Below are 144,179 nucleotides of genomic sequence, written 5' to 3' on the forward strand. Positions count from 1 at the left end.
TATTTTACATATGCCAGCATTACTAGCTGTAGTTCTGTAAATAAGTTTATGTCTTTTGATTATCACTCTGATTTATATAAGATGTTTGAATGTCAAACAATTTTCTTCAGGCTGACCAAATGCGCATGTTTTTTTAAAGAGAATTCTGAATGTATGTTATGCCAGAGTCAGCTGGGCTAGATGTGATGTCATTGTGTGCCAGAGCTGGGAGAATAAATCTGCTATAAAAGCAGGTTCTGTGTCAAAGTTCAGTAACTGAGTAATTGTGTAGTAGATCAGTTTTCATTCAGTTGTTTTCCAGAGCTGTTCAGTTGTAGTAGTCCAGTTGTTTCCAGAGCAGTTGTTCCAATTGCTGAGAACAGATAGCCTGGAGTGTGGACATAATTCTTCATCTTGCCTTGCAGAAGTAAGATTATAATCTTGCCTTGCTGAGTTATTTAGATTAGATATGCACAGTTAATCATCAGATAGTCAGGGGATTACAACTAGTTAGTTTGAGGTTTTCTAAAATCAATGTGAGACCTATCCTACAGTATTATTTTCTTATTTCCTGTGTGTGAAACTCTGTTGTTTATTGGAATCAGTTATTCAGTATTTACATGTTTTAAATCCTTTTATTATTAAATGTTTTACTACCTCTCATTGTGACTGGTTATTTAGTGAATATTTTTAATAACTTGAAAGTGTTTATGCTTACTGTGATAACACCAGGGCTACTCAAAAAAAACTTACTGTTGGGGATACATGCTACCATTTGTTTCAATATCTATTTTACCCAATATAATTGAACATCCCCTTTAAAGTGCATTGTGGTATTTGACTGGGCAGCCTTTACCTCATAATTTGGGAAAAGAAACACAGCAAGTAAATCTGTGTCAGTCTTTCCCAAGAGTGTGTGTGTATATGTGTGAATATCATACATTTAAGAGTCAGTGTGTCAGATAACTAGAACTGGGACACAGTGCTCTGCAGTGATTAGTGTGGAGACTCACTTGGTGACCTGGAGTGAAGAATATAGTCTAGTCCCAGGTTTGGAACCTGTTCCCAGTGTACTGTTAGTGGAAATTGTGTATTTCTATCCCTGTTTTATTGACACTCCCTTACCAGAGACAGTGGTGAGGATTGAGACTCCTTAGTTACTTCCCTGGGATGAAGAGGGCTCATCATGCAAGGCTTAATCAGAGTGATGTTACTACACTATGAGGCTGGTAAGAAATCTTCTGTTACTGTGGCCACCCCCCCATGAGTCGGTATTTTTTTCAAAAATTGATCAGAGGGCTCCCTATTGTGTGAGCACTTGTAATGGCAAAAAGACAGAAACCATACTAGAAGAAAGAATCTTGAATATTGTTCTTCTGCTTTAACAATTTAACTTCATGCGATTCACTGACTCACATACCAATTAACTTTGTTGAACAAATTAATTATTTAAAGCTTGTCATACTTGATAATTCAGACTTCTGAGTCAAGAAGGAAATTAAAAATGTTTTTTTCAAAAAAGGTTCACAATTATCAGAAGTTCATCCAAGAGGGAAAGAATCAGAAAATGAACAGAGATCAAATGGACAAAGATGATCCACAGTGTCTCACAAAGCATATACCCAGAAGGGGAGGTGGAAATGGATGGCAGAACTACAGGAGATATTTTAACAGGAAAGACAGCAATAGGGTAACAGAGACACCTGCAGATATCACCAGTAATACCAATAACAATAATTATGATGCCAGTAATGCCAACAATAATTACATTTACAATAATATTGACAACAACAACATGAATGCTCAAGCTGGTAGGGTGGGTGTTATGAATGAACAGGTTTTTTATAGCATGAATACACCCACAGGACCAGACAGACAAATGAGGGACAGACATATGGAGGACCAATCAATGGCATCCAGTACCCCTTGGACACCACAAATGGACATGAGAGAACACTGGAATCCTACTCAGCCACAATACAGCTCTCAGGGCTTATATCATCAGAGCCTAATTCACATGAACAAGAATTATCATCCTAACAATTACAACTACAACCAGAGATACAGCCCACTGAGGTTCCAGAGAGAAGAAACAAAATGTCATCTGAACCCAAGAAGGAAGGACCAGAACAACTGGAGGAAGAAGCAGTGGACAGGGGCAAGAGAGTTGAGGTAGCTGGGGAACAACAACTTCTACCCATCAGGGCCATAAGCCTGCAGACAGAATTAGCTCCCAGGATCTGGAATCATTCTAAGAAACCGCTGGCAACAACTGAAGTAAAAGTGCTTAACAGAGGACTTACATTCATACCTCAGGGAAGGAGCGATGAGACACATCACTGATTTAAAAATGTATGTGAGAAAGTTGAATTTCAGACTTGTATTTCATGAGAAAAGTAACACGGAGGAAGATAAACCCATTGAAAAAAAATTAAAAGATCCAGTAGTTTTTGCCCCTCCATGGCCTCCCACCCTTTGAGACAAAATGCAAGTTCAACATATGAAAGGCTCTCACAAAAACACCAAAACATAGGTTTTATAATATTTCAAAGGATGAGATATTAGCACTTAAGAATTGGAGCAATGATAGAACTGGACATGTTATGAAGGTTGACAAGGGTCGGGGGCATATTAGTTACAGATACTGACAGTTATATAATGAAAATAAAGAATATGTTGAGTACACCTGACTTTTATTCTAAACATTCCTTTGAGGAGGTTAAAATTGCATATATAGAATGAAAAGATAAGCTACCTACGATACTTAAAGAAGACCTTATTAGTGAAAACTTTTTTGAGTATTTGAACACTCTTCACCCTAAGTTATTTTGGTTTTGTGGGACTCCCAAACCCCATAAGAATATGGAAGATCCCTCTTACAGACCTGTTCCAGTGGAGGTTCCATAACAGAGGCCACTGCCATATACTTAGATTTTATTCTTTAGCCTCTTGCCAAAAAGAACTCATCTTTTATTTTAAAATTCACTTGATTTTTTAAGTAAAATAAGTGTATGTGAATAAACAAAGCATTTTGGTAACTATTGATGTTGAAGCCCTGTACACTGTGTTACCCCATGTACTGTATTGAAGCAGTTACAGAGACTTATAGCAGAAATAACCATACTACACAAGGGCAAACTGAACATTTGGGAAAGCTAATAAACTTGGTGTTGAGTTACAATTTTTTCAGTTTCATTTACCAGGCTTACAAACAGATGAGGGGGATAACCATGAGTGTGGCTATGGCCCCTAGCCCAGCCAATGTAGCCTTATGCAAGTGGGAGGAGGGATTTGTACTGCAAAGTGAATAGTGGTGTTTTATGACCAGCTACCTTCACTTTATTGACAATGTACGCATAGTCTGGCAAAGAGCAAAATCTAAACTCACTGAGTTTATCCATTACATCAATAACTCCACCTCCATCCTAAAATTTACCACTTCCATCAGCTCGGACTCAGTGCAGTTCCTTGATATAACTGTCAGCATTGATAAAGACAGACAAAAATTAATTAGTAACTTATACAGGAAACCAATAAGAGTGAACTACTTACTTCACAGAGACAGTATGCATCCAGTAAAAACTAAGCACGATGTAACAAAATCATTAGGCTACAGATTAGTACCCATTACCACAGATTTGGCCCCTTTCTCAAAAATATGAATTATCTTGAAAATGATATCTTAACCAGGGGATATGAATCAAGCATGTTACATATGATCCTGGATCCCATTAGAGATTCTGAAACTAACAATGACCCAGTGTGGAATAGGCCTTTTGGTAGAATTATGCAACAAGGACACCCTAAACCAAAAGAGAATGTAAGGACAGTTGCATTCTAATGTACACCTGGGATTTCAATGCAATTAAAGCCATTATTAAGGAGAACTGGGCCATCCACACTGACAATCAGCAGCTTGTAAGGGTTTTTGGAGATCATCCTACTTTTGTGTAAAAAAAGGGCTGAAGCATACGTAACTGTGTGGAAAAGAAAAATAAGGAACACCAGGATGACATGAATGCTAAAATCTGTAACCACCTAACTGCACTTTCTGTGAATACTTGATGGAGTGTGACTCATTTGAGTGTCCCTATCTTAAAAAGATGGCGAAATCTTCAGCAGGCGGTAAATGTAATAGTAAAAAAGTTGTATATAGGGCTATGTGTAATAAGTGCCCTGCATTTTAACGGTGGCATTGTTGCCTCACAGCAAGAGGTTCTCCCGTTTGATTCTCGGCTGGAGTGCGGGGAGTGCCTTCTATGTGGAGTCTGCATGTCTTCCCCGTGGTTGGGTGGGCGCTCAAAAGACATGTGTAAATGGGCGTGCCTTCATTGAAAGTTGAACATCGAGCTGGCACCTCGGCGTTTGTGAAAAATCTACTGCCAATCATTAGCGAACCGGAGTTCCGCTATGGTGACCCCTAACCGGGAAAAGCCGAAAGACAACAACATTTTATGTGGGTAAGACTATAACTAAACTGAAAAGGAGGATTTCAGGTCATCTTTCTGACATCAGACGTAAATGCCAGAGGACACCTTATTTGAACACTTAATAGAACACCCAGACATTCTGCTTTTAAATTTATCATTCTGGACTGTATGGAGATGAATGAATTTGAAGGGGATATAAATGGTATGGTGGAGAAAAAAAGAACTATGCTGGCAGTTGAAATTAAATGCATTCAGAAAACCAGGATATAACTGCTATTGTTCTATTGAGTGTGTTGAATTTACGTAAGTTGCCACATGATCTGTTAAGGTTTTTATGGAATTTTTTGAGGAATATTTTTATGTACTAAAAGTACACTAAATAATAATACAAACAATGTGTAGAATATATATATATATATATATATATATATATATATATATATATATATATATATATATATAAAATTACTTTATGGTTTGATTAGATTTCTTTGATTAGATTTATTGTATCACACCAGAGTTTTTTCATACTGCTGTTACCATGTATTATTGGTATAATTCCCCCATTTACCATACTGGTGGATGCTCATGCACACTCATGCACACACCTGCACACCTTTATACATTACTAGTTTACTTCATTCACAGTTTTCTGTATTGTTCTTTCTACTAGTTTTTATTGTATAAACATGCTTTTTTTTTGTAAAGCACTGACATTTTTTGAGCTTTTAATAACTTAGTTTTTTTATGCACACTAATACACATGGATGGATATTTACTAGATATTATTAGACAGATGTATTTTTATATTTATAGTGTTCTAGTTTGATTATGTTTATGGTTAGGTAACTATGTGTTTTTTTTTTATTTTTAGTTCTTGTCACAGACCTGATGAAGGCTTTATTGCAGTAGTTAGCTGAAAGTGATTTTAGTTAAAACTCTTTTCATGTATATATCATGCTTTTCTTAATAATTGATCTTGGAATGTGGGTTGCAAATAGATAGGTAATGTTTTCCTTAACTAGAATTTAGTTTGATGTAATCAGTAGTAGTGTGTGGGGGTGGGTACTTGCTATTCTGAATTGTACTTTTGCGGCCCTGTTTATATTGTTTGCCATGAATAGCCTGGTTTAAATTTGAACAGTACGTATATTTTCCAGACCTACTTCTAAGTATATAAAAGCTGATATGGTTTACATTGTTAAAATATTTCTAATTTTTTGTTGCTGAGGATTGCTTGTCTGTGACGAATAAAGGCTTGTTGCTTTGGAACACCACCTGGGTTTCGTGATTTTTGGAAATTATTGTGACTGAGCTCATCAACAAAGTTTTAAGATCACTAGTTTGTGTGTTTTTTCTATTTTTTCTATATCAAGTTGCATAACTGGACTCAGACAGGTAGAACGGACAAGGCCGAATCTGCTGTATATGTTTTAACACACTGACTCCCCTTTCTTGTACTGCAGTTTAGTTCTGGGCATACATATTTTCTTGCTTCTAAGTGATTCATTCCTTATCCAGTGTAACAGTTAATAGCATTTCTGGAAACAAGGTAAAGTTAGTGTTTGCTCAGTCAATGGCAAAAGGTTGCATTTGTAAAAGAGCTCACCACAAGAGAGGCAGTTAGAAATTGAAACATTTTGTCAGTATTTTTATTTACTTATCTGTTTTTTTATACAATAGTTTTATTATGGAGTCCTTATAAAATGCATCTGGACAGTGCTTATTCCACTGTGGTCAGAATCAGTGAAACTGGGAGGCATGCACACTTCTGTTGGATATTCCGTGCAGCTTGGGTGACATTACAATGTAAAGATACAACACAGTTCATTACTTTTGATCTTGACGCCAGTATCCCATTAAACTCGACAGTATACATCCTTTCACAAACTACCTAGTGTTTTACTGAAATGTTCCCTGATGAGAAAAGTATAAAATGATTTTACTAATACTTATGTACACAAACAAAACAAGAAATATTTAAGATTGCAGAAATGATTCAGTTTTGTTTCTTGCTGTCAAGTACTGTTTGAAAAGTAATCAGATATTCTGATTCCAGCAAAAAGTGAGTGAAGTGGGAATTTAAGGAATGCAGTTATCCAGTAATTACTTTGGTGTGGCAAGCCTTAGATTGCAGCTTAACAAAAGGAACTTCATTTTGAAGCCCAAACTGACTATTTGTATTCATTATTATAGTTGGCTTTTTCCAATAGTCATACCAGGAAATGTCTGGTACATGCTGATAACACTGTGTGCAGTTTTACAGTTTTTTCCTGAACTAATAATCTACAATATGTTTATAATTATTTCATATCTCATAAAATCTGAAAAAAACTGATATAACTTTCTGTAATGAATACCTCAATTGCAGTCAGGAAAAATATGCGAGTTAATATGAATTAAATGTTAAAATAGCTAATCTGTGCCTCTCAGACTTTAAAGTACCTTCAGGAGCAGCCCTTAATTTGTGTCATATCATTTTTGCTGTGCTTATATAATTTATGTTTGTGTAGTAGCAGAAATGATTAAAAGCCCCAAATGTGTAAAATATTAGTAGTCGTATGCAGAAAAATGCTTCTTTCTGCTTATACTCTTAATATCTCTCTTCAAAGGATATGGTTTCAGATTTGGAGCTCTTGTCCCTGATTTTGATAATGTGCTCCTTGTTTATATGTTTATCTGGGTATATGAGTTCACGTGTCTGTGTGTGTGCATAACATATTTATATATATATGTGTATATATATATATATATATATATATATATATATATATATATATATATATATATATAATTTGTCCGTTTGTTTCAACCTGGAGAAATGTTATGTAATCATGAAAATGTTTGTTTTATTTTTATAATTAGTACTAATAAAAGTCTTTTTCTATCACAGTTCCTAGTTTTCGGTACTTTGGACGAATTTACACTGACCAGGATTTCATTGGTGTTTTCTGATTTTTTTGTAACTGAATCTTGTTGGTAAATTTACCATCATCTGGCTGTTACTTAAAAAACATATAATAGAAATAGATTACAACTCGACATCCACCCATTAGTAAATTACTTGAAGAGTACCTGCAGCTTAGGAGGGCTTAAAAGCCTTCAGAAGGATAGAAATACATTCAGTTGACTATCTTATAATACTGACCCATGTACAGAACAGAGACAAGATCACCCATATACTGCTCTGGTACTTAAGGTCATATTAAGCACTCTCCAGTGGAGCACAGCAGTCATAGAGGTTAAAAGTAAAGAAGTTAACTGGTATGACTAGTAAGATAAGAGTACCTATAGTAGTCAGCTTCATTACAGGTTAAGGCTTTGTGTATGCACTTTTATGTGTAGCTATAGCAACATACTACTCACAAAGGATACTTAGCACAGTTGTGTGCACCTTCCAACGTAGCTGTAATTCCATAGAATAATACCTTGTAGGTGCAGACATTAACATAAGAATGAAAGCCCTACCTCCCTATAGTACCACAGAGTCACTCAGCAGTTTACTCATCATCTAGTGTCTCAGACATTAAGAAAACTTTCTGCAACCACTAAATCTTTGTACCACACAATCTGTGGTGTTTCATTAATACCACATAGTAAGAAAAACTGAAAAAAAATGTTCTACCTTTTACTTTTTTTAACAATTCAGACCCCAGCATAATGTGCACCTCTAGGTGCAGCAGCTATCACCTCCACCATCATCCTATCACCTCCACCACCATCCTATCACCTCCACCACCATTCTATCACCTCCACCATCATCCTATCACCTCCACCACCAGCCTATCAACTCCACCATCATCCTTTCACCTCCACCACCATCCTATCACCTCCACCACCATCCTATCACCTCCAGCATCATCCTATCACCTCCACCACCATCCTATCACCTCCACCATCATCCTATCACCTCCACCACCAGCCTATCAACTCCACCATCATCCTTTCACCTTCGCCACCATCCTGTCACCTCCACCACCATCCTATCACTTTCACCACCATCACCATCATCATAATTAACATAATCCATCCCCTTTTTTTCTCCATGTTTACATAGAGTCAAGGTTTTGTGACAACTGATGCCACATCTCTCAATTCAAGGACACTTTCTACCTTCTTCAACAACTATGTCTGTCACAGGTCTTCTCTCACAAAATCCAGCCATCCTGTGGCTGGTTATCCTTGTGTCCTCTTGCCTTCCTGTTTCTCCTAAATCATCTCTTGAAAATGATCTCCTGCTTTCCTACATGTGTGATCAAATTGCTGCAATCTATTCTCTTTGACCTTCTGTGCAACTGAGACTACACTGGTTTCTGCTCTAATGTCTAGATTCAGTTGCTCACCTTGAACTGGTCATGCCACTGTTTTGCACACCTTACATTTCAGCTTCTTTGATACTGTTCTGTCACACATGACCCTGGGCACTTAGTGCCACTTGGTTGCAGCGCCAGTAGTTTAAGCCTTGACTTCTTCATTTAGACTTCCCTTCTTCCATACCTTTCTTTCACCGGTACCACTCAGATATTTGAAGTTCTTAACCCATTCCACTATTTTTCTTCTATGTCAGTTTTCAGCTTTTTCTGATTTCCTTCATAAGCTGTCACTGTCTTCTCAGTTTCATCCCTTCAGTTGTGTATTCAAGTGCTCTATTTCCAAAAGCCTGCTTAGTGTCTGTCTGTAATGCCACATCATGTGCAGACAGTAGCTGTGTTGATCTGCCCTTCCAACCTATTTGTTAATGTAATCCATCAGCAGTATAAACCGGAGTGGACCCAGAGATAAATCCTGATGCATGCACATTCCCAATGTCAGTGCAAACACTTTGTACTTTTGTCATTAGGTCCTCGTACATAGCCTGTGCTAATTCTACTAACCCAACATCTTGATCATTTCCCCTTGCATTTATCTGAGCTTGTTGCTTTCCCTGACTTAATTTTCCTTAGTGCTGTTCTTACTTCTTTTATGGTAAGTTCTTCCAGTTCTCCAGGTGCTGCAGCCATTTTGCATAATTCATGTTCTGTATCCTTATACTGTTTAATACAATATAAAAATGGATCCTTCTACCTCAATGTCTTACTTATTCAGCAAATGTTACACAGCTGTGCATAGATTATCCTGCTGTCTATTATTGCTGTTCACACCCTGTGTTGAGCTCCACAAAAGCTTGCAGTGCACTACTCATAGGCTCTCATCCCCTGTCTTTGTAAATTGTCTCATGTCAGATCCAGGGACCTTTACTCTACAAGATCCTTAGTTATTCTGTCTCTTTATTCCATCTCTAGTTTATTATTTCTGTTTAGACAGCTGTGTAGATGCAAGTTGCATCTCCTGTTGATATTAAAGTGGAATGATGGGCACATGCTGAAGGCAGTCCAAGCATCACAAAACTCCCTCACAAGCTAAGACTTAAGCAGAACGTTGTAGCATTTTGTGATTTCAAAACAGCAACCAATGGACATTCTGTTCATGTTTTTTTATGCAGCGACATGGTCACAGTGTGGATAGCATTACTAGGAGAGTGCAATTTCATGTTACCTTCAAATGCTTGGGTATTGCAGTTTGAAAACACTCAGGTCTTCATACTTTTGCTTGGATAATAAAGTGGTCCTTCTTGATGTCTATCAAATTGTATTGTGCAGAAAAAGCTACTGCTGTTTATTTATTTGCTTGTTTGCTTGCTTGCATTTGTTAACTCATTACATCTGAGTCATGCCAGGTCGTGTGTGATGCCCAGGGCATAATAATGAATGTGTGTGCTGGCTGCCCTGGGAGCTACCATGATTCCCATATCTGGCATTTGACGCAGCTGTACCAGACATTTGCCAATGGGGACATCCCACATGGACACCTAGTGGGGGATACAGGTTATGCACTGGAGCCATGGCTGATGACACCCATCAGAAATGCACACACACCTGAACAGGAACGCCATAATGAGGCACACGCACAAACATGTAATGTAATAGAGCGTGTGTTTAGGCTGCTGAAGTCACAGTTCCGGTGTCTGGACATATCTGGTGGAGCCTTGCAGTACTCACCAACTACATGTACCCAAATTGTCATGGTATGTGCTATGCTACATAATATGATCTTGCGAAAACAGCTGCAGCAGGACCAGCATAGGGCCGGGCCAAACAGCCCCCCACCATTGCCAAGGCCATCACAGGCAGAGCGTGACACGGAGGAGGAACAATCTGAGCCTGCCCCAGTAGGCAGAAGGAGGTGTGCCCAGTATGCCCTGGCCTTGGCAAAGAAGCAACACATAGCACATACACTGGCTCAGTAGGAACCCTGGGAAAGATACCCCTCTCTGACTCACTCATATAATAACATGGATGCCTAAAATGACATAACCTGCTCTCAAACATGTACAGGGAGTGTGATATGTGCATCCGACAGAGGCAGCCCTGCAGTACCACCTGAGGCATGAATGCCATGTGTTAAGTAATGTAACACCATGTAGTATATGCACACTTGAGGACCATGACTAACATCCTACCCTCACCAAGCATGATGCCACAATATGACGATGGGATGATCAATTGCAATAATTGGCTGAAGTATTGCAGTTAGTCAAAGGGGATCCAATGTGTGCCAGCCTGGGATGACATGCTGAGCATGACATGATGCTCCACCTGCTAGGGGTGGCATGCACCTATCAGTCCCAGGCCTCATGGATACTGGCAAAGGCTGTCGTTAACCACAGCGTGCCCTGAATAGGTAAGGCTCAAAACACAAACCCGCCTCCATAGGTACCACAAGGGATAAGAACCTAGATGTAATGTTACCCAATGCCAGAAGTCTAAACAGCAAGATGCGTGCAGTGTAAACCCACCCAGTATGGAGAATGTTGATATCTGTCCTGTAACAGAAAACTGGGTCAAGGCTCACAACAGCACCCTAACACTACCAGGTTACACCTCATACTGTGCTGTACAGCCTCAAAACATGGAACAAGCTACAAAAGGAGGGTGACTAGCAATAATTGTCAAGGATAACCACACCCCCATGTTGGTACCACAAGAAGAAGCAGCATGGACTAGCCATGGTCAAGTAACAGTGGCTAAAACTGCTTCCCAGATTATAGCCTGCTACAGACTACTGTCCTAACACCAGAAACTGCACCTGGCCTATGTTGGAATACATGAATATATCAAGCCCCCCAAACCACATTATATTGGTTGACTGAAAATGCCCAGACATAGACTGGGAGCATTATACTAGCTCCAACACTGTAGGAGAAAAGTTCCTAGAATCCATAAACCAAAATGCCCAGGAACAACGTACCACTCCCACAAGAGGGGTAAGCATACTGGATGTGATAATCAGCAACATAGGTACTGAATGGCAAGATGAGAAGTGTATCCCTCACTGGTAAGACCAGACCATAGAGTAATCACACTGGATATACACATCCTGACCACAGTCCCTGGCCAGAAAACCACAGTGAAAAACATGTGTAAAGCATAAGTTGCACTCCTCCAAACTGATGTGGAATCCATTAAAGGCCCTGTGCAGGTGCAAAATATGGGCCACACCTCAGAACCTGTTATATAGGCATTCCATGAACACAGCCAGGAATGCTTGGATTATGCAATCACAAATAAGACACAATGCCATACATGCAGGCATCTGGCATGCTGGACTCCAGCCATTACCAAACCATGCAAGAGAATGAGGAAGCTACTACATGATAGAGCAAACATAAAAAGGGAAGTAATCACTGATCAGTAGTATGGCAATAAAATATGTCCACACATACAATCCACTAAGGCCAGCTACAATAAGTTGAATCTGTGATTCCTGAGGCAATGTTACACCTGCCCCAAGTACACAGACAACCCTCAACTCCCCCCAAGAAATACAAATATATGTGAGAGATGCAACCATTTATCCAAACCGGAGGCTGTGCTCCCTCAACTCAGTACTGTCAAAACTAGTCAGGAGGAGAAGGTAACCACACACACCACAAACCCAGTCCCACATAGACCTATCACAACTGCAAACCAAAGACATAAACACAGAAAAACATTCTCAGAGGCCCTAATTACAAACACACAACACCAACAGAGGCCTCCAAAGCAGACCCCCAAGAACCACAACCTCCAAACATAGCACATGCAACACATAGTACACAAGGCTGGTGTGCCAAACAGTCACAGGCCAGAAGGAGAAACAACATGCCTGATACAGTTGTAATAGGTGACTCCATAGTCAGACACACTGCTGTCCCACTCACCAGACTGAACAAGGGAAAGGGTACAGTAAGCTGCCTGTAGGCTGCTACAATACGCCACATAACACAAGTATGCAGGTCACCACAAAGCAAGTAGAAATATGATGCAGTCATTGTCCATGCTGGCGTGAATGACCTGAGATGTACCTCCCTGGACTACATGAAAAGAGACATAGATGAGCTCTCTGAGTATGTACTCCAGGCCGGTATGACACCGACCGTTTGCAGCATCCTACCCTCACCAGGAATGATGCCACAGTACAAACACAGAATGATCAGCTTTAACAAGTGGCACAATTACTGCTGTCATTCCAAGAGGATCTAATGTCTGTCTGCTTGGAATGTCATGCTTGACAAGCCACGCTGCTGTTCCAGGGATGGCTTGCACCTGTTACCCCTGGGCGTCTGGATATTGGATAAGGCTTTTGCCACCTCCATAGAGCCTTACGTAGGCAAGGCTGAAAAGACTAACCCACCACCCTAGAAAACATAAGTGGTAAGAAACATAAGGGTAATGCTGACCAATGCCACATGCGTAAACTGCAATATGCATGCTCCTGAGGCCCTCCCCAGTATGGAGAACATCGATGTCTGTGCAGTGGCAGAAACCTGCTGCAAGCCTCCTGACAGCACACCAGCACTACCAGGTTATACCTCATATCATGCGTTATGGCCCCAAAACCTGGACCAAAACTTAAAAGGAGGGGGAGTATCCATATTCAGCACAGACACCCATATGTCCAGGTAACTGACAATGCATGAAGCATCAGAGACCACCCATATGCACCTAACCATAGGCAAAACTGCTGTACAGTCTGTAGCATGCTACAGACCATACTCTCACACACAGGAACCCCACCCAGCTGTCCTGAAGACACTGGACAGTATGAATGTCCCACCAAATACCAAACAAGGTACTCACAAATTACCACATAGGTGGTAAACCATTATGTATGGAAGGAGTAATCAGGGACCTAGGGACACAAGTGGACAGTAACCTGTTATGTGACACTCACATTGCCAATGTGGCTAGGAAGACTGTCTATATTGGACACCGTATCATGAAAGGATTCACATCTACGTCAACAGAGGTCATTGTGCCCCTTTACTGTTCTCTTATCAGACCCATAATCTAGTACAATGCCTCATTTGGGATGTACCTTACCTGACACCTGCAGCAGTTAGAAAGACCTCAAAGGTACCTCACCAAGAGGATAAAGGGTCTCAAATATATGTCATATGCTGCCTGGCTGTAGACACCCCAGCTGAATGCAGTGACATACTGCCTACACAGAGGCATTGTATGTCTGTTGTACAAGGCCATGTCCAACACAGGAGTAATGGACATGCTCCACCCCAGAAAACTCAAAGCCATCGGAGCTGTGAGAGTTAGAGATGTCAACCTCAACACATAATGAAATAGGATGTGCTGGAGGGGCAGATACATAACCCAGAGGCTCCCCACACCCTGGAACAGAATCCCACTCCATGTTAGGCAGAGCCCCTCACTGACACTCTTCAACAGGAATCTTGCCAAGTGGATGGATGATCGTAGATGTACACTGGGGGGTCTTCACTGTGTCACATCCAGACAGAGGCACAGTAAAGTAAATCATAAATGGCCATAATATTCACATAGCAAGAGTTGGCGAAAGACACACACACTCTGGCTAGGCTTACAAATGCCCTAAGGTGGATAGCCTAGTATGAATCTATGAACCTATGAAGATACAAATTGTACAGGACACTAAGGATAATCCCAAGGCTTACTCAACTGATGGTAGGAACCATGTTGGGAATTCACAGATATGCTCTGAATCACACAAATATTACAAACAACATACCAAACACACACACATATTGCCAACATACAACCTGACAGGTGCGGTGCAAACCCCCCCCCCCCCCGAATGCAAAATATCTATCCCAGCAGACTGCTGGCCCCCTGACGTTGCAGATGCTGAGGTAACAGCCAGCATCTACAAAGCAAAACACACAGCAGCAATGGTATGAGATGGTGTCTTGGGCTGAGTCCAACATGGACTCCAAGAAGAATGGAATGCCAAATCACACTACTGCTTAATGTCAGCCTTACCATAGGATATGTACCCAAAGAGCAGTGTACAACAACAGTGGTCCTTCTCAACAAAGGTGTTGCCTGAATGAATACTGCAAACTACCACCCCAGAATCCTGAGAAGCTTGGTCTGCACAGCTATGGAAAGGATCAGCATGTACCGCAGACATAAAGATATTGGGGACCTACTGACACTGGACCCTACCCAGTGTGGCTTTCTTAAGTGCAGATCCTGCCCCTAAACATGTTTGACTCATTTGAAACAGTCATTAAGGTCATTGATGAGGGCAATATGGTCCACACAGCATAGCTGGACCTTGCAACAGCTTCCATACAATACCCTACGTGTTCATTATAGATATGCTCACCAGCTTAAATATAAACCCCTATGTCAGTAGATGGGTTGCAAACCAGACCAAGGACAGAACTGACATGGTCAGACATGCTGCAGCCATGTCAGACTACAAACCAGATATAACTGGCATCCCACAAGGCTTGGTCTTGGGACCCCCCTCGTTTGGTATATATGTCCCATAGGTACAGGCCAACATGGAAGGACTGTGTCTGAACATGTATGCAGAGGACTACAAACTGCCCACCATATCTGACCCTCCAGCTGACACAAGCATCCCACAAAAGGGCCACATAGAAACAGACAACTGGTGCCATAGCCATGTCAGCAAGCTAATTGCAGAAAAGTGTATAGTCAACCCCCGTGGATATACAGTAAGTGCCCACCAATTACCACATAGGTGTTAACCCATTACATACTTAACATGTAATGAGAGACCTGGGGACACAAGGTGATAGATATCCTGCATTGGACAAACATGTGGCTGTAGTGTTTACAGAAACATACCATATACCCACCTAATCATGAAGGTTGTCAGATCTAGATAAGGGGAGGTCATTGTGGCTCTGCAGTCATCCTTCATCAGTGTTACAATTGACTACAATAGCGCCTGTGGGATGTACCACAGCAGACACCTCCATCAACTGTAAAGTCCCAACAGTACCTCACCAGGAGTATCAAAGAGCTTGAACAGATGCCATGTGTTGCCTGATTAAACAAACTGCAGCTCCACACACTGCCATACTGCCCACCCAGAGGCAAGCTGTGCCTGATGTATAAAGCCATGTCCAAGCTGGAATCAATGAACATGCTGCACCTTGTACAATCTGAATGGCAGTGAGCTATGCACATGAGAGACCTGAACCCCAGCACTGACATACATAGGACAAGCTGTACTGCATGATCCATAACACAGAAGCCACCCCCACTTATGCGTAAACTCCCAGTACAGGTTATCCATAGAGTCACTCATCGATTTTCCTCAAGAGGAATCATGATGAGTGGATGGGAGATGGTAGGTTTACCCTGGGTATCACTGTTATGTCACAGGTAGACGGAGGCACAGTATACTAACCATGACATATGCCATGGCAAACTTCACATACAATGTGTATCAAAGGACAAACACACTCTCCGACTAGCATTAGAAATGGCCTAGGGCACATTGCTACTGTTTGCCAATGTACACCTATGTTGTGGAATACACTACCAATGTTGGACAAGCCTGGTATAAGTAGTTCATATCTGAACATAATGCAACATGGTCAGATGTGCACAACTGGCCCCTAACCAGGCTGTTGTGCTCACTATGGAAATGTAAAGCAGTGATAGGACTAAAGTCCAGGATACTGTCCACCACAGTGAAAGTACTGAACCAGTACACTATACGGTACTACAGTGTTAGGTCAGTATGAAAGGATGTTGACAACTGTATGCAAAGTATCCCATGCAAACCCTGCAGGCACAGTATAATCCCTGTTGTGTTCACACACAAAGCAGTTGGACAGTAACTACACAACATGACACACAACACACAACTATAAACGTGAGATATTGTTGAAGTTCACACTCATCCACAAATGTGGTGGGCTGCAGAGGTCAACATATGGAAAGCTCACACTGGGCATGCTCGCACACTCTGATAAATGAGTCATATGTCAGACAACATGCCATGGGAAGGCTGAACTGGGCATGCTCACACACTTAGGCCAAATCTCAGTTTAGCAGTTGGCCACACATATCTGGTATTTGTACGTGTTATTCCAGGAATCAACCACATTACAGCAATCTGCCCAGTGCACACAGTTAAATGACTACAGAAACATACGTGATATAGTGGATCCCTCCCATATGCAAACATCTTCCACAGATACACAAGTTGTTCATACAAACAGGGAATGCTATGGCAATAAAGACCTGCAAGCAGTCTATCAGCAACAAATAATGTGCATCTGACAATTAAACCTATGGGTGTAGAGGTCAACACTAGGCTGTTTGCCCTAGGGAATGACAGCTTAGCCAGAGTGTGCTTGGCGTCTGCCTCCCCAGTACAGTAGGCTACTGTGCCACTGTAAAGTAGGTCACATAAGGCACCGTGTGAGGCTAGTGTGCTGTGCCTCTGTCAAGCAGGGACACAGTGGAGATCCCAGGGTTTGAATTTGCTAAGCCACATCCATGTTGTTGGTGTGTGCTGGAAGAGGGTTGCTGAGGACCTCTAACAGTAAGTGGGTGTCAATAACAGACTGAGGGGAGCCTTATCTGCATTGTCTGGACAATGTCACTGTCAATACTGTGTCATGATGATTATGAGGGATTGAAGTGTCATGCCGGTACTGTTCAGAGATGTCCTCCCTCTGTGGGCTACTGCTCTGCAACGTATTAGCTCACTCTGTCTGTTGGACAGCTCATATATGGCTGGTGTACACCTGACAGGTGTCCTGTTGTGGAGCAGTCATGGGTATATTTGGGATAGCATGATCAATGCAAACCTTCCACATGCTCATAGAATGCAGTTGTCAAGAATTATGCAGAGTGGCCTGTATACTCAACCAGCACGGGTCCTTTGAAGTCTTCCACCCCAGTCTTCACAAGTGTAAAGTCTGCTTTTGATAAATGCAGTTTGTTTGCAGTGACAACCTTGCCTGGGGGTGGGGATGGGATATAGATGTCCAGGGAAAGGTGGGTATGGCCAGATATCAACAATGGTGGTCTACCTCTGGTGTGGAACAGTGAGTACCCATGTTGCAGATGGTCAGGTGCAATATGTATTCCCCCTTGTGGCTGTGGTGAGTGGTTCTGCCATAGCACATGGAATCACAAATTGTAGTGGCTGTAGGGTAATGTTTTAGAGGCCTGAGTAGTTCCCACACACAATATGTACCTGACGTTAACAACTGGAATGGTGTATGTGAACACCTGCATATCCTGGCACTGTTCTCAGGGAAGCAAAGTGTGTGTCCTGGATGTGGGAGGGGTGGTCAGGACTGGTTGTGTTGTGTGTTACAGGTCCTGTGGTCACAAAGCATGGTATAGAACATAACCTGCCAGTGCAATGTCCATATCTGACCCTGAGGTAGGTGGCTGCAAATGCATATATATGCTATCCCCCACCTGACAGGTAATACTAGATGTACATACCTCTGTAGAAATAATGATGTCAGCACCCTATAAATGCTGCAGGTGCACAACAGATGCCCAGTATTCTGGATAGTGTGCTCTGCTAATGTGTTTCTCTCAAGTGTCATAATATAGTTAGGTATGGGTTTGAATCCTGCAAATGCTCACTGTGTGTGTGGGTGAGCGGGGTTGTTGTGTGTGAAGGAGATGTTCCTTTTGAAAACTGGGAAGACACACTACAGGATGCACATTCCCCTTTCTAAGCACTGATGATGTCAGCACCCTATAAGTACAGCAGGAGAAGGGAAACCTCCCAGTAATGCGAATAGCGCACTCTGCTGATGCATCCGTCTCGAGTGTCATAACATTGTTAGGAATGTCCCTTTTGGCAACTAGGAGAACACACTACAAGATGCACATTCCCCTTTCTAAACACTGATGATGTCAGCACCCTATAAGTACAGCAGGAGAAAGAAAACCTCCCAATAATGCAAATAGCGTGCTCTGCTAATGTGTCCGTCTCGAGTGTCATAGCATAGTTAGGTAAGGGTTTGAATCCTGCAAATGCTCAGTGTGTGTGGAGGGTGGTTAGTGTGTGTACAATTCTGTATGTAAGAAATGTCCCTTTTGGCAACTAGGAGAACACACTACATGATGCACATTACCCTTTCCAAACACTGATGATGTCAGCACCCTATAAGTGCAGCCAGAGAAGAGAAACTTCCCACTAATTCGAATAGCGCGCTCCACTAATGCGTCCCTCTCAAGTGTCATAACATAGCTAGGTAGGGGTTTGAATCCTGCAAGTGTGTGTGTTTGGATGAGGGGAGTTTGTGTGTGTGCAATTCTGTATGAAAGATATGTGCTTTTTGGCAATTAGAAGAACACACTACATGATGCACATTACCCTTTTCAAACACTGATGATGTCAGCACCCTATAAGTACAGCCGGAGAAGAAGAACCTCCCAATAATTCGAATAGCGCACTCCGCTAATGCGTTTCTCTCAAGTGTCATAACATAATTAAGTAGGGGTTTGAATCCTGCAAGTGTGTGTGTTTGGATGAGGGGGGTTTGTGTATGTGCAATTCTGTATGAAAGATATGTGCTTTCTGGCAATTAGGAGAACACACTACATGGTGCACATTACCCTTTCCAAACACTGATGATATCAGTACCCTATAAGTACAGCCGGAGAAGAAAAACCTCCCAGTAATTCAAATAGTGTGCTCCGCTAATGTGCCTCTCTCAAGTGTCATAACATAGTTATGTAGAGGTATGAATCCTGCAAATGGCAAGTGTGTGTGGGGGATAGTAGGGTGTGTGTAATTGCAAGTGTGAAAGAACAGTTCCTTTTGGCAACTACTACAATACACCAGATACTGCATATTCCCCCAGTAAACACAGGTGATGTCACCACACTATAAGTACAACCAAACAGGGCAAATCGCCCGGTAATGCAAATAGTGCGCTCCGCTACTGGGTCTCTTACTACTGTCAGAGCACAGTTAGGTATGTTTTGGAAACCCACAACTGCCACGTGTGTTTGTGTCACACAAAATGCCCATGTGTGGGTTGTTGTTCATAACAATGCATGACGTTGCTTAAACCAGCAATGGCAATGCACACATGATGTATGTGTGTGCCACATACACATATATACCTGTGACCTTCAATAGTTCCCATGTCTGACATGTGCTTCAAGTGAATAAATGGTATTTGCACTGCATAACATTATGACTGTGTCTTACTGTGCAGGGGCTGCATGCGGTATGTGTATATACAGTGTGAGTTGTATATGGTATCATCCTAACAGTGGGGGATACACATCTGGTCTGGGCCATATAGTCTACATGTAGTCGATGAACAGGTGCTGCATGTTCCCACCTGTTGTGGGAGTGGTAACATGTTGTTCCACTGCAATTCAGTGACTACATGCTAGGAACCTTTCAGCTAGTGTGTTGTAGCTACAGTAATGCTCACACACAATGTTTGGCTGGATGCAGTCCAGCCATATAAAGACATATGTAGAGACCATCATATTCCCAGTGTTGTTAGGGAGGACAGGTGGGTTTCCTGTGTATGGGAGGGTTGTGTGTGCCAGGCTATGAGCCAGAAGGCAGTCCAACACACTGTTAGCTTCACATGGATAGACCATGATGCTTTGTGCTGTGCCAACAACCTGGAGGTGTGTGTATCTGTGGTGCCTTGAGATACCTCCCCCCTGTTCATGTGTGGTACATGTGTAGGGGACGACAGCCATGGTATGAGGTATAACCTGGCAGTGATGGGTTGCACCTGTGAGCCGTGAATCAGGAATCTGTTACTGCACAGATATTGCAGTTTACCATGCTGAGGACAGTGTCCAGTGCATGCATCTTGTGGTGTACACTGCTGGTGTTGTGTAGCATTACTGTTAGTGTCCTATCCCGTGTGATACCCACAGAGGTGGCTATGTAATCTGAGCCCTGCATCAAAAGGCACTATGTGTGTATCAAGAGGCTTTGCCAATATACAATGGCCCATGGGTGACACGTGCAAGCTGCCCCTCACAAATCATTGTGGCTTCCCTAGCATGTAAGCACACACTGACAGCCATTGGATACCCTATGAATGACATTGGAGATTGAGCAAAATGTAGACATAGAACACCCTTCCTACATATTGTGGTAGCATACCTGGTGAGGGTATGATGGCAACCAAGGTCAGGCTCATACCAGCCCGTGCCACATGCTGAGAGAGCCCTTCTATGTTCCCTATCATGTAGTCCAGGGAGGTATGTCTCAGGTCATCCATAGTGGCATGGACAATGACTGAATCATATGTGTCCATGCCTCTGACTGACCTGTATGCATGTGTTATGTGGTGGACCATAGTGCCCCACGGGCATATCACTGTGACCTTCACCATGTACAGCCTGTTGAGCGGGACCCCACTGCACCGGCCAAGAGAGGTACCTGACACATCTGTAGCAGGTGTGTTGTGTAGCCCTACAGGCTGTGAGTGTTTGGCACACAGGATGTGTGTGCCATGTGTGGCATGTGCTCTGTTCCGACTTAATGTATGTCTGTGTGCCAGCTGTGGAGGTGTTGATGCTCAGGCAGGATGCTATTCTGAGGCTCCAAGTATGCCCCAGTGTGTTCATGTGTTTGGATTGCTGTCAGTGCAGGTCTATGTCAGACTGGTATTGTAGTTACTGTAGTATGTCATGCCACCTGACAGGGTATGCCAGTACTGGGTTCAGAGTGCTCAGTCCATAGATTGGCTATGTGATTGCATCTCACACATGTTTTGTATTCCTGGCCAGGGGAGAGGGTTGACTGCATACATGTGGCAGCTGTGACATTGCCACATGCCTCACATATTCCACAACTGGACCATAGAGGTGATTCACAAGTTACCTTTGCACATGCTACCATAGTAGTGTGATTGCCATGGTGATTACCAACACATAGGGCCAATGGGGAGCAACATACTGAAGGTGAGTATGTGTGGGTGTACTGCTTCTGATTCCGTAGTGCTTGCATTAATGACTGCACACATGGGCAAATGCCAGGTAAGTCATATGCAATGTGTCACAGGCAACGTACATGCGAACAGGCAGACAGTGACGTTCTGTCAAGTGAGACATTGACATATGTATAGTAAGCTATGCAGATGTCACTAGGAATCCACAGAAGCTCTGTAAATCTGCATTGCAGGTGGAACCAGTGTTCCAAGAAACCTCAAGCAAACATGCATGCAAACAAAGCTACAGTAAGCAGGGCTGGAAGTAGTCCATTGTACAACAAAGAAGGGGTACCACTTCCAGTAGGTAACAGTGCAAATATGCAGGCACTATAAACATGTACCCAGGAATGCACAGCTCAGATGTCCATGGTAAAACTGAAATTATTTAAAATTTAATTAAATTTAAATTAAATTGGTACTGCACACATATGAACATGCGCAAACATCCACATTGCATAGTCATTGTGGGCAACATGCCACCATTAGTGTACATGTCCATCATTGCGTATCACTACTTGCATTACCTTCTCCCCTGTGCTACCTATGTATGTAGCTATCTGTTGACATCCTTACCACCAGTATGCAAAAATGTGCAGCTGTTACACTATGGTACTTACTATGGGTGTAGATAACAATGCAGGACTGTCATACAGTTACTGCATCAGGCATGCTGAGATATACACACAATCATATCAGCACACTGTACTGTTACCAACATGATACTATTAATACACTTATATGTAGTCACCCTGTGCATCAGCAACATGTTAACCTGTTCCTGCACTGATGTTAGAGATTGCAGGAGGTGGCACAGTTTCATCATATGCACAGGGTGTGAACTAGGTATGCCTGAGTCTGCCACTGATACCACCAATTGACATGTATGTGTATGTGTGTTTGTGAGGGACAGCAGTACAGGGTGGCACACTGTTGATGCAGTGTGTGCATGTATATGGTAGCCCTAGGTGTTAACATTTCGCATGTGTGTATGCATGCACACAGTTCCACCTCATGGCTGCCATATACTGGAGTTTGTGAACAGCCACAGACTGCACCTGCCAGGTCATACAGATCAGTGTCTGTGTCCACGGACACGGTACCTGTGCCTGGCAGCGGTGCTACGGACCGTATCCGGTACTAAGCCAGACTGGGTACTGTCATCAGAAGCGGGTGTTCGTTGACTGGACACAGATCCCTGTTGTGACTGTCCAGAGCCACGTGCATTTGGTCTCCTGGGGCGGTCTGATGACAGCACAGACCCAGCATTGCTAGGGCTGCTGCTGGCACTATGGGGGCGTCCGCGGGCCTGTTGTCGTCCGCGATGCCGCAACCGTCCACCATTGCCCTGGCTCATGGACATGTAGTTGTGGAACTGCTGTAATATGTCCCCACAACGTCTGCCTATGACATCGGTGAAATTACGGATAGCATCCGCAATGTCACGCATACTGTCAGTCATGGATGTGCGACATGCTCTCAGCTCCCAGACCCTGTCTGGTGTACCTTTCCATACGTGACTGTGTCTGCATGACAGCCCGAAACATAGCTGAGGTTGACAGACCTCTTTGGGCACGTCTGCCAGAGGCAGTATGCCCACGGATGCTCCCACGAGAACCCATGGTTAACGGTCTGTGTGGTACCATCTCAGGACCCTGCCCATGGCTGCTGTGTGGGGAAGCATGTGCCACAGATACCACATTACCCTGGTCAATGCCCACTGTATCCTGTCCATCACCTAGGGACATTGGTGACATAGGGTGTACTGGCAGGATGACTGTGCACAATGATGGGGTTGACAGCTGTGTACTGTCAATTGGCTGACCAGTGATGGACCCTGACACACCTTCCTGTGCCATTACACAGATATCATCATTATCAGTACTTGTGGCACCAGATTCAGGTTCCCTGTTGCAGGACACCAGAGCAGCACCAGAACCTATGGGAGGAAGACAGGAAACACAGTTTACAATGTCTGCACAATGTTACCAGTGATGCACACATGCACACATGCACACATGCACACGTGGACACATGCACACATGCACACATGCCCACATGCACACGTGGACACATGCACACATGCACACGTGGACACATGCACACATGCACACATGCACACGTGGACACATGCACACATGCACACCCCGCGGTATACACACAAAGCACTACTGAGTTACACTATTAATACTAGCACTATCAGGACTATTATAGGTATTGTTAATACACACTCACCAGCATGGATGGGCTGCCTTGCTGTAACACCGGAGGGACCTGCAGAAATGAGGGGATTAATGTCAGTGGGCACAACTGTGCCATTGATACTGCGTATGATACAGTTCAGTAGTACAACAGTTGCCTTTCACATGTCAGCTGCTGATATTGGCAATATCACACCTGCACAATTACATACTATGTTGACAGCTACATACCAAGGACACACCTTACACATGCATAAACTAACAGTGTACAGAACAGTCAAGTGTACATATGGCATATTACCTGCACGCTCCATGTCGTGTTGCTGTGTGGCTCCAGCCTCCATCATAATGCAGGTGTGTTGCTGTTGATGTTCCTGGGCTGGAGCCACAACACTTAGGAGTAGCCCCTCCAGTCTGGTGAGGGGGGGGGATGTGTGGCCACCCCACCTCCTGTAGCGACCTGTTGCCTGTGGATATCTGACGCACGCTGATGGACATTTCTGATTAAATCACTGCAGTGATGTCGTACGTGCTCATATGTCCTATTATGCGTGCCAATGTCATTTACCCTATGGACAAGGTCTTGCCACAGTGCATCCCTCTCCTGCTGATTCTAGCTGGTGCGGGAAAACAGTATGTCATAATCCTGCACCAGGCTCTGGTGTATCTCTTCATCTTATGCAGCAGAGTAGGCAGGATTTCGCTGATGCGCCATGTCCCTGAAAGAGAACACAAACAGGATATCAGCAAACTATGACAGCAAAATATGGCACACATACTATACATGATACTCAACTGTAGTGATATACTACTACTCCCATATGTAGCACGTGTGTGTCTCTTGGTGGATACACATGTACATGGCTTGGTATCAGTGCTCAGCCGACACCTGTGCAACAATACCTACCACATTCCATACAACATAGTACCAAGCCCCATCAGTCAGCACACTGAGACAGGTCCAATGCACCACCTCACTCTGGGGGTTCACAACAAGGTACTGTATGTGGAACGTCATCCACTAGTGTGATCTGGACACAAACTAATCGGCCTGGATATACATATCCCACCACCACCACCAGCACAGTAGACTACTTTGAAATATATGTGAATAAACAGATTTTCACTTGTTAGGACTGAGATGGTATCCATGCAGCCCACTGGGCTAGTGGAAGCCACAACCCACAATGCTGACCCCTTTGCAAATGCTTCCCATGGACATCCAAAAGAATGCATGGAACATGCACACACAATTCTAACCCAGACCCTATGCACAAAGGTTAAGCATCCTGTCTGGTGGACCCCAGCCAAAGACAAATTGTATAATGATAGAAGGAGGCTACTGCAAGACAGAGCAGAATCACATAAAGGGAAGGCATCTGTGGTCAGCACTAGTAAAAAGCTAAGTTCTCTCTTAACAACATCCAAGGCCAACTCTGAGAGATAAATGGCCAAGGACACTAAAGATAACCACAAGGCCTTTTTCAGTTTTGTTAGAAACATGGACCAAACGCCTCAGATATGCTCAGAGTTAGTACACAACTACATAAAATTCACTGAACCCACAGATATTGGCAACATTCTGGCAGACAGGTTCAGTGCAAATATCCCCCCTCCCTCTCCCCCAAAAGAAGAAATACTTATCACAGCTGCGTGTAACCTCCCTGTCATCTCAGATGTCCAGGTGAGGGCCGCCCTCAGCAAAGCAGAACACACAGCATCAATGGGACCTGATGGTATCCCTGGATGTATGCTACGTGAACTCCAAGAGGAGCTACAACTGCATATAAAAATTATATTTAACCTTAGCCTTACTATGTGATATGTACCTGAACACTGGCATACAGCAACAGTGGTCCCACTCCACAAAGGAGGCACCTCTACAGACCCTGGGAACTACCGTCCCATAAGCTTAACCAGCCTGGTCTGCAAAGCTATGGAAAGATTCATTATGGAACTCATATACAGCGACATTGGGGACCTACAGACACTTGATCCCACCCAGTTTGGCTTTGTGAAGGGCTGATCCTGCCTTTTGAACCTGGTTGACTTTTTCAAAACAGTCACTACAGCCATTGATGAGGGCAAAGCAGTCCATACAGCCTACCTGGACTTGCCTAAGGCCTTCAACACAATACCCCACTCAGGAATCATAGACAAGCTCATCAGCTTAAATGTTAATACATATGTCACATGATGGGTTGCAAACTGGTTAAACAACAGGATCCATAAAGTCAAAAATGCGGGAGCCATGTCAGACTCAAAGCCAGTCACAAGTGGTATCCCACAGGGCTCTGTCCTAGGACCCCTCTTGTTTGGCATTTACTTCTCAGATGTGAAAGCAAACATGGGTGGGTTGTGGATGACAAAGTTCCCAGATGACTGCAAACAAGGCGCCATAGTCGATACACCAGCTGACACACACATCCTACAGACAGGCCTCACTGAAACGGACAACTGGTGCCAGAATCATGGCCTAACACTGAATGACATGAAATGTATAGTCATCCCCTTTGGGTAAAACAACATACACACAACTTATCACATAGACATGCATATAGATACAGACCAATAACACATATGGAGGGTTCACAGTATGTGGGCTATTAAATTGTTACTTTACATTACCTGTGTTTGTCACAGCTGATTGCGTTACCGTTTGTATAGGTTCCTGCTGCTGCTAGCTCAGCTTGATACTGTCACTGATGACAGCTTCAACTTAGTTTTTCTTAAGTGTAGTTTTTGTTTGTGTTTTTATTTTCTTTTTTTCTTTCTTTCTCTCTCTCTCTCTGCCTCCAGATGGTGCAATGAAAGTATTGCATGCATGGACTGGGAGTACAGGATGTTTTTGTAGGTATCTGCATATGTCCATGTGATGGCCTCTGCACCAATTGTTAGCCAGCATTTGCTGATTGCATGCAGCCAGTTGTGTACTGATTGCAGTTCTCACTGTGATTTCAGGACAGTGCTATAAAAGGGTATGTGAGATAGGCATTGCCCTTTCAGATTGTAAGGGCGGGGACCATGCTGGTATGCTGTGGACACTGTTCTGTGAGTGTAAGGGTTAGTATCTCTCTCATAATTCAAGCTGTGTTGTAGATTAACATTTCTCCATTCATCTCTCCTGTTTCCTGTACTAAGTGTGTATGTAAACTGACACCTACAACTACTGCTACTACTGTTAATATGGGTGTGTGTGCTTTCCTGTGGGACTTGTGGTGTGTGGCTTGCAAGGTGCTACACTGACATTATTACCTACTAGCTACCAACTAGCATGGCTGTTTCTGTTCACACACTACTATTATAGAAATCATTAGATTTGACAGTAAATATACATGACATGCTTTGTGTACTACACATCCTATATTCCCTTTACATTCATTCCTGCTATTACATGATATATTTATTGTAGCACAATGTTCTTATGTAACAGTCATGGCTTAGTGGTAAGTCATGCAGACTACTGTTTCCAAGGTCCTGGGTTCGGGACTGACAGTGGGATTTTATTTTGCTTTTGAACAGACTACAGGACCTGTCATTCAGAGTGACTAAGGCAGTTGTAACCGGGTTAGTGCTGGTTTGTGCGGAGCTCATGCATGCGCACTGACGTTCAGCACTGCACACACCCGCTTACAACCGCTTACTCGTGCGCACACCCGCGCTATTTTCTTTGAAAGAAATGAAAATGGGGTGACAGGAAAGTGGTGAAAAAGGGGTTACAAAGAGGGTAAGACAGTAGGGTAGCAAGCTTGGGTTTTGCAGGAGAGATGTAGGTAAGGCCCATAGCTGCCCATTTCTTCATCAGCAACAGCTGTGCATATGTTTGTAATTTGGTGTGACATTTGAAACCTTCCACCCCTGAGAGAGGTGTAAGGACAACAATAATACTTGTTGTACAGCCAATTGTAATTGACAGTTTCCATGTCCAGCAGACATGTGTGCGAAATGGGCAGCTATGTATGGGGCGTAATTTTTTTGTGGGTACAGAGTGCCCTATTTTTTTTTTTTTTCAGGTGAGAGTGGTATGTCAGGTAAAGGAAGTCCATATAGCTGGGGAGGTAGGTTGGGTAGGTCAACAGACAAGACAAACAAGACGCATACAGGGGCGGTGTATGACACATGTGGGGGGGTTACACAATTGATGGTGATGGATGTTTGGATATCCAGAGCCCATGAGCCCACAGATGGCAACAGTGGAACTGATATCCCCACCCATGGGCAGTTGCCACTGTACCTTCACTGCCCAGGATGGGGCTGTGCTGGGGGCTGTGTAGGCTGGGCAACAGGCATGCCCGTTAGTTGTGCCACCTGTGCCTCAAGCTGGCGTAAGGGCCCAAGAACAGCTTCCTGGATCTCCCTATGCACCACAGTCCGGACGCTATGGAGGGTGAGTGTTGGTTCTCCTCCGGCCACACTTGCAGAGGGGGGACGAGCCCCATCCCCTGCAGCACTTCCACCCGCAGGTGGCACAGGGCCACCGGAGGAGGGTCCGGACTGGGCACTACTGCCAGGTGCACTCGCCAGCTGAGGTGGGAGAGGTGGGTCCGCTGGAGCCCGCCTTCCCTGTCGTCCTATGTTTTGCATTATGTCATGACAGTTTGGGTTAGTAACATACAATACCATTTGCAATTAGTTGTAACAGCATGCATTAGTATTCCCATTAACCAAACACCCAGATATTCACACCACTGAACAGCGAGCATAACACATGCATAATTTGAACAGCAATACACAGTCCAACAACATGCAGGGTTGATTGATGGCAACAGGCCATCAGGTTTGGATGTATGAACAGGGCAGATGCATCAACGTACATGCAAATATGTATGACCCAACAGGACAAATGTCCAGGGGTGTTAATTGTGATTGCACATACCAATTTCACGTGGAATGGATTATATGTGGTTATAGGGTAGGGTGAAGAAAATATAATTAACACCTTCAAATACCAATACATATGCTGTACATTTCTAATAGCTGCAGATATATACACACTACAGTTCTACCTACAGTTTCCTATGTGATAACTACTTCAAGTTGGTGATAGGAATGTTACTGCTACATCAATATACATTTTCATTTTTATTCATACATGTTCATATCTGGCTCTGTTCAGCTACATCATCCTGCTACATTTGCTTTATATAGCTACAGACAACTGTGGATGTTTGGTATTTCAGACAATCATACTATCTGCATATTGCAGACTGAGAGCAACATATCCAGATTTTGGGATACACATTCCAGCTGCAGGAACATTTTGTACACATTTCGCAGTTTGGTTCTGCTTGTCACATTCATTTCATTCTGTACTGACTGCAGTATACATTATTTAGGAGTTATTACTACTTTATTGGTGGATTCATAATTCTTTCTCACACTCTCTCACTTGTTTTATTTTTACAATTCAGGATGGTACTTACTTCTAGGCTTTATTGACATGTTTTACCTGTAGTTATTACAATCCTTTCCAACAGTTTCACTTCTGTCATGTTTCAATATTTCAACAGGGATATATTTCACACATGTGTTTTGCTCATCTTCTGCAGCTGTACTTTTCAGCCTGCTGCAGGTTGTGTACTATTATATTACAGGTGGGGCATCTTTATTTCAGACTTTATTTCAGACATTTTCATTTTTCTGTTTGGATTACAGACTGCAACACACTTTTGTAATCAAGCAATACTTGCAAACACTCTTACACTGTTACTTGCACATTTTATTACTTAGTGACTACACTGCACTCTTTTGCTGTCATACTTTTATATTTATTTACAGTTACAGGGAGAGGATTACTGACCTGCCTGGTGGCACAACCGCACCAGCCTATCGCCATAGGCTCTGCGGTTCGCAAAACGGACACCTGCAGCTGTAATATAAATAAAGTAATATTGGAATACACATTTCTATAATGTCAGCTAGGTTAATTTCTTACATACATAATTAGATGTAACTTACTCAGTAGTGGGGCATTGGGTATTTGCCGGGCCTCCTGGATCCAAAGGTTCAGTTGGTCCTGCTTACGTCTCTTCAGGTTCGCATGGTGGTGACGGACCTGCTCACCAGTCCTTGGAATTCCTGTGGCACTGATGAGATCATGAGCCAACCGGTCCCATGCCTCAGCCCTATATGCTCCCCACAGGACCTGGCCCTGCATGAGTTGGGCCTCATGATTGTGGACAAGGAGCCAAACCATATATCTGGACTCCTCAATGTCCCACCTCTGTGCTCGGAAGCAACTACCCTCACCTACTCTTGACATTCTGGCTGCAAGTTAGTTCTACAATCGGTTATGCTGTGTATTCCCACCTATGGGGCTTATATATGCCGTTTTTCCCACACTTATCTGTGATTGGCCATTTTGGAATTGTATCAGCTTCACAAAACCTGCTTTGTCATGCTCCTCTTTCTATTCATTCCTATATATTTGCTATTACTGCATTTCTAAGTACAGTTGTCATTGCTTAGTGGTTCAGTACCTTGATATGGTGCATGGTATCCTGGGTTCGAACCTGGCCACTGCTTTTTATATTTTATGACTGTCTAGACAGGCTAGGAGGTGTGTCTGTGTAAAGGCAGTTTTGTTACAGCTTGCTCAACGTTGCCCGTCAGTTAGCTTGTTGGCGCAGTGCGCAGCTCCGCGCAAACGGGGTACGCTGGTTTACGCTTCATTTGGCTGTCAGCACGCATCTTACGCTCAGCTCAGCTAGGGGCACACAGTTTCAGCATGTTAAACCACGGCTCACCTATGGGCACTCATTTTACACCTGTTAAACCACTGCTCACCTACGGGCAGATGCACTCACCTTGTTAAACTGTAGCTCAGCTATAGGCACATCTGGCATTTGTTATTATTTTGTTATCTCACATTTCTTCAAAATAAATGGCCTATTTCATTACATTTTACATAAAATATAATTTTATATGTGTACATATATGTCAGGGACTTGTTTCTTGCTTATTTCACTAAAAATAAAAATGTATGTTGTGGGGGCTCGAACCATGACTGCCTGCTCTTCAGCCAACGTATCTACCGCTACCCTACTGCTTTTTGGCTTACTTTGCATAGTTAGTTCTTATATGCTTTTCCACTTACTGCTAACTGTGGCTGAGCTACGGGCACGCCCGCGCAAATGAGAGCACACACAGGCAAACATCTTTACAATTTAAAAAAAATATAACATGTTCATTTATATAATTTTATGTTCATAGTCTGTGGGGGCATGTGTTGTATTGTGTTTATTCACATTTCCATGTACTCTGTCGTGGGGGTTTACTTTAGGCACTTTTACTCTTCTGGGGGCATGTCCTCTTGCAGGGCTCGGCCTATGGACACGCCCCCTACTGTCATCCACGGACCGTGTAAGCCTTAGGTGTGATTCAGCATGCCCTCATGCATATGCATGACATGCTGACATCACACCGTTTAACTGCAGCCTCCGTGTAAGCCTTGTAACTTTTACACGGAGGCTTCGTGAATCCTGCCCAATTTGATTCTTTCAAAAGGCTTAGTGCCCACCCATTGGAAGTTACAGTGCAAACTTCCTGAATTCCACTGGAGTGAATGAGTTAACCAGGATAGTCTGACTGCGAAAACAGAGATGTCCCTTTTCAGCAGAGGCTCACGTTGAAATGCTCCATTAGTATTAGACAGAACACAATGTAAAATAGTACAGTTAAAAAAACACATCAATACAAAAGATAGTGTAATATTGTTTTTCCTGCAATCTTCTTCTTCATTCAGCCCTACTATTGGGAAAACAGAGGTTACCCAGAAAGCTCAAGTCAGGTCTGGTATCCTACCTGTGACCCAGAGGGTGACAGGACTAACAAGAAACAGAGTACAAAGGATAAGTCAAGATAATATCACTTTATCTAGCAGATCTAGGAGACTGTAAGTTGGATACCCTCCATGTGGGAGGAATAAATACAACTTGTCATTGTACACATTTAGTACACTGTATACAAACATTGTACACATTCAGTACACTGTATACAAACATTGTACACATTCAGTACACTGTGTACAATGTCTCATCCACATTAAACACAATCTTAAAACTCATTTATTTTACAGTGTACATTTGGTCCTTTAGCATGCAATCACAACAAGTAAACTTAAACACAACTCAGATATCCATTTTACTGATATCTGATCACATTCCAACTAGCCAAGGTTCCCAACCACACATATGCCTCACCTTATCTCCTTGAGCTCTCTCCTGGAATGAAAGCAAATAGCTTATTTTAACTGCAAAATCGTAATCAATAAACATACAAAGTGCTATCACTGTATCCAGTAGTAAAGCCGATTATAATATTATTAATGGAAATAATGTTAAAAACATGCATCCTTGACACTAATGTAATTATCTCCATTATAATGTCAAAAGGGTGCTGGTGACGCAATAGGCCAAATTCCAAAAGAGTTGATTTCAAGTCTGCTATGATTCCAAAAGCCTTCCTCTCAGTGTAAATGATTGACTTCAGTGTATGGCCTATCTATAAACAGTCTTTCAGCAGGAGACAACAAGTCTTTTGGAACTGAGGCCAACATTTCCTCCTCCCTAAAACCATACCAGTCCCCTGAATTTTAGGGACATTTTTGGTTTTGTCTCAACATTTTACTTTCCCTCCTAATCCATCTGAAAATTGGCAATTTTGAGAGAAAATGTGATAGATTACACTTAATGATTATAGTTAGATTTTTAAACTTATTTTACTTTAGAAAATACACCTTAATTCATATTTTTTATTCTGTCCACTTCTTATGTTAATATCACAATTACTATGTCCTTGATTATTTCTGGATTTGTCCCTGATTCTGGAATCAAGAGGTTTAGAGCTATGAAGGAGACATCATTTCAGAACTAAAAATAAGGCCAATATAACGAATACAAATAGTATGCATTTACGTAATGCAGTAGATCACACGCTGCACTGGGTTTACTCTGGCATTCACTGGTCAACAGTAATGCATGTTGTTAACACAGCGCCATCATCATATTCACTAGTAAATCTATTTGACTATGGACCATTAACTTTAATGAAAATAAAAATTCAGAAACCTACAAATAAAGAAACTATCAAGAGACTGGATCTTGCTCATAGTTCCCTATCTCTTATCTCCAGAACCAGGGATAAATCCAAAAATAATCAAGGACAATCAGAGACAATTAAAAAATATTAATACTATTTACTCAGGAAGTTGCCAGGATCAGATAATGTGAATTAATGTGCATGTTCTGAAGTAAAAGAAGTGTATAACTCTTAAGAATTGTCACAATTTATGAAGTATTATCCATGACCCTTTCTCCAACATTCTTCAGTTTTAGACAGGATTAGATGGCTCACAGCAAAAGTTTGAACAAAATCATGGATGTCTCTAAAAATTAGGGACATTGCAGAGTTATACTTTGAACCTGATAACATTATCACTGTGATTCATTAATGTCTACACTAAGTGTGCACTATTGAGGGGGATTCATAAAGGTTACCACAAAGTGTAGACTACATGTACAATTAGTGTAATCTTTCTGAGTGACTAGAAAACACAAAACATGTGGTAGGGAGATTCCTGAATATAGATTGTGCACACTTAGTGTATACATAGTGTAGGCATTAACAAATTTAGCCACACTGTTGATTGTATTAATGAGTACATGTTTGCCTTTGCCATATCAAAGTGCAAAAGTAACCTTCTATCCTGCTTCTAAGGAATATATCTATATAAATGTATATATATATAGGGTCTATATTAAAATACTGAATGCTTAAAACAGCGAACAATGTTTCATCGACCCTTTTTCAGTGAAAGCTGAAAATGTCGACACCTCAGAACAGCGATTTCTTTCCTATGGAAAGAAACCGCTGTTCCAACCAAAAATAAAAAGAAAACAGTAAGCACTTCCAAACACATACACATGTACCTTATCTCTAATTCTACCCCCTCAAAAAAAGTAAACAGCTGAAAACATATACGTAACTCAGCCATACATCTAACTCAAAAAAAAAAAAAAGTAAACATTTTAAAACATATGCACTTACCTTAACCCACACCCTAACCCTAAGGTCAGTAACTGTTGCACATTTACGTAAACAGTTCCAAACACATACACACTTACCATAATCCTATTTCTACCCCCCCCCCAAAAACAAAAGTAAACAACTGAAAACACATACATACGTAACTCAACCATACATCTAACACACAAAAAAAAAAACAGTAAACACTTTCATACATATGCACTTACCTTAACCCACACCCTAACCCTAAGTTCAGTAACTGTTGCACATTCATGCTCGGGAGCTATACCAGACAAGGTAATCCCTGAGACCACACTACAGTGCAGAACCCAGCAAAACAATGAAGCAGTCAAGCGACTTCTTTCCCAGGGAAAGAATTCTCTGAACAGCCACTTCGCTGTTTTGCCTGTTCGTTCTTTAGGTGTCGACAAAAACCCATTTGACAAAATGCATTTTTGTCATTCTAATAGGAAAGCTATATATATATATATATATATATATATATATATATATATATATATATATATATATATATATAATCTTTCTTCTTCTTTCAGCTGTTCCCGTTAGAGGTCACCACAGCAGATCAACTGCTTCCATTTCTTCCTGTCCTCTGCATCTTGCTCTGTCACACCAACCACCTGTATGTCCTCTCTCATCACATCCATAAACCTTATCTTAGGCCTTCCTCTTTTCCTGTTACCTGGTAGCTTCATCCTTAGCATCTTTTTCCCACTATACTCTGCATCCCTCCTCAGCATATGTCCAAACCAACGTAATCTTGCCTCTCTGGCTTTGTCTCCAAACCTTCCAACCTGGGCTGACCCTCTAATATACTTATTCCTAATCCTGTCCATCCTTGTCACACCCAGTGCAAATCTTAACATCTTCAACTCTGCTATGTCAAGCTCTGACTCCTGCCTTTTTGTCAATGCCACTGTCTCCAACCCATATAACATAGCTGGTCTCACTACCCTCTTGTAGACCTTCCCTTTCACTCTTACTGGTACTCGTCTGTCACAAATCACTCCTGACACTCTTCTCCACCCATTCCACCCTGCCTGTACTCTCTTCTTCACCTCTCTTCCACACTAACCATTACTCTGAACTGTTGATCCCAAGTACTTAAACTCATCCACCTTTGCCACCTCTACTCCCTGCATCCTCACCATTCCTCTATCCTCCATCTCATTCACACACATATATTCTGTCTTAGTCCTGCTGACCTTCATTCCTCTTCTCTCTAGAGCATATCTCCACCTCTCCAGGGTCTTCTCCACCTCTTCCCTACTCTCACTACAGATCACAATGTCATCTGCAAACATCATAGTCCACAGGGACTCCTGTCTGATCTTGTCTGTCAACCTGTCCATCACCATTGCAAATAAGAAAGGGCTCAGAGCGGATCCTTGATGTAATCCCACCTCCAACTTAAATGCATCCGTCACTTCCACTGCAGACCTCACCTCTGTCACACTACCCTTGTACATATCCTGTACCACTCTTACATACTTCTCTGACACTCCCAACTTCCTCATACAACACCACAACTTCTCTCTAGGCACCCTGTCATATGCTTTCTCTAAGTCCACAAAGACACAATGCAACTCCTTCTGCCTTCTCTGTTTTTTTCCATCAACACTCTCAGAGCAAACATTGCATCTGTAGTGCTCTTTCCTGGCATGAAACCATACTGCTGATCACTTATCATCACCTCCCTTCTTAACCTAGCTTCCACTACTCTTTCCCATAACTTCATGCTGTGACTGATCAATTTAATCCCTCTGTAGTTACTACAGCTCTGCAAATCACCCTTATTCTTAAAAATTGGTACCAAAACACTTTTTCTCCATTCCTCAGGCATCCTCTCACTTTCCAAGATATATATATATATATATATATATATATATATATATATATATATATATATATATATATGGGTTCATATGATACCGTCGACAACTGACTAAATCGACAACCGGCCCTGCAGCACCAATTTACCGAAACCGCACAGCATCGACAGTTGAAATAACCGACACCGACTCTACCGACAACGCGCTACACCGACATCGCGTATTACACCTAACGGGTATTAACATGTGTGAGGTAGGGGAGGTATTGCTAAACTTATGTCACTCAGTCTAACATTATAAATACCTCCCTACCTCACACATGTTAATACCGTTAGGTGTAATGCGATGTCGGTGTAGCGTTGTCGGTAGAGTCGGTGTCGGTTATTTCAACTGTCGATGCTGTGCGGTTTCGGTAAATTGGTGCTGCAGGGCCAGTTGTCGATTTAGTCAGTTGTCGACGGTATCATATGAACCCATACATATATATATATATATATATATATATATATATATATATATAAAGATGGGTGTAAGAAAATTGGTTTAAATGTTGGGTTCAAGAAAATGAATAAAAGCCAGAAAAGACAATCAAAATGCATTTGATTGAACTGTACCATTTTTGTGAGATGGTAGAACAGTGGAGACAAGGAATTTGTCCCTTCCCCAATGTTGTGTACTGTCAGAGTTTGTATATATAATTTGCAAGGAGCATGTGGCTTCAGGAAGGCTTGTCACCCTCATTGAAGTGTCTGTTAATGTTTGAAAGATTTGACCTTTTACAATAGAATCATATATATATATATACATATATATATATATATATATATATATATATATATATATATATATATATATATATATATATATAAGTATATACTGCACAGTGTTCATTTCAGAGTCATACTAAAGAGCCATGAAGGAGTTTTTGGTTGCTGTGATTCTTTTATATCTCTGAATCACATTTTGTTGTCAAAGTATTTTTAGAGCTTTACTACAGCTATATTTTGAATCTGGTTCTGTCTATGAAAGTCCTTTTTTCTACCAAGTGAATTTATTGATAGTCCTTTTTTCCATTGAGAAATCTTTTCTTTCTTTCTTTACTGAAGTTCTTCGGTTCTTCATTGTGAACATCATCCTGTGTTAAAGATGGAAGGAAACATTTAATATCTTCTTCTTTCTAAGCAAATATTTTACTTTGCTGAATGGCTATGAGGTATTACCAGCCTCATGTGGAACGTTTTTATTTTGGGATGAATGTTATATAGTATAAATCTAGCGGATTAGCTATTTTTTCATTTTGACATGTTTTGTGCCTTTATTTGATTTTCTTCTGACAATATATTTTTCTCCTTCCACCTGCATTATCACTGAACATTATTTTCATTGGCTTGGTCTAATTCTGGAAATGATATAAGAAAAAGTGTTACAGTGATATTGAAGTGCTGAGTCTCACTGTGATAGTGAGACTCAGGCGCTAATTGGCACATTAATGTGATCCATCATGTAATATATTGTAATATATTATTCTATGCTTTGCTGGAGATTTTTTTCTAGCGTGTAACTATAAATGGGTTTTACAAAGACAGACTATTCCACACAGCAAAATAAGTCTGCCCATGATATGGGATATCACCTGAGGCTAAATGAAAAGAATAGCAGATGTGACCTGCTGTGGAGACTTGATGGGTGTGAAACTGTATGCACTTATTGTATAAATCCAATTATTAGGTAATGATCGCAGGTGGAGGAGAACCCTGAGATTTGTGGGCATTCATGTTAGTGAGTGAATAAGAAATGCTAACAAGATGTCAGCTAAACCAGTGTATCCTAGGCAGTAAGAAAAATGTATCCAGAAGTATTTGCACATGGTTGCCCTATAGGGAATGTGCCTACAGAAACAACTAGATTTCTGTACAATTTTAACACTATTTCCTCCATATGAGTGTTGCTGTTCTAGAAAGGGAATTAAAATACATACTTCATATGAATGTGGTTAGTAGTACCCCTGTTTTTCCAATGATAAATAAGTATGACATGGTTTGAGACAGAGCAATTTCTTCAGTTAGAATTCCAAAAGTAAAATATTTAATTGCAGATTTCTATCAGTGCAGTATGTAGAAGGCACTTCTAATGGTCAGAAAAAAATATTGCTTCACACTATTGTTAAACTGTCTTTCCCGCATCATGCAGGTTTTTAAAACAGTATCACATACATAGGCAAGGCATTCACCATCCATCAGTCAATCCATCCATCCATCCATCCATCCATCCATCCATCCATCCATCTATCCATTTTCTAAACTACTTGCCCTGATGAAATGTACAGTAGTAGCAGCCTGAATAGGGTAGGCCAGATTTCCTTATTCTCAGCAACAGCCTTCAGCTCAGCCTGTAGGATCATCAGAAGTACCCAGGCAAGACACGAGATGCAATCCCTCCAGAACATCCTCTGTTCAGCTTCTCCCAGTGAACTCTGCCTTGTATAGCTCCCATGGGAGATGCCCAGGGACACCCTAAACAGCATAACGGGCTCCAGCCAGCTGGGGAGAGCAGTGGGTGCACACTGAGATCCTGGACAGCTGAGCAATTTATTCCATCACAGTGAGCTAAGCACCCCTGTTAATGCTCCTTATTTGTGACAATTTTATACACTTTTTTCATCTTTTCAGACACTCAATAAAGAGTATGACCATAGCTGAGGATAGGTTATAGATGGAACAGTCTATCAAGAGCTTTATCCTTTGACTCAATTCTTACTTCATCATCACAGTCCAGTACAAATCCAGTGCAATGTCTGCAGTATTGCTATCTCTGTACTCATTTGATGGTCAGTCTTCCAGTCTCTTCCATCTACTTTCACCTGTTAACAAGATAACAGCAAACTTAAGCGCATTCATTTCTGGAAGCTGTTTTCTTATTGCTGATAGTGGACTGTGACCTCTGTTTTGCAGGCACTCATTTTTATTCCAGTCATTTTTCTATTCAGCAGTGAACCCCTCCAGTGAATGATGGAGAATGCAAACATTTAAGGCTAAGAGAACAGCAAAATCTGCAGACATGCAGACAGTGAAGATGCTACCTGGAGAGTCCTCAGACTGGGAAATAATATAAAAAAGTTTGAAAAAAAACTCACAGAGTTTGAGTGGATACAGCAGCAGGAACTTACGATCTCTGTACTGCTGTGGCACCCCCCCACAAGATGTTTCAGGTTATGTAGTCATATGCTTTCATGAGACACAGAGAATTAAGATAGACAGGACATGTTGAAAAAAAAAAATACAAACCAGTCACAAATGTATACAGGACTTAGTGGATTAATCAAATGCAATGTAATACAATAGCACCGTAATAAATAAACTTCAATGCTTCAAACTTATCTTAACATTATGTGCTAAATTATTACATCGCCCAAAAGATAAATAAGTAGCAAGGAAGTCGAGTTGTGAAATGAAAGAAGCTTCTGTAACATAAAAAGTTTCCACTTCCAAACTTTATTTTTCTGTTTCTTATTACAGTTTTAAATATACTCACAAAACTAAAATACATGAATTATAAAGAAAATATGTGCTACAGGATTCAATTCCTTTCCTTTCTTTTCTTTTCCATGTTAAAGAAGTGGCCATTCTGTTATTTTTGTGGAATTGTCATAGATTAGCTGAAATATGGTAGTAAGAGCCACACTAAAATATTAGAATACATGATATAAAATTAGTTTAAATATGCGTAAAGGTGTATAACAATTTAGAAAACATTCTGAAGCAAGTGAAAATAATGGTGTTTAGCATTGCTGGTAGTTTGACATTGGTTTATTTCACTGACATACTATCCTCTGGTGTGCATTTCTGCAGTTAGAATACTGGTTACTCTCAAAGAATTATTCACTGATAATCACTGTTTTATCAGATATTATCCTTTTGGTTGCATGAATGATTTAATCAGCAACGCTGGTAGCAGATATGCAAGTACGTTTGACTATTAAAGTAATTCATGTTGTGATTATTAGAATAATTTCTATGATACTAATTGCATCGAAATGATTAAAATTATTTAAAAAATAGGAATTTAGCAGTACTGTTGCAAGCGATAAAATGTTGCTTGATAAATATATTAAATAAAAAGTTTCAAGGATGTTGTGTTATATATGCCTTTATACTGTATTCAGAATATGTTGCATATTTCTGGGCATCACTGTGGAAGTTGGACTGCTGCTGATTTAATTAAGCCATAAACAGTTCAGCCTTTGTCATTTTCCATTTTTTTGCATGCTAAAACAGTGTTATTGAAGACAAATTTTATCCAGGCATTCTTAACGTAATACTACAAGACAGAAATGTATCAGTCTTTGTTACTATAGTGCGGCTGTTTAGCCTTTGCTGGGTTTCACAGCAATTAGAAAGTACATGTGTCTGTAAGTATTGCTAAGTAGCCATCTGTTCACAGTAACAAGAATTTAATGAACTGTGCCCCTGGCCTTGAATGCTGTTAGAAACCATGAATATTCACTGAACTTGTCATGACCTAATGCATGCAATGATTTGTCATTAATTTCATGCTGACAGAGACAAAAAGGGGGCAAGAGATTAAAGAAAACAGCAAAGCAGCAGGATATAGCAGTTTCCAACTCCAAAGACCTATAATTAGAAAGTGGCAAACTGTAAAAAATAGTTTGTTTTAACATGGTATCCATATACTTATGTCAATAGCAGCTATCCCTGCCTGTCCTGACACTCAGCCTTCAACCCATTTGTCTTTCTCTCTCTCTCTGGCTAGCCTTAGCAACGTAACCAGCTGGGTTGAGTTTTTTCTACCTTGTGCTGGGTAAATATCTTTCTTTATAAGCTGGCAAGCTGTTGTTTCATTACATCATTAAGATGGAACTTGAACTTCAGGTTATCTAATGCTGAAATAAAGAATTCTTGTATAAGGTACTGGAAGAAAAACTTGTAAGAGTAGCCTTAGTTCTGTTTGCAGCTGGAGAGTCAACAAGTACCACAAGAAATAGTAGACAGCTTCTTTAATATTTAAGCGCTTTCATTCATAAATCATTGGATTTCATCAGAATAACATTATATGCACATGCCAGCTTATAAATACCAGTAAGTAAATCACATGACACACAATGTAATTGGTATATTTAAAGAAAAATACCTAAAACATGCATATATTTCATATGGTTGAGACCAGATGTTCAAGTTTCCAAAAGCTAGAATGAAAACAAAAAAAAAAGTCTATGTTTATATAATAATCTATAACTTGTGATTTTTTAAAAAATACTTAATATTAATTGAGCTGCTTAAACCAGGAAACTTATTAGCTTGCATTCTTAATTGTAGTTGCGACCCTAATATCAGGAAACTCTCCCTGAGAGTCATTAACCAGCATGTATATTTTGTGTTAAGCCTATGTGATTTTAGCATGTCAGCATGATTAGCAACAGTGCTTATAGAATATGTATGCTGATAAGCAAGCCTACATGTTTATCAGTGCTTTTTCGTGATCAGCAAACATGTTAGCAGCCAAGAAAATGTGCATGGAAGGTCGAGCAAACAACGTAACTAAAAGTTACTACCTTGAGGCAAACCTAGTGAGAGAGGAAGTGCAGACAGCTAATACAAAGCAAGGACATGTTTACTGAAACCGTTAGGAAGCAAGAAAGTTAAACATGGAAACTATACTCCTACAATGAGATTAGTGCAAAAATAGGAAGCAGTGGAGGCTAAACGTGGGAAATGTACTCAGATGATTAAAATATAATTATTTCACAGAGAATATTTTTAACACAAATAAAGTTATATTGATTTAATTAAAATGAATCCTTTTCACTTTACTGACCCATGTACATAAATAAAAACATACATGCCAACAAAGGATGTGAGAGGGACTCAAAGCAACAGTGTAACAAAGGGAAGTAAATGTGTTATAAATGTTAATGAAATACTGAGTTGAGAAAGCAATGACTAGATACATTACAGGATATTTGCATATACTGCTGATCAGATGTGTATACAGGAAATTATTTCTGGTAACTGACAGTACTGCTATATTCTCCACATCATCATGTATAAACATGAATAAATGAACCCTAAAGCTGTTGTGTCAAGTTAATCAGGAAGACACGTCATTGCAATTTGCTGTCGCTTACAACCAAGGAAAGGTGTTGTTTTACCTTTTAACATGTATGAGGCAAGTGTGTGTTTCATATTACAGGCAGTCTCCGGGTTATGGACATCTGACATGCCCATAGATACGAGCAGGCTGCCACAATGTTGGAAATAATGTGAAAATAAAAAATCTTTAAAGTTGCCCAAATCTTATCTTAAAATGAAGAATTCTGTTGTACTTTCCTTTCCCCCATTTTCCCCATTCATGAAGCTGCTCGCATGCCTTTTTAGAGCAGTTACATCTGCCTTCACAAAGAACAAGAGATCCGATTTTTTAAGAGATTACTGTGTTGGCAATCTGATTGGTCAAGATTGCAGACTTGTACAGTACACAGCTTTGAAGGAGTTACTGTACTGTACTGTACAGTAGAATGGGCAAATGACATTGTGGCTCACTAGGGTCTAAGTGACATTAGGTCTGGCAGATGTCTGAAAGTTCAGAAAAGAGTGGAAAACATTATGGGTGATGCCTGTAGTACAGAAATGTGAAGTGAAGCTTAAAAAAATGTAAGTTTAACATTTTTTTGTATGGAATGTTCTACTGTACTGTACTGTAGTTTATTGCAGTACAGTACAGAACTTTCCATGTATGTGTTTTGACTTACTTACAAATTTGATTTAAGGACAGACTAAAAAGTGGACCACAACCTTAACCTAGGGACTGCCTGTACTTTAAATGCTAAATAGTAACATAATAATGGTCAAAACTCATAAATTTACAGTTGCCACTATATATGTTCAATGGCACACTAAATATTTGTATTATTCACATGATTTCACTGAGAATCCCTATCTAAACATGTGGCAGGTATATTGAAGTGCTCTGCCATTGGAATGTGAGAGAGATCAAAGGTAATAAATTACATCCACATGATCGATGTTAGAACATACATATAACTAAAGAATTGTAAGGCCGTCATTGTCATATGTGTATGAAGGAAACAGCAATGACATTTTTTGGGCAGTGTACATGCCTGTGACAATGAGGACATACTGAGAAGAATCACAGTCACCTCTGCATTTATAACAATAGTGTTACTAAGTGGTGAAAAATACCTTTATTTATTTAGTCATTTATTTATGTATTTGTCTTTTGTTGACCGGGTTAGTTCAACTGGGCCAATGACCCAGTTTCAGTGGAGACCCACAGAGAAAAGCTCCACAAAAAGTGCAATATGTTAACTATACAAGAAATAATGACAGACATGCATGCAGTACATGCAATATACAAATGAACAGATACAAAATTAAGAAAATACAGAAGATAACATAGATTACATAAGTTATTTACAAAAGATAAAAAATAATTTTATCATAACAGAAATAAACAAGAAATATACCCGTTTAAAACTAGTAGGATTGAACAGATAGGAAAAGAACAAAAATATTAATAGTGAGGTAGAAAAACAGAGATACAAAGATGCATAAATGAGTCTTAAGTATAGAGAAAAGAGAAGAAGTAAGAGAGAAACAGGAAGTTTATTTATTTTGGAGGAAAATGACAGTGAATTAAAGTATACACTTGTTTAGTAGAGAGTGGGAGGTTGTAATGTACATCATTTGTTATATTTTCTTAAGGATGAAAGCATGTTAAGAACATATTAAGGGTAGTATCAGTTAGGCAGTGTGGTGGCAAGAGCAGGAAGGTGAATTAGCAAGGTAGTTTTTTAGAGTTTTTTAGTTCTTTTTTGAAGAGCAAGGTAGATTTGATAGAACATATATTGCTGGGAAGTTTCTTCCAAGTATGGGATATTGAGCATTTATAGACCAAGCTGCCTGATTTGTTTGATTTGTTTGGTTTGTAGGTGTTGAGTAGGAATTGTTCTGAGCTATGGAGAGGATATGTAGGTATATAGCGGGTTATAAGAGTGGACAGAGAGGGACAGTCTGGGGGTTTGTTAATTAGTGAATGGGCCATTTGTAGATGAGATAGTCGGAGTAGTTGAGGGAATTCAAGCCAATGTAGTTGTTTAAGAGCAAGGCAGTGGTGAGATTTGTAAGAGAGGTTACAGGCAAATATAACAATTTGGTTGTAAGTTTGTTCAAGGTTGGCTATAAGGTTGGCTTGGAGGTGCGTAAATATAGGGGATGAGTAGAGTAGGCAAGGGAGGAGGTAGTCTTGGACAAGAGAAGTCCTCAAGGTAGTGGATAGATATTTTTTGTTTCTATACAGTAGGCCAAGTTTTTGATTTCTCTTTTTGATGTAATGTTGGAGGTGAAGGTTGAATTTTTGTTGGCTGTCTATTGTAATGCATAAGAGTTTGGTATGGGAGTCAGCATGAATGATAGTGTTGTCCAGGGAAGGGGTACAGAAGGAGGCATTAAGATTGGAAATAGATTTAGGAAGGAAAATAAGTAATTTTTTGTTTTTTTTAGGGTTATGGATGAGTTGGTTGTTAATCAACCAGTGTTCAATGAAGATGAAAGAACTGTGAGTGAGGGTGTGGAGGTCAGTGAGGTTATTAGAGCAGGTAACAAGGGTATAATCATCCACATACTGAATCAGTAAAGATGTGCAGCAGGTGGAGTGTAGCTTGTTTGTAAAGATATTAAAGAGTAGAGGCCCTAAGATGAATCCTTGAGGTACTCCTGTTTGGACAGATAGGAAAGCAGGAGGTTTGCCATTTAACAGACTGTAGTCTATTGTTAAGATAGCTAGAGAGCCAGAGAATAGCGGAGGAGGAGAGGTTGAGATCAGATAGTTTAGATAGGAGCTTAGGGTGGGAAAAGGTGTCAAATGCCTTGGAAAGGTCCAGGAAAAGACATTACACCAGTTTATTGCTATCTCTAGCCTCAGCAACAGATTGGGTGAAGGATAGAATGGCTATGGAAGTGCTGCAATGGGGCCTGAAGCCATATTGAGGGGGGGGGGTCAAAAGGTTTTCCTGAAGTAGGTATTTAGGAAGTTGTGAATTAATGCATTTCTCTAGGATTTTTTAGAGAGAGGAGAAAATGGCTATAGGTCGAAAGTTGGAGGGATGCATGGAGTTACCTCCTTTGTGAAGGAGGATAGTATAGAAGGATTTCCAGATGTTAGGGAAAGTGGATTCTTTGATAGAGCAGTTTATAAGGATAGAGATGGTATATGCAATAGCATTCACTGCAAGTTTGAGAAATTGTGGGGATAAGTTGTCAAAGGAGGGAGAACATGGTTTCTGTAAGAGGGTTTTTATATATGCAATGGAAATTGGTATTAGAGAAAAAGCTGTGGGGAGGCAGGGGCTGGGGGTAGTGAGGGTTTGTGATTGGTTTTGGTCAGGGGGAGTATGTTTACAGATGGATTCTATGAAACAGGCATTAAGTAGAGTGGCAGTTTGAAGTGGGGTCTTATTAGAGAAAGGGTTTGGAATAGCAGGCTTCCCTGGGCGAAGAATTTTGTTCATTGTGTGCCAAAATTTTTTTTAGGGTTTAGGTGGTGGGCAGATTGGGCTTCCTGACAGAATTTGTTTTGTCATGAATAATGCGTTTTTTGTGAGGTTTCTGTGTTAAGCAATTTGCATGTTGTGAATGTTAGAAAGTTAGTGACTGTATATGTATGCTGTGTATGTATGTAGCAAAATGCAGAAGGACCTGACACATAACACAGATGTATCATGTTGACTAGGATACAAACAAAATAATGATTTGATATACATAGTGCCATTTCAATAGCTATAGCAGACATGACACTCATATATGTAAAATGAGTTTTGCTAAGGTAGCATATGCAAACATGTATGTAAGTCAAGGTATAAGTCAAGTGTAGTCAGTCCACTGACTGAAGGCTTGTGTTTCAGAGTGTCATGATTTATGTCAATTTACACTGGCTGTAATTTTGTTTATATCACAAATGGATAGATAGCTCACACTAGAGTTGGATAAAATAAAAGTCCATGCCAGCATTATGTCAGTGATACATCAATTAATGGGCAAATGCAGCAAATGCTAGGCTACAATTATTTGTGACTGTAATGATTTTTGTTGCTGTAATCAATGATATGGCGTATGTCATACATGGTGTAAGTGCCACTCCTAGTATGCTGACTTGATTAATTGTATTACTGTGTAGTTGGGGATGCAGTACTTTGCAATGTATATCTAGCCCTGAGGTGAGACTTATTAAAAGTAACAGTAATAATTTCATGACACCACATTAACATGCAATACACCCAGGTAAAGCATCAACATGTATAAGCAATTTCATTGCAAATACAGCAAATGTACACGTCCCTGTAAAAAAATGTTGTTATCCTTTGCCCATAGGTCGCTAACTCCATTGCATGGATTTTGGCAAAGCTAAAATCCCAGAGACTAATTCAATTAAGTCTTGAGAAAGATAACAAATGGCAACACATATCTCATGACATTCATTACTTAAAGGTCTCTTTGTTAAATAGTGCACATCTACTACATTGTTATACTGGGCATGCTCACAAGGAATTATAGCAAACATGACCATAACAGCAAGTAAACAACAGAAACACTAATAAATTCAATTCCAGTATAACTAAAAAAACAGACTTCAGTGCAGAGTAAAATTGCTACTGTTTCAGAGCAAAATAAAGAAAGAATGCATTCCATAGCTATCTATAAAGGGTGCAGCAGTCTGGAACCAAATCAGAGCATTAATCTGTCATTGTTTAAGGTTAAAACAAATGACAATATTTCATTGTTCATAGGTTCATAGGTTTATACTAGGCTATCTGCCCTAAGGCATTTATAAGCCTAGCCCAAAGTTTTGTGGCTGACACCACCCCTTATATGAAAAAATATTGTGCCCATTAGTTTGTTGTGCCTCTGTCCAGCAGTGACACAGAGATGATTCCCAGGGTAAACCTACGATCTCCCATCCACAGGTCAAGATTTCTCTTGAACCGAGCCAGCGAGGTGCTCTGCCTCACATGGACCGGGATTTTATTCCACAGCATAGGGAGTCTCTGAGTGATAAATCTATCCCTCCAGCACGTCCTATTTATATCCGTGCTAAGGTTTAAGTCGCTTGCTCTAGTGGTTTTGGTGGATTTGGATTTTTTGAGGTGGAGCATGTCCATTAATTCCGGGTTGGACATGGCCTTGTATGTCAGGCACATGTTACCTCTGAGCAGACGGTATGCGACTGAATAGAGCTGGAGTTTCTTCAATCTGGCAGCATATGACAGATTTTGGAGTCCCTTTATCCTTTTGGTGAGGAACTTTTGGGGTCTCTCCAATTGCTGCAGATGTCGGGTGAGATACATCCCGAATGGGGCATTGTACTCGATCATTGGTCTGATAAGTGAAGAGTACAGGGGAACAATGACCTCACTAGATCTGGATGTGAATCCCTTCATGATCAGGTGGGTAATGTAGAAGGTCTTTCTAACCACTTTAGCAACGTGAGTGTCAAAAGAAAGGCCACTGTCAACCTGGGTCCCCACTTCCCTGATAACCTCTTCTGTGCTTAGTGGATTGCCACCTATATGGTAGCTTGGGGTTACCTTGTTTTTCCCGAACAGTATGACTATACATTTTTTGGCGTTTAACTTCAGGCCATGGCTCTGGCACGAGCTATCTGTTTCCGTGAGTCCCTTCTGAAGGATATCCGTGTCCGATGCACTTTCCACTATGGCGCCCAGTTTGCAGTCGTCTGCAAACTTTGTCAGCCAAAGACCTCCCATGTTGGCCTGTACTTCTGAGAAGTAGATACCGAACAATAGGGGGCCAAGGACCGAGCCCTGTGGGACACCACTTGTGACTGGCTTGGAGTCTGACATAGCACCAGCAACTCTAACCCTATGGGTTCTGTCCTTAAGCCAGTTTGCAACCCATCTTGTGACATATGGGTTTACATTTAAGCTGGTAAGTTTTTCTACAATACCCGAGTGGGGTATTGTGTCGAAAGCCTTTGCAAGGTCAAGGTAGGCTGTATGGAACTGCCTTTCCCTTATCAATGGCCTTGGTGACTGTTTCGAAGAAGTCGACCAAGTTCAAAAGGCATGATCTGCCCTTGACGAAGCCAAACTGGGTCGGGTCCAATGTCTGCAAGTCCCCTATATCTTTGTTTATGAGCTCCATTATGATCCTATCCATAGCTTTGCAGACTAGACTTGTTAAGCTTATGGGGCGGTAATTACCAGAGTCCGTAGAGGTACTGCCTTTGTGGAGTGGGACCACAGTTGCCGTATGCCACTCCTTGGGCACGTATCCTGTGGTAAGGCTGAGATTAAACAGCTGCCTTATGTGCGGGTTTAATTCCTCATTTAGCTCGTGTAGCACACAGCCGGGGACACCATCTGGTCCCATTGATGCTGTGTTTTTAGCTTTAGAGAGAGCAGCTTTCACCTGCGCATTTGAGATGTCTGGGAAGCTACACTCCACTGGGATAGTTATCTCTCCTTTAGGGGGGGAGAGGGTGAAGTTTGCACTGAACCTGTCTGCCAGTATGTTGGCAATGTCTGTGGGTTCAGTGATTTTTGTATCATTTTGGACTAATTCTGAGCATATCTGGGAGTTTCCACCCAGGTTCCTAACATAGCTGAAAAAGGCCTTATGATTGTCCTTTGAATCCATGGCAATTTTTCTCTCAAAATTGGCCCTAGTTGATTTTATGAGTGCTCATATTTTTTTACTAATAATGAACAGGGGTGACTTCCCTTTTATGGATTTTGTTCTATCATGTAATAGCTTTCTCCTCTTATTGTAAAGTTTGTTAATGGCTGGGGTCCACCAGACTGGACGTTTGCCCTTTGTGGAAAGAGTCTTGGTTTTATTTGGGATTGCCTGATCCATGCAGTCCTGGAGGTGTTCATAGAAGGCATTTGTAAGGGCTTCCGCAGCTTGGGTTGTGGTTTCCACTGGCTCAGGGGCCTTGAAGGATACCACACCAGTCTTGAGTAGTGTGAAGTTTGCTTTAGAGAAGTTCTTCACTGTGGTCTTTTTTGTTTGGGTTGTGGGCAGGATGTGGATTTCCAGTGAGCTTAGTTTATGATCAGATCTCACCAATGCGGGATATACTTCGTGTGGAGCATTTTGTCCCCATGTTTGTGATAATGAGATCTAGTATATTTTCTCCTCTCATGGGAACAGTGACTAGCTGTTCCATGGCATTTGAATTTATGAACTCCAGGAACCATTGGGCTAGAAAGTTAGGGTTTGAGTAATGTTCCCAGTCTATATTCGGGTAGTTGAAGTCACCCAATATGATGGTGTTTGGAGATACATTTATACCCTCCAGTGTCTTCAGGAAGGCTGTGTGGGGTTCCTGAGGTTTGAGAGGGTGGCCTGTAGCATGCTACAATTTGTAGAGCAGTTTTGCCTATGGTTAGTTGCACCTGGATGGTTTCCGAAGCTTCGTGCGTTGCCACCAACCTGAAGGTGTGGGTATCCTTTATGAATATGGATACACCCCCTCCTTTTGTGGTGTGGTCTGGGTTTTGAGGCCGGAATGCATGATATGAGATAAAACCTAATAGTGCCAGGCTGCTCTCAGGAGCCTTGAACCAGATTTCAGTTACAGCACAGACATTGATGTTCTCCATACTGAGAAGGGCCTCGAGTGTGTGCATTTTGAGATTTAGACTTCTGGCATTGAGCAGCATTACCCTCAGTTTCTTCCCATTTTTGTTTTCTAGGGTGGTAGGTTTAGAATTTGAGCCTTGCCTAAAAAAGGCACTATTGGGGTGGCAAGAGCCTTAGCCAATATCCGGAATCCCAGGGGTGACAGGTGCAAGCAGTCCCTTGCGAAGCAGTGTGGCTTGTCAAGCATGTCATCCCAGGCAGACAGACACTGGATCCCCTTTGAATGACACCAGACATTAAGCCAATTGTTAAAGCTGATCATCTTGTCTCTATATTGTGGCATCATTCTTGGTGAAGGAAGGAGACTGTTCAGGGTCAGGGTCATACCTGCCTGGGCTACATAATCAGAGAGCTCCTCTATGTCGCTTTTCATGTAGTCCAGGGAGGTACGTCTCAGGTCGTTCACATCAGCATGGACAATGACTGTGTCATATTTGTACTTGCCGTGGAGTGACCCGAGTGCTTGTGTTATGTGGTGGATTCTAGCGCCCGATAGGCAGCTTACTGTGACCCTCTCCTTGTTCAGCCTGGTGAGTGGGACGTCAGTGTGTCTGACTATGGAGTCACCTATGACAAGTATGTTTGGTGTTGTATTTGGCCTTAAGGGCTGTGACTGCTTTGCACACTGATTTTGTGATTTATGCGTTGCTTGTGGGGTGTCTTGAGGTAGCAGTTGTTTGGGTGTCTGCTTTGGAGGCCTCTGCTGTTTAGGTATTTGTTTACAGACAAATCAACTTCAGTTACACATAAATCTTTATTAGAGGACACAAATGCAGTTTTGCCAGAATTTAAAGGGACAAAGATTACAGCAGCTAACAGTTCAAAGAGTAACAGCTCTGTACTAGGTATGAACATGTTATTAGAGTTATATGTTGTTTTAGACTTCAGTGACAAGATTTTTGCAAATGTACAGATTTTAAAGAATTGGTTACAACAGAAACATGCAGATTTATGGGTTAAAGATAAAATAAATTCAATTACAGCTGACACAGCTAAAGTGCTTAGAAAGACATATTGGGTGTGGCCAGTTAGAAAAAAATAGTAACCATATACATCTATGTTTTGTGATGTATATCAGAAATGACAGTTAAGTTAATTTGCAGAATAAAGGATTTACAGTTACATATTTGGCAAATTAATTTTTTGTGTTATTGTTTTGTTTAGCACACATTAGTTAAGAGTTTTGTATTAAAGTGTTGCAGTGCATAAACAATAGGCAGGATTCATGAAGGCTTGCACGGAGTCTAAGAGTAGTGTAAGACTCCATGCAGCCTTCGCGATTCAGGAACAGCCCTAAATCCCATGTAAGAGACCAGCTAAAACGTCTCTTACACGGAGTGGGCGTGGATATGCTAATCACCTCACTTGCAGCCGAAAGGCATGCAAATGAGGTAGATTAGCGATCCAGGAAGCCCAAAGCAGCCCGTGTAACAGCTGTGTTAGCTGCAGAAATGTACTCAGTTGACAACTGAGTACGTTTCTGCAAAAAACACAATGGAGCCATGTCTGCTCCAAATAAAGGGTGCATATGTGTCAGGCAGTATGCCAATGGCCAAATATGTGGCCATTGGCAAGGTACCCCGATGCAAATATGAGAAATAAATATTTTTTTTTTCGGCGATCGGCCGATGTTTAAATGCAGCGCAGCCCCACGCAAATGGGCTGCACTGTACAAAACATAAAAATGAAGGTTATAAACCCACAAATGTGGGTTTTATGCAATACATGGATTTACAATGCAAGGACCAGCAGACCAAAAACAACATGGCCACTGTTTAGTGGTTGCTAAGGGGGGAAGCTGAGTCTAAGACATGTAACTAAGCATTAGTAGGCAATCTGATGTAAATGAGTGTTAGGATACTGAATTCCACTGTCACATAGCAAATGAGCACATTCTGAGTAGTGTAAGAGATACATAAGGGGGAGGAATAGAGTAGGAGATAGGTGACATCACAGGGGGGAATGGTAGAAAGAAATGCAGTTCATTGGAGGTCAGTGTTACATGACAGATGTAAGACACATATCATGGAAAGAGGAGTGCCACAAGATAAGCATGGGAAAGTCAAGAAATGGAAGGTGTACACTGTTGCTTACACCAAAGATTCTTGCTGGGCGTGCATGTGCACGTGTGCGCACCATGAAGCACGGGTCGGACAGTGTGAGTGTGTGTAAGGCAGACTGAGCATGTGGGAGCCTGTTGGCAGACTTGTAAGAATGTTTGCGCTAGTGTGCGCGCGTGTAAGGCAGACTGAGCATGTGGGAGCCTGTTGGCAGACTTGTAAGACTGTCTGCGCTGGTGTGCATGCGTTTTAACTCGAATAAGCAGATTCTGAACCGTGTAAGCCTGTGTGTGCGCGTGTAAGCCACTGTGAGCGTGTTTCTGCTGGTATGCACGTTGCTCCCCCTGAGGAAACAGAAAGGAAAAAGGAAGCAACAGAATTAGTAGGAAGCTAGCAGGGAATACTGCTGGAGCTAGCAGGTGAAAACAATTAGAAGCAGGCAATTACACAGGCAGAATAGTAGCTCAGCCAAGCACTTAAAACTCTGCAAACAGCAGTGCAGGATGTTTCTCTCAAGAGACACTGCAAGACAGGAGTAAGCTACTAGAAGTGAAAACTGAAATAGCTGAACTCAGAGCAGAAATGCTAGAGGCTGCCATAGCTGTCATAAGGAGACATAGGCGACTTGCTGAGGGTGGTGACAATGCAAATGGTGCCAGACAACCCACAGTGAGGAGACGGAGAAGAGTGTACAGGTCCAGAGTCACCTACCATGGGTTACATGAGCTGGAGATAGTAGAGCGCTTTAGAGTGGACAGGGACCTCATGCAGCAAATTGTCGAGCTGTGCAGGCCACGCCTCACACACAGAACCAACAGAGGGGAACCCATCCCAGTGGAAACCAAGGTATGTGTTGGCCTAAGAATACTAGCAACAGGTACCTTCCAGAGACCAACTGGTGATATGATGGGGATATCACAGGCATCAGCCTCCAGAGTACTGCACCAGTTCCTGGATGCCATGTTAGCACATGTCGGTGATCATGTATATTTCCCCAATGCCCGTGAGGTATTGGCCAGCAATATGCATCTCTTCCAGCAAATAGTGGAATACCCTGAGGTAGTGGGTGCAATAGACTGCACGCACATATGCATCAAAGCACCAGCCGGTGAGCGGGGTAGGGCCTACATTAACCGCAAGGGCTTCCCCTCCATTAACTGCCAGGTCATGTGTGATGCCCAGGACATAATAATGAATGTGTGTGCTGACTGCCCTGGGAGCTACCATGATTCCCATATCTGGCATTTAACGCAGCTGTACCAGACATTTGCAAATGGGGACATCCCACATGGACACCTAGTGGGGGATGCAGGTTATGCACTGGAGCCGTGGCTGATGGCACCCATCAGAAACACACACACACCTGAACAGGAATGCCATAATGAGGCACACGCACAAACACGTAATGTAATAGAGCATGTGTTTGGGCTGCTCAAGTCACGGTTCCGGTGTCTGGACACATCTGGTGGAGCCTTGCAGTACTCACCAACTACATGTACCCAAATTGTCATGGTATGTGCTATGCTACATAATATGATCTTGCGAAAACAGCTGCAGCAGGACCAGCATAGGGCCGGCCCAAACAGCCCCCCACCATTGCCAAGGCCATCACAGGCAGAGCGTTACTCAGAGGAGGAACAACTCCAGCCTGCTCCAATAGGCAGAAGAAGGCGTGCCCAGTATGCCCTGGCCTTGGCAAAGAGGCAATGCATAGCACATACACTGGCTCAGTAGGAACCCTGGGAATGATACCCCTCTCTGACCCACTCATATAATAACAGGGATGCCTAAAATGACATAACCTGCTCACAAACATGTACAGGGAGTGTAGTATGTGCATCCAACAGAGGCAGTCCTGCAGCACCACCTGAGGCATGAATGCCATGTGTTAAGCAATGTAACAACATGTAGTATATGCACACTTGATGACCCTGACTAACATCCTACCTTCACCAAGCATGATGCCACAATATGACGATGAGATGATCAATTGCAATAAATGGCTGAAGTATTGCAGTTAGTCAAAGGGGATCCAATGTGTGCCAGCCTGGGATGACATACTGAGCATGATATGATGCTCCACCTGCTAGGGGTGGTGTGCACCTATCAGTCCAGGCCTTATGGATACTGGCAAAGGCTGTTGTTACCCACAGTGTGCCCTGAATAGGTAAGGCTCAAAACACAAACCCACCTCCATAGGTATCACAAGGGATAAGAACCTAGATGTAATGCTACCCAATGCCAGAAGTCTAAACAGCAACATGCATGCAGTTTAAACTCCCCCAGTATGGAGAATGTTGATATCTGTCCTGTAACAGAAAACTGGGTCAAGGCTCACAACCAGGTTACACCTCATACTGTGCTCTACAGCTTCAAAACATGGAACAAGCTACAAAAGGAGGGTGACTAGCAATAATTATCAAGGATAACCACACCCCCATGTTGGTACCACAACAAGAAGCAGCATGGACTAGCCATGGTCAAGTAACAGTGACTAAACCTGCCTCCCAGTTTATAGCCTGCTACAGACTACCATCCTAACACCAGGAACTGCATAAGGCCTGTGTTGGAATACATGAATATATCAAGCCCTCCAAACCACATTATATTGTGTGACTGAAAATACCCAGAGATAGTCTGGGAGCATTATACTAGCTCCAACACTGTAGGACAAACGTTCCTAGAATCCATAAACCAAAATGCCCAGGAACAACGTACCACTCCCACAAGAGGGGTAAGCATACTGGATGTGATAATCAGCAACATGGGTACTGGATGGCAAGATGAGAAGTGTATCCCTCACTGGTAAGACCAGACCATAGAGTAATAACATTGGATATACACATCCTGACCACAGTCCCTGGGCAGAAAACCACAGTGAAAAACATGTGTAAAGCAAAAGTTGCACTCCTCCAAACTGATGTGGAATCCATTAAAGGCCCTGTGCAGGTGCAAAATATGGGCCACACCTCTGAACCTGTTATACAGGCATTCCATGAACACTGCCAGGAATGCTTGGATTATGCAATCCCAAATAAAACCAAGACACAATGCCATACACGCAGGCATCTGGCATGGTGGACTCCAGTCATTACCAAACCATGCAAGAGAATGAGGAAGCTACTACATGATAGAGCAAACATAAAAAGGGAAGTAATCACTGATCAGTAGTATGGCAATAAAATATGTCCACACATACAATCCACTAAGGCCAGCTACAACAAGTTGAATCTGTGAATCTTGAGGCAATGTTACACCTGCCCCAAGTACACAGACAACACTGAACTCCCCCCAAGAAATACAAATATATGTGAGAGATGCAACCAATTATCCAAACCGGAGGCTGAGCTCCCTCAACTCAGTACTGTCAAAACTAGTCAGGAGGAGAAGGTAACCACACAAACCACAAACCCAGTCCCACATAGACCTATCACAACTGCAAACCAAAGACATAAACACAGAAAAAAATTCCCGGAGGCCCTAATTACAAACACACCACACCAACAGAGGCCTCCAAAGCAGACACCCAAGCAAACACAACCTCCAAACATAGCACATGCAACACATAGTACACAAAGCTGGTGTGCCAAACAGTCACAGGCCAGAAGGAGAAACAACATGGGATAATTGGCTAGGCTTAAAATGGCTTGCAAGGGCAGTTAGCTTAGTACTAATCTATGAACCTATGAACCTATGCCTGATACAGATGTAATAGGTGACTCCATAGTCAGACACACTGCTGTCCCGCTCACCAGACTGAACAAGGGAAAGGGTACAGTAAGCTGCCTGTAAGCTGCTACAATATGCCACATAACACAAAAACGCAGGTCACCCCAAAGCAAGTAGAAATATGATGCAGTCATTGTCCATGCTGGCGTGAATGACCTGAGATGTACCTCCCCGGACTACATGAAAAGAGACATAGATGATCTCTCCGATTATGTAGTCCAGGCTGGCATGACACTGACCATTTGCAGCATCCTACCCTGACCAAGAATGATGCCACAGTACAAACACAGAATGATCAGCTTTAACAAGTGGCACAATTACTGGTGTCATTCCAAGGGGATCCAATGTCTGTCTGCTTGGGATGTCATGCTTGACAAGCCACGCTGATGTTCCAGGGAAGGCTCGCACCTGTTACCCCTGGGCATCTGGATATTGGATAAGGCTTTTGCCACCTCCATAGAGCCTTTCGTAGGCAAGGCTGAAAAGACTAACCCACCACCCTAGAAAACATAAGTGGAAAGAAACATAAGGGTAATGCTGACAAATGCCATACGTGTAAACCTCAATATGCATACTCCTGAGGCCCTCTCCAGTATGGAGAACATTGATGTCCGTGCAGTGACAGAAACCTGCAGCAAGCCTCCTGACAGCACACCAGCACTACCAGGTTATACCTCATATCATGCGTTATGGCCCCAAAAACTGGACCAAAACATAAAAGGAGGGGGAGTATCCATATTCAGCACAGACACCCATATGTCCAGGTAACTGACAATGCACGAAGCATCGGAGACCACCCATGTGCAACTAACCGTAGGCAAAACTGCTGTACAGTCTGTAGCATGCTACAGACCAGACTCTCACACACAGGAACCCCACTCTCACACACAGGAACCCCACCCAGCCGTCCTGAAGACACTGGACAGTATGAATGTCTCACCAAATACCAAACAAGGTACTCACAAATTACCACATAGGTGGTAAACCATTATGTATGGAAGGAGTAATCAGGGACCTAGGGACACAAGTGGACAGTGACCTGTTATGTGACACTCACATTGCCAACGTGGCTAGGAAGATTGTCTATATTGGACACCGTATCATGAAAGGATTCACATCTACATCAGCAGAGGTCATTGTGCCCCTATATTGTTCTCTTATCAGACCCATAATCTAGTACAATGCCTCATTTGGGATGTACCTTACCTGACACCTGCAGCAGTTACAAAGACCTCAAAGGTACCTCACCAAGAGGATAAAGGGTCTCAAATATATGTCATATGCTGCCTGGCTGTAGACACCCCAGACGAATGCAGTCACATACTGCCTACACAGAGGCATTGTATGCCTGTTGTACAAGACCATGTCCAACACAGGAGTAATGGACATGCTCCACCCCAGAAAATCCAAAGCCATCGGAGCTGTGAGAGTGAGAGATGTCAACCTCAACACATAATGAAATAGGATGCGCTGGAGGGACAGATACATAACCCAGAGGCTTCCTACACCCTGGAACAGAATCCCACTCCATGTTAGGCAGAGCCCCTCACTGACACTCTTCAACAGTGGATGGATGATCGTAGATGTACACTGGGGGTCTTCACTGTGTCACATCCAGACAGAGGCACAGTGTAAAGTAAATCATAAATGGCCATAATATTCACATAGCAAGGGGCGGCGAAAGACACACACACTCTGACTAGGCTTATAAATGCCCTAGGGTAGATAGCCTAGTATGAACCTATGAACCTACGAAGATACAAATTGTACAGGACACTAAGGATAATCACAAGGCTTTCTTAACTGATGGTAGGAACCTTGTTGGGAATTCACAGATATGCTCTGAATCACTCAAATATTACAAACAACATACCAAACACACACACATATTGCCAACATCCAACCTGACAGGTGCAGTACAACCCCCCCCCCCCCCCAGAATGCAAAATATCTATCCCAGCAGACTGCTGGCCCCCTGACATTGCAGATGCTGGGGTAACAGCCAGCATCTACAAAGCAAAACACACAGCAGCAATGGTATGAGATGGTGTCCTGGGCTGAGTCCAACATGGGCTCCAAGAAGAATGGAATGCCAAATCACACTACTGCTCAATGTCAGCCTTACCACAGGATATGTACCCAAAGAGCAGTGTACAACAACAGTGGTCCTTCTCAACAAAGGTGTTGCCTGAATGGATACTGCAAACTACCACCCCAGAATCCTGACAAGCTTTGTCTGCACAGCTGTGGAAAGGATCAGCATGTACCACAGACATAAAGATATTGGGGACCTACTGACACCGGACCCTACCCAGTGTGGCTTTCTTAAGTGCAGATCCTGCCCCTTAAACATGTTTGACTCATTTGAAACAGTCATTAAGGTCATTGATGAGGGCAATGTGGTCCACACAGCATAGCTGGACCTTGCAAAGTCTTCCATACAATACCCCACATGTTCATTATAGATAAGCTCACCATCTTAAATATAAACCCCTATGTCAGTAGAGGGGTTGCAAACCAGACCAAGGGCAGAACTGACATGGTCAGACATGCTGCAGCCATGTCAGACTACAAACCAGATATAACTGACATCCCACAAGGCTTGGTCCTGGGACCTCCCTCGTTTGGTATATATGTCCCATAGGTACAGGCCAACATGGAAGGACTGTGTCTGAACATGTTTGCAGAGGACTACAAACTGGCCACCGTATCTGACCCTTCAGCTGACACAAGCATCCCACAAAAGGGCCACATAGAAACAGACAACTGGTGCCATAGCCATGTCAGCAAGCTAATTGCAGAAAAGTGTATAGTCAACCCCTGTGGATATACAGTAAGTGCCCACCAATTACCACATAGGTGTTAACCCATTAAGTACTTAACATGTAATGAGAGACCTGGGGACACAAGTTGATAGATATCCTGCATTGGACAAGCATGTGGCTGTAGTGGTTACAGAAACATACCATATACCCACCTAATCATTAAGGTTGTCAGATCTACATAAGGGGAGGTCATTGTGGCTCTGCAGTCATCCTTCATCAGTGTTACAATTGACTACAATAGCCCCTGTGGGATGTACCTCAGCAGACACCTCCATCAACTGTAAAGTCCCCAAAAGTAATTCACCAGGAGTATCAAAGAGCTTGAACAGATGCCATGTGTTGCCTGATTAAACAAACTGCAGCTCCACACACTGCCATACTGCCCACCCAGAGGCAAGCTGTGCCTGATGTATAAAGCCATGTCCAAACTGGAATCAATGAACTTGCTGCACCTTGTACAATCTAAATGGCAGTGAGCTATGCACATGAGAGACCTGAACCCCAGCACTGACATACATAGGACAAGCTGTACTGAATGATCCATAACACAGAAGCCACCCCCACTCTTGAGTAAACTCCCAGTACAGGTTAGTCAGAGAGTCACTCATCGATTCTCCTCAAGAGGAATCTTGATGAGTGGATGGGAGATGGTAGGTTTACCCTGGGTATTACTGTTATGTCACGGGTAGACGGAGGCACAGTATACGAACCATGATATATGTTATGGCAAACTCCACTTACAATGTGTGTCGAAGGACAAACACACTCTCCGACTAGTATTAGAAATGGCCTAGGGCACATCGCTAGTGTTTGCCAATGTACACCTATGTTGTGGAATACACTACCAATGTTGGGCAAGCCTTGTTTAAGTAGTTCATATCTGAACATAATGCAACATGGTCAGATGTGCACAACTGGCCCCTAACCAGGCTGTTGTGCTCACTATGAAAATGTAAAGCAGTGATAGGACTAAAGCCCAGGATACTGTCCACCACAGTGAAAGTACTGAACCAATACACTATACGGTACTACAGTGTTAGGTCAGTATGAAAGGATGTTGACAACGGTATGCAAAGTATCCCATGCAAACCCTGCAGGCACAGTATAATCCCTGTTGTGTTCAGACACAAAGCAGTTCGACAGTAATACACAACATGACACACAACACAAAACCATAAACGTGAGATATTGTTGAAGTTCACACTCATCCACAAATGTGGTGGGCTGCAGAGTTCAACTTATGGAAAGGTCACACTGGGCATGCTCGCACACTTTGATAAATGAGACATACTTCAGACAACATGCCATGGAAAGCCTGAACTGGGCATGCTCACACACTTAGGCCAAATATCAGTTTAGCAGTTGGCCACACATATCCGGTATTTGTACGTGTAATTCCAGGAACCAACCACATTACAGCAATCTGCCCAGTGCACACAGTTAAATGACTACAGAGACATACATGATATAGTGGATCCCTTTCATATTCAAACATCTTCCACAGATACACAAGTTGTTCATAGAAACAGGGAATGCTATGGCAATAAAGACCTGCAAACAGTCTATCAGCAACAAATATTGTGCATCTGACAATTAAACATATGGGTGTTGAGTTCAACACTAGGCTGTTTGCCCTAGGGAATGACAGCTTAGCCAGAGTGTGCTTGGTGTCTGCCTCCCCAGTACAGTAGGCTACTGTGCCACTGTAAAGTAGGTCACATAAGGCACCGTGTGAGGCTAGTGTGCTATGCCTCTATCAAGCAGGGACAAAGTGGAGATCCCTGGGGTTGAATTTGCCAAGCCACATCCATGTTGTTGGTGTGTGCTGGAAGAGGGTTGGTGAGGACCTCTAACAGTAAGTGGGTGTCAATAACAGACTTAGGGGAGCCTTATCTGCATTGTCTGGACAATTTCACTGTCAACACTTTGTCGTGATGATTATGAGGGATTGAAGTGTCGCACCAGTACTGTTCAGAGATGTCCTCCCTCTGTGGGCTACTGCTCTGCAATGTATTAGCTCACTCCATCTGTTGGACAGCTCATATATGGCTGGTGTACACCTGACAGGTGTCCTGTTGTGGAGCAGTCATGGGTATATTTGGGATAGCATGATCAATGCAAACCTTCCACATGCTCATAGAATGCAATTGTCAAGGATTATGCAGAGTGGCCTGTATACTCCCACAGCATGGGTCCTTTGAAGTCTTCCACCCCAGTCTTCACAAGTGCAAAGTCTGCTTTTGATAAATACACTTTGTTTGCAGTGACAACCTTGCCTGGGGGTGGGGATGGGATATGGATGTCCAGGGAAAGGTGGGTATGGTCAGATATCAACAATGGTGGTCTACCTCTGGTGTGGAACAGTGAGTACCCATGTTGAAGATGGTCAGGTGCAATATGTATTCCCCCTTGTGGCTGGAGTGAGTGGTTCTACCATAGTACATGGACTCACAAATTGTAGTGGCTGTAGGGTAATGTTGTAGAGGCCTGAGTAGTTCCCACACACAATATACCTGTACCTGATGTTAACAACTGGAATGGTGTATGTGAACACCTGCATATCTTGGCACTATTCCCAGGGAAGCAAAGTGTGTGTCCTGGATGTGGGAGGGGTGGTCTGAACTGGTTGTGTTGTGTGTTACAGTTCCTGTGGTAATGAAGCATGGTATAGAACATAACCTGCCAGTGCGATGTGCATATCTGACCTTGACGTAGGTGGCTGCAAATGCATATATATGCTATCCCCCACATGACAGGTAGTACTAGATGTACATACCTCTGTAGAAATAATGATGTCAGCACCCTATAAATACTGCAGGTGCAGAACAGATGCCCAGTAATTTGTATAGTGCGCTTTGCTAATGCGTCTCACTCAAGTGTCATAATATAATTAGGTAGGGGTTTGAATCCTGCAAATGCTCAGTGTGTGTATGTGTGGTTGAGCGGCGTTGGTGTGTGAGGGAAATGTCCCTTTTGGCAACAGGGAAAACACACTACAGGATGCACATTCCTCTTTCTAAACACTGATGATGTCAGCACCCTATAAGTAAAGCTGGAGAAAAGAACCCTCCCAGTAATGCAAATAGTGTTCTCTGGTAATGCGTCTATCTCGAGTATCATAACTTAGTTAGGTAGGGGTTTGAATCCTGCAAATGCTCAGTGTGTGTGGAGAAGGGATAGTGTGTGTGCAATTCTGGGTGAAAGAAATGTCCCTTTTGGCAACTAGGAGAACACACTACAGGATGCACATTCCTCTTTCTAAACACTGATGATGTCAGCACCCTATAAGTACAGCAGGAGAAGGAAAACCTCCCAGTAAAGCGAATAACACGCTCTGCTAATGCATCCATCTTGATTGTCATAACATAGTGAGGTAGGGATTTGAATCCTGCAAATGCTCAGTGTGTGTGGAGGGGGGTTAGTGTGTGTGCAATTCTGTTTGAAAGAAATGTCCCTTTTGGCAACTAGGAGAACACACTACAGGATGGGCATTCCTCTTTTTAAACACTGATGATGTCAGCACCCTATAAGTACAGCAAGAGAAGGGAAACCTGTCAGTAATGTGAGTAGCGCACTCTGCTAATGCGTCTGTCTCAAGTGTCATAACATAGTTAGGTAGGGGTTTGAATCCTGCAAATGCTCAGTGTGTGTGGAGGGGGGTAAGTGTGTGCGCAATTCTGTATGAAAGAAATGTCCCTTTTGGCAACTAGGAGAACACAATACAGGATGCACATTCCCCTTTACTAAACACTGATGATGTCAGCACCTTATAAGTAAAGCAGGAGTAGAAAACCCTCCCAGTAATGCAAATAGCGCACTCTGCTAAGGCGTCTGTCTCAAGTATCATAACATAATAAGGTAGGGGTTTAAATCCTGCAAATGGCAAGTGTGAGTGTTTGGGTGAAGAGGGGTTAGTGTGTGTGCAATTTTGTGTGAGAGAAATGTCCCTTTTGGCAACTAGGAGAACACACGACAGGATGCACATTCCCCTTTCTAAACACTGATGATGTCAGCACCCTATAAGTACAGCAGGAGAAGAGTAACCTCCCAGTAATACGAATAGCACACTCTACTAATGGGTTTGTCTCGAGTATCATAACATAGTTAGGTAGGGATTTGAATCCTGCAAGTGTGTGTGTTTGCGTGAGGGGGGTTAGTGTGTGTGCAATTCTGTGTGAAGAAATGTCCCTTTTGGCAACTAGAAGAACACACGACAAGATGCACATTCCCCTTTCTTAACACTGATGATGTCAGCACCCTATAAGTACAGCAGAAGAAAAAAAAAACTCCTAGTAATGTGAATAGCGTGCTCCACTAATGTGTCCATCTTAAGTGTCATAACATAGTGAGATAGGGGTTTGAATCCTGCAAGTGTATGTGTGGTAGGTTGGGATAGAATTAGGGTGTGTGTAATTACATGTGTGAAAGAAGTAACGCTTTTGCCAACCAGTACAACACACCAGCTGCTGCATATTCCAATCTCTACACAGAGATGATGTCAGCACCCTACAAGTACAGCGGAAGAGGGCACATCTCCCAGTAATGCAAATAGCACGCTCTGCTACTGCGTCTCTCACTACTGTCATAGCACAGTTAGTTATGTCTTTGAATTCCACACATGCCACGTGTGTTTTTGTCACACAGAATGCCCATGTGTGTGTGGGTTGCTGTTCACAATAATGCTCACTACTGTCATAGCGCAGTTAGTTATGGCTTTGAATTCCACACATGCCACGTGTGTTTTTGGCACACAGAATGCCCATGTGTGTGGGTTGTTGTTCACAATAATGCATGACATCGATTAAACCAGTAATGGCAATGGACACAGATGATGTATGTGCGTGCCAAATACACATATGTACCTGTGACCTTCAATAGTTCCCATGTCTGATGCCTGCCACATGTGAATACATGGTATTTGCACTGGATAACATTATGACTGTGGTCTTCTGTGCGGGTGCTGCATGTGGTATGTGTATATACAGTGTGAGAGGTATATGGTATCATCCTAGCAGCGAGGGATACACATCTGGTCTGGGGCATATAGTCTACATGTTGTTGGTGAACAGGTGCTGCATGCTTTCACCTGTTGTGGGAGTAGCAACAAGTTGTTCCATAGCAATGCAGTGACTACATGCTAGGAACCTTTCAGCTAGGGTGTTGTAGCTACAGTAATTCATCAGCATTCAGTAATACATCAGCATTCCTGGTGAGGGTATGATGCCAATCAAGGTCAGGGTCATACCAGCCTGTGCCACATGCTCAGAGAGCCCTTCCATGTTCCCTATCATGTAGTCCAGGGAGGTACATCACAGGTCAGTCATAGTGGCATGGACAATGACTGAGTCATATGTGTCCATGCCTCTGACTGACCTGTATGCTTGTGTTATGTGGTGGACCATAGTGCCCCACGGGCATATCACTGTGACCTTCACCTTGTCCAGCCTGGTGAGCGGGACCTCACTGTACCGGACAATAAAGGTACCTAACACAACTGTAGCAGGTGTGTTGTCTAGCTGTACAGGCTGTGACTGTTTGGCACACTAGATTTGTGTGCTATGTGTTGCACGTGCTGTGTTCGGGCTTAACGAATGCCTGTGTGCCAGCTGCAGAGGTGTCTGCTGCTCAGGCAGGATGCTATTCTGAGGCTCCATGAATGGCCCAGTGTGTTCACGTGTTTGGATTGCTTTCAGTGTAGGTCTACATCAGACTGGTATTGTAGTCACTGTAGTATTTCATGCCCCCTGACAGGTTATGCCAGTACTGGGTTCAGAGTGCTTAGTCCCCAGTTTGGCTATGTGGTTGCATCTCATACATGTGTTGTACATCCATGTGTAGGGGAGAGGATTGACTGTGTATATGTGGGAGCCATGACATTGCCACATGACCCACATATTCCACAACTGTACCATAGAGGTGACTGACAAGTGACCTTTGCACATGCTACCATAGTATTGTGATTGCCATGGTGATTAACAGCACATAGGGCCAATGGGGAATAAGGTACATCGGTTCATAGGTTCATAGGTTCACAGGTTCATACTAGGCTATCTGCCCTAGGGCATTTATAAGCCTAGCCAGAATGTGTTTGGCTTTCGCCACCCATTTTAAATTGATTTTGCTATGCCCTTTTTCAAGGTTAGTATACTGTGCCTCTGTCTAACAGTGACACAGAAGTGATACCCGGGGTAAACCTACGATCTCCCATCCACTCATCAAGATTCCTCTTGAAGAGAGTCAATGAGGGACCCTGCCTAACCTGGACTGGGATTTTATTCCAGAGTGAAGGGAGCCTCTGGGTTATGAATCTGTCCCTCCAGCATGTCCTATTTATTTTAGTGCTGAGGTTCAAGTCTCTCGAGCATATAGCAGATTGCCTCTGAACAGGCGGTATGCCACTGAGTAGAGCTGGAGTTTCTTTAATCGGGCAGCATATGGCATCTGTTTGAGCCCTTTGATCCTCTTGGTGAGGTACTTTTGGGGTCTTTCCAGTTGCTGCAGGTGTTTGGTAAGGTACATCCCAAAAGGGGCATTGTTCTCAATTATGGGCCTGATGAGGGATGAGTAAAGAGGCACGATGACCTCCCTGATCTACATGTGAATCCCTTCATGATTAGGTGGGCTATATAAAATGTTTTTCTAACCACTTTGGCCACGTGGTTGTCAAATGAGAGATTGCTATCAACTTGGGTCCCCAGGTCCCTAATTACTTCTTCTGTACTTAATAGATTACCACCTATGTGGTAATTTGTGGGCACTTTGTTTTTGCCAAAGGGGATGACTATACACCTTTTGGCATTTAGCATGAGGCCATGGCTCTGGCACCAGTTGTCTGTTTCTATGAGGCCCTTTTGGAGGATGCTTGTGTTGGCTGGAGAGTCGATTATGGTGCCCAGTTTGCAGTCATCTGCGAACTTGGTCAGCCACAGTCCTTCCGTGTTGGCCTGTACCTCCGGGAAATATATACCGAACAAGAGAGGTCCCAGGAATGAGCCTTGTGGGACACCACTTGTAATTGGTTTGGAGTCTGACATGGCTCCAGCAATTCTAACCATGTGGGTTCTGTCCTTGAGCCAGTTTGCAATCCATCTAGTGACACAGGGGTTTATATTTAAGCTGGTGAGCTTATCTATAATGCCAGAGTGGGGTATTGTATCGAAGGCTTTTGCGAGGTCCAGGTAGGCTGTGTGGACCACCTTCCCCTCATCAATGGCCTTGGTGACTGTTTCAAAGAAATCAACCAGGTTTAGGAGGCAGGATCTGCCCTTAATAAAGCCAAACTGGGTAGGATCCAGTGTCTGTAGGTCCCCAATATCTTTATTTATGAGGTCCATGATGATCCTTTCCATAGCTTTGCAGACCAAGCTAGTCAGGCTTATGGGGTGATAGTTTCCAGGATCCGTTGAGGCACCGCCATTATGGAGAGGGACCACTGTTGCTGTACGCCACTCTTTGGGCACATATCCTGTAGTAAGGCTGAGATTGAACAGTAGTGTTATGTTTGGGTTTAGCTCTTCTTGGAGTTCATGTAGGACACAGCCCAGGACACCGTCTGGTCCCATTGATGCTGTGTTTTTTGCTTTGGAGAGGGCAGCTCTTACCTGAGCATCTGAGATGTCGGGGGGGGGCAGCACTCTGCTGGGATAGATATTTGGCCTTTTGGTGTGGAGGGGTGGGAGAAGTTTGCGCTGAACCTGTCAGCTAGGATGTTGGCAATGTCTGTGGGTTCGCTGTATTTTTTGTCATTTTGGACTAATTCTGAGCATATCTGGGAATTACTACCCAGGTTCCTAACATAACTAAAGAAAGCCTTGTGATTATCCTTAGTGTCCTGTGCAATTTTTCTCTCGAAGCTGGCCTTAGACAATTTTATGAGTGCCCGTAGTTTTTTTCTAATATTGATCAGTGATGCCTTCCCTTTTTGGGATATTGCTCTATCATTTAGTAGCTTCCTCCTTCTATTGTTCATAGGTTCATAGGTTCATAGGTTTATACTAGGCTATCTGCCCTAAGGCATTTATAAGCCTAGCCCAAATTATTGTGGCTTACGCCACCCCTTATATGAAAAAATACTGTGCCCATTAGTTTGTTGTGCCTCTGTCCAGCAGTGACCCAGAGATGATTCCCAGGGTAAACCTACGATCTCCCATCCACAGGTCTAGATTTCTCTTGAACAGAGTCAGCGAGGTGCTCTGCCTCACATGGACTGGGATTTTATTCCACAGCATAGGGAGTCTCTGAGTGATAAATCTATCCCTCCAGCACGTCCTATTTATATCCGTGCTAAGGTTTAAGTCGCTTGCTCTAGTGGTTTTGGTGGATTTGGATTTTTGAGGTGGAGCATGTCCATTAATTCCGGGTTGGACATGGCCTTGTATGTCAGGCACATGTCACCTCTGAGCAGACGGTATGCGACTGAATAGAGCTGGAGTTTCTTCAATCTGGCAGCATATGACAGATTTTGGAGTCCCTTTATCCTTTTGGTGAGGAACTTTGGGGTCTCTCCAATTGCTGCAGATGTCGGGTGAGATACATCCCGAATGGGGCATTGTACTCGATCATTGGTCTGATAAGTGAAGAGTACAGGGAACAATGACCTCACTAGATCTGGATGTGAATCCCTTCATGATCAGGTGGGCAATGTAGAAGGTCTTTCTAACCACTTTAGCAATGTGAGTGTCAAAAGAAAGGCCACTGTCAACCTGGGTCCCCAGGTCCCTGATAACCTCTTCTGTGCTTAGTGGATTGCCACCTATATGGTAGCTTGGGGTTACCTTGTTTTTCCGAAGGGTATGACTATACATTTTTGGCGTTTAACTTCAGGCCATGGCTCTGGCACCAGCTATCTGTTTCCGTGAGTCCCTTCTGAAGGATATCAGTGTCCGATGCACTTTCCACTATGGCCCAGTTTGCAGTCATCTGCAAACTTTGTCAGCCAAAGTCCTCCCATGTTGGCCTGTACTTCTGAGAAGTAGATGCCAAACAATAGGGGCCAAGGACCGAGCCCTGTGGGACACCACTTGTGACCGGCTTGGAGTCTGACACAGCGCCAGCAACTCTAACCCTGTGGGTTCTGTCCTTAAGCCAGTTTGCAACCCATCTTGTGACATATGGGTTTACATTTAAGCTGGTAGTTTTTCTACAATACCCGAGTGGGGTATTGTGTCGAAAGCCTTTGCAAGGTCAAGGTAGGCTGTATGGACTGCCTTTCCTCATCAATGGCCTTGGTGACTATGTCGAAGAAGTCTACCAAGTTCAAAAGGCATGATCTTCCCTTGACAAAGCCAAACTGGGTCGGGTCCAATGTCTGCAAGTCCCTATATCTTTGTTTATGAGCTCCATTATGATCCTCTCCATAGCTTTGCAGACTAGACTTGTTAAGCTTATGGGGTAATTACCAGGGTCCGTGAGGCGCCACCTTTGTGGAGTGGGACCACAGTTGCCGCACGCCACTCCTTGGGCACGTATCCTGTGGTAAGGCTGAGATTAAACAGCTGCCTTATGTGCGGTTTAATTCCTCATTTAGCTCGTGTAGCACACAGCCGGGACACCATCCGTCCCATTGATGCTGTGTTTTTAGCTTTAGAGAGAGCAGCTTTCACCTGCGCATTTGAGATGTCCGGGAGGCTACACTCGGCTGGGATAGTTATCTCTCCTTTAGGGGAGAGGGGTGAAGTTTGCACTGAACCTGTCTGCCAGTATGTTGGCAATGTCTGTGGGTTCAGTGATTTTTGTATCATTTTGGACTAATTCTGAGCATATCTGTGAGTTTCCACCCAGGTTCCTAACATAGCTGAAAAAGGCCTTATGATTGTCCTTTGAATCCATGGCAATTTTCTCTCAAAATTGGCCTTAGTTGATTTTATGAGTGCTCGTAATTTTTACTAATAATGATCAGGGGTGACTTCCCTTTTATGGATTTTGTTCTATCATGTAATAGCTTTCTCCTCTTATTGTAAAGTTTGTTAATGGCTGGGGTCCACCAGACTGGACGTTGCCCTTTATGGAAAGAGTCTTGGTTTTATTTGGGATTGCCTGATCCATGCAGTCCTGGAGGTGTTCATAGAAGGCATTTGTAAGGGCTTCCACAGCTTGGGTTGTGGTTTCCTCTGACTCAGGGGCCTTGAAGGATACCACACCAGTCTTGAGTAGTGTGAAGTTTGCTTTAGAGAAGTTCTTCACTATGGTCTTTTTGTTTGGGGTGGGGCGGATGTGGATTTCCAGTGAGATTAGTTTATGATCAGATCTCACCAATGAGGGATATACTTCGTGTGGAGCATTTTGTCCCCATGTTTGTGACAATGAGATCTAGTATATTTTCTCCTCTCGTGGAACAGTGACTAGCTGTTCCATGGCATTTGAATTTATGAACTCCAGGAACCGTTGGGCTAGAAAGTTAGGGCTTGAGTAATGTTCCCAGTCTATATTGGGTAGTTGAAGTCACCCAATATGATGGTGTTTGGAGATACATTTATACCCTCCAGTGTCTTCAGGAAGGCTGTGTGGGTTCCTGAGTTTGAGAGGGTGGCCTGTAGCATGCTACAATTTGTAGAGCAGTTTTGCCTATTGTTAGTTGCACCTGGATGGTTTCGAAGCTTCATGCGTTGCCACCAACCTGGAGGTGTGAGTATCCTTTATGAATATGGATACACCCTCCTTTTGTGGAGTGGTCCGGTTTTGGGGCGGAGCATGATATGAGGTGAAACCTAATAGTGCCGGGTGCTCTCAGGAGCCTTGAACCAGGTTTCAGTTACAGCACAGACATCGATGTTCTCCATACTGAGAAGGGCCTCGAGTGCGTGCATTTTGAGATTTAGACTTCTGGCATTGAGCAGCATTACCCTCAATTTCTTCCCATTTTTGTTTTCTAGGGTGGTAGGTTTAGAATTTGAGCCTTGCCTAAAAAAGGCACTATGGGGGTGGCAAGAGCCTTAGCCAATATCCGGAATCCCAGGGGTGACAGGTGCAAGCCGTCCCTTGCGAAGCAGCGTGGCTTGTCAAGCATGTCATCCCAGGCAGACAGACACTGGATCCCCTTTGAATGACACCAGACATTAAGCCACTTTGTTTGTTTATGGCTGGGGTCCACCAGACAGGACGTCTGCCTTTGGAGGACTGGGTCTTGGTTTTATTTGGGATCGCATGATCCATGTATTCCTGAAGGTGTTCATAGAATGTGTTTATAAAGGATTCTGCGGTCTGGGCCGTATTTTCCACAGGCCCGGGGGCTTTGAAGGATTCCACCTCAGTTTTGAGGAGTGTGAAATTTGCTTTAGAGAAGTTTTTCACTTTGATTTTCTGGGCAGGGTATGGGGTCGGGATGTGAATATCCAGTGAGATTAGTTTATGGTCTGGTCTTACCAGTGAGGGATACACTTCTGGTCTGGAGCATAGAGTCCCCATGTTGGTGATGATCAGGTCCAGTATGCTTTCCCCTCTTGTGGGAGTGGTAACATGTTGTTCCATAGCATTTGAGTATAAATTCTAGGAACCTTTGGGCTAGGGTGTTGGAGCTAGAGTAATGCTCCCAGTCTATGTTTGGGTAGTTGAAGTCGCCCAATATAATGGTGTTTGGAGAGATCTTCATATTTTCCAGTGTTCTCAGGAAGGCCGAGTGGGGTTCCTGGGTTTGGGAGGGTGGTCTGTAGCAGGCTATAAACTGGAAGGCAGTTTTACCCACTGTTAGTTGCACATGGATAGTCTCTGATGCTTTGTGCTTTGCCACCAACCTGGAGGTGTGGGTATCTTTGATGAATATCGATACTCCCCCTCCTTTTCTGGTTCGGTCCAAGTTTTGGGGACGAAAAGCATGGTGTGAGGTATAACCTGGCAGTGCTGGGGTGCTCTCGGGAGCCCTGAACCAGGTTTCTGTTACTGCACAGATATCGATGTTCTCCATGCTAAGGAGAGTTTTGAGTGCGTGCATCTTGAGGTTTAGACTTCTGGCGTTGAGTAGCATTATTCTTAGTTTCTTATCCCTTGTGATACCTATGGAGGTGGGTTTGTCTTTTGAGCCTTGCCTAAAAAAGGCACTATGAGGGTAACAAGAGCCTTTGCCAATATCCGAAAGCCCAGGGGTGACAGGTGCAAGCCGTCCCTAGCAAAGCAGGTGGTTCAACAGAAGGTGAGTATGTTAGGTGTAGTGCCTGTGATTAGTTAGCACTGGCATATATGACTGGTCACATGGACAAATGCCAGGTAAGTCATATGCAATGTGTCACAGGCAATGTACATGTGAACAGGACAAACAGTGACATTCTGTCAAGTGAGACATGGACATACATATAGTAAGCTATGCAGATGTCACTAGGAGTCCACAGAAGCTCTGTAACTCTGCATTGCAGGTGGGATCAGTGTTCCAGGGTAACTGCAAGCAAACATGCATGCAAACAAAGCTACAGTAAGCAGGGCTGCATGTAGTCCATTGTACAACAAACAAGCTCTACCACTTCCAGTAGGTAACAGTGCAAATATGCAGGCACTATACACATGTACATGGAAATACACAGGTCAGATGGCTAGGGTCCAGTCTCAGCACACACAAGTGTACAGACCATGTACCGTCAGGATGTACAATAACTGGATGGAAACCCAGGTACTCATACCTGCAGTAATACACATGTCAAATAACAGACACTGAGCCTTCACTCAGTGGTTCCATACTTAGTAGGATGTATGCTACCTGGCCTGCCACCACAGTATCCCTGACATGTATGGGGACTCTCCCTCCTGTGACAGTTAGTTTTGTGTGTTGGGGCTGTCTAGCATGGTATGAGATGTGAGCTTGCAGTGCTAGGGTGCTCCTGTGTGTCCTGTACCAGTCATGTAGTACTGCACACATATCAACATCCTCAAACATCCACATTGCAGAGTCCAGTGTGGGCAACATGCCACTTGCAGTTTACATGTCCATCATTGCGTATCAATACTTTCATTACCTTATCCCCTGTGCTACCTATGTATGTAGCCTTCTGTTGACATCCTTACCACCAGTATGCCAACATGTGCAGATGATACACTATGGTACTTACCATGGGTGTAGACAACAGTACAAGACAATAATACCCTTACTGCATCAGGCATGCTGGGATATACCCACAATTATATCAGCACACAGTACTGTTAACAACATGATACTATTACTACACGTCTATGTAGTCACCCTGTGCATTAGCAACATGTTAACCTGTACCTGCACTGATGTTACAGATTGCAGGAGGTGGCACAGTTTCATCATATGCACAGGGTGTGAACTTGGTATGCCTGAGTCTGCCACTGATACCACCAATTGACATGTATGTGTATGTGTGTTGGTGAGGGACAGCAGTACAAAGCGGGGCAATGTTGATGCAGTGTGTGCGTGTATGCGGTAGCCCTAGGTGTTGTCAATTCGCATGTGTGTATGGATGCACACAGTTCCACCTCATGGCTGCCATATACTGGTGTTTGTGGACAGCCACAGACTGTACCTGCCAGGTCATACAGATCAGTGTCTGTGGCCACGGACATGGTACCTGTGCCTTGCAGGGGTGCTACGGACCGTATCTAGTACCAATCCAGACTGGGTACTGTCATCAGAAGCAGGTATACGTTGACTGGACACAGATCCCTGTCGGGCCTGTCCAGAGCCACGTGCACGTGGTCTCCTGGGGCAGTCTGATGACAGCACAGACCCAGCATTGCTGGGGCTGCTGCTGGCACTATGGGGGTGGCCGCGGCCCTGTTGTCGTCCGCAACGACTGTCAGCTGCTGCTGTTGCTGGCATACGCCCACGTCAACGCCTCAGCCATCCACCATCGCCCTGGCTCATGGACATGTAGTTGTGGAACCGGTCTAATATGTCCCCACAACGTCTGTCTATGACATCGGTGAAATTACAGATGGCAGCTGCAATGTCACGCATACTATAAGTCATGGCTGTGCGACATGCTGTCAGCTCCCTCAGACCCTGTCTGGTGTACCGTTCCATACGTGACTGTGCCTGCATGACAGCCCGAAACATAGCTGAGGTTGTAAGACCTCTGTGGGCATGTCTGACAGGGGCTCCTGAACATCTGTCTGTGTGGTACCATCTCAGGGCCATGCCCATGGCTGCTGTGTGGGGAAGCATGTGCCACAGATACCACATTACCCTGGTCAATGCCCACTGTATCCTGTCCATCACCTAGGGACATTGGTGACAAAGGGTGTACTGGCAGGATAACTGTGCACATTGGTGGGGTTGACAGCTGTGTACTGTCAATTGGCTGACCAATGATGGACCCTGGCATACCTTCCTGTGCCATTACACAGATGTCATCATTATCAGTACCCATGGCACTTGATTCAGGTTCCCTGCTGCATGACTCCAGAGCAGCACCAGAACCTGTGGGAGGGAAACAGGAAACACAGTTTACAATGTCTACACAATGTTACCAGTGATCAACACATGCACACATGCACAGGTGCACACATGCACACATGCACACATGCACAGGTGCACACATGCACACATGCACATGTGCACAGGTGCACAGGTGCACACATGCACACATGCACACATGCACAGGTGCACACATGCACACATGCACAGGTGCACACATGCACACATGCACACATGCACAGGTGCACACATGCACATATGCACACATGCACAGGTGCACCCATGCACACATGCACACATGCACACATGCACAGATGCACACATGCACACATGCACACATACACAGTTGCACACATGCACACAGTTGCACACATGCACACAGTTGCACACTTGCACACTACTCACTATGCGAGATATCAACACACAGACACAGACACACCTGCATGCATACACAGAACACTACTCAGTGAGCCTAATATTACTATTACTATCAAGACTATTAAAGGTATTGTTAATACACACTCACCAGCATGGATAGGCTGCATTGCTGTTACACCGGAGGGACCTGCAGAAGTGAGGAAATGAATGTCACTGGGCACAACTGTGCCATTGTTACTGAGTATGATACAGGTCATTAGTACAACAGTCGCCTTTCACAGGTCAGCTGCTGATATTGAGAATATCACACTTGCACATTAAATACTATGATGACAGCTACAAACCAAGGACACACCTCACACATGCATTAACTACCAGTGTACACAACAGTCAACTATACATATGGCATATTACCTGCACACTCGTAGTCTTGCTGTTGTGTGGCTCCAGCCTCCATCATAATGCAGGTCTGCTGCTGTTGTTGTTGTTGGCTGGCTGGAGCCACAACACTTATGAGTAGTCCCTCCAGTCTGGTGAGTGGGGGATGTGTAGCCACCCCACCACCTGTGGCAACCTGTTACCTGTGGATATCCGACACAAGCTGACGGACATTTCTGATTAAATCACTGCAGTGATGTTGTACCTGCTCATATGTCCTATTATGCATGCCTATGTCATTTACCCGACGAACCAGGTCTTGCCACAGTGCAGCCCTCTCCTGCTGATTCTGGCTGGTGCGGGAAAAGAGTATTGCGTAATCCCGCACCAGGCTCTGGTGTATCTCATCATCCTCAGCTGCAGAGTACACTGGAATGCGCTGGTGAACCATGGTCCTGAAAAAGGAAATAACATGATATCAGCAAAGTATGTCAGCAGAATTTGGCACACATACTACACATGCTACTTGACTGTTGTGATACAACATATCTCACATATATAGCATCTGTCTGTCTATTGGTGGATACAAATGTAAATGGCCAGGTATCAGTGCTCAGCCAACAACTGTGCAACAGTACCTGGCACACTCCATACGACATACTACCAAACCCCAGCAGTCAGAACACTGATTCAGGTCCAAAGCACCTCTTCACTCTGGGGGTTTGTATCGAGGTACTGTATGGGGTACATCATCAACTACTGTGAGCTGACCACAAACTAATTGCCCTGGATATACATATCCCACCTCCACCACCAGCACAAATGACTACAGTGAATAACATTTCAAATGCAAACTTTACACTTCATAACACTGACATGGTATTCTTTACGCCCACTGGGCCAGTGGAAGACACAACCCACAATGCTGACCCCTTCACAAATGGTTTCTATGGACATCTCTGAGAATTCATGGATCATGCAATCCCATATAAGACCAAGACACTCTCCACAAAGGGACAGCATCCTGTCTGGTGGACCCCAGCCATAGACAGATTGTATAACAAAAGATGGAAGCTACTGCAAGACAGAGCATAATTCCATAAAGGGGTGTTACTATGGTTGTTGGATATCTGTCATGGGTGTGACTTAAGTATGTAAATCCAGGAGTGGTAACCTCTATGTGTGTAGTATGTGTGTACTCTGTGGTGTTGTCAGTCACTGTGCATTGGTTATGTCTTTGAGTGCATTGTCACAGTGTTGTACATGTCACTGTGTCCTTCTCCATATCTGTAGCTGTCATGTGAGGTACATATCGTGGCAGCCATTGTGTGGTGTGGAGGGGTACACTGACCTACATGTCCATAGCTGACACACCATGTCTGCTGACACATACCATGTGCAGGTATTCCAGGAATAGTGTGCCACTGTGAATATCATTGGGGGGACTATTGTACACATTTATGACCCTGTTCACCCCTGACACATGCAGTGGTGGGCAGCCAATCACATATCTGGTGGTTACTGGCTTAGGTGATTTGAAATGGGGTATGGTACTCCAGTTTTGACACTGGTGTTCACTCCATGCCTTTGTCACCAGGCACCTGTTGCAATACATCTGTACACATGTGCCTCACTCAGAATATATATACATCTCTCTCTCTCTCTCTCTATATATATATATATATATATATATATATATATATATATATATATGTCTGTATACATATACACATATATATATATATTGATGTACATATATTGCTATAGATATGGAAAGGGGTGTGACAGAGAGAGGGTGAGAGTGACAGAGGGGGTGGAACTACATGAGTGTGAGATCGTCATATACAGTCATACCTGTAGATAGTCAGATCTGTCTGTCTATGTATATGTATCTACATATATCTATATCTGTATGTGTGTATTACATATATATGTTTGTACATATTCTATCTATCTACATCTGTCTATGTATTCCTACATCCCTCTCTATGTATGTATACATATATGCATATTATATATATATATATATATATATATATATATATATATATATATATATGTATATATATATATACATACATACATATATTGACATACATACGTATCCATACGATAGATAGGTATATCAACATGTTTGTTTACAAAACTGTATACACACACTAACATACTGCTAAACATACATAACTGTGAAACCTACTTTGTACATTGCACTACAACCTACATTCAACCTACATTATGTGCACATAGATGCCCTCACATACATATGTATGTACAGCCTTCACTGATAGTTGCTGTATGTCCCCTGCCCTATGCACATCTTCATATACATATGGATACAGACCAATGACACATATGGAGGGTTCACAGTATATAGACTTTTATAGTATTACTTTACATTACCTGTGTTTGTCACAGCTGCTTGTGTTGCCGTCTGGTTTCGTGTCCTGCTGCTCCACTTGCCAGTTGTCAGCTTTCAAGTGGTTGTTGCTGACTGGTTTTGTTTGTGTATGTTTATTTATTTATTTATTTTCTCTGTCTCTCTATCTCTCTCTCTCTCTCTCTCTCTGTCTCTCCCTACCTCCACAGGGTGCAATGAAAGTATTGCATGTGTGGACTGGGAGTACAGCATGCTTTTGTAGTTATCTGCATATGTCCATGTGATGGCCTCTGCACCAATTGTTAGCCAGCATTTGCTAATTGCATGCAGCCAGTTGTGTACTGATTGCAGTTCTCACTGTGATTTCAGGACAGTGCTATAAAAAGGTATGTGAGATAGATGTAGCCCTTACAGATTTTAAGGGCAGGGACCATGCTGGTATGCTGTGGACACTGTTCTGTGAGTGTAAAGTTTAGTATCTCTCTCTCTCATATTTCCGGCTGTGTTGTAGATTAACATTTCTCCATTCATTTCTCCAGTTTCCTGTACTAAGTGTGTATGTACACTGACACCTAAGACTACTACTACTGTTAATGTGGGTGTGTGTGCTTTCCTGTGGGACATGTGGTGTAACTGGTGTATAGCAGTGGCTCTTGCACTTTGTTGCTATGGCTTCAATATTTGCCCTTTACATTCATTACTTGTATGCCTGCTAGGTGTCTTGACTGTAGTGTGTTGCTGTGGCTTTCCTATTTTCCATGTACATTCACACCTCGGAATGCTTGCTATATCTGTTAGGGTGTTACTGCATGCAGTGTGGTCTGGCCATGGTGTGGGCCTTGACATCTATTAGGGTATTTGAGTATGCTGCTGAGCAGGCCCCAGAGACTTTCAGGTGCATCTTTTATGTGCCTCATGGAATGGTACATATCAGTGGGGTACACCCATTAAATTGTCTGGTATTCTGAAGTTGTGACTATGGGATAGCATGAGCATATGTATTACTACACTATTTCTGTCGTGCAAGTGGTGCATACTTTCAGTACTTCATAGTTACCATTGCATGTGTTGTAACACCTTTCTGCCTAATGTTTGTACATTTCACAGGGAGTCTGTGGGGCATCCCTGTAACTCAGTCACTGTTGCTATGTCTAGGCTCTTAACTATTCAAATATGGCAGTGTCAGACCTCTCAAGTGTACAGATATTTGCAGGTTGCCCACATTTTTGCCTCATATTTTGGTCAATATCTCATAAACAGCTTTTTCTGGCAAATCACTGTGGGCTTAAGTCAGACTATAGTGACAAACATTTAAGTTTCAGACTTCATACCCTTCCAAACATCCAACAAAATGCAGAACCTGTTACTCTCTGAACTGTCTAAGTTTGTTGTAGCATTATTTGGAATGTGTCCCTGTTCTTGGCCCTTTGCTCCACATTTTTTATTACTTAGTCCGGATGTGTTCCTGTAAGAGGTTGTGGGGTATGGACAGTGATTATCCTGCTATGAGTATGTGTGTGGCTTGCAAGGTGCTACAGTGACATTATTACCTACTAGCTACCAACTAGCATGGCTGTTTCTGTTCACACACTACTATTCTAGAAATCCACTGCATTTGGCAGTAAATATACATGACCTGCTTTGTGTACTACACATCCTATATTCCCTTTACATTCATTCCTACTATTACATGATATATTTATTGTAGCACAATGTTCTTATATAACAGGCATGGCTTAGTGGTAAGTCATGCAGACTACTGTTTGCAAGGTCCTGGGTTCGGGATTGACAGTGGGATCTTATTTTGCTTTTGAGCAGACTACAGGACTTGTCATTCAGAGTGACTAAGGCACTTTTAAGCAGTTGTAACCGGGTTAGCGCTAGTTTGCGTGGAGGTCACGCATGCACACTGCCGCTTAGCTTCACGCACACACGCTTAGCTAAGCGCACAGAAGCGGACACCCGCTTACAACCGCTTAAAAGTGCTTACTCTTGCGCACACCCACGCTATTTTCTTTGAAAGAAATGAAAATGGGGAGACAGAAAAGTGGTGAAAAAGGGGTCACAAAGAGGGTAAGACAGTAGGGAAACAAGCTCGGGTTTTGCAGGAGGGATGTAGGTAAGGCCCATAGCTGCCCATTTCTTCATCATCAACAGCTGTGCATATGTTTGTAATTTGGTGTGACATTTGAAACCTGCCACCCCTGAGAGAGGTGTGAGGACAACAATAATACTTGTTGTACAGCCAATTGTAATTGACAGTTTCCATGTCCAGCAGACATGTGTGCGAAATGGGCAGCTATGTATGGGGCATAATTTTTTTGTGGGTACAGAGTGCCCTTTTTTTTTTTTTCAGGTGAGAGTAGTATGTCAGGTACAGGAAGTCGGTATAGCTGGGGAGGTAGGTTGGGTAGGTCAACAGACAAGACAAACAAAATGCATACAGGGGCGGTGTATGGGGACAGATGTGTGGATATCTAGAGCCCATGAGCTCACAGATGGCAACAGTGGAACTGATATCCCCAACCATGGGCAGTTGCCACTGTGCCTTCACAGCCCAGGACGGGGCTGTGCTGGGAGCTGTGTAGGCCGGGCAGCAGGCATGCCCGTTAGTTGTGCCACCTGTTCCTCAAGCTGGCGTAGGGGCCCAAGAACAGATCTCCCTACACACCACAGTCCAGACACTACGGAGGGTGAGTGGTTGTTCTCCTCTGGCCACACTTGCAGAGGGGGGACGAGCCCCATCCCCTGCAGCGCTTCCACCCACAGGTGGCACAGGGCCACCGGAGGAGGGTCCAGACTGGGCACTAGTGCCAGGTGCACTCGCCAGCTGAGGTGGGAGAGGTGGGTCCGCTGGAACCCGCCTTCCCTGTCGTCCTATGTTTTGCATTATGTCATGACAGTTTGGGTTAGTAATGTACAATGCCATTCACAATTAGTTGTAACAGCATGCATTAGTATTCCCATTAACCAAACACCCAGATATTCAAACCATTGAACAGCAAGCATAACACATGCACATTTTGAACAGCAATACACAGTCCAACAACATGCAGGGTTGATTGATGGCAACAGGCCATCAGGTTTGGATGTATGAACAGGGCAGATGCATCAACGTATATGCAAATATGTATATGTCCAGGGGTGTTAAATATGATTGCACATACCAATTTCACATGGAATGGATTATATGTGGTTATAGGGTAGGGTGAAGAAAATTTAATTAACAACTTCAAATACCAGTACATATGCTGTACATTTCTAATAGCTGCAGATATATACACACTACAGTTCTGCCTACAGTTTCCTATGTGATGACTACTTCAAGTTGGTGAAAGGAATGTTACTGCTACATCAATATACATTTTCATTTTTATTCATACACATTCATATCTGGCTCTGTTCAGCTACATCATCCTGCTACATTTGCTTTATATAGCAATAGACAACTGTGGATGTTTGGTATTTCAGACAATCATACTATCTGCATATTGCAGACTGAGAGCAACATATCCAGATTTTGGGATACACATTCCAGCTGCAGTAACATGTTCAACACATTTTGCAGTTTGGTTCTGCTTGTCACATTCATTTCATTCTGTACTGACTGCAGTATACTTTATTCAGGAGTTATTACTACTTTATTGGTAGATTCATAACTCTTTCTCACACTCTCACACTTGTTTTATTTTTACAATTCAGGATGGTACTTAATTCTAGACTTTATTGACATGTTTTACCTGTAGTTATTACAATCCTTTCCAAATGTCACACTTCTGTCATGTTTCTGTATTTCAACAGGGATATATTTCACACATGTGTTTTACTCAGCTTCTGCAGCTGTACTTTTCAGCCTGCTGCAGGTTATGTACTATTATATTACAGGTGGGACATCTTTATTTCAGACTTTATTTCAGACTTTTTCATTTTTCTGTTTGGATTACAGACTGCATCACACTTTTGTAATCAAGCAATACTTGCAAACCCTCTTGCACTGTTACTTGCACATTTTATTACTTAGTGACTACACTGCACTCTTTTGCTAACTGTCATACTTTTATATTTATTTACAGTTACAGGGAGAGGATTACTGACCTGCCTGGTGGTGCAACTGCACCAGCCTATCGCCATAGGCTCTACGGTTTGCAGAACGGACACCTGCAGCTGTAATATAAATAAAGTAATATTGGAATACACATCTCCATAATATCAGCTGGGTTAATTTCTTACATAAATAATTAGATGTAACTTACTCAGTAGTGGGGCGTTGGGCATTTGCCAGGCCTCCTGGATCCAACGGTTCAGTTGGTCCTGCTTCCATCTCTTCAGGTCCGCATGGTGGTGATGGACCTGCTCACCAGTCCTTGGTATCCCTGTGGCACTGGTAAGATCATGAGCCAACCGGTCCCACGCCTCAGCCCTATATGCTCCCCACAGGACCTGGTCCTGCATGAGTTGGGCCTCATGATTGTGGACAAGAAGCCAAACCATATATTTGGACTCCTCAATGCCCCACCTCTGTGCTCGAAAGCAACTACCCTCACCTACACCTGACATTTTGGCTGCAAGTTGGTTCTACAATTGGTTATGCTGTGTATTCCTGCCTATGGGGCTTATATATGCCATTTTTCCCACACTTATCTGTGATTGGTCAATTTGGAATTGCATCAGCTTCACAAAACCTGCTTTGTCATGCTCCTTTTTCTATTCATTCCTATATATTTGCTATTACTGCATTTCTAAGTGCAACTGTCATGGCTTAGTGGTTCAGTACTTTGACTATGGTGCATGGTATCCTGGGTTCGAACCTGGCCACTGCTTTTTATATTTTATGACTATCTACACAGGCTAGGAGGTGTGTCTGTGTAAAGGCAGTTTTGTTACAGCTTGCTCAACGTTGCCCGTCGGTTAGCTTGTTGACGCGGCGCGCAGCTCTGCGCAAATGGGTTACGCTGGTTTACGCATCATTTGGCTGTCAGCATGCATATTACACTCAGATCAGCTAGGGGCACACAGTTTCAGTGTGTTAAACCACTGCTCACCTATGGGCACTCATTTTACACCTGTTAAATCACTGCTCACCTACGGGCACTCATTTTACACCTGTTAAACCACTGCACACTTATGGGCAGATACTCTCAACTTGTTAAACTGTAGCTCAGCTATAGGCACATCTGGCATTTTTTATTATTTTATCTCACATTTCTTCAAAATATATGGCCCATTTCATTACATTTTACATATAATATAATTTTGTATGTGTACATATATGTCAGGGACTTGTTTCATGCTTATTTCACTAAAAATAAAAATTGATGTTGGGGGGGCTCGAACCATGACTGCCTGTTCTTCAGCCGATGTCCCTACCGCTACACTATTGCTTCTTGGCTTACTTTGCATCTGTAGTTCTTATATGCTTTTCCACTGACTGCTAACTGTGGCTAAGCTACGGGCATGCCCGCGCAAACGAGCACACTCACGGGCAAACATCTTTACAATTTAAAAAAAATATATAACTTGTTCATTTATATATTTTATGTTCATAGTCTGTGGGGGCATGTGTTGTGTTGTGTTTATTCACATTTACACGGACCCTGTGGTGGGGGTTTACTTTCGGGACTTTTACTCTTCTGGGGGCATGTCCGTTTGCAGGGCTCGGCTTACGGACACGCCCCCTACTGTCTTCCATGGACCATGTAAGCCTTAGGTGTGATTCAGCATGCCCTCATGCATATGCATGACATGCTGACATCACATAGTTTAACTGCAGCCTCCGTGTAAGCCTTGGAACTCTTACACGAAGGCTTCCTGAATCCTGCCCAATATCTTAATGCAGAGACAAGAAAAGCATTCATGCATAAAAATAGTACATCATATGTGTCATTAAAGCCACCGGTTCAACTCTTATGTTATAAAGAACAAAGAAGTAAACTTATAAAATCAGATCAGTTTAAATCTGGTAATAAATGTGTTTATGTAATCATTTTTAGACTGTATATATTTCATACAGAAATGGCAGTTTACCAAGCACATCAGATCAGATTACAGCCAGTTTAACAAGCTGAATTAAAGACAGCACTGTATGTCATAAGGTAGTATGGTAAAGATCACTTTAATGCATTTATAGTTTAACTATTTATCCAAGAAAATTGTAGACAGTATGGTAAATTCTTGCAGCATTCAGTACTACTGAAAACTTAAATGACGTCAGCTAAAGAAATGGTTATGGTGAGACAGTGGGTGGAGTTTCTCTCACAGAACAGTATGTTAAAATCTGAGGGTCTCAAGAGTAAATGTAAAAAGTTCTTTAGTTAAAAGTAATTTTATATAGGTGCAGAAATGCACAGTGTTATATTACTACTTTAGTTTTGTTTGATGTTATCAGTTTGCTTACAGACTTTCAAGAGTTTATTAGCAACAAATGTTTATTTCATGTAAAAAATGTAAATAAAGTCAGTACAATAAGCTATGCTATGAGTTGATAATTGTTAAAGCTACAAATGTTTACTTAATTCAGAAACATGTAAATAATGTCAGGGCAATAATCAATGCTATCAGTTTATAATTGTTAAAGATGCAAATGTTATTTTAAAGACCTGATACTAAATACAATCAAGAACTTTAGCTACCCAGCCTTGCACAAGAAATGAAAAGAAGAGGTTTAAAAGGCCTAACTATAAAAAAGGACACTTCAACATTAAAACAGGCCTTCCTTTATCTCATCAGTGACTGGGACAATGCAGAGTAAAATTTGGCAAGAGCTGTGGTGCAGAAGTTGACTGTCTATATGTTTCAGTTATTTCTTCAATGTTTGTTTAGAGTTAAAATGTATGAGTTAAAGCAATTATGAATGTATTCAGACAGTAATTTAACAGTAATAGTTTTCAGTTTATTAGTTCAAGCAATTATGTCTGTGTTGGACAGTTATATAACAATGCTAGTATCAGTTTATGTTTTTATCTATGTTCAAGCAATACTGGCAAACATATATTAATAGTTTAGTCTCCAGAAAACAGCAATAACAGATTTCAGTTTATCTGTGTTCTGGTAACTGTCAAAATGTTCTCATGTTTTCAGACAATTGTACAACAGAGCTAGTTTTCAGTTTATCTATGTTCAGACAATACTGACAGGAAAAGGTACTAATAGTTTAGTTTTCAGAATATAACATATACTAGTTTTCAGTTATGCTTTTATCTATGTTCAGTTAACACTGGCAAAAGATATTCTTTTAGTATTAGTTTAGTTAGTTTCCAGAACATACACAGCTATTTTAAATGTTCAGTATACGCTAATGTAAATTTCAGTCAAGAGTCACAATATGACATTCATACTCAGTTATGTGTTTAGTATACTACATTTCAGTCAAATTCCAGAATATAAAAGTAATATTCAGTTATTTCACATTATTCATTAGTTTTAAGGGTAACATAACAGAATTACATTATTCAGTCATTAGTTAAGGATAAAGTGACAGACTTATTTGTAACAGGCTTATTACATCATACATTTCTGCTACATCATCCTTCACATTATTCACTCATTAGTTAAGGGTAAATTAACAGAATTATTTATTACAGGCTTATTAAGATTAGTTTTCTAAATAATAAGTAATAATAGTTATTCAGTATACTCAAGGCATAACAGGCAGGCTTAATTTGTTAATTAATTTACACATTACAGTACACTTTACATGATCATTATACATTAGTCAGAAATTTTAAAAAGACACTAACAGACAATGCAAAGGTATAGACTTGAAATACAGAAAGCATATGTTTTAGTTAAGTATTCTAGCTCATAAATATTCATAGAATATTTCAGACAAAAAATTAGGTGGCAAACATCTATTACAGCACATGCAGGTTAAAAAAAGGTAACTTACATTATTAGCAAATCTAAATGAAAATTTATAGACACAGGTTAATCCAGTATACTGTAATTATACTTCAAGACCAGTTATATAGTTATCTCTTTAGTGCCGATTTCAATTAGTCTTCAGAAAATAGCCATCATGCTTGACAGGCTATACAATAAATATAAACAGTAAAATGTTTAAAGATTTAAATCTGTGAGCAACAGGAACAGGTTTTATTTGCTATAGAAAGAGGCATCATGGTACACTAAGGCACCAGTTAATAAGGTAAAAAACACAGAATTTTACCATTACAGCACACAAAGATGAAAAAAAAAACAGGCAGGGTTAACAGTTCATACTCTGTATAACTTAAGAATGTGTATGGCAGTTTCTAATCAGCTTTAAAAGCCACAGAATTAAAAGATACTAATTTTCAGAATAATGTACAGCTCTTCAGTATATCACTCATACATCAGAATTTAGACTTAAAGACACTAAGAACTATGAATTTAGGTAATATGAAAATGAAATCATAAAGTTAACACACTACAAGCCTAGTGGTCAAAATTAAAATTACAAGTTCATTCACCAGATTAAAAAAAAAGTCTAGTTATAATTAAATCATAAAGTTAAGAGACTTCACTCTGAACAGGTCATAAAGGCTCAAGTGACACCTAGTGGTCAAAATTAAAATTACAGGATTATTTACCAACTAAAGAAAGTTTATTTTCAGATTATGAGTCAGGTAGCATAAAGCTGTATACAGTAGTTAGCAATACAGATGTAAGGTGACTTAAAAAGTAGGTCCTTGTAGACTTTCATCAGGGATCTCAGGGGCAACTGTTAGGTTAGAGACCTCCATTTTAAAGTAATTATTAGGCATTATGCAGACTAAAAGGTAAAATGTGTAGTGTCAGACATGCATGCATTCAGTTTCAGAGAAAGACAGTTTATTAGAAAGGAAAGATAAGCATGACTTGCAGAAAATAAAGAAATACAGAATGTTATTTTCTCAAGGGAAAGATACAATCTTGCCAACTACAGAATGCTCCTTAATGAAATGTTAAATTAAGCACAAATAAAACAAGGCCTGAGAACCAAGGCTAAGGAGGCATGTAAAGCATTACAGGGTTTTGATATTATTAAAATATAACTTCAGATACAGTTAAGGTTAGTCAGTCACTAGTTTGCTTGACTTGACAGTACAGAAAAGGTCAAGTTACAATACAAGCACTCAAGCCTGAGTGCAGAAGACAGGCCAAATAAAGACTGTTTCAGTTTACACCATTCAGGACAATCAGAAGCTATGTGCAGAAACTTTGGATATATTTAACAGCACTGTTATTACTAACCCGTATTCCAGCATTTTTTACAGACTGATATTGTTTATCAGCACTGTTAATTAAGACAGTATTCGGATATTGTGAACATCTAATAAAGCCTTATTAAAAGAACTACAGTGTTTGGAAAATTCATTCTGAAAAGTACACAAGACTTGTCCCATAAAGGAGAGACTGGCACCTGCTCAGCACAAGTGTGGGTAATTAACTGATAAAGGTTTCTGTTTCAGTATAATTTCAGTTGTTTCCAGTTAATTCCAGTAAAGTACAGTCTCATCAATTCTTACAGCTTGCTAGAAGTGTAAGCCACCTGGTTCCATTGGGGGTTGCATCACTTCTTTGAAGTTCTGTGTTTAACTGTTAGCCTAAGGCATTTCTCTTTGCCATAAAATAGTATTAGTCACATCTCTGTGCATTTATTTGTGCTCAGTATCTGAGCTGCTTGGCTGGCTGGGATCTACCTGCAAACATCTAGACATAAAAGCTGATTTAAGTACACTTTTGTTTGCACTTGCCTTGTTTCAGTGATAGTATTGCATTTTATTTATTTGTTTCACTGAATATTAATTTAATATTGTGGTCTCCCTGTCTCTCTGCAGTTAGTTTCCCACCCTTCCTCCCTTTTCCTGTTGTGTTGTTAAACTTGGTGGTTTTGGAAGTGCCCACCCCTGCTGCAAATTTGTGTTTGGACACTCCTCCTGGACCAATCTCATTTGCTCACTCAACTGAGTACAGTAAGATTATTTGGGAAGGACTGTCCCCTTGCTTATTTGATTTCAGACTTTCCTACCAGTCCCATCTCATGAGCTCTGTCTACTGTGTACAGAGAGAACATTTGGAAAGGACAACACCTGTAGCATCTTAAAGGACAACTGCAGCCTCAGACTCAAAAAAACATGTTTATTTCATCATGGTTTAGTGTTTTCTAGATTTTAACACCACTCTGGGACTATTTACAGGTTTTTAGATATTTTTATATGTAATTTCTGAGTCTGGCCACATAGGGTCTGGCATATTGAAGGAATTCCAAAAGTTTAGTCTGCCTCTATGTATCCCAGTATGCATTGTTCGTCTGAAAAAAATTGCACCACATCTGCCACTATTTCCCTAGAGCTCCTGTCACTGCACTCATTTATAGGCATTCACTGCTGTGTTGTAGACACCTAGTTTTGGTTAACATTTTATCCTTTTTCAATGACTACTTCAAACCCAAGCAGTGCAAATGCCACAGAACAGAACTGAAAAGTGCATTTTATTGCTGTTTCTTCTTAGAAATGCTAACTTGAATTCAGGCTTGACAAAAGAAATCTAGTTATTCAAGGTAAGTCCCCTCCCCCTTCACACCTACCTTCCCTAGCTGTCAAAGAGTTAAGGGTAATTTGACCCATTATCTGCATGTGAGTGACAGCTCACAGCAGGTGACCAGACTAATGTACTGTTTGCTTCTCACAGCCTTTCCTTCCTTACACTGGGACACTTTTTTGTTGCACTCCTCCTGTCAAATTTAGATCCAAGCTCTATAGCACTGGGAAAAATCACTTCTTTGCAAACCAAACTCCCAGTTTTTTCCTTGCACTGTGGTTAAATAGCTAACAAATGATAGACTGTAAAAAAATATATATTTCACGAACTTGCATGACAGCATCTGCATGCTTTTTTTAAGTGGTAAATTAAGAAAATTACAGTCTCTCATACTTCATGAGATCTTATGTAGTGTTCTCTATTAATTGTGACAGACATCTGCTTCCTATGTAAAAAGATGCAATTAATGCCTATGCATGGTCATTTTTAAAATTATGCAGCTGTTACTGTAATTTTGCCTGTACGTCCTCACTGTGCTTTGTCACATCAGTAGGGCTTTTCAGAAAATTGATATTAGGTACAAAACAACTAGGCTACTCTTGAAACTCTGCAGTAGTGAAACACGTGGCACCCTCAAACAGAATGCATGAACTCCAGCTTTGATGTAATGGGCAGCACACTCTATATTAGAAAAAAAATACACTTGCAGAAAAAAAAAACACATTGCTTAGTTTGATGATGAGTAACCAGCACAAAGAAAATGGCAGTAATACCTTCAAATCAGCAAAAAGCCAGTGGCATGGGAGGAGGGAAACCAGAAGGCAGCATGCAAACACACATACACATGCTGATTTGTGAGTTAAAGATGCCAGCATTAGACACAAAACAGAACAGAGCAGCAGTGGTAACAAATAACCAGCCCATCAATATAACCCAGCAGCAATAAATACAAAAGAAATAGGCTAAGCAAGAAACTTGGCAGCAGTATTCAATAATGAAGCACGGGGCACCCTCACAAGCAAAAAGCGAATGTGCACTGAAAAACTCGGGAGCACAAAATATCAGGACTAGGAATGTATAGAACTAAAGGGTTCTGTGTAGAATTAAATTTTGCTTACACTTGGAAGACTTACCTTATCAATGAATTAACAAAAAGCTGGAGAAGATGCAGGCAATGCAAACTTTCCTCAAATCCCTCAGATAAATGCAGTCGAAAGGGTACACTTACACAGAAAAGGAGTTCCACACAGCATATACCTGGTTTTATAAGGTTAAGAGTGGGCTGGGCAAGGCAGCTCTGACATCACAGTTTGGGAGGTTCACTGGCTGTTCTATAGAGCATGCAAAGTAGGCACTGCTTACATCACTTTGGGGGAGGAAACATCTGGGTAACTACAGCAAGAGCTCTGGCAGATGTGACATCATCATTTAAGAGCCAGCTAGGGGTTTTTCAACTTGTTTTGCAAAGTGAAAGTAAAACAGTATGGAAAGGTAGGAAGGCTGAGAGGTAAAACAGTTGACTGCATTAGTTTTTAAAGCTGCAGTGATGATTTTTTGTGGCTGTATCAAATAATGGGGACTAAAAGAGACAGCAGGTTGAGCAATCTGCTTTAATATCCCGTTGTCCTTTAATCTTGCTCTGTTTCCTCCCTCTCCACTAAAATATATATATATATATATATATATATATATATATATATATATATATATATTTACTTTATTCAGTGGCTCTTACTGTAAATGTCTTCTACCTTCTTTATTAGCTTAGTTTGCTGTTCCCTGTGCCTTACATGCTCAACTGCTCTTATTCTGCACTTATTACTACTTGTTAGTAGCCTGATTAAATTTGTTTGCTATTCTAAGCATCTTATTTTGGTTTTAGTACTTGTGCTTCAGGTCAGTTATTTTACATTTAGGGTTTTTGTGGACAAACCCTTATCAAACCTTGATGTCCATAAGTCTGTAAAGTATTCAGAGCACTGTGTCTTACAATTCCCATCAGTTTCTCCTGCCAGCCTGGTCAACATAGGCATACTAAGACAGTATAAAAACTGCCTTGTGTTCACAGACAATACCCTTCTCCTAGCACATAATTCTTCTACTTGCAAGAACTGAATCTACATCAGTAAGCTGGAATCCATGCTGTCTCACACCACAGTCAGTATTCTTGACAAAGAGGAGATTGCCAGCGCAAGCACCACACCACCCACATCACAGAGTCACACACCCACCTATGCAGGGGTCCTCAACAAAAACTTACCTAAACAACAGAAACCTCCAAAACACACACATAAACATTCTACACACAACACCAATCACATTACCCACAGTAGTCAACACACCAGTGTCTCACAAACACAGCCCATAAGGCATAACAATAAACAAAACATACTAGTCATTTGCAACTCAATAGTAAGACACACTGATGTCTCCTTCATCAGGCTCAACAAGGAGAAGGTCATGGTCAGCTATTTGTCAGGTGCCAGAATCTGCCACATCATGCACACACTTAAGTCTCTCCACAACAGGTACAAGTATGACTATCTCATTGTCCATGTTGGTGTGAATGACTTGAGATGTACCTCCCTGGACTATATGAAGAGGGACATGATTGAGCTCTCAGAGTATGTGCTCCAGGCAGGTATGACCCTAGCCCTAAGCAGCATTCTACCTTCACCAAGATTGATACCACAATACCAACAAAAATGATTGACTTCAACAACTGGCTTAGTTTCTGGTGTCTTTCCAAGGAGATACAGTATCTGTCTGCCTGGGATGACATGGTTTACAGTCCTCAATGCCTTGCCAGATATGGCCTCCACCTGTCACCCTCTGGGGTTCTGGACGTTGGCCAAGACTCTTACCTCCTCCCATTGTACCTTTTTTAGGCTATGTCCCAAAGACAAATATTCCAACATAAAAGATCTGTCAGAAAGCAAATTGAAGGTTATGCTGCTCAATGCTAGGAGCTGTAACCTGAAAATGCACTCACTGGAGGCTCTCCTCACACTGGAAGATGTCAAGGTCTGTGCAGTCATGGAAACTTGGTTCAGGGCTGCACAGACCTTGACATCTTTCAGTGTGAGGAGAGCCTCCAGTGAGTGGAAGATGTCAAGGTCTGTGCAGTCATGGAAACTTGGTTCAGGGCTGTGGAGAGCACCCCTGACTTACCAGGCTATACCTCATGCCACACTTTTCTGACCCCAAAATGAGGTTGGAAAGACAAAAGGTGGTGGATTATCTATCTTCATTAAGGAAGTCACACCTCCAGACTGGTTTACCAGCATGATGCACTGGAATTACTCCAGGTGCTACTGACAGCTGTCAAGACACCCATCCAACTTATAGCCAGCTATAGAACCCCCTTCATGACTCAGGACACTCACTCTTCCTACCTGGACCTACATAACTCCATCAAGGTACCCCCTAACACCCTGATCCTTGGAGTCTTCAACTACCCACCATAGACTCGGTGAACTATTCCTGCATTAATCCACTCACCCAACGATTCCTTGACTTCATCACTTCTAATGCACTAAACCAGCTGGTCTCATCTCCCACAAGGTGAGATAACATACTGGACTTGTTTCTCACCAACATGGATGACCACTGCACCACTCCCATAGTATGTTCTTCCCTGGTGAGATCAGATCATCGGTCTGTCTCATTCAAAGTTTCTATCCCACCCAACCCCTCCCCAGCCATAACCAGGCTACAAAACTTCTCAAAAGCTGAATACAACCTCCTAAGGGAGGGCATCAGCAGATTCACACCACCACCACCCTCAGATGATGCAGACAACTATGCTGAACAGTACGCCAGTGCAGCATGCAAGCACCTGTACAACTGCATGGACTCAGTCATACCAAACAGAACTAAAACCTGCTCATCAAGGAAACACAAACCTGTCTGGTGGACATTCTCTATCAACAGGCTTTACAACAAAAGGAAGAAACTGTTGTCCAAGGGTAAAAAGGAACACATTTCAAATTGGAAAAACTCCCTCCTCTGCCTCAACAAGGAAATTAGATCACTAGTGAAAACCTCCAAAGCCAATTATGAGTTGAAACTAAACTCTGAAACCAAGGGAAACCACAAGTCCTTCTTCAGTTACATTAAGAACCTCCATGGCAAAACCCAAGTTTGTTCTGAATTAGTACTTAATGGGACCACTTACACTGATCCTGCTAACTTAGCCAACCTGCTAGCTGATAGGTTCAGCACAAACTTCACCCCTTATTGCCCCCAAAGGCGCAGTTGACATCCCCAATACTTGTCCTACACCATAGATCAATTGTTAAAGGCCCTATCCAAGGCAAAAAACACAACTTCCATGGGACCTGATAGTATCCGAGGCTTTATTCTGCACCATCTCCAGCAAGAACTGGCTTTGACATTGAGCACCCTATTCAACCACAGCCTAATTACAGGCTTCATTCCAGCAGAGTGGAGAACCACCACTGTCATCCCCTTGCATAAAGGTGCTGCCACTACTGACCTAGGAGACTATTGCCCCATTAGCTTGACAAGTATGATCTGTAAAGCCATGGAGCATATTATTATGGATCTCATGAACAAGGACATAGGCAATATCCAAGCAATTGACCCCACCCACTTTGGATTCATCGTGGGCAGATCTTGCCTATTAAACCTAGTTGACTTCTTTGAGACTGTCACCAAGGCCCTGGATGATAGAAAGTCAGTACATACAACTTACCTTGACCTGGCCAAGGCCTTTGACGCAATCCCCCACTTGGGTATCATCAAAAAGCTAACAAAACTTGGTGTTAATCCCTGTATCATCAGATGGGTGGCCAACTGGCTCACAGATTGGATACACAAGGTAAAATTAGGTGCCACCAACTCCAACAGCAGACCTTTTACTAGTGGTGTGCCCCAGGGATCTGTCCTGAGACCCCTACTGTTTCACATCTACTTCTCAGAGGTCCAGGCAAAGCCAAAGGGCCCGTGGCTGACCAAGTTTGTGGATGACTGTAAGTTGGGTGCTGTCATTGACTCCCCAATTGATGTTAACATACTGGAAGAGGGTCTCACAGCTACAAATAACTGGTGCCAAAGTTATGGCCTTAAGTTAAATGCAAAAAACATATTATCATACCATTCTGCAAAAACATGGCCCCTACTGATTACCACATCAATGGCATCCCCCTAAGCACACAACCTGTGGTGAGAGACCTGGGTAATCAGGATGACAACAATCTCACATTTGACCATCATGTGGTGGCAGTGGTCAGAAAAGCCTTTTACTTGGTTCATTTCATAAGTAAAGGGATTGCATCCTGAAAAAAGGTAGTTATTACCTCTCTGTATTCCTCCCTCATTATACCCATAATTGAGTATAATGTCCCATTTGATATGTACCTCTCTAAACACCTGGATCAACTGGAAAGGCCACAGAAATACCTCACAAGAAAATCCATGACTTCCAACACCTGTCCTAAATCACTATCACTCTACTTGGTATCATACAGATTGCTCAGAGGTGATCTGTGTTTCCACTAATTTCTGCTCACATTGTTCTGTACACATACACTCTCAGATTCAAACCCCAGGATACATGAACAGCTATGCTATATAAGGGTGTATGAAATGCATGTGCCATAGGAGCACTCTCACCACAAGAATCATAGAACACCTATTCGACTGCCATAAAATCTCCAATATTTCAAAAGTCACTTATTCAACATGAAAATAGATGGAAATATCTTGATACAATTCTGTATGTATCACATCTGTACATTGACATAATGATGTCCTTTGCTGGAATTGAACAACCATCTATGTAAATCCAAAACATAACAAAATGTGTATTAACCACATGGGCCACATATAAAGATTTAACACAGCTGTTACACATCATCATCATCATCAACCCCATTTTTCCCATTTTTCTATATGGGGGGTTGAGGTGTCATGTTAACTGTCACCATCTCTCTTGATTCAGTGCCACACTCCTACCTTTTCTGATACTCATGCCTGATTGCCGCAGAGCTTTTCTTATGCAATCCATCTACCTCTTTGCTGGATGCCCTCAGTTCCTCATACCTGCTTCCTGTCTATCCCAAAGCTTCTTCACCAAATTGTATTCTGATTCTCTACACATGCACCCAAAGCACCATAATCTGTTCTTTGTGATCTTTATTTTGCAATTGGAGCTACTTTGGCTTCTGCTGTTATGTCCTCATTTCTTTTTCTGTCCCACAGTGTGCATCCTACCATCCTTCTCAGGCACTTCATTTCCATCACGTCTAGCTTTCTCATCTCTGTTTTGGCCTTCTTCTTTGAAATACTACACCTGACACTGTATGTCATTTGGTGCTGTCCCTTTGATTCTACCTTTGACCTCTTCATTCAGACTTTCCTTCTCATTAACCATCCCTCCCAGATACTTGAAGCCATTAACCTGTTTCACTTTCTTCCTTTCTACGTCAGTTCTCAGCTTTGTCTGATTTCTCCAATTTGCTGCCATTACCACTGCCTTATCTGTACTTTGTTTTATCCCATGTGCCTTCAGTTTTGCATTCCATTCACCTATTCTTTTGCTGAAGTTCTTGCTCAGATTCTGCCTGTAATGCCTCTTCAACTGCATGCAGCAACTTTGTTGATCTATCCTCTCTGACCTGTTTGCTAATGTAGTCCATCCAGTATAAACAGCAGTGGGCTCAGATCTGAGCCTTGGTACACATCAGTCCACTGGGAACCCTTGTGTGAGACCAAATACTATTCGTACATGAGTCACTGGGTCCTTGTACATAGCCTGCACTAATTCTACCAATGCTTCTGGGACTTCAAACCACCATCATACGGCCCATATCAGCTTTCTTGGGACCTATTCATAAGCTTTTTCCAATTCTAGGAATGCCCTGTGGGACTCTGTTCTCATCTCTAGCTTATTCGCAACTTTTTGTCTCCCTGCATATATAGGGTCAGTTGTGCTGCATCCTGATCTGAAGCCAAACTGCTCATCTCCCATCTTACTTTTTACTACTCTATATATCTGTTTATCAATTACCCTCTCTAGAACTTTCATGCAATTTGACAGGAGTCTGATACCTCTGTACTGCCCACAGTTGTGGATGTCCCCTTTGTTCTTGTACACGGGCACAAGTATGCTTATTCTCTAGTCATTTGGGATACATTTGTCTCTCCACACTGCTATAAGTACCCTCAGAAGCCATTTTTTCCCTTATTTCACCCAGCATCTTTATCATATCTGTTGTGACCTCATCTGAGCCTGCTGCTTTCCCTGACTTCATTTTTCTAAGTGCTATTCTTACTTCTTCTAGGGTGGGTATCTCTTCTCTCAGGCAGTACAGCTTCTGAGTGATTTTCTTAATTCAGAAGCTGCTGAAATATGCTTTCGATCTGCCTTTGATGTCCTGTGGTCTGGTGAATAGGTTGCTGCTGGCATCCCTTATGAAAGGTGTCTGACTATCTTCTTTATCTTTCCGTCTTTGTCTTACAACCTGACATAGTTTGTTTGTGTCACCTACTGAGTCACTTTCCAGAAGCTGGTAGAGTGCCTCAGATGCCCTGTTCTTTGCTATTGAAACTTCTTTCTTAGTTTCTTTGTTAGTCAACCAATATTCCTTCCTAACCTGGTCTGTTTTATCTATCTGTCAGTTTTTCCTGCACTCTTTCTTCCTTTTGATGACTTCCTGGTCTTCTACATTCCACCACCAGCTTTCCTTATGTACCTTATTTCCATACCTGACTCAGCCACATATCTCTTCTGTAATCCTCACACATGCTGATTTGAGGCACTGTCATTCTTTTTCCACTCCACCTATTTCTTCCTTTTCATGGGGTGCTAGAGCCCTGAGTAATTCATTGAACCATTGTACTTTCTCTTTTCATTAAAACAGAAAGTCTTGTAAAATGTGACATAGGTTCAAATGGATACAAGAAAAAAAACATGGGTACATGTATCATAAATGCTGAAAATAGACATTTAAAAAAGCTATCATATATAATAGGTGGAAATAAGGACTTTTTATTATAATGGTGATACTTTCTATATTATCTTGGAATATGAATGGTCTCACAGGTATAGACAAAAAGGAAAGAATGCTTAATTACATTAAGAAATGCAGAGTGCCAATAGCAATGCTACAGGAGGCACATTTGGAAAGAAATGAGAATATGAATGTGATAAAGAAAGGATTTCAAGCTGGATATTTAGCAGATTATCAGGACAAAGTTGAAAAATAGTACTTATATTAATTGCTAAAATATCTCCAATACTGACTGAAAAGGGGGGAAACAGATAATAATAGTAGATTTGTGGTAGTAAAGGGCTACAGGCAAGGGATGGGAATTATGTTGGCATGTATTTATAGTCTATCTAAAATTACTATTATGGAGCTTTAGAATTTTTTTTGGCGAAATAATCAGTTTTCACCAAGGAATATTACTTATAGGTGGGGACTGGAATTTGTTTTGCAACAATGATGATGCATTGGGGGGGTCTAGAAGGGAAAATATAAAAAAAATTGTATACATCTGAAGAAACTCATGAAACTATTTGGTATAGAAGATGTTAATTTGGTAATAGGAAGTCAGAGAACATTTGCATATTACCATTTCACAGGAACATGCACATTTATTTGAGAACTTGGATACACATCTGATAACTATTTCAGATCATGGCATCAATAATAATGAAAATAAAAATGCAGGATAATGAAATAAATATGAGAGATTGGCACTTCCCCACCTATCTGTTAAAAAGACAGGAATTTAAGGAGAGGGTAGTGTAAGTTATCTGGGAGCTATTAGGTAAGATAGAAAGTACTCCAGAAGTTATAGCTAGTGAGTAGGATAAAATGAAAGTGGTGTTCAAAAATAGGGCAGAAACAAAAGAAAATGAGATATGTTTAAGAGGTAAGAATTATTTAGAGGGACTGAGAATGGCTAAATTATTGTAGAATAAGGGGACTCTCACAGAACAAGGGAGATGCAAATGCAGAGTATTAAAGAGAAAATAAGGGAATAACTGGATAATATGCACAAGTTCAGTGAGATTGCTGTTAAGCAACTGTTTTTTTTATTAACTCCATAGTACAAATATTTTCAGCACAATGACTTGGGTAACAAAAAGTAGAAAAGGCTGTTGCCAAACTTAAGGAGCCTATGTAGAAAAATAACCAGAGGTCCTAAAGCGGTATTGGAGATATTTCAGACATTTTATAACAATTTGTATAAAGAAGAGAATGGGGAAATCAAGGAAAAGCACAGATGGAATTACTTATGGAAGACATAGATGTGCCAAGGTTAGAGGTATATGAGGTTAAACAATTAACAGTTAATATAGGAGTAGATGAGATAAGTTGGTGATGCATAACCATCTGCAGGCAAGTCTCCAGGAGCAGATGGTATTCTGGTGGAAGTTTGGAAGAGAGGAGAGAAGAAAATTTTAAAGATCTGGAAGGTTATGTTTAACAGTATTTTAAATGGTGAAGAAATACCAGCATCCTGGAAAAAAGGCTGGTGGCTGTAATACCTAAAGCTGTAAAGACCCATCAGATCCAGCTTCATATAGTGCAATTTTGATTATAAAATGTTTATGTCTATAATGGCTAAAAGAATGGCAAAGGTTTGCCAGCGTTGATAGATATGGATCAAAGTGGTTTTGTAAAGGGGAGGCAAACATTTGAGAACATTAATAGAACAATGATAATCCAGAAGGAAGCAGAATGTACAAAATGAAGTATTTAGGACTATGGATTAAAAAGGACTCTGTTATGGCAGCTAAGGAAATGTGGGAAGAGACTAAACTAAAGATAATACAAAAACTGAGAAACAGGAAGCTCTTGCCTATGGATATGGCTAGCAGGATACAAGCAGTGAAAAAATGTTTAGTCCTTTTAGTTTTATATTTGGGTCAGGCATATTTTTATTAACCACAGGAGAAGTTGTAGATAGTAATTAATAAAGAGTTGAAGGATTTTATCTGGGAGGGGAAGAGTAAAGTGGGATATGTTGTTCCTTCCTGTAAAACAAGGTGATTTAGGATTACCTGATTTGAAAGGATATTTTACAACTAGACAGGTAAGGCTCTTATGCATAACCCAATCAAAAAGCTGCATGCCAAAGTGGAAAGGGATGATGCTGTAGTATGATTAAATTCAAGAAATATGCAAAGAATTGGATTTTGGATGCAGATCCTTAAGGAGAATAATAGTCATACAGAATATTATACTCATAAAGTATCAGAAAGTATACTAAGAACTAAGCCAACATGAGAATGGAGAAAGGAGATATTGTTAATTGGGATGACTACAATTACAGGTACAGAGAATAGGCAGGAGGGGGCTGGAATTTACTGGCGGAGATGGCAAATGTTGGAGGTACAATGGGGAAGAAAGCAGTACCTAGGCACATATGTTTTCAGAGTATAATGAGTTGGCAGACTTTAAAAATCCCTTACAGAGTATTTTGTCAGGAATACTTGATGAGCAAATGAATGTAACTAAGAAAATCATTTTTTGAGCTGTATTACAGGATCTCAATTCTCTAGACATAGTAAGGCCTTGTGAAGTTTAATTCTCGTGGCTGCCAAAAAAACACTTACTAGAAAATGAAAATTAAAGTCTAACCTAACAGTACTTGAAGCAGTGAATATTGCAACAGTGATTAAAGAACAGGAAGCAGAAACTTTAGAAAAGACTAGAAATAAATTACATAAAAAAATGGAAAATGTGAGAAAAATACAGGCAGAAAGATCTTTTCGAGTAGGAATGAGGTTTAAAATAATGAAGGAATTGAAAAATGTATGTAGTGGTGGATTGATTATATTGTATAAAAGAATATATGTAATGTATACTGTTTGTTAATGTGAACTTGTTAATATGCATTGCTTGTTTACTTTTATATAAATGTAAGTTTACATATGTCACAAGTGATAGCTCAATAAAAGTAAGAAATTCTCAAGCATAGGGATGACAAAAACAAATATTTTGATGCAGAAATGAGTTCACACTTTAAACTCTTTTCACTTCAGATGTATCTCTGTATACAATAAAGTGTCTCCACTATGGATGAAGATAGGACAAGAGAATAGAAACATGATGAGGACATAAGGAGGATGCTGTTGTGTAGCACACACTTACGCACTCAACATTAATATGTGAAGATATGACATAAATGCATGTCATACATCTAGATTCAAACCCTTGACAGTATAAAAGTGTACAGACAGGATAATCTCAGCTCAGTGCATAGGAATTCATGCATTCTTAAGTATAACTGATACATTTGAAGGGATGCCGAGAAAAGAGTTAAGCAAAGTTAAATGTAGGCATCACTCTTTATTACAGTAAAAACTGGTGTAATATCCCATAAGGTGTATATGACATCAAACAGCCTAATACATATGTTACACAACTGTCTGACAATAGTAATATCAGTCTGTACTTTGCAGCCAAAAGTAAAAATTTCAACTTTTGTCATAAGGCGTGAAATGACACTTACCATCACTCGCCACTGGTGCTCGATGCCAAGCCTCACACAAAAGCTGAAGACACTAAATAGGAAGGAGAGACTATGAGACAGGGTTAGAGACATAGGATGATATTGCTTATAGTCTATTTCTGCACATCTTTCTGTTGTGTTACTCCTTGGTTTGTCAGGATCGCCATTTATTCATATGTACAAGATAGTGTTCCCAACAGCAGATTAAAATAGCCACAGGATAATGGTGTGTTAATGAAATGTGTAGCCAACACTTACACACAGAGGAGTTATACAAAAAAATCATTAACACTTTGAGATACATCTGGATTCAGACCTTGATAGCATTCAAAAACAAATCTACAGACCTGAGCATTATCTAACCAACACGCACAAGAACTCCTAAATCACAAAGTTCAAAGCTGACAATAGATTGAAGCAAAGGAGAATGTATGTATCAGTCCTCATTGCACTCAGGACAATTGTAAAATTCCACAATGTGTACATTACAGCCAGCAGTATAATAAATATGCAACAGCAAAAAGTGACGATACAGAAGGGGGAACAGATAGAGAGATGGTAACAGGGACAGAGACAGACAAAAAATGTTTATTTTTCTGGACCATTTTGAACATCTTTATGGTGTGTTATTGTTATATTTTTACTGATAGGTACTTTATCACACTATATACATTCAAGTGAGTCTAATAGGTAGCAACCAGGGGTCAAAAAGTCGAAACATAATGAAGACATAAGCAGGACAATGGTGAGTTAAGCTATGTAGATAACATGTACACATAATACTACTAATAAAATGTTAAACAAGACTTTTATACATTTCTGGATTCAAGTCTTTGACATTATGCTGAAAGCATTTTATTGACGTGAATTACATCAACATACATAACAACTGTCTCCTCATACTGCTGTCTGTTCATAGCACACCAAGGCTAAGCACAGCAGCACGAAGGGAACCACTGAAATATGGCCAAAGGTAAAAACTCACAAGATTTTGCCATCAGCTGTGTCCTGTCATTTCCTATTAAGTTTCAGGTGCTGCTAGGTGCCAGGTATCATGCAAATCCTGAGGAGACAGACTGATGACACTGAAGGGGTAGAGACACAGAGAGGGGGAGTGGGAGGAAGAGAACAAGGAGATTATGACAGAAGCAGGGTAACAGTGGCCCAAAACAAGAAGAAGGCAACAGCTACACACAAAATAATCTGATAAAAACAGTCAATAACTGTTTGAAATAGTTCTGGATTAGAACCCTTGAAACTATAGAAAAATCTGTCTATAGATCTGAACAATATCTTAGCACACCACAAATGAGCTCTTAATTCACAAAGTTAAAATTACACTATTGAATGCATAGTGACATTGTATGCAAGGGAAGATGTAGACATTATTAATCCGTCATGCTCTGTGCAATAAAGTATTTGCTATTGGACATAAGAAGGAATAGGAGAGTAGAAACAAGATTAAGACATGAGCAATATAAAGGTAGTTTAATAAGTCACCATGTTGAGGATGGAATGTGTTTGCAAGGTTTTATTGCTGCAGTATTCACATGCTATGTTCATAGGTTCATAGGTGTGTACTATGCTAATGGCCCTGGAGCCTTTACAAGCCTAGCCCATAGGAGTACCCTGGCATTGTGCCACACAACCTTAGTTCCCAGTGCCTCTGTTGAGTAGAGCCACTGGAGTCATCCCCGGGGTGAATTTTCTATTTCCCATCCACTTATTAAGATTCCTCTTGAAGAGTGCCAGTGAGGTGCTCTGCTTGACATGTCTGGGAAGTTTATTCCATAGCATGGGCAGTCTCTGGGTTATGAACCTGTCCCTCCAGCTTGTTCTGTTGATTGTGGTAATGAGTTTCAGGTCTCTGGAGTGTGTGGTGTGGAGGTATTGGAATTTCTTTAGATGCAACATTTCTAACAGAGCTGGGTCAGACATGGTTTTGTAAGTCAAGCAGAGATCACCTCTAAGTAGGCGATATGAGACAGAGAATAGTTGGAGTTTTCTGTCTTCCCATATAGGACAAGTGTTTAAGGCCTAGGATCCTCTTTGTGAGGTACTTTTGTGGCCTCTCCAGTTGTTGCAGGTGTCTAGTGAGGTCCATGCCAAATGGGGCATTGTCCTCGATGATTGGCCTAATGAGGGAAGAGAAGAGGGAGACAATGACCTCTTTCTTCCTGGATGTAAAACCCTTAGTAATCAGATATGCCACATAGAAGGACTTTCTGACCACAGTGGCAACGTGGTGGTCAAAAGAGAGGTTGCTGTCAACCTGTGTTCCCAGATCTCTTATAATGCCTTTTGTGTTCAGTGGACTACCATCAATGTGGTAATTGAAGGGAACCAGGTTTTCCCCAAAGGGGATGATGACACATTTTTGGTACTGAGCTTAAGGCCATGGTTCTGACAAAAGTCGTTGGTCTCATTGACGCCTTTTTGTAGGATGTCAGCATCACTTGGGGAGTTAATAATAGCTCCCAACTTGCAATTGTCTGTGAACTTTGTCAGCCAGAGTCCCTTCGTGTTGGTCTGGACTTCTGAGAAGTAGATGCCAAACTGGAGAGGACCCAGGACCAAACCCTGTGGACTCCACTCATGATTGGTTGGCAGGCTGACATGGAGTCAGCTACCTTCACACTGTGGGTTCTATTTGTGAGCCAGTTTGCAACCCTCCTAGTGATATAGGGGTTGATGCCTAGCTTAGTGAGTTCTTCTATGATTCCTGAATGGGGAATGGTTTCAAAGGCCTTGGTCAGATCAAGGTTAGCTGTATGAACCACCTTACCTTCATCCACAGCTCTGGTGACTGACTCAAAGAAGTTGACCAAGTTGAGCAGGCATGATCTACCCTTCACAAAACCAAACTGTGTAGGATCCAGAGTTTGGAGATTCCCTATATCCTTGTTTATTAGGCCCATAATGATGCATTCCATAGCTTTGCATATTAGACTTGTCAGGCTAATGGGGGCTATAGTTCCCGGGGTCTAGTCGCTCCTCCTTTGTGGAGAAGGATGACTATAGCAGTGCACTATTCGGTAGGGACAAAGCCTGAGATGAGGCTGTGATTGAACAGGGCACACAGGTGAGGTGCCAGTTCACTCTGTAGTTCATGCAGAACACAGCCAGGGATATTGTCAATTCCCATAGAAGCTGTATTCTTGACTTTGGACAGTGCTGTTTTAACCTGTGCAGCAGTAATACTGGGTGCCTGGCAATCTACTGGTGTTGTGATTGGTCCTGGGGGGGGGGGGTAAAGTTAGCACTGAATCTGTCAGCCAGTATATTGGCAATATCTGTTGGCTCGGTATAGGTGGTACCATTGTGCAGTAGCTCAGAGCAAATCAGGGTATTGCAGTGGAGATTCTTTACATAACTATATAAGGCCTTGTGTTTGGCTTTAGTATCTGCTGCAATTCTGTTTTCATAGCTAGCTTTAGAGGATTTGATGAGGGATCTCAACCTTTTGTTGAGGCTGATAAGGGAGTTTTTCCAGTCTTGGGACTTCACCTTATTTCGAATCAGTTTCCTCCTTCTGTTGTAGAGTTTGTTTATGGTAGGGGCCCACCAGATTGGCTTCCTTCTTTTTGAGGAGAGCATCTTGGTTCTATTGGGTATGGTGAGATCCATGCATTTGTGTATGTGTTTGCACAGTGCATTGGTGTATGATTTGGCGGTCATGCAACTAATCTTCATTTGCATGGGTGCCGTGAAGTTAGCCACCTCTGTTTTTAGCAGCCCAAAGTTAGCTTTGGAGAATCTTTTCATGGTGATTACCTTTGTGGTGGGGTGGTGGCATGGTAGGGATGTGGATTTCCAAGGTGATTGGTTTGTGGTCGGATCTAACCAGGGAGGAGTTGACTGTTGGTGTAGAGCAACGGCTGCCAGTGTTAGTAATGACCAGGTCAAGGATGTTGCTACCTCTAGTGGGGGTAAGAACGAGCTGGTCCAGGGCATTGGAATTAATGGATTCCAGAAAATGTTGGGCAAGTGTATTGGTACATGAGTCTCCTAGGCATGCCAAGGTCATAAAATGCTGTAACTAGAGGTGACTATAGAAATTCATAGTTAAACACATGATAGGTATATAAAGAAATGTGAAATAATATTTTGACATGTATCTGGAATCAAACTCTCGTCCCAACACAAGAACAACAATTTACAGACATGTGAATTATCTCAACAGACCATACAGGAAAATCAACTGTGTGAAGATGACATATAACCAAAAATGCATCAAATATTTGTTCCATGACTCAGCATATTACGCAGGAATCAAAAATAGAACAACAACAGATGTGGTGCACCAGGATGATTCAAGAAAAAATACATTTTATTAAGATCAAGTGCTTTCATGTGTATAAAATTTAAATCAGACCTCATCAGAATCTGTTGAAAACAGCTGTCATGTGATCATTTGAATGGCTTTAAATAGCATGAAATCTGATTCAACTTGTACACAAGATGGAAGTGCTTAATCTTGATAAAACTACTTTTTCTTGATTATCCTGGTGCATCTCATTTTGACAGAGTGGGTGTTCTATTTTTGGTTCAAGATGGCAAATAAGTAAAGTGGAGTGCTATGTATGGGGCATGATTTTTTTGTGTGTGTGTGTGTGTAACGGGTGCCTATTTTTTAATTTTATGGAAGAGAGAGTACTGACGGGGAAGGTGCTTGGGTAAAAGAGGGTCAAGTAGGTAGAGCAAGTTAGGTAGCAGGAGCAGACATACAGTACATAAAAGACTGACCAGGATGGTGATGGGCACAAAATATTGGGTGACACCATGATTGAGAATAGGTAGGGGACACTGGAGGAGCATCCATGTCCAACTTGAGGACATTGAGAATCTAGTCCTCACACTCAGAAATGTCATCACTGTCTCCTATGTCAGTTTACTGGGTCTGTGTGGGTTGCAACATTGATTGGCAAAATGATGCAGCACCTTTTCAACCCCATTGATTCAGCACCAAAAACCCTCTCTATGATGACCTCCACTTTCCCTGTCAGCTCCTGATGGGTGACAAAATCACTGCCTCCACTAGTACTGCTCAAGGATGGTACCACTGCATCAGCGGGCAGCACAGAGCTATTTGATGCGGGTGGAGCAGGTATGGCAGGAGATGTGGTGGCAGTACTGACAGGTTGTGACCTAGATATGCAGGGTGTGGGGGGGGTATGGAGGACTAAACTACAGTGGTCGAGCTAGCTCTCTGTGCTGATGGTCATTTTGGTTCCAGCAGCAATGTATTTCTCCCCCATAAAAAAAAAAAAAACAAACAAACAAAAAAAACAAATAATTAAATAAATGAGAGTGAGAGGGTTCGGGAGACAAAACAGAGATTATAAGATCAATGACATTTCATATTATTTTATTATTTCAATACATAAACAAATACGCCACATAATTATTCACCTTTGACTCATCTAGATATGGTGTGAAGGCATTAATGTGTCATAAAATCAATCTCAGTGTTATTATATAAGACATGGAAACATTTATTTCACTGTGCCATGTTGGATATATTCTTTCTAAGTTAATAATTGTAGTTACAGCATTGAATTGTTAACATCATTCAGTACTGCAGTTAATATTTTAGAAATATTATTCTGAAATAAAAAATATTTTTTGTTTCTGGGAATTGAACCCACACACAAGTAAGTTGGTGTACCCATAGCATAATGCAGTCACCCAAAGCTATTGTAGAAGGCATGTATGCTTGATGAAAAAAGGTGTATATTACGTTATCGAATTGTTAGAATTTCGAATGTCATATGGTCGAACCCATATGATCGAAGGTTTAACAGTTTGAATGTTTCAATGGAGATCTCCGTACAATGCGGAATGGGAAGATTTCCCTTTCCTGCACTGCAGTGCGATCTCGGAGTTGGTATATTTAAAGAACGGGGGGGGGTGAGGGATGTGGAGGTGCAGGGGGCTTGCCCCCTGCTTAAAACGGTCAGGTAGGTTTTTTTCTGTTGTTTATTTTTTTTTTAGCTTTTTGAATTGTTAAAAGTTTGATCATATGGGTTCGACCATATGATGTTCGAGCTTTTAACAATTCGATAATGTAATATGAACCAGATGGAAAATATTAGGTATGCCTTCTCAAGCTGATATGAACTGATGGCCTGCAAAGTATTATCTGGCTTGCATTCATACCTGATATATACTTACTTTGTGCTTCTCTGAGGTGAGTGAATCTCTCCTGAAGCACTTCACAGTTCTATGCTATCCCTTTTGCAGCTGTACAGTAGGAGAAAAAAGATATGACAAAATAATGAATGTGCCCACACCAATGTATTGTATGGATAATCCATGCTATATCATTGAAGGGTGATGAGTCAGTATACCTACACAACTGACCAGTGTTTTCTGCCACAAATTCCTCCTCCCATTAGCTCACCTTGTGCCTCTTCATGTAACTGTAGGTGTGATGACATTGTTCCCCAGTGCTTGGAATTTCAGTTGTACTGGAGACAGCCTTGGCCAAGCTATTCCACCCTGAAGCCTTATCCTGAGACCCAGTATAATCTCCCTGTAGCATCCTATGGCTGTAACACTTGAGGAGTTCCACAAAAATCCTGGACTCCACAACATCCCAGCTTTGTACTCTGAATGGAATTCCATCCTCCTCTTCACTAGCCATGCTTATAGAAGTACAGCTAGAACTATGACTCTGACATTCCCTCCATCATTAATGTACTGGTAAGGGAGCAAAACAGAGTGGACGATGTGTGCTTACTGATGAGGTGTGGCAGCATGTTTTCACCTAGAAAGAGCAAGTATAGTCGCAGGGAACGTAGAATGCAGAATGTCATGAGCAGTAGATCAGAGTACACTGCTATGGAATATCTGAATGCAACTGCTATGCTGCTAAGCGTTTGAAGAACTGGTTGCAGCGGTAACATGTACGTTATACATTTCCTTTAGTTTAATATGTGTTTAGGCATTCACTTGTTTGGTTTATATATTAAACATTGAGGTTATTATTTGTGTAGTGTTCAGTTGTTAGGTTTATATATTAAACACTGAAGTTATTATTTGTGTAGTGTTCAGTTGTTAGGTTTATATATTAAACATTGAGGTTATTATTTGTGCAGTGTTCAGTTGTTAGGTTTATATATTAAACATTGAGGTTATTATTTGTGTAGTGTTCAGTTGTTAGGTTTATATATTAAACATTGAGGTTATTATTTGTGTAACGTTCAGTTGTTAGGTTTATATATTAAACATTGAGGTTATTATTTGTGTAGCATGTGGCTTGATTAGTTTCATTGTCAAGGGTGTTTACTTTCTATCACTAGGGTTTTCTTTTCGGTAGTACGGATATGCAGTCGGCCAACCATTGCTGTTCGGAGATCCTATTTTCAATGTTATCAGCTTTCGACGTTATCAGTTTTCGCTGTTTTGATTTTGATGTTTTAGCATTCGATGTTGTCAGCATTCAATGTTATGATATACACGCCATGAATGGCTAGATGATAAAGCGCTATTTTGTATTCATTAAATGGCTCTACACAAAACAAAAGTAAACTGCAGACTATGCTAATGAAAGTATAACTAGTTGAATAATATGCTAATTAACCAACCCAAGATGGCAGAGCCATTCAGGAAGTTATAAATTAATCATACATTTGGTGTATCTTTTTGCCATGGACTTCAAAACCTACTGGAATAATGTTAGGGGCTGCTACTCTCTTGCATTTGTATGTGGAATGGGCTCATATCTACGATGCTGCTGTTGCTAATAGACCACAGCCAAGGAGAAGGGTGTTCAGACCCTGTTTAACATATCATGGACTGCATGATATTGAAATATTATGGTGATACAGGGTTGACAGGGAAGCAGGAGAGGAAATATGTAACCTCTGCATCCCCCATCGCAGATCCAGAGGAAAATAGATGAGAACTTATACTAGTGGAAACCATGGTATGTGTAGCATTAAGGATATTACTCGTAGTTACTGTTACATTCCAGTGACCCTCAGGGGATATACTACGGGTGTCACAGGCCTCAGACTCCAGAATATTGCGCCAGTGTCTTAATGGTATGCTAGAATATGCAAGGCACTACATAAATTTTTAACACACACCAGAGGAGAGAGCAAGAACAATGCAGGACTTTTACGCTGTTGCAAACATGCCTGAAGTTTTGGGAGCCATAGACTGCACTCACATAGAAATAAAAGCCTTACCTGGTGAACATGACAGGACATACATGAACATGAAGGGGCTCCACTCAGTCAACCTCAAGGTTGTCTGTAATCCCAAGGGATCATCGTCAGTGTGTGTGCAGGCAATCCTTGCAGTTACCATGACCCACACATATGGTACACCTCACACCTTTACACAAAATTTGCTAGGGTTGAGGTTCCACAAGGCCATGTACTGGGTGATGCAGGTTATGTACTAGAATCATGGCTCATGACACCCATCAGAAATGCAAACACACATCCACAAAAGAAGAATACAATGATGCCCACACTCAAACTAGAAGCATCATAGGGTGTGTGTGTGTTTGACATGCTGTAGTCATGGTTCTGTTGATTACACACATCAGTGGTGCCCTGCAGTACAACATGGGCACCTGAGCAGAAATTCTCACACTCTGAGTCATATTGTACAATATCATCTTGAGGAAACAACTGCAATAGGGACAGCAAGGACCAGGAACACACATTTCTGGACCACAGGTATGGCCAGCACCTCCAGCACAAACAAATGAAGATTCTAGGGGAGAACTTCCAGCTACAGAGACAGATGGGAGACATAGACATGCATATTATGCCTTTGCCCTGGTTAAGAGGCAAATTATATCATACTCACTCATTCACCAGCTAAGAGGCAAATGATAGCGCACACACACTTACTAGTGAAGGGATACACATAACATCCTAAACGCATACAAATATAAAAAGTGAGGCTAGCCAATGTCCACTAACTTTACTTCCCCATGTAATGGTTGTATACAGATAGCATCAGACAGAGACAACCCCCAAGGACATGTTACTGCAGTAATGTCAAGGTAAGTGCGGAACCTGTGTTATATGAAGAAATGTGTAAGAAGATAAACAAAAATGATAGACCTGCATAGTGTTAGTCATAAATGTAGCCAATCAGAATCTGTGTGAGATGTCCACCAATGGCATTATTGGCTTATAGAAATGGTATTTGCAATATACAGCTATGCATTGTACGCAATAACTGACTTCAAGCTGGTTACTTACCTACTGTACACAAAACATTCAACAGGACAATTATAGCAACAGTTTCACATGTAGAGCAATAAGCAGGAATGTAATATCAGGGGAGTGAGGCTGGCGTAATGCTTAAGAAGCCTACCTTACAGTCACAAGGTACAAGGCTTGATTCTCATATGGAGTAATTGGCTAGGCTTAAAATGGCCCACAAGGGCAGCTAGCTTAGTACTAATCTATGATCTCACAAATCTATAATTTGAATGCCTGCCTTATAATGCTAATTAAAAAGGTCATCTCAAAATGAGCATATGCAGAAACATCCCAAATTTTCTTATGTAGTACATATGCATAAAAATCAACATAGTGAGAAATACTCAGTTATTCACCTTGTGCATCAGACATATATACAACTCTATGCTAAACCCAAATTTTGGTTTTACTTGCTGAACAACCTTCTTTGCCTTTTTCATTAAGGTTGTATTATGGTTTTGTTTGGGTTCCTGGTTTGTTTTATGATTACTCTATGACAACAAGCAATACTGAAGTGACTGTTCTCTCAGAAGTATGTAGAGTGGAAGCACCTTAAGGCTATGGGAACAACCTTAACACTGATATTCTTTTAGTAATAGCACACTTTCCATTCGTTGCTTAAAAAAATTTGCAATGCTAATCATTCATTTTACACACTGAAACACATATGCAAAGAAATGCCCATGACATCGCATTTCTATTAGTTAAGCTATGAAAAGGGGAAGATGCTCTGAAAATAAGGAGAAAAAAATTGCTGCAGTGTTGGCAACCTTACATTAATATGGTGTGGGCTATTATTAACAAACATTTATTGCCAATATCACAATCATCTAGATATGCTCAGGCAAATGAGAAATGACCCTTTTCTGATCTTTCTTCTAGTGGCCCTGTAATTTGATGGTATTCTAAGATTTGTATGGCATGCATATTGCCCGACTGTGCTGTTGGTGAAGAGAGATAAGGAACACAACCAAGTGTGTGTTGTTATTGTACTGAATTGAGGGTTCAAATACAGGTGGTTTGATGTTTAACAAAGTAAATGCATATTTCTTGAGCAAATGATCAGGTTATAGCATGCACAAAGTAAGAAAACTTCACACTATTGCATTTTCTTAACCGCTGTGGTGGTGCTGCAGTAGTGTTGTCGCCTCACAGTAAGACGCTGTCCGCTTCGATTCTCAGCTAGATCGTCTTCTGCGTGGAGACATGCGTGAATGGCCATACCTTCGTTGAAGGTTGTGTGTCAGGGCTGGTAACTCGGCACGTAAAAATCAACTACCAATCATTAGCAGATTGGAGTTCCACTGTGGTGACCCCTAACCAGGAAAAGCCGAAAGACACAACATTCCCTCATATTTGCTACTACTGACAATTTTTTTTTCTTTTGTTGTGTTCATTTGCATATGTTTGACAAAGCACATTTTGGATTTGCAGCTTTTCATTTCAGTGAACAAGGTACAAACTGATAAATTTAATTTGGTATGCTTTCTTTAGTGCATTTTAAAGTGGCACAGGTGTGCTTTGTTTTATTATTTCAAACAGCAGTAAGAGAAGAAATTCAAAAGCTCATTCAAGTGTCACTTGTAGCACACTGTGTAAATGAAATAAGCTTAAAAAAGCAAGCCAGCTGAAACAGGGTTTGAACCTGACTTGCAGCTGTTTTTATTTAACTGGGAATACAGCACTAGAGAAGAATACTCTGTTCTACATGAAATGCATATGCTAAAGTATGTGACAAATGCTCTATATCTTACCTTTAGTTCATGAGATTTGAGGTTACAGAGGTGTTGCTGTTGCCTAGTCACCTGTTGTCCTCATTAATAATGTTATTATTAAGGGAAGCTATATCATATGCCCGGTTGTACAGTATTATAACACAAAAGGATTAACATGAGTACTGTGGACAGATCTGCCACATATGCATAACCCCAATGATTCCTCTTCATAGCATACTTTGTGTTCTAATTGTATGTGTTCTGCCAAGCATGACCTTCTGTTACTGTCTGAATCTGCCCTTTCTGAGCCATTGACACTATATGACATGCTGATGATGTGTAGACCACGTGATGCTTGTAATGGCTGCAGCAGATCTGTAGATGCAACATTTATCTTTTAATGGTACAGCTGTTGATGAATGGAAATACAAGCCATGTTTGTCCTTGTGTTTTATAGTGTGGAATATAAGTTACTATTTTTTTTCTTGCTTTTCCAATTTGTGCACTGCATGGCAGAGTGCCAACAGGTCACACAGCTAAAGGAAAAAGGGAAAACTTTCATTCCTGTAATATTCATTAGAGCAAACAATCCTGTCACCATTGCATGGCATTTGAAATGAGTCACTGATGTGCACCTGATATATACCTATCTCTTTGGCGCAACCTGTAAATGCAGTGAACTGGGACTCATAACAGAGTTGCTCTAGTGTCCAAATGCAAACTGTGGAGTAAATGCAGAAATTGTTACTCAATATTTTTGACTTGCTTTCATCACAACTTCATATGGTGTTTTTTTTCTGTTTCTTAGCTTTTGTAGTTGCTCTCTGCTGAGCAATGCACAACCAAGCTTGTCAGCTTAAGGAAAAAAGTAAAAAAAAATATTTAGGCAGACTTCCATAGCACAAACAGGCTTAGAGGCATGGATGGCAGCACTCTAGACAGTGGTGCATGGGTACTCTGTAGCACAGGGTGAAAGTATGATGGCTTTAGAAGCAGAACACATTTTGCCAGGGTTCACATCCAAGGAGCACTTATTTTTACTGAGGCTGTCAGAATTCAGTTTCTTAAAACACTTTATTAGGATGGTAACAGCACATACAAATGGCTATCATAAGTAGGTTGATTGCAAGAAATGTCTCAGTAATGGGTTGATGTCTACAGTTTACTAGGTAGCATATCTCATTGATGACTTAATTATGAAACCCATCAGTTGTTTAAGCATGATAATTATGATAAATACTGAAAAACTACTTGCATATTAATGACGGGCACAGTAGTTTAATTAAAATCATCTTGACTCTTCACATAGCCCAACTATGTATTTAAGAAAGTATGTGTTATGAGGTTTCCTATCAAAATCTCAAATATCAAAACACATTTTATACAGAAACACTGAAAAACAATTCCGAATTCCTGACTTCTAATTAGGTAAAAATGTTGAAAACATGTCAATTCAAAATGATCAAAGCAACAGCTTCAACATTTCCAAAAGTTTACCTGCTGAAACGTACCTCTCTGCTTCCCAGCAGTATGAACATACCCAGTTCAGTACCGCACATCACTTTAATTCACATTTTTTTGCAGCGCAGCAAGCACAAGAGTGAGTCAGCAAACTCAAAACATGGGCCACCACCCAGTTTTATTGCCAACAGTCATATTTGTGGTAAAAATCATGAATCTAAAAGGGAGAAATGTTTAGTTTTGTTCAGCAGTGCCAGAAATGTAATAAATGGAATAACTTCAAAAGATTTTGTGAATCAAAAGGCCCACATTCTTTTATTAAAGGGGAACATTTTAAGAAACAGGTTGATCAATTAGAAAGCCATGACGTAGGGTCACAGGCTACTCTTTATGCTGATGGTGTGTCAGTGCTTCATGAAACAGTCAATGCAGTAGATTTAAGGGCAAGGATAAAGTATTTTGTACTGTTCGGATAAATGGCAAACTCACAGAGCTCAAAGTTGATACAGGTTCCAAGTGCAATGTTATGTCAGCAGAAACATTTGCTAGAGTATGTAAAGGTGAAAGGCTTGATTTGGCAAGATGTGCAAAGCTTGTTGCTTATGGAAGTGAAGAAATTCAAACCCAAGGCTCAGTAGTGCTTTCATGTTACTCTGTTGGAAGAAGCTACGAGTTGTTATTTTATGTGGTTAAGAGGCACGTCTGGTCATTATTAGGGCTCAGAAACAGTTTGAAAATGTGACTGCTTTTATTTAATAAGGAAGTCCATGTCAGCTTAAAAGACTACTACTCTAATTTCACCCAGTACATTTTTTTCAACTTATGCTGACCTAGTCGAAGACAAACTAGGCAAACTCCCAGCTGTGTACTCCATGAAGTTAGACCCACAGGTCAGTCCAGTTATCAGACCAGCATGTAAAGTACCAATAGCCATGCAGGACAGAGTCAAAGCCGAGTTATATAAAATAGTGTGACAAGGTATGATTTGTCCAGTTGAAACTCCAACTGAGTGGGTATCTTCCATGGTGGTATCTCATAAGGAAAGCTCAGATGACATCAGAATATGTATTGATCCATGAGATTTGAACAAAGCATTAAAAAAATCATCATCCAATGCACACAGTTGAAGAAGTCACAGCCTTGATGTCAAATGCCACTATTTTTTTCTGTCTAAGATGCAAAGAGTCCATGTTGGCAAATTCAGCTTGACAAGAAATTGCCCCTGCTCACAACTTTCAGTACTCCGTTTGGCAGGTACAGATTATTGAGAATGCCATTTGGGATAAATTCTGCAAGTATAGTTTTTCAACATTCAATGGAGCAAATTTTTTCTGGGTATCATTTTGCTATTATAGTAGATGATATACTAGTAGGAGGTTGGGATGGAGCAGAACATGACAGAAACCATAGAAAACATCTAGAAAGTGAATGTCAAGTGAACTTTAAGCTCAATCCACAGAAATGCAAGTTCAGGCTACAAGACATTACTTATGTTGGACATTTATTTACTAGTACAGGCTTATGACCAGACCCTTCAAAGCAAACAGCCATTCTCGAGATGTCAGCACCAGACAATATTCAAGCCCTAAACATTTTTTTCAGCAATTTCAATTACCTAGGCAAGTTCATTCCAGATATCAGCCAACTTTCAGCACCACTTAGAGAGCTGACACGAAAAGATGTATCCTGGTCTTGGTTAGAGCAACACCAAAGAGAATTTGATGTCCTGAAAGAGAGACTTGCTAGTCACCAACTCTCAGAATCTATGATGTTCACAAACCAGTTACACTTTTCTGCGATGCTTTGAAATTTGGTCTTGGTGCAGTCATTCTGCAAGAGGATCAACCTGTTTCCTATGCATCAAGAACTCTTACCCAAACTGAAATGCAGTATGCCCGGATCGAGAAAGAGCTTTTGGTAATTGTGTTTGTATGTTCGAAGTTCCATAATTATGTTTATGGTAAACCTATCCAGATTGAAATAGACCACCAAACTTTAGTCATTATCTTGAGAAAGCCTATGCATTTAGCTCCAGCCTGACTGCAATGTATGATGCTGAGATTGCAAAAGTACAATTTCAGTCCTTTCTACCAGAAAGGCAAACTTCTTTATCTTGCTGATACCTTATCCAGATCGCCCAGAAACACCACAGAAAAGCATAAGAATAAGAACATTGATTGTGAAGTCATGAAAGTGAGAAATTTTTCTCACACATATCTTGATGAGCTGTGAGATCACACAGCTGCAGATCCAGTTTTACAAATGTTCAACCACTTTATCAAACAAGGATGGCCATCAAAACAATCTAGTTTTCCTCTCAAGACATGCAACCTTATTTACCATACAGAGATGAGATTTTGTCTGACAATGGTATCATTATGAAAGTTCTGAAAGTAATAGTTCCAAAGTCCTTGCAACCAGAATACACTACTATATTGCATCGTGGTTACCCAGAAACCGATTCTACCAAAAGCAGAGTATGAGGACTAGTATTTTGGCCTTCTATGTCACAAGACATTAAGAGAGCACTTTTATCTTGTTCAGTGTGTAATAGTACTATGCCCACATCAACAGAAGTAACCACTTCAGATAAACCAGATTCCGGAACTACCTTGGTCATCAGTAGCTACTGGTATCTTTTAGTGGAATGGTTAACTTTATTTGGTATTAGTAGACTCTTACTCCAATTGGTTCGAGATTGACCTGCCTCCTAACTTAGCATCCAGTACAGTCATTACTAAGATGAAGTGTCATTTTGCAGTGCGTGGTAGCCCACATAAAGTTATTTCTGACAATGGTATGCAGTTTACAAGCCAACAGTTCAAAAGATTTGCCGAAGAATGGGACTTTACTCATGTCACAAGTAGTCCAGAGTACCTGCAATCAAATGGTTTGGCACACCGCGCAGTTCAAAGTGCAAAACAGTTACTTGAGAAGTCAAAATGAGCTAATAGTGATGTTTTCCTGAATCTCTTTAATCTCAGAAATGTTTCACCTGCTCAGAGAATTCTGTCGAGACAAACCAGAACCACATTACCAATCAGTAGTCAATTGTTGGTTCCATGTGTCAAGATAGTGGAAGCCAATCTGTTGAAGAAATGCCTAACCCAGAAATCCTGTTATGATAAAAGCAGCAAACTGCTCGATCCATTGCGAGAAGGAAAAGTGGTAAGGATGCAGACATCCAAAGGTTCTGATCGGATTGATGTCATGAAGAATATTGGTCCAGAGCAGAGATCATACAATGTGGTATCACAAGGTGCAGTTTTTAGGCAGAATCAGAAGCATTTGAGACCCGTGTCCATTCCTATATCACAGCACATAGGCTGTGAGAAAGACTCTTTATCTCAGAATGAGTTGTCTGGTGTTCCAATTCCAGAAGGCATTCCAGAGGACATTCCTATTCCTGTGACAAATCCAGAAGTTCCTGATATGAGTTATGCACTGCAGACTGTCCTTGTTGCTAAATTTGATCCACACTGTTATATTACGAGATATGGTCACATCTCTAAACCCTGTGACAGATATGAAGCAACTTGGACAGCCATCCATTTTCAAAGACAGTTCTTATAGAGTGAAAGTCACTAGCTGCAGTCTTTCCTCAGGGATGTATCAGAGTGAGTGCTTAGAGCTGTTCATTTTCATTTGATGTAGTCTCCAGTTAAATTTGACATGAACATTTTTGTAAATATCCATCAAAATTAGAAGAGACAAAGACTAGACCATTGTTAAGAAGATTTGATAAATTAGTTACAATATCTTAATTATTTTCCTGTTTTTGGGAATAGCTTTATAGAGCTCAAAAAAGTTGCTGCTGTCAGTTGAACATCCAGGCTCTGCCCCTAATAATAAATTATTTATTTTGACAATCCCTTGTCACATCTAGAAATGCATTATGATAAAAGTGCTAATTCCTAAACCCCATAAGCAGTAGTATAAGGATAAAGGTAACAGCCCTAGAAGTGGTTTCCCTGGATAAGGTCTTCCTTAGTCAACTAGAATCTGGCTTAGGGATGCAGGCTATTCAAAACATTATTTCACAAATGAAAGCACTGAAAATGCCATCAAACTAACAATATGAAAAACTGAAGCATCACCACCCAATACCAATTAAAATGAGCAGAGATGAAATCTCTACTCTCGGAAGGGTATGACTATCTTCAGGAAATACATCCTCACTATCTTATTAAGCAGACTAAAGAATTGCAGAATTAAGAAAACAAGTCTTGCAAGAAAGCATAAAAACTTTTGGATGAAAAGAAAGTTCACAGTATATTGATTACATTACTGCATGGATACCTAAACCTCTCAATTTACTTCAAGGTCTGTCATTCAGTAGATGAAGAAAGGATTCACAGATCTTTATGTACTTCTCCTAGTTCCTCAATTAAGTAACCGTGATTTATTATTTTAATATTTTCATCCTATTATCAAAACAAACTTTTGCTATTATGATGAACACATTAGCCTCAACCATTAATACAAGTTCAAAATGTTTTTTTTTTCAGATGAGATAATCACTTCTAATCATAAATACTGTGTAAAATAAAATAATTACTACCAGTAATACATTTTTTAAAGTTCAAAAACATAAAAGTCAAACTCTACACTTCAGCAAGAGAAAAATTATAAAGCAACCTGCACTAAAAGGAACTGCCCTTTAACAGAAGGTCTAAAACAGTTAAAGCAATATGAGACTAAATCAGAATCAAATGTGCTGGACAGGCAAATCTTTATGTTGAAGAGAATTTCTTACAATGAACTCTGATAAGCTGTTCCTGGCAGCAAAAAATAATTAGTCTCATGGCATCACAAGGATAAGGGCTAACATGATACTTTATACTTTAATACAAAATAAAAAAAAATAATAAAAAGGAGGGAAAAAGAAAAAGAAGGAAGACTGGAAAAGAAGCATTGCACTAGAGCCACTGATCCTTAAGTTAATTCATTATAAACAATCCTTCTGTATTCATTTTAATGTTTTATCATGTAATATCATAGTGTATACACATGTATAAGGTATTGTAAATCATAAAAAAAAATTATTGTATAGTTTATTTAGTTGAAAAAAAAACTTTTACTTCAGTTCTGCTTTAAGTTGCACTTATAGTGACCTGTGTTGTGATGCTTCTTTGTACTTTTGTTTCTTTTTTCCATGCTTGTTTGCATTTTTTAGTTTGCACTAGGACCTTAGTCTTGTAGCTTAGTTTGCAGTTGTGGGAAGGTTATGTTTCTACATTATACTGCACTTCTATCTCCACAAGTAGAATTACTTGTAAAAGCTAACTGTATTTTAAACTCTGTTGGGCCTTAGTCTTGTAGTTTCATTCACACTTGTGGCAGAACTGTGGATTACTACCAGATTTGAGCTTTATTTAGTCATTTATTATTGCATTTTTTCATAAATAGTGTTACTGATAAATTTCTACATAGTCAGGGGCCTTAAACTGTAGTAGAAATCAGTAGTGAGAGTATTGTTTTTGCTTCTAGATTTGTGCTTCAATGCTTTTACATTTGTCGATATTTCAGTTTTGATCCTACAGTTTTATATACTACTTATTTACCTGCTTAAAGTTGCATTCTACTTCCTTTCTGTTCCCCTGTTATTTGTGTTTAGCCAATATCCCACTGAGACAGTAAGCTAAAGTTTCTGAAATTCAACCCTGTGGCTTAGAGAAGATGCATTCCAAACTCTCTCCCCCCTCTTTCATTGCTACCGTCTGTTGTATAATCTCTTTAAGTACTCTTCCATTCCATTGTTTAACATAGGTCCATCCTAGAAAGAAAATGTTCCCTGTAGAACAGTCCATAAAACCGTACCACATAAAGCAGTAAATATGGAGCAAATACCCTGCATGCTGACAAGTTTAGAGCAGCAATTTGGGATTTGAGTGGCAATACCTATAGATTTAGTAGAAGTCAGCATTGTGCAAATATTAACGTTAGTATAAGTTCATACTGCTTATCATAATCTGCCCCAATAAAACACCCTTATTAGTCTGCACCAACAAAGCACCTTTAGTAGTCTTCTAACCCCAATACACCACTCCCTTGTAGATCATTCATCAAAGGACTGCATAGCATGGATATGCAATTTCCTAAATTCTCTTGTGGCCACCTTGGTGGATATCAGCATCTTGAGACAATGTAACAATTGCCTTGTGTTTACTGACAATTACTTAATCTTTAAAGAAACAAACACAGTATGTGAGGGGTGTATTTACAGAATGACACTGGCAGATAAACTCTCACATACAAGTACACATCAGGTTGTTGAAACCATGCACACCACACCCACCTCACATAGCACACAGCACACACATAGACTAATGTATGCTGAGGCATTTAAAAGCAATCTCCCTAAACAACAAATATCACTTAGACTGTACTTTCTCAAAGCTATGCCTCAGCAAGCCCAAAGGCATACAGAAAAAAAAACAATACTTAACACCACGTACAGTAACACTCAGTGGAGCCCCAAACACTAGGCTCATAAGTCAAGCAAACACACTTTCCAGGACTCTTCTCATAGGAAACTCCATGGTAAGATACCCAGGCTGAACAAGGAAAAAATAACGGTTAGTTGCTTATTTGGATCCAGGATCCACCAAATCCCACACACACTCAAGTCATTACACCACAGGTACTGGTATGATTCCATCATAGTCCATGTAGGTGTAAATGACCTCAGCCATACCTCCCTGGACTATATGAAGAAAAACATTATATTATGAAGTTCTCAGATGCTGTGTTTCAGGCTGGTAAAAGCCTAGCATTAAGCAGCATATTACCATCACTGAGGATGACTCCACAATGAGAACAAAACATGACTGATTTTAACAATTGTCTGTCTTTCTGGTGTCATTCTAAGGAGATCCAATATTTGTCAGCTTAGGAGGATGTGGTTAACAGAAAACATTGCTTTGCCAGCAATTATCTGCACCTATCTCAGCTAGGATTTTGAATACTGGATAAAACTTTATACACCCCCATATAACCTTTTTAAGGCAATTCCAAATTGACAAACCTACTGACATAGCAAAATTGACTCAACTGAACCTCAAGATATTACTGCTTAATGCCAGGAACCTAAATTAAAAAGTACACTCCTTCCAAGCCCTGCTCACACTCAGAAATATAGACATCTGTGGAGTTACCAAGACATAGTTTAAAGCTGTTGAGAGTACCCCGGAAGTGCAAGTATTCAACGCCTTCCACACTTTTAGACCAGTAACTGCACAGGCAAGGGCCAAAGAGCACAGTGTCTTGATATGCTTGCTATTGATGTATATCAGGGTGTCCAAATAGTGAAAATGTTCACTACAGGCTTCAACATACTAGACTGCACTCAGAAATCTGGGAGAATGCTGCACCCTCCCCAAAGTCTCATCCTCCCTGGTAAGGTCCAACCATAAAGCTACATCCTTTGAAATTATAATCAACTCTGTAACTCCAGTAAGGACAGTAACAACTATTCCAAGCAAACTACCTTTCATTAAGTGATGGTTTGTCAAAATTAATTGCCCCTCTAAACACCAAGAGCACTGCAGTCTGCTTTGAATTGCTGGCAGAAACTCTATACAGCCATGTGAATGACTGCATACAGGCTGGTGTACCTAACAGAAATAAGCCCAGAACTAGCCCTAGGAACAAACTGCCTTGGTGACATCCCAAATTAAACTGCACATACAGCACAAATATTAAATTATGGCAAACAGTAAGGGTAATTACTGTGATGTCCAGCTAATATCCCACTGGACTGCCACTAATACATTTTTCATCCCCCACTTAAAACCCATGTCAGTAATTAAGGAGCCTCAATCCTCACCACTAACTTCAGTGTGAGAGTGTTGTGAAAAACACAAGAGTACAGAGCACACAAGAGTCAAATTTCACAATTTCCCTTAAGAGCACAACAGAAACATGCTCTGTTTTCCTGGGACTGGACTATATACCTCTGTCCACTCCTAATGTAATCTCTTATTATGTACTTTAGAGCAATGTGTTCCAGTTTAAGAGCTCTGACTCACTCACACTCAAAATAACTTTAACTCTCAGACACCCAAACACTTATGAGAAGCCTGACACAGATTTCCAGCTGTGTCCCCTCCCCAGTACAAATGTCAAACATTGCCACCAGAGTCAGCCAGGTCTACACAACTGTTAAAGGGTAATTAATTATTAAAAATTAAATATCAAAATAAATGATAGCTATGACCAGAAGCAGCCAGGCATTTGAGGTGACCTGGGGAGTATCAAACAGGCATAAGCATTCTCTAAACTCTAAAGAACACACTGATTGTCCACCCATAATGTAAAGTAATGAAAAACATTTAATAAGTAAAATTATTTCAATAATGTAAATCAATAAATTTTAATAAACACCAGAATTCAATCACCAGAAATATAAAATTAAACTGTAGGATAGATGTCCATCATCTTAGAAAACTCTATCTAAATAACTAAATGTTCCTAGCCTAACTAGAGAATGCTGTCTCTGATCTAATCTAAAATGTAACAGCAAGGCAAAGGCAGGCTTACAGTTTTGGTGAGTCCTTTCTCTTGGGTATCCACTGACTGCATCTCTTCACTAACTGCGGCTCTTCACAAACTGCCCAGCAACTGACTTCAGCAGTCTCTTTTATGTAGTCCAGGTTAACAGTCCCAACTGTCTTATTTTTTAAAAACATAACAATCAGCTGTTTTAAAAAGTTATTTTCCCTGTCAATCAGCTGTTCAAATAATCACCTAGCAACCAGAAACATTCTAGTGGCATCGTCCACTGTTTATCTGATTCTCCATAGACAGTTTATACTTTAGAATCTCTGTGACAAGCATGTGTAATTAGAAATGTATCAAAACACTGACAGATTCATTAAACACTCTGCATAAACAAGGAGGTACTCAACATTTTAAAAACTTATTTGCATACAATACAAGTTAATTTGAGAATATACACAAATCTCCTGCCAGACATGCTAAAACAGATGACAGTGTTTTCATTTTCTTCACAATTGCCATAAAGATAAAAACTCTTTCATGAAACTAAATAGGCAGCTAAGAGAGCTAATTATGCCAAACAAAGCCAACACTGAGGTTAAGATAGCTTTCCAGGTGAAAAATAACCATAACACCCTCTTCAGCTATGTTGTAAACCTTAAGGGCCGCACACAGCAAATTGCTGACCTACTAGTTAATAGTGCCACATTCACCAAGACTTGCTATGACAAATTCATTTCCAACTTTACCTTCTATCACCCCAATCACCCTCCAAGAAAAAACATAGCAATAACGATTCTTGAACAACTGTGTGTAAAAAATGGGGGAAATTTGTTCTTTAAAAGATAAAATTCTTTACAAAGAATCTTATTTTATTTTAAAATGTAATACATTGCTGCCTTTTGGATTAAATTTTGATTTAAATTGGAAGTATTTGATTTAGTTTATTGTATTTAATTAATTAGTTGATTGTTTTATTGATTGTTATTATTTAAGATGCATTTGAGTGTTTTATGTATGACTCCTTGAAGTCTATTTTGCCGAGGTGCCAGAGAGTGTATTTTCATTAAACTATTTTCAGTAGTCAGTTCTTGTTCTTATACCTACAAACATAACCCTTCAAACTATAATTAGGGAGCATGTACTTGCTGCTCTCACAAAAACCAAGAACACAGCCTTTGTAGGCCTCGAAAATATCCTAGGATGCCTCCTGAATGGTCTAAAATATGACTCATCAGCACTCAAAGAGTCTCTATTTAACTATAGTCATAAAACAGGCTTTGTGCTGTGAGAATGGAGGAATGTGACAATCATCCTCCTTCACAAGAAAGACCCTTCAACAGATCCTGTAAACTACAGATGCATTAGTCTTACTAGTCTTATTTGTAAAGCCATGTAAAGAGTTATCAGTGAAATTATCAACAATGACACAGGCACATCCACACACTGGTTCTGTCCCAGTTTGGATTTGTCAAAGAAAGGTCATGCTTACTGAACCTGGTAGACTTCTTTGAAAAGGTCACTAAGGCAGTGGTTGAGGGGAAAGTGATGCATACTTCCTACCTAGATATGGCTACAGCATTTGATATAATGCCCCACTTGGGTATTGTCAACAAAACTGTGGAACTAGGCATAAACTCCTTTATAACATGCTGGCTAAACAGCCAACTCATGGATAGGACCCAAGAGGTTAGGATTGATGAGGCCACCTCCACAAAGAGGCCAGTCACCAGTGGAGTCCCTCAGGGCTCTTTACTGGGCTCAGTTCTCATTGCATCTACCTCTTGGAGGTTAAAGCCAATGTCAAAGGCCTCTAGCTGACCAAGTTTGCAAATGATTGCAAACTGGGAGCATTCATTGATCCCCCCAAGAGAAGAACACCATTCAGGAAGGTCTAATACATGTAAACACTTGGTGATTAAACCATGGTTTAAAACTCATTGTCAAGAAATACATTATAGAACCTTTTGGGAAGTCAGCCACCCTGGGTAACTATGGCATCAATAAAATAGTCATAAAAAGTTGATTCACTAGTCAGGGATTTGGGAACTCATCTAGACAATAACCTAGCCTTTGACCAACATGTGCCCAAGGTAGTAAAAAAAAATCCTACTGCGTTGCTCAGCTTATAAGTAACAGTATGGCATCTAGGTCTAGAGAGGTATAATGACCCTTTGGTATGTACATGACCAGGCACATACAAAAACTAGGACATCCACAAAGTTTCCTTACAAAAAGAATACAGGGAATAAGCACAATGTTCTATGCTGATCACCTCACAGCCCAATGTCTTTACTCTGTATCATACAGACTACTGTGAGGTTATCTTTGCTTGGCATACAATTCATTTCTGGACCTTGTTCTGATAACCCTTTGGCACATCCACAAAACAAACAGTATACGAACTAGTAGATGAAAAGACCTACATTTTGTTTGTAACATAAATAGGACATATTGGAGAGACAGACATGCTTCTTAGAGAATTCCCATTCACTGGAACAGGCTCCCCATCCATGTGAAACCCTAAAACTTCCCTCATGCTCTCTAACACTAAAACTGCCTTCCCATTCCTATAGAATCAGTGTTAGCATTTTGGGGGCCCCAGCAAGCATTAAACTGGAGGATCCATGTACACTTCTAGTCTCAGTATCACAGTTCACTGCCAACTCTCCAAAGCAAACTTTTAATTCATGCTGCAGAGTTTTAGGAGTAGTGCACACAGATTGAACTGTAGCTACAATGCTGTAATGACAGGCCTGCATATTGCATTGTGTTGGCTCATCTCACAGACAGACATTCACAGTGGTTGGTATTTAGCTGCAATGATGATAGATTACAAAAATAGCAATGTACAAAGCAGGCCTTAAGTGAAGTGTTGCTGTAGACAAAGGGCTCATTGGTGCCTCCCACAGGCTTCTGTTTCACTGCCCCCACTATTCACATCATTATGTGTTGCCTTCTGTTTTCATCCCATCCTATGCTCTCCATGCAATGCACATTCATTTTTTTCTCACATTTTGCCTTAGTCATAACCTTATTCAAGAAGGCATTGCTTTCTAAATTCTCTAAAGTGCATTTTACTATTTTTACAACCCTTTCATCCAATTATGGTTAATCTCAAATTTGACCTACAGGTCAACAAAACCATACAGACCATCAATAAGAAGTTTGGATCGCTGTATAGAAACAAGACATTTTTAACCCCACTGGCTAGGACTGCAATCGCCCAATCACAACTACTCTCTACTCTTTTATATGCCTCATCCGTACTCTAAAACCTCAAGAAATCTGAACTAGGTAAGCTGTCCCATACCTACAATCATATTGCCAGATTCGCCAATGGTTCCACCTATAGAACCCACCACTGCCAGAAACTTAAACAACTAGAGTGGCTAGAACGGCCCAGCTTAATTCAATTCAATCAACTCTTAATAGCAACATTTTGTACCACCCTGAGGATACCCCCTCACTTAAAAATATTATTAAGCCATATAGCAACCTAAGATCCCTACGGTCAGCAGATACACTACTGGTCCAAACTCACAAATCTAATAACTCTGCTGGTGAATCCCTGTTTGTCAACTTCATTGGCAAAACCTGGAATTCGTTGCCAAACTATATAACCCTACAATCCTCCAAAAGTCTCTTAAAAAAAAAAACTCAAACAGTATCTCAAAGTGAATTGTCTATGCCCATGTACCAACCCTGATTAAGTTATAAACTAAAAGCATATTCTGCAATTATCATAACTTGTAACTACATCACCAAGCTCTGCTTCCGATCTGATGTCTCTTACTTTTAATTGTCTGTCCATGAGATTTGTGAGTCCCTACTAGGGAACACTACTAACCCATTGTATATAATCACTTAGCTTTTATAATTGTTTGCTAACTTCTGTATAATCTATGTAAGTTTGTCTATGTGGAACTTTTCTCCCCGGGTCTCCGCTGAAAATGGACATGTATCCAGTTGGACTATCCTGGTAAACAAATGTAAAATAAATAAATAAATAAATAAATAAATAAAATTATGACTAAGGAAAGAAATTCATTGTTGCTGTTCAACTTTACTTTTCCTTGCATCATTTTAACTCACCTTCTCTAGTCAAGACAGTACAATAATAACTGTACAATAAATAACATAATTAACCCATAGGTCTGAGGACCAACGGGCCTCCAGAAGTCATATGGTTAAAGATGTTCTCAGGTGCATTTTAATGCATTTTCCCAACCTTTTGATCCAGTGGTAACCTGAACAAAAATTGTGAGCAATAAAAGAATTTCAGTCTTATTTTTTTTCTTTTAAGGAAGACATCAGTTGTGCCCAATGTTGAACTCACTCAAGCCTAAAACTCCTTTTTTGTATACTTTCAGTTGACACCCATGCCTCCTTATGGTGTCCAGAACTTTTTGGGGTGTCTGGCTTCTTTAACAAAGTGACTTACCAGCTAATAATAGGGCAGTATTAGAAAGGGCAAGGAGTTATTAATAAAATGGCACTAAGATTGTTAGTCTAGGATGTCCTGTGGCCACATATAATTCATATTTTTATATTTATGTTCATAGTTTCATAACTGAGAGACCCATATTTTATTAAAGTGTATGGTATGAAACACCAATCTGAGAGATAGGACATTTCATTAAAATGCTGGTTTATATCACTCTATACTGAAAATATTACTAATTGTTTGCTAGTAATTATGAAAATAAGCAATATTTCCATATGTATGTAATACTTCAAAAAAGGTGATTTACAAACTGTTGCATGACATTAGATGAAACCTTAGATGTGTTGAAGAAAACTATCTTTGATATTTACACTGTAAATTGCACATCTTGAGAGATATCAGTATTATTTGTATTACTAATTACAAAAACATAAGTCTTCATATTACTTATTTGTATTGCTAATTACACAAACATAAGTTTTCATATTAATGTAAATATCTCAATAAACATGCACTTATAGAGGAATTCCTTGTTGTCATGTGAAAGCTTATGTCAGGTTAACAAAAATGTTCTAACAATAGATGTTTAGGTTATATAGTTTTCAAGGTATGAAAATGTGTTTGTGGTGATTCATGCGCTTTATAATATAGTATTAATGGAAAATACTATGAATGCACTATTATCACTGTAAATAATATTTCTTACTGATAACATTGCTGTTTGTACAGTTTCAGTAGTTTTTATTGTTCACAAAATTTACATTTCTTTGTTTTATGCTTTTGAAAATGTATTTTTCAGAAAATGTTCTGCATTGCAATATGTGTATAGGCTGCTAGAGGTGTCATTCCACACCACATAGTTGTGAATGACTTAATACTGAAGATGGCCTAAAATAGTAGATCACAGTAAACCAATAAGGTACATGTTTTAAGAGGATTAATAAATCCTATCTGGGAATACTGCCTGCCTCCCTACCTCCTCCTCAAAAAAGACAATTGCTTTTTGTATATCCCTCTTGTTATACACTGGGATGAAAGCAGAGATTCAAATGGTTACAATCATGTATTTCAAGTGACTGCTGTCATACAAATGTATAGCATGCCTTCTCACCCTTATCCTCCAAAGGCAGTCACCTGTATATCTGTCTGATGTATTATTGTAATAGAAAAAAAAAATATCACAGTAATGTATTCCAACTTATTGCTCATAGATTGTATACTGCCTCTACACAATCTATAATAACCTTATTTGCACACCTCTGAGGTCTGTGATAAAAGTAAAGAGCAATGACAACATTGTCCCCAGACTCAATGCAAACTGTAATGACTTCCTGGGCTAATCTCTGGGATTGGATTGTGAGGAAAATTAAAGTAATGATTGCACCATCCCTAATCTCTGACAGAAGGTGCAGCATCCTTCTGTACACCCCTATGAGCAGAGCTGCTTTTAGAAAGGGTGCATTTGAAGGCAGATGTCTCCACAAAATCTGTGTCAAAATCTATTCATAGGGTGTGCAGGGCAACAAAACCCTAGACACTGTAAAGGTCTGAATGATCTGGGATGTATTGAATGTCTTCTTTTTGAAAGATAACTACTTAACTATTTTTTTACTGCTAACCAGAAGAGTTATGCATATACCCAGCATTATTATGTGCACAGATAAAAATAAGTGATATATTGCACGTGTACACGTGCACACACACAAACACACACTGTATGTTCACCTTCAGGGAAACTGGAGAAATGCCAATACAATTATTGTATGTCTTTAAGGTGCTGGAGAAAACCAGAGGACAAAGACAGGCACACACAGAAATAGGGAGGGTGTGCAGTCTCCACAGAAAAAGTCACAGCCAAGAACACAACCAGAGGAAATCATTGTGAAATGGTACTGCTAAAAACTATACTACTGTGGTAATGATCAGTTGCTTTCACCGACATCCACTTTGTGCCAGAGATAGAGACATAGCATGATAAGATCTATGTTTGTGACAGTAAATGAAAGAAATTATGGTCAACTTGTTACTCAAACATAGTGCAACCACATTCCCCCCACACGAGCATAACGGTAGTGCAGATGATATTTGTGATAGAAAGTGAAAGGAATTATAGCCATCTTGTTAGTCCTACAATTAGACCCCCTCTACACACACACACACACACACACACACACACACACACACACACACACACACACACACACACACACACACACACACACAAGCCATAGCAATAGTAGCTTTAGAGTGATTTCAGCAAATAGGAAGACATTGAGTGACACTAGTACAGTCACACCAGATCAGTGACTGTCATTTACAAGTTGTTAGGAATGAGGCATACCTGTCACTGTCCCTGATTTCACAGAATGTCCCTGATTTTGCCTCACATTTTCCCAGTGCCTCAAAAAATTACTGTGAAGTCATTCAGGATTACAAACAGTCAGTAAAGCTAGACTTCAGATGTTCATACTTCTTATTGTTCAAAAAATGAATGTTTGGGTATAATATTAATAATGCTTAAAAGGTATTCCTGATTTTGAGCCTTTATTCTGTCATTATTTCTGGCATTGCTTGGTCTTCTTGAGCAAATGTGAAGCTTATATTATTTGTATGTCCTGGCAGTATTTGTAAAACTCCCAGAAAGTGAAAACCATCCCTGAAGATCAGGAATAAATGCTTTTATTAAAATGTCTGGTGAGCACCGAGCACCAAGATTGCTTGTTCTGGGCTGAGAATCTCTAAGGCTTACTTTACTTATGTTCATTCACTTATTACCAGCTTTATCCTAACAGAGCCATATCACAACTCTGTTCAGAATTAAACATGTAGGTTGATAATGAATAATCTTTTTTTTTTTTTGGTTTCTCTCTTCATTTTCTCCAACCAGCAGCAGCCATGATTGGGGGGCCTCAAAAGTTGCAGGTATGTTGGGTGCCTAATGGTGGTTATGATGTTAGTTTTATTGGACAGAATGCCAACTAGCAGGATTTATCTAAAACATGGACACTATGTCAGTGGTAAAGTGTTTGTCAAGCATCAGGTTTCATAGTTTTATTAAAACACTATTACTACAGCCAGAGGCACCACTGAATTTTAAAAAAGTGGTACCAATCCTTAAGATTCTTTATCCTAGGAGTTACCGTTACCTGCCTGGTTTATTAAGTACACAAGATTACTGCTCTGGCTTTTGCTGGTTTGAAAAACATGTAACAAAACATAAAAATAAGTTAGCTTAGTGTGGTTGGAAGCCCCCATGACCAGGTGGCCCAAGCAACTGCAGAGTTTGCTGGAGCCTAAAACTGGCAAGTGACTCCCTAAACAGATAACGCCCTTTCTGCCCCCTAACACTCAATCTCCACTCCTGTTTCTAACCCTAAACTTCCAATCCCTCTCCCTAAACTTAAATCACCTTCCTGATTATTGCCCTAATCTACACTCTTAATACCCAATCACCCTAATTTACACTCTCATCCTCTTCTGCTCCCTTTCCAGCTGCTTTACCAAACTCACATTCAAGTTTGTGCAAGAGTGGCAGCCTACATGAGCTACAGCATCCTTGAATCCAAGTGAGTCAGTCATCTTTGAGTGCTTGGAATATTTGAGGCTCTAGTAGAAGTGTTCTGCATAGTAACATTATGCCAGGAAGGCCCACATTTACAACTGTTTCATCTGATTCTTTAGGAATGGCAGTGATGATTCTGTGAGGAATTCATGAGGCATACATTGTTTTGCCAAAATTATCTCATAGAGTGCTTACATTACTAATTCCCCTTTGGAATAGAACTGTCTGATATTGATTAAATGGGATTGTATTACATGTGATGAGCTTAGGTGGAAAGCTAAGGACTGGTCACTACTTCTGAACTAGTCCAAGTGTCAGTCAGTATTGCTTATACTATTAAAAGACAGGGCCAAGCAGGGGTGTAGCCAGGATTTTCAAATTTGTACTCACAGTTCCAAATTGCTGCCCCCACTAAGCCACATCCTCATCATCGTGATGTTGCTACCCCCTTATGTACATGTCCAAGTCATACCCCCATCACAGTGCTGCTCTCCTCCACCCTCAGTAAATGTCTGCCAGGAAGCTAATCTTTTACATGAAACACCAAAACAATAGCAGGCATTTTAGTTCAAACATGCATTTGACCCAGGTGGGAAAGCACATAAAGTATTTCCCTATTTATATTATGTGCTAAACTTTACACCAGCTGTGCTGTATCCAGATGGCTACATGTGAGTGTGTTTTAATAAATTGTGACACTGTCCCCCACATATAAGCTGGAGGGCATTATCTGTATTTGTCAGAAACACCATCACCTCACATTAAATTATTCATGACCTTAATTTGGAACTCCTGGAGATCTAAATCACCATTAAAAAGATCAACTGCTACTCTGTTGCTAGCCACAGATCCCACCCAATGCCTCCCAGTGCACAAGAAATGTACCTTAACACCACTGAGTGTTTAAATATCAAATGGTTTACTATTATATATGTGACCACCACATTATCATCAAACAATTGCATGAACCTCATAAGGTCGAACAAATTACTGTACCACACAGAATGTCAACGATCCCTTTCTCGAACTGATGTTTAACTCAATGCCAGAAGTCTAAACCTCAAAATGCATGCACTCGAGGCACTCCTTAGTATGGAGAAAATGGATATATGTGCAGTAGCAAAAACCTTATTTAAGGGTCCAGAGAGCACCCCAGCACTACCAGGCTACAACTCATACCATACATTTCGGCCACAAAACCTGGACCAAAATACAAAAGGCAGGGGAGTATCCATATTCATCATAGATACCCACACCTGCAGGTTAATGGCACAGCACGATGCTTCAGAGATCATCCACGTGCAACTAACAACTGGGAAAACTGCTATTCAAATTATAGCTTGCTACAGATCACCCACCATGTCCCAGGACCCCCACTCCACATTCCTGGAAACACTGGGAAACATAAAGGTCCTACCAAACACCCTGATATTGGGTGATTTCAATTACCTAAACATTAACTGGGAGAACTACTCAAGTATAAACTCCCTTGCCCAACATTTCCTAGAATTTATAAACTCAAACACCCTGGATCAACTGGTCCACACCCCCACCAGAGGTGACAGCATATTGGACCTGGTCATCACCAACATGGGCGACCGGTGTTCCACACCGGACGCCAACCCCTCATTGGTTAGATCCGACCATAAACTAATCACTCTGGATATCCATATTCTGCCACCACCCCCAGTCAAAGAAACCACCGTGAAAAACTTTTCAAAAGCAAACTTCATGTTACTTAAGACCGACGTGGGAAGTTTCAAAGCCCCCATGCTAAAGGATAATGATGTCCAAGCTGCAAAATCCTTTGCTGATGCACTCTACAGGCACCTACAAGAAAGCATGGATCATGCTATCCCAAACAAAACCAAGAATCACTCCTCCAAGAAAAGAAAACCAGTCTAGTGGACCCCTGCCATAAACATATACGATAGAAGGAGGAAACTAGTACAGAAAAGAGTAAAATCCCAAGAAGGGAAAACATTTCTGATCAGTATCAGCAAGAAACTACATTCCCTCATAAAATCATCAAAGGCTAGCTTCGAAAGATAAATTGCCATGGACTCCAAAGATAACCACAAGACATTCTTTAGCTATGTCAAGAAACTAAGTGGCAATTCTCAGATCTACTCAGAGTTAGTGTAGAATGGCACAAAATACACTGAACCAACCGATATAGCCAACATCCTGGCAGACAGGCTTAGTGCAAACTTCACCCCCCCCTCTCACCACCCAAAAGGGCCCATAACTATACCAAAAGAATGTAGTGCCCATGAAATCACAGACACTCAGGTTAAAACAGCCCTCTCCAAAGCCAAAAACGCAGTATCAATGGGACCGGACAGTATCCCAGGCTGCATCCTACATGAGCTCAAAGATGAACTAACCCCTCACCTAAACACACTGTTTAAACTCAGCCTCTCTACAGGTTATGTGCCCACAGAGTTGTGCACAGCAAAGGTTATTCCGCTCCACAAAGGTGGAGTCACAACGGACCCCGGGAGCTATCACCCTATAAGCCTGACTAGCTTGGTCTGCAAAGCTATGGAGCGCATCATCATGGATCTCATTAACAGAGACATTGGGAACCTCCAAACACTGGACCCTACCCAGTTTGGCTTTGTTAAGGGGAGATCATGCCTCCTAAACCTGGTGGACTTCTTTCAGACAGTTACCAAGGCTATAGATGAGGGAAAAGTGGTCCACACAGCCTACCTAGACCTCGCAAAGGCCTTCAACACCATTCCCCACTCAGGTATTATAGACAAGCTCACCAGCCTGAACATAATCCCCTATGTCATGAGATGGGTTGCCAACTGGCTCACGGACAGAACCCACATGATAGGAGTTGTGGAAGCTAGGTCTGACTCTAAACCGGTTACAAGTGGCATTCTCCAGGGCTCAGTCCTAGGACCCCTCCTGTTTGGGATATGCTTCTCAGAGGTACAGGCAAGCACAGGAGGACTATGGCTGACCAAGTTCACAGACGACTGCAAACTAGGGGATTTCAACAGCTGTGTAACCGAGTAGTGCATTGCAGCATTATCCAAAACAATGTACACTTCTCCATGCAAATGGCTAGACGTGTTCTTAGATATTACTTGTGTGGAGGGTGGTCAGTTATATATCATATGCTAAACAGATTTGTAGGCTAAAAAAGTCAAATCCCTGACCTTGCTAATAAGTGATATACATTGTTCTGTAATAACTTCCAGATGGGCATAGAAAATGTTCCGTAATGTTATGTTACATTCTTCACAAATATTTGTAATGCACCAAGTAACTGATATACATACTTATGCCACCAGCAAGGGACAAACAGTGCGTACACTAAAGGTATGGATGTATTGTGAAATCCAATTCACCAGTAAGGTTAAAATACAGCATTTTGTAAAAAAAAAACAGCAATTTATCTTTGCCTCAAGTTAGCTGTGACACTAAAACATGTTTTGCAATCAATTAGCAGCATGCAGGTCTCTGGATAAACAGTCTCTCCTACCACAATATGATTTCCTTGCCTACACGATTAGCTTGATATAATACAGATTTAGCCGTGTGAGCACTGTGAATGTGCAAATGAGGTGTGAACTCATTTGCATTTATGAATTCCAAAACCTGCACAAAGTGCATGTGATATAAACATGAGGTAAGGACCGAAATGACTGCATGCATATGCCCTACATCTGCAAGGATGAGCACTAAGAAGTGTTACTTGCTAAGACTTTACAAGTGTGGTTAATTAGTCTCACTACAGTATCAATCGGGGTATATCCAGGAGAAGGGAATTACAATAAATTTTGTGACTACCATTGACTGATTTAGGAGATTAGCATTTATAACATTGATATGAATTGTTTATAACAACAGTTTTTGTCTCTGAATGCAACATAATGATGTTTAATGAGCATATGTTCAGCTAAAACACTACAAAGTTGAGGAAATGTCCAAACTCTACATATAACTACTTGTTTTATAATGTTTCCTCTATTTCAGTAACCTTTTTTTCTTTTCTCTTCATCTTTTACATGCTATCTGGCATTGTGCACTCTGAGCTTGCAGCAATCCCCAGCACACTGCCTAAGGGAAAAAAATAAAAAAATAATAAATTTGGCTGCCTTCTGTAGCACAAACAAGCCTCACATAATTGCATAGCTGTCAGCACTTTTGATAGTACTCATTGAAGAAAACGGATGTGTCAGACAGCTTTCTCTGTGGCACAAGGTATAAGTGCAGTGATCTTGATAAAACAGTTAAGGCAGGATTTGAATCCAGTGAATTGTTAATTTAAATGAGGGGGTCTGAATGCATATTGACATGCATTTTGTGATATCACTGTGCTGCTGTTTGAAAATCAGCAATTCTCAGTATTGCTAACAACATGTTAGCTGGTGTCCATCCCCTTTACCTTTATTTGGCATTACCTACAGTCCTGATAATGTTTGCCAGAAATAACAGTTCTGATGTGACATAGAGTTCTGATGTGATAAGGAGATGTGAGAAGGATGAATGTGTCTCTTGAATACACTTCTTTCTGTTTTCATTGTTAGGCAAACCATTTAATTGAATTAATTTCCCTATCAGCTTTTTTTTCTCTCTCATTTTTTTTCTAATGCCTTTTGCATTTATGCTTTGCTCGACAGCGTGCAAACATGGTTCAGTACCTAAGGAAAAAGTAAAAAAAAAAGTAATTTAGTCTGCCTTGTCTAGCACAAACCAGCCTGTCACTGGTGTGTGTGGCCTTCAGCTCTCTGGATAGTACTTAATGCATAAATTCCACCTCTCAGGTAACTATCCCTGTGGCACAAGAGATAACTGAAGTGACTTGAAAGAAATAAGACAGGTGATGCAGTTTTCAAAGCCAGTTGACAGATACTTTTACTGAAGGGGTCAGAATACCATTTGTCATAACATTTTGATTAGGAATGTCACAGTAAATGCACACAAGTATCATAACTTGTCATAGCTATATGTACTGCAAGAAATGTATCATTACTGCTTGCTATAGAAGTCCAATATAATGTATGTAAATTATGTTTAACATGACAATGATATTTTATGTAGAATGCATATACACAGGTCTGAGGTGCACAATATTTTTTCCAATTATTGAGTTCTGACATATCATAAGTATGTGTTTATGACAGTATGTGATATAAAGTATATATGTAACTCAACCTACCATGTCTTACTCAGGTCATGCAACTGCATGCATCTGAGATGTATTTACAAACACAAACACTGCATTTTACATAGAAATTCAGTCCCATGCCTAAGTAAAGTCACAGCCATAAAGGCATCTCTTATGTATGTATACATTCAGTCTTAAATTAAGATAACTCTAATTATTTTAATTACCATGTAATAAATAAGTTCTCCTGTAACACTTTTATTCTTTTTCCCCTTGGGTTTGATTCCCAGGTAGTACTACTCAGTCTTACCAGTGTCTAACTCCCAACAAGCCAGTATGTCACAAGTCATACCATTTTTCCTCCAAGCAATCATGATTATAACTAACACCATAAAGCATGTCAGTGTTCAACATTAGAACATGTAGCAATAGCATGACCATCGCACATGGCCCAATTTCACTGCCGTTTTTAGCACCTTCTGTGCATCTTGATGCATTCATTGCCAATATGTCTTGCAAGCCATTGCTCTCCTTCCAATTGCACAAATATAGTTGGCAAGGCTGTGTGTCTTTGCACACAAGCTGTTACATGCAAAATCAGAATTGGTTGTCAATTCAGATCCATATCTCTGGCTTGACTATCGCAGACATGGTTGGTGACAGTAGAGATGATGTTCTATTTAGAGACCTGAATTTTTGCGGCACTCATTGTGAGGTGCTAAAGCTAGAAGCTATTGTAGGGAAGTATACTGTGTCTCAGTATAAGGCTGAGGCTTGGAATAATTGGCCAAGGCTGTCTCCAGTGCAAACGGCATTCCACACACTGAACAGCAATGTTGTCACCACTATAGTGATATAAAGAGGCCAAGATGGACTTCCTGAGCAAATGGGAGGGTGAATTTAAGACAGCAAACACCCTCTCTTTTATAAGTATTCTGATTGATTACCTGTCTATGATATTGCATTAATTAGCCAACACAGTTATTCATTATGATTTCATTCATATATATATATATATATATATATATATATATATATATATATTCAAAAACAAAACCCAGATGGATGTAGCGTGGTGACCTTGTAAACAAATCCAATGAAAGGCGTTCGCATAAAACAAACAGCGTTTAATCACAGGAACAAAACAGAAACGTTAGCGCTATCGAGGTAACCCTCTTCTTCAGACGTTATGCATTTGAATTCATCAATTCATTTTTATGTCTCTAAAAGTAAAACGTCACATCCTAAAACCTGCAACAAAAACATTACATCATATCCTGTCACATTAAATAAACCTTCCAATGATGAATACCAAAAATGCTAACATATAACATAAACATGTCATGTATACTGCCTCATAAAAATATACATACTTCTTAACAGATAAAAGAAAAATGTGCATGAAAACATTTAATATGTAAGAAATATGTATTTAGTAAAAAATGTACAATGAATATAAAAATAAAAAATATAAAAATGTTGGCAATGAATGTCCAGGGTTCAATCTTAATTCATTTAATAGATCTCAGTACTTGATAACCTGATTTCTACTCGACCTAGTTTTTGATGGACCTAGTTTTTAATATAGGCTTGAGTGGTACGAAGTCATTTAGACCTCGTCCAAGGTGAGCAGCCAACCTCAGAATCCATTCAGATTCTGCTAACTCAGTAGAGTTGACTAAGTCACCACCCCTAATCCTGATAGGCATTACTTGTAATACCTGAAACAAAAAATCATGGTTCTCATTCTGGATCCTGTGTTTGGCGATCGCGCTATATGTGTCAGATCTCGTAAAACAGTAGGAATGGTCCCTGATCCTTTCACGCAGGGACCTATTGGTCTTCCCTACGTAAAAAGCGAAACAGGTTTGACAACTTGCTACATATACTAGATTCCTCGTGCAGCAGTCTGCTCTGCACTTAATCTGCCATAACCTACCATCATTTGGGTTCCTAAAGAACCTTGATTTATCCACGTATTTACATTGTGCACAAGAACCACAAACTCTTGTGCCTAGATCTAGTGGTGACCTGTCAATGCGGCTATTCTCACATAAATTGGGAAAACATAACATCTGCTTCATATTGTGAAGGTTATTATAGGTATATCTGGGACAATTACCTACTATTTTGTGAATATCACTATCAGCTGTTAAAATATTCCAATGATCAAACAGGACTTTTTGTACAGCATGTACATTCTTCGCATAAGGGAGAACAACGGGTAACCTTGTTGATGTCAATGGCCTATTTGTGATCCTTCTCTCTTTATAAGACGCAGAGTAATAGGGTCTCCCCCTACTTTGTCTCAACCTAACGGCTTGATTCATTGCAGAATTCAAAAGGGACTCATCATAACCCCTGTTACAAAAATTATTCTCCAAGGTCTGTAACTCTTTTTGGAATATGCTGTCATCGGAGCAAAGTCGAGATGTTCTCAGAACTTGCCCTTTGACAATATTACTAAATGTCCCTGGGTGGTGCATACTGTCTGTAGCCAAATAAGTTGCCCTACAGCAGTCTTTCCTATATATGCTGGTTTCAAACTTACCAGATTCCTTATAAACAATAATGTCTAAATAATTGATTCTATGATCAGAATGCTCAATTGTAAACTTCAAAAAACCATCCATGTTGTTTACATGAATGAGGAATGCCTCTAGTGACTCGATGGTACCAGCCCATAGGAGAAAGAGGTCATCTACAAAACGTCTGTAAAAGACAATGCTGGAACAAGTAGTGATGACCTCTCTCTCCCATGCCACCATCACCAAATTGGCGTATGAGTTGGCACAGCTGGTACCCATCGCCACTCCTGTAGATTGCCTGTATGGTTGTTCCATAAATATAAAGAAATTATTCTCCAACACCGTTTCTAATAACAGTGTCAATAAATCTGTCTCAGTGTCAGAGAATGTCAGAGAATGTCTCCCTCAGCAATTTACTTACTTAATCGTTGCCAATTCTAACCCAGCCACATCTGTCAGATCCCTAGTGAAACTGTAAAGATCGATCAAAAACTGACCTGTGTCCTTCAGAACATATTCAACCTGTGAAAGAACCTGCTTTAATTTGGTATCCAAATAAATCGAATCGGTATAAGAATTGTAAGTAAATTGCTGAGGGAGACATTCTCTGACACTGAGACAGATTTATTGACACTGTTATTAGAAACGGTGTTGGAGAATAATTTCTTTATATTTATGGAACAACCATACAGGCAATCTACAGGAGTGGCGATGGGTACCAGCTGTGCCAACTCATACGCCAATTTGGTGATGGTGGCATGGGAGAGAGAGGTCATCACTACTTGTTCCAGCATTGTCTTTTACAGACGTTTTGTAGATGACCTCTTTCTCCTATGGGCTGGTACCATCGAGTCACTAGAGGCATTCCTCATTCATGTAAACAACATGGATGGTTTTTTGAAGTTTACAATTGAGCATTCTGATCATAGAATCGATTATTTAGACATCACAGTCTACAAGGAGTCTGGTAAATTTGGAACCAGCATATATAGAAAAGACTGTTATAGGGCCACTTATTTGGCCACAGACAGTATGCACCACCCAGGGACATTTAGTAATATTGTCAAAGGGCAAGTTCTGAGAACATCTCGACTTTGCTCCGATGACAGCATATTCCAAAAAGAGTTACAGACCTTGGAGAATAATTTTTGTAACAGGGGTTATGATGAGTCCCTTTTGAATTCTGCAATGAATCAAGCCGTTAGGTTGAGACAAAGTAGGGGGAGACCCTATTACTCTGCGTCTTATAAAGAGAGAAGGATCACAAATAGGCCATTGACATCAACAAGGTTACCCGTTGTTCTCCCTTATGCCAAGAATGTACATGCTGTACAAGATGTCCTGTTTGACCACTGGAACATTTTAACAGCTGATAATGATATTCACAAAATAGTGGGTAACTGTCCCAGATATACCTATAATAACCTTGATAACATGAAGCAGATATTATGTTTTCCCAGGTTATGTGAGAATAGCCGTAATGATATGTCACCACTTGATTTAGGTACAAGAGTTTGTGGTTCATGTGCACAATGTAGATACGTAGATAGATCAAGGTTCTTTAGGAACCCAAATGATGGTAGGTTATGGCAGATTAAGTGCAGAGCAGATTGCTGCACGAGGAATCTGGTGTACGTAGCAAGTTGTCAAACCTGTTTTGCCTTTTACGTAGGGAAGACCAATAGGTCTCTGCGTGAAAGGATCAGGGACCATTCCTACTGTTTTACAAGATCTGATACGTATAGTGCGATTGCCAAGCATAGGATCCAGAATGAGAATCATGATTTTTTGTTTCAGGTATTACAAGTAATGCCTATCAGGATTAGGGGTGGTGACTTAGTCAACTCTACTGAGTTAGCAGAATCTGAATGGATTCTGAGGTTGGCTGCTCACCTTGGACGAGGTCTAAATGACTTGCACTCAAGCCTATATTAAAACTAGGTCCATCAAAAACTAGGTCGAGTAGAAATCAGGTTATCAAGTACTGAGATCTATTAAATGAATTAAGATTGAACCCTGGACATTCATTGCCAACATTTTTATATTTTTTATTTTTATATTCATTGTACATTTTTTACTAAATACATATTTCTTACATATTACATGTTTTCATGCACATTTTTCTTTTATCTGTTAAGAAGTATGTATATTTTTATGAGGCAGTATACATGACATGTTTATGTTATATGTTAGCATTTTTGGTATTCATCATTGGAAGGTTTATTTAATGTGACAGGATATGATGTAATGTTTTTGTTGCAGGTTTTAGGATGTGACATTTTACTTTTAGAGACATAAAAATGAATTGATGAATTCAAATGCATAACGTCTGAAGAAGAGGGTTACCTCGATAGCGCTAACGTTTCTGTTTTGTTCCTGTGATTAAACGCTGTTTGTTTTATGCGAACGCCTTTCATTGGATTTGTTTACAAGGTCACCACGCTACATCCATCTGGGTTTTGTTTTTGAATTTCACGACTTTTGGACTTTTTGGGTTAACGTTTTGCATATATATATATATATATATATATATATATATATATATATATATTATTATTTTTTTTTTTTTTCTTTTTCTATTGTGCAGCTGCAGCAGAGATAGTAGAACACCATGAGGTGCATCAAGAGAGACTAACTCTCCTCAGAGAGGCACAGGGTAAGTATGCACCAGGTCTGAATACAAGGCACTGAAGCATTCTCAGTCCATCACTGTACATCACCTTGAGCAGGCAGACCTTAAGTTTTATGTGAAGTCTACATGCCTGATCCAATAGCTCTTGGTTATTGCATTAGGCAATGAGTACATCAGGTTAATTGTGTGCACGTTCAATACCCAGAAACATGTATTCAATTTTTTAATGGCTTCTAGTTAGAAGATATTTTTAACTTCAGTACTCCATGGCATTTGTAATTCAATATTTTGTAATGCAGTTATTACCTCAGAAAGCAGTTATCTGACATGACACAGTGAAATACAGGATTTGTTAGTCATATTATGCCATTGTGATTGATTGATTTTTATGACAAATTTGTGCCTTCCAATCATATCTGGGTATGGCTAACGTGCACTTATGTATGTTTTGTATTGTTTTATGTATGGAAATAATTACATAATGTGACATGCCATTGATCTAATTATTTCATTTATTGGCTCCCAACCCTTTATTTCTCCTTTTATTTATTTATTTTTTAATACATTGTTTCTGATAAGAAAAGGATTATAAGCACAGAGAGGTAGACCGATCACTGGGATTCAGCCCACCATACCTCCTCATAGGTGCATGTGGTGGCACTGCCACAGGCAGAACAGACACCCAGCACATCTGGGTCACAACCTGTTATTGTTGCCTCCACAACTCCTGTCCTACCTGCTCCACCTGTGTCAGGTAGCTCTGCCCCAGCTGCTAGTGCAGTAGTACCCTCCAGGAGCAGTAGTAGTAGTGGAGCTAGTGATTTTGTTATGCAACAGGAGCTGATAGGACTAATGGAAGCCATTAAAGCGAGGTGCCTAGGTGCTCAAATTGGCAACATTAAAAACATCCTGTGCTGTATTGTCAAAATTATGCCATATCTGGGACTGCTCCAGGAAGCTGACATAGGAGACAGTGATGACATTTCTGAGGGTGAGGACTATTCTTGAACTGGACAAGGATGCATCTCTGAGGTCCCCTACCTATCATTAATCGTGGTGCCCCCCCCCCCCAAGCTTTTGTGTCCATCACCATCCCTGTCTGTCTTGTATGACCTGTATGTCTATGCTTGCTACCTAATGTACCCTACCTACCTGACCCTCTCATTTCTAAACATTTAAACCAACATTCCTCTCTCTCCAAGAAAAAAATGGGCACCTGTTCCTGAAAAAAAATTTCACCCCGTACATAGTTCTGCACTTCATCTGTGTGTCATCTTGACACAGTTGACTTTGCCCAATTGACTATAAAACATTAATCTGTTTTGTCACCCATCCCTAGTGTGGTGATTCTCCAATGTCATGAAATTCTCTGTACTATTCTAGATTTGTATTGGGAAGAAGTGTATAGCTATGGTGCTGTCCCACCTCCCTCCTGAAAATTCCTGTATCCTTTCCTCTGTATCTTACCCTCTTCTTGTCACCCCCATTGTCACCACTGTGCTATCAACCCCTTTTTTCACAATTGTAATCTGGTCAAAAAATAGAATTACACACAACACACATGGCCAAAATGGTCCATCAAAAATCATTCACTTTTTGTCCTCTGAATTTGTGCAGATCTCAGCATCACACACCAATGCTGAATAGTGGTGAATACACATCCTGCATTATTTTTTCTCCTAGTAAACAGACTTTTGTCAACTTCAGTGATGTGTCCTGGACCACCAGTTTTCTTCCTTTCTTCTTCCTCCATTTCAAGAACACAAATCTCTCTGAAGTGATTGGTCCAGTCTATAATAATTTTATCCACCATATCCAGTTTTTCTTCACAAAATTTAATTGACATTAATTCTTTGCACCAACAATAAATAAATTCGACATATATATGTCGTATAGGCAATTCGACTGCCTTCAAACCAATTCCCACATATTGGTTGCAGGTCTCCACATTGCATTTAAAAAAAAAAAAAACACCTGTTTTCTGAAGTATAATTTAATGGTATGGCAATTACTACATTCCTGACTGTCCAGCAGGCAAATCCCACAGAAGTATATCAGGAAGAAATGTTTATAAAGGAAAAGTAGACAAGACTGTAAAGAATTGGGTTTTAGAAAATAACATTAACTAACTTCGTGTCACATGAAGGGTTGTCAGAAAATGACAATGGTGATTGGTTTGTCCGTAATTTCAAGAAATATGACAGATTTAGCACCTGGTTGCAATAATACATAAGTACCGTTTTCCCTTCTGTGTCATTAGTCCTCTTCCTCAGCATTTGCACAATGTGTGGCACCAAGCACCAACTAGAACTTTGTCTAAATGGAAGTGCATAGCTTAAGCCAAAATCTTGCACGTTTTTGCCTTCGGTGGCATTATTCTTGTGCCTTTGTGCTGCTGTACTTAGCTTTGTACAGTCAGGTTAATATGCTTTGGAACAAACTGAAGGTTGAATATACAGCTTACAGTTGTGATGATGGTAATGAAGAGTAGCACATACATTCTCCTTTCCTGCAATCTGTTGTCACATGGGGACTTCATGAAGCAGGAGTTCCTATGTGTTTAGATAATACTCAGGTCTGCAGATTTTTCTTAGAATACTTTCAGAGGTCAAATCCAGATGTCTGTCAATGTGTTTTTAAATGTTCTCTGTTGACAGGTATGTAATGATTCAATGTCAAATGTGCCGTGTCCACTTCCACTGAGTTGAATACATTTAACTTTGGACACAGTTCCCTCTACAATTTATCCCACTTTTAACAGAAACATCTTCTCTGCAGCACACTGATGAGGTCATCATGTCAAAAGTGCACTTTCTCCCATTAGCAGTCAGACTTCTCCTGTAGTTCTTGCAACAATCACTGTGCTCTCTAGATTGTGCAATTCAATAAGTAGGAGGTTCAGTTCTTCCCGTGGGATACATCTGTATGGGGTTGCACTATCAGGTACATATAGCTTCCTAAACAGATATATTGCACCAGGTTCTAATAGTAAACATTATAGGTGAGCTTTCTGCCACCTGGAACTCTTTTTTCAGTACCTCTCCATTTTTAAGAGTCTTGACAGCACTATCCACAAACCCTTTTCTGCCCAAACACTGAAAGATGTATGGTGAGTGAATTCATCACATAGGAAATGTTTCTGACTATGTTGACCCCATCTGACCCCACCTCAAGCACATAAGGGACAGCCTTCAGTTCTGCTTCTTGTGCTGACATATAATTCGGAAGTTTAAGTTGATGACCTTCCTTTTTATCAATGTGTTTTCAGGGTCATGCACAGCAAATCCTGTAAAATAACGTTTTTCATGCCAAAACATAGCCCCATTCACATATACCATAGGAATGTCATTGTCAAAAATATACTGAATGTGTGACTTTGGTGTTTGGCCCAATTTGCTTTATAGGAGTGTTCCTTTCTATTGCATATCATTTGCTGAGACAGAAAATATTGCTCCCATTTTTACATTCACTGGTTTCTGCTCAAACAACTATTTGGCAAATCTTATTTGGCTGACTAGTTTGGACCCCCGTAGAATACTGTAGTTTTTTATAGCTCAATAAGGTGTCTGTACTAAGATGGGGCAAACAGGGTTTTGCATTCTGTCAGTATAATACCCAGGGTGGTAGTTTTGTTCTACTAGGGTCATCATTCTTCTGCAGACTATTACTGGTCACAGCCTAGATTCCAGGCATTGCTGTCTTTCTACTGGCCATCTCTGCAATAACACACCTGAAATTCTTTCATTTCTTGCAGTAGCCTGCAGAGTAAAAGGTTTTGTATGGTCTGGCATGACCAACTCTGTAACCATTGCTAACTTTTTCTTAATATTAGCAAATGCTTCCTTACCTGCTGCTATCCATCAGATGACCTCTGTGGCTGCCGTTTTTTTTTACCTATAAGCCCATACAGGGGTGCAGCACTTACCACATAATTTTGAATAGAACCCCTGCTGTAATTCATTACTCCCATGAACTTTTGTATGTTCGGAATTGTATGGGGAAGTGGCATTTTAAGATGCTCTGGGAGAAGATGCTTCCATCCTCTTTTTCCACTTTTACCAAAAACATCTTCTCTCCATCCCAGTGATGAGGTCAGCATGTCAAAAGTGCACACCATGTCCTTCCAATTCAGTCTTGGCTTGTGGTGCTTTTGGCTAATTCTGTGTTGTACAGATTTCATATATATATATATATATATATATATATATATATATATATATATATATATATATATATATATCTATATATATATATATATATATATATATATATATATATATATATTAATATATATATATATATATATATATATATATATATTATTTATTTTACATTTGTTTACCAGGATAGTCCGACTGGATACATGTCCGTTTTCAGCGGAGGCCCAGGGAGAAAAGCTCCACATAGACAAACTTACATAGATTACACAGAAGTTAGCAAACAATTATAAAAACAAAGTGATTATATACAATGGCTTAGTAGTGTTCCCAAGTAGGGACTCACAATTCTCATGGACAGACACAATTAAAATAAGAGACATTAGATTGGAAGCAGAGCTTGGTGACGTAGTTACAAGTTATGATAATTACAGAATATGCTTTCAGTTTATAACTTAATCAGGGCTGGTACATGGTCATAGCCAATTCACTTTGAGATACTGTTTGAGTTTTTTTTTTAAGAGACTTTTGGAGGATTGTACGGTTATATAGTTTGGCAATGAATTCCAGGTTTTGCCAGCGAAGTTGGCAAACAGGAATTCACCAGCAGAGTTATTAGCTTAGGGATCACAGGTTGCTATATGGCTTAATAATATTATATATATATATATATATATATATAGATATATATATATATATATATATAAATATATATATATATTTATATATATATATATATATATGTGTGTGTGTGTGTGTATATATATATATATATATATATATATATATATATATATATATATATATATATAAGGGTTTTGAATCCAGCATTGGGTAACTAATGTCACTGTGTATACTGCCATGTATAATCGTGTCTGTGACAACAGCCCTTTTGCAAGCTTCCATTTAGGAGATACATTTTCCCTGGCAGAGGATTATCCTATACATCTGTACTATCCCCAGGCAATAAACAGTTTCGGAAATACATAATGTAAACATCATGCTATCAAAAATAAATCACATCAAAGTGCTTATCTGAGTTCCTATGTAGCAGTGGCTGTTGATGCTATCCTCTCTGGACTGCACAGGTACAGAGGGCGGAGCTTAGAATCCAGCACTTACACTGTTTATGGGTGTTTGTTTGTCTTGCTATGTAGAGAAGGCTTCTAATGCATGTAATTGTGTGGTGCTGCTGTGCACTTCAACCACATTCATGCATTTTTATAAAAACATCGACCTATGAAAAAATGGTGATGTCATCCATTCAAATGTGCACTATCACAACTGTAAAAGAACATCTGGGTCTCAGGGAGTCCTTTCAAATCCAGCCATTACTCCTTAGGCTTACTTGTGTCACTATGTCTGTGAATGTGCAGATAGGTAACAATGTTCTCAGCCAGCTAGTGCATGTTTGTAGTCAACAGGCTTACTCTTCATTTCCAGCCAAGGGTAGCATTATTACACAAACAACACTGCGTGAAGCTATTATTTTTAATTTTTATTTATTAATAATGTAAATAATGTATGTGTTTGTGTTGTTTACATGCTGTTATGACAGTGTTTGCTGTAATGCCTTGTGAGCATGCCCAGTATAATCTTGAATTAGATGCGCTCCATTTGCAAATAGAGGCCTTGAACTACTGAGATGTCATCAGATTTGTATTGTCATTTGTCACTTGTGCATTTTGATTGCTGTCCTATTAATATTTATCATGTACATATATATAAAACACAACACTTGTCATAGGCATGTGTCAGTGTAATGTACCCCCTATTATTGGTTGCCCAATGACAAGTGTTAAAACATGTGCTTTTTGGCTGTGCATGATGCAATGGCTGTATGTCCCATACCTTGTTTATACCGGATAGAGTGGAGGATACAGCACTACAGTCACTTGTCATACACACATTGCATGTATATAAATGTAATATTCAATAACTGCGCTGCATAAAAATGGCCCATAATGTATCCCCTGTCTTTCCTATTATCTCAATTTGGGATGTTATCAACATTAATATCACATTTACTATCCTTTCTTACAATGTTGCATTGTGTCCCTCTTGCATCTATTGTTAGCATGTCCATTTTTAAGTTATGTACATCAATAAACACTTGGAACCAGGATAATTTATGATTACCATCAATACAGGTATCTTTCTATAGAGAACTGTTTCTTTGTGGGATCATCACATTTGAATGCATTAACTGAATACACATTTTCCATTTACCCTATCATTGTAAATACCCCTGCACTGTGCACATTGTATTCTATGTAAATTATCCCAGTTCTGTGTTCCCTGCATCGACATACTTAGACGTCACTTGCCTTTACTTCATATAAGCTGTCCTCACATGCTCACATAATACGTTTGTCTACAGGTGTGAATGTTTGTTTACACTGTGTGCTCATGTTTGCAGCACTGTTTCATGGAGGACAACACTACTACTGGCTACAAAATGGTGTTTGGAATCATGTAAGTGTGAAGACCAGCATGCATATTTAATGAACGTTGCAGCTCATTGTGTTAATACACTACAATTGTGTAGGCTTTGCACAAAGCCTACACGATTGTCAATGCATTTCAGGGCATGTAATAAATGAAATTTTTCTATATTTTACTTGTTTCATCAGTATAAATGCAGAACTAATTCATACACAAAACTAATAAAATAAGTAAAGTGCTTATAGTACACAACTGCTGTACAATTCATATCAGTCAGAAATTTCAAATGTGTTACCATTTCTTAAACTACACCAGCATATCACAGTAGTATGGATATACTGCAGATGAAAAAATCACAAGCACTTCATAAAAATATACTTTTTGTCATGTTTCCAGTACCATTTCCAGAATGTTTTTTATCTGAATAACAGATAAGAATAAAGATTGCCCTGATGAGTCCATTCATTGTCTTCATTTCTGGTTTGTCTCTCTACCCTGTCTTTCACTCTTTTGCTTATTTTAATTATGCATTACTTTGTTTTTCTTTATTTTCTTTCTTTACCATTTTTGTTCATTTTTCTACAGGTCCAGAATCTCTAGTAGCATCCCAACCACATTTATCCCAGATCAGGGAGCAATCACCTTCTGCCTACCCAAGGACATCCTCATAGGTTCAGGGCAGTGGCACTGGTCCTGTAGGCAACCTGGCACATGTCAGCCTGGCATGTCTCACAGACCATGAGCTTTGGGACTTGGTTGCGGATGTGGAGGACAAGGTAGTGAAGAGCAGCTTCAGCCTT

Source organism: Protopterus annectens, chromosome 2.part0, assembly GCF_019279795.1.
Source record: "Protopterus annectens isolate FY-2018-M chromosome 2.part0, PAN1.0, whole genome shotgun sequence".
Classification (NCBI taxonomy): domain Eukaryota; kingdom Metazoa; phylum Chordata; order Ceratodontiformes; family Protopteridae; genus Protopterus; species Protopterus annectens.